Source organism: Tachypleus tridentatus, chromosome 13 (genome assembly GCF_004210375.1).
Source record: "Tachypleus tridentatus isolate NWPU-2018 chromosome 13, ASM421037v1, whole genome shotgun sequence".
Lineage (NCBI taxonomy): Eukaryota > Metazoa > Arthropoda > Merostomata > Xiphosura > Limulidae > Tachypleus > Tachypleus tridentatus.
In genome coordinates this window covers 157,430,257-157,574,435 of record NC_134837.1, presented here as the reverse complement: position 1 = coordinate 157,574,435, position 144,179 = coordinate 157,430,257, and the positions used below count along the sequence as shown (strand labels likewise).

Here is a 144,179-nt window from a genome sequence, read left to right as displayed (position 1 = left end):
CATTAGAGATCTTTCCAAAGATAAGTATTTATGGGAGTAGATGAAGCATAGCTACATGACATAAAACTTAAATACAGATTTGGTATTTTTCACAGAATTGCTAAAACTTGCATATCAAGGTAATGTTTATATATAGTTTGGTCTGTGTATAGCTTCTTAGAGTATGTGGTATAAAATTGACTTCTCATTTTTCACAAAAGCTTCACATTGTAGTAACTTCCTAGAATGTTCTTTTGCTAAAACTTCTGTCTCTAACCAGTTAGGCTTTATGTGTAAAAGATAAATTTTAACTTGTTTTTCAGCATTTTGTATTCTTCTGGAAAGTTTATAAATAAACATTTTCTGAGATACTTTCACTTGTTAAACTAATTCTTATTCATCTCCCTTGTTCTGATATTTATCTTTTCATGGATACATCATCTGTTGCTTAAGTAGTGGTTTTCAATATTGTTTGGACTCTGGAAATTCTTATTAAGTTTAAAGTTCCATTCAGTACAAGACATGAAATTTACTTAGTGAGCCACCACTTTTCAGTTTCTTTATGTTATCCATTACTATTACATATTTTTCAAACTAGACTATTTATAAGAACCAGTTGATAAAACATGAATCTGCACAGGAACAGTGTAGCAAACGGTAGATTTCTTGGCATTTGGAAGATGTTTGTACGTTATTTAACAAAAGGATATATAGATCAAATAAGCACAATAAAAATTTGTTAGAAATTAAACATTTAAAATAAGTAATATATAAAATTATTCTTTTGACAAATTGTTTTTTACTCCTTTGGTCAATGCTAGTGTTTTTCCAAAAGTATAAAATCATATATGGTGTTACTTTGTGAAATGCATGAAATACAAATATAACTAAGTCACTCAACAGAGCACTTCATCTGCTATGCAGCATTAATCACATTTGGCTTTCAGAAAATACAAAAATGTGTTTATATCTATCATTATGAATAGACCCAGATCAATTTTAGTGGGACAATGAAGAATATTATACATGTACTCGCCAAGATCCATTAAAATCCAATCATTTTTGGCTGAGTTATACAACATAAATAGTGTGAACAAGAGCAGTTGAAGAGGTTAAATCCCACACTGCTCCCTTTCAAGATAGTTTAATGTAAAATGTTACCCTCAAAAACTCAATTTTTCTGAGATTCAGAATGATCAATCTGGATCATTTTATTTGTATTGTGATGACAGTCTCAACCATAATATGCTCATGAAATTTGGTATGAACTTGGTCATAGTTATTAATCTCAAATGGTAAATTTTCTATCTCCCCATTATAAAAAAAATTAATCGCAATCTTGATTTGGATCTAGAACCCATTTGGGGAGGACCATCCCATAGTGGCTTCCCATATTGTGTAAAATTTTCATGTACATCAATCTATTAGTTTTCAAGATATGCTTGCAGAAACACACAAACACATATATGGACCCAGTTGTAATATTGTTACTCTTCTGGGGATGAGGATAGAAATTGGTCCTCGTGCTAACAGGTAGAAATTTCTTGGAGCTTTGTAACCTTGACTCTCCAAAACTAATCTTTAAGTTGAGTCATAGTCCAAATGAATACAAACTTTCACCCGAATCCGTTATATTGTTTTTGAGAAACCCTGATGACAAACACATGTAGGGTTACAAAATAATCTATTCACCTTCTGTAGAAGAGGTAATTAATGTTACTGATATACACTTAAAACATGAAAGACTAGATGTCTATAAAGTGCAAAGCAAAAAAATATAACTTGTTATTAATAATGCAAGTTTTCAATAAAAAATACTTCATACAAGTTTATTAGGTTATTTACCATTAGCATGCATATATGTAAAAATTATGAATAATGTTTTACTTTAAAACATGACTTGGTATACTGTGTAGTAGGTTTACTTTGAAGTTCACTCTAAATAGTTAAGGCAATTTATGTTTTAATTCTCATGTTTTCTAATTTCATTTCATTATATTTTAGAATTACAGTTTCAGCTCACAATGGGTACAGATAAAGAGTCAAAAAGTGCACAAAAATCATGTTGCAATGGTAAGCATGACTCGTTAATTTCGTTATTCCATTTATGTCTTATAACTTGCTTCATCAAAATTGTTTATTTTTTCACTTGTGCCATTTAATTCAAATGTATCTTAGTTACCTGACTTCACTGATTGTAACAACTAAGAGAACTTTATTTTAATAGGAATTGCATAACCTTGTATTATTAGATGGTTGAATTATTAGAGTGAAGTATTGTTGGTAAAATAGTGGTTTAATTTCTTTATAAAATGTTATTTTTGAAACTAAATTTTCAGTCTATAATTTGAGGAAAGGAAATGACAAAGTAGAATAGTAAAGTATAACAATTTGTTTAAACTAAACTCTTGGTTTATTTAAAATCAAGTTTCATTTATGTAAAAATTATATATTCACAATTCCATATACCAGTTTTTAATATAACACATTGTAAAAACATTTTGAAAAATAGCAAGACTGAAAGTTAAGAATTTAAGTGAAATAGCATGAAATTCAGTTTTAAAAAATAGTTTTAATGTTTTTTTGAGACCTTTAAAATATTATTTCTTAAAGGCTCATTAAGATAAATAAAAGTTAAATTAATACAAGAAACTTCAGTGTGTTCTTCCACATGTTAAAAAAAATCTTTTTCAAATTTATTTCATGCAAAAATGTTTTATATAACTTTATAAATAAAATTAAAGATAAATTGCAAAAGTACCAACATGCTCAGTGGCAGGAATAAAAGTTTAATGGTGAACAACAGAAAAATGACAACAATAAACATGTGATGTGTGTGTGTACAGTAACAAACATTTAATTCTTGAATGTCTTAGAATGTACATCTCCATATTCTGAACAAGTTAAAATATTAGGTGCATAAATTTTAAATGCAAAGTAAAAGTTAAAAAATAAATTTATAGGATAGTGCAACTGTGATAATGTCCTACAATTTATTATGAACAGATGTAGTTATTTAAAGTTGGGGTCTCATTTATACTAGATACTTTTCTTAATTAAAAGTTTGGTATAGAAAAATGTTTGGATGTATTTTAGCCCATTCCTAACCAAGATATTATTGTATGTGAATTTTTTTAAAAATTTCTTCTAACAATAGCTTCCAAAAAGGTAGAAATGTCCTAATACAGATCCATAAAACATTCAATGGCAGTATATAACTCAACCCATGCTGTTTTGCAGAAACATAAGACTGCCAGTTTTTAATTCTGGAGCAAATTTTTGTAAAATCTGATAAATGAAGGGAAAATGGGCTTGCCTGTTTAACAAAACTTTATCTTGGACAATTGGCAAGAGACTTAAATTGATATATTTAGAGAATGTGCATAGCAATGAATATAAAGTACAAGGTTGGCTCCAACAAAACTAATAATTCCCTTTGAAGTCCATTTAAGGTAGTGGACACATTGAAAAGACTACATAGACTTGTGAGAACTTCTTCAGAGCATCAACATATTTGGAAGTTATAGCTTGTACAGTTGTTTTAAGATGAAACTCAGACTTTTTGCACTTTAATATCTTGTTCAAGTCTGACACTGAGAGTTTCCATTTGCTGGGTGATCAGTTGCTTCATCAGCAGTGATGCTATAAGCATCTAAATTAGATTTTTATAAAGAATCAACTATATGATGTTCTTTTAATATGATGCAAAGATATAGATAATTTTTTTTGTACATTCCTTGAAGTACATTTCCTTTGTATTGTGCATTTTTCAAATTGCATGTATGTAGTCTTACTTATTTAAGAAGACCAATAAAATTGGCTTTTTTTTAAGGAATTTTTAATGAGTACACTGTTGCAATTACTTTGTAAACACTGTCCATGATGTTTACAAAATACTATCAGTTTGGTGATGGAGTGTAATAGCTTTTAAATTTCATCTATCCATAGTGCAGAAGAGTTGTATTTAAAGTCACTATGCTTTGAATAATTCATGTTACTGGCAAGAAATAAGCTTGTTTTCAAGTGCATCTTTGGAGTAATGAAACCTTTCATAAATGTTACTTTTTAAAAGAGTTTGAATTAACTTACCTAAGTGTTGGAAATTTTTGTCACTGTAATTTCTAAATAATAGGCAAATCTGATAGAAAATTCTACAATAATTTCAAATGTATATTAGCTATGGAAATTCTATGAACCAAGTTTGGTAAAATGTAATTTCCTTTAACAGTTTGGCTAAATGGGGGCAAATTTTTCTGATGGTATTTATGGTACATTCCACTATTCTAATTTGTCAGTATCCAATTTTGATTCATATTTCATGATATGAGCAACATCTAATTTTTATTCAGTTTATTGCTTGTTGAGTTAGATTTTTCATCTGAATAGTGTATGAAACAATAACAGAATTTGCTGTAGATTCTGGTATTGCAGGTACTGATGCCAAAGATTCTGACATAAATTGTACTATTGTAGAGTGCTTTGACATAGAGAATTTGACCTTGAAGGCAACAATGTATAAAGAGCTGAGTTAAAAACAGGAAATACTTTGTAGCTGCAGTACTTGAACTTCTTTTGTACAGGATTATAATAAATTAATTTTGGAGACCTTGAGCATGGTAAAATATAGTGGAAAGGGTTTGACTTCCTGAGTCCAAATATGTAGTTAGATCTCAAATTGTCAAGAGAAGGAGCTATGAGCTAAAAGTTGTTTTATGTGAGAAGCTCTTATCTATAAATAAATTAATGTTTTTCATCTGTGATGCATTGCCTTTTATGATTTTAAGACTACTTGATCTAAGTTGCTTCTTGAGAGAACAGAAGAAAATCACTGAAAGGAAAAGCAAGTTGCATATAAAGTGGATTTAACTTATTTTGTATGAAATTGGTGATTAATAGTTTGTTTGTTTGTTTTTTTGGTTTTTTAAACTACTTGATTATAACTTTGGTTTTGCAAAAAAGTTAATTTTATTTTACACCAGTAATCATAGACACAGTGAAACTGCATGTGTTTTCCAAATCAAGACAAACAAAATTTTTACAGTTGTATGAAGTAACTTCATAAGAAAGTTTGAAAGAAGATAAAAATAATAAATTTAAATGAATAACACAGGTTAGCTTTTGTGATTGTTTCTTAAATATTAAAAATATGTTTAAATGTTTGCCAATTTTGAAAACATTTAATTTTCTAAAATATGTATAAAGTGCCTTGTTGAATCTTTTGTAATGTATTGAAAGTCCATCTGTAGTTTCAAACTTTCATCCAATAGTTGTTTCCTAATGCAATTAAACATACTATACAATGGTTGCTTCACATAAATGTACATGAACATCTGAGAGTTAAATCACTATTCATTTAAGATCATTGTTTTAGGATTAGATTGACAGAGCAATAAATGAAATTATGTAGAGAAAAACATAATTAGCAACTTAATGTTATAATAAACTTCCTTTAACTTTTAATGATAATTTGTGGTTTGTTTCTCAACATGTTGAGATATTTGTTGTTAATCATTAGATTAGATGTGTAAAGACACTTGGTTTTTAAAATCTAAAATATGCTACTTATAATAATATCTCCAATTCATAATTGGAAATCAAATTGGTAAAGATTTGTTCCAAAATTGAATTATTTTCATGAGCGATTGGTCTAAAGCATACAGTTTAACAAACTTTTCAGGTTTTTTATATTTAATGATGTACTTTATGATCTTGAAAGTACTTTATTCTTTAAAATACTGATGTATAAAAAAATTTTGTGATCTTTTAATGATTAGATGTTTGTTGTATTGAATGTAATATTTCTTTGTTGTTGCAGAAAGTAGAGCAAAAAATGAAAAATTAGAAAAGGAATTAAAGAAACTGCGCTCTTCTTTAAAAGATGCTCTAAAGTCTAACGCTGCTTTGGTAGCCCAAGTGGAACTGTTTAAACGGTAAAGCTTAATTGTATAGTTTTATTTATTTGGTTGTATGTACTTACATTAAATCTACACAAAATCCAAGTAAATATGTAAGCTATTACGTAAATTAATGTTCTTAAAATTTTCACCAGTATCGTCTCATTGTGTTTCATCACATCTTTGAGTAGTTGCAATCCATTTGCTATGATGATCATTTAGTGATGGTCCTTTTCAGTAGTATTTTTATTTCAGATAGTATAAATCTGTACTGAAATAAAATGAAAAAACTTTACATTTAATTTGCACATTGTATTTCTTTCCCAGAAGTGATCATGCTTTGGCACATGATTTTGTCTAAATTACTCATTAACATTTATTTGACATTAAAATAAACTTTAACAAGTTCAGTTAAGTTGCTTAAAATGAAAGGGTTATTCAAGGTATCATAAAATACCCTAAACCACAATTACTATAAGACCTAAGTTGTCCTTTAGTTCTATGTTTGGGTAAATTTATAAGAATAATTCTTGGTCAAACATGATTAAGAATTTCAAGTAATGAAATGTTAGTTCAGACATGCAACTCATCTCTCCATGAAACATATAGCTGATATCTCGCACCATTATCAAAAATATTTTGTTTATGTATCAAGCCTCCAAACTAAATGAACACCCATGTGTACAATAATGTCCTGTAGCAGTGTACCCTGCAATGAACATGGGTATACCTCTTGATCAATAGGAGGTAACATATCATATCTGCTATGCACAGTATTCCTCCTGAACACTTTGTTTATACCAAAAGATCATTTGTCTCCTCAACACTACCATGTTTATTTTGTTTTTTTCATTAAGATTTACAGAACTTTTGTTTATTTTTAAATTTTAGTTACATTCAGAATGATGTTTCTTACTTTTATTTTCTTGACTTCAAGAAAATTTTTTAAATTGCTTTTACTTATAGCTTCTAATGCAAAGTATTATGTTTTCTACATTAATTTTATTACTTCTTCTATCTTCCAAATCATGACATTCTTGGACATGTATTCCAGAATATGTGATAGGGACTATTCCCATAAAAAAAAAAAAATGCCAAAAAAACATTATCATTACTCCAGTATTTGTTTTAATAATTCATCAGTATGAAAACGACCAAAATCATTGTACCAAGGAAATAGTAAACCTACTATAAAGATTAATTAATATCGCTAACTATGTGTTCAGTTTCATGGATCTTGGAAACTACAGTTTTCATATTCACATTCCTGAAACATACAGAGGTTCTGAATTTCTTCCATAAGAATTATTTTTTTTTTAACACACACAGTAGGCTTTGTTGAATTGTCTTAGTTCAGAACCCCAAAATGAGCTTTATAGCATCCTCACCAAAGCTTCTAATATATTTTGTGTATCTTCACAAAGTATTGCAAGCTTTTAATAAGCATTAAGTGTTTTTGTAGACTGTCAGAATTTTTAAAGAAGTCTTGTCTCTAAACATTTCCTGATGAATTTGAGGTCAAAGGTTGACTGCTTCAAGTTAAGTGATTTTCATGTTCAAATTGAAAACAAGTTTCTTCATCTCTGAAATCTCAAATTTCATTTGTCATTTCTAACACCTCTTAAATAAATTTCAAACTTTTTTCAAATTTTTTCAGTATAACTTTGTGTTTCATTTATTATTTTCTCTACTCTTAACTCTATATGAGGTCAGTCAATTTGACAGATCTTGTAACCACCATAAAAAAAAAAAAAAAAAATTACCATTTTTTTCTCTCTAGAATGACTTCATATTGAAAACTCAACATCATGCATCTGTTTCTACTAAAATTATATTGTTTTTTGCTCTTGGGACTGGATCTAACAATTTCTCACATAAATTGCAAATCATTTGGCAGTTGTATAACTTGTACTGTTGAATTACACAACATGCAGGCTATTTCAGGGTTTGCTTTTTTCTGTCTTGTCAACTGCTGTTGAAACTTAACCATACATTTTTATAATAATGGTACTAATGAACTAAGTAATAACTTGTTTAATTAGATCATGCACCTATGAACACATTATAATAATGTAAAAACCAGGCAATGTACCTAATAATCATAACTTTTCTAGCTATCTAAACATGTGATAAGAGCAATTAAAAATTCGACTAAGCTTTTTGATGTAGTTTTTGTGAGAAAAAAGTTTAAACTGGAAGCAGAATAAATAATTCTCTGTACAGAAAACAATGTAGCATCAAGATGTAATTAAAACTTTGGCTTTTTATTTGTTACAAGTAATATGATACTAAATGATTGGCAATTTGTTAGAGGATGTAACAGAGGTCTAATTTTCTGGTTTATTTCTTTGTAGCTAACTAAGATTGAAGGTGAAAAATTGTCAGAGAGCAAATGTCAGTTCTCATATTTGGGGACTGTGTTTTCAATGATGCCTTTATAAATTAAGAACCTAAAATGTATTAATATTTGGATTATTAGCTACATTTTGATACCATGTTAATTAAGTATATAACCCAGTAACACCTTGTTACATGTAAAAAGCATGCCTGTGTAGATAGAGTTAAGTAGCAACTGGAGATACTCTAACAGTGAGAATGCTACATCATTGTACATCTCATTGTTGATTCTATCATACATTTTTCATCTTGGACCCAGGACTCATGATATCCTGGTTGCATAACTTCTGAGACTGTTTTGACTTTAGACATCTTTGACCAGGTCTTCCTTCAATCTACCTTTACTTCTGATTTTTCTATCCTTGATGAGGATCAGTTAGCATTTATCTTTGTCTCTTTGCTGCCCTGATAGCTTAGGTGTATAATAGTTGTTCTTTTACTTCAGTTTCTTCTTATTGTTATATTAGTTTCTTGCATGCAGCTCAACTGGTAAGATTATTTTTCACTTTTTTCTTCCCTCACCTGATTATTGCACTTTGTTCTGTCTCTTGATGTTGATACTTAGTTATAACATCCTCCATGAAGTTAAGACTCCTTTATACCCTGCAGTTGGGATTCTTACTCATTTCTTGAACCATTCCTTAGCGTAAAATCTATTCCTCCAAATGTGCAGATTTTTTCTCCTTTTATTGTTGTTACTACTGTTATTATTTTTACTTTCTCATCTTTTTAGTTTGCTGTCCTTATTACTCTTTTTCTTCAGAAGCTCTGCATCTCTACCTTAGGAGCATCATTTTTGGGAGGTCTGCAGATACAACCACCCCTTCCAAGTTTGAGTAATGGCCCTCAAATATCAGTTTCTTTGAGACCTTTCTGATTAGGCTAGATTAATGTGTGGAGGCAAATTGCATACATGTGTAGGACTTCCAGGTGAATTGGGGGCAGGTACACCTGTGGCCAACTTTCTTCCCCATTGCCTTTTGAGATGTGATGTTCTTCCATTACCCTATCAGCTTTACTGGGAAAGGTCACCCTAACATTTCCTTTGTCATAACCCAGTTCACTTTATTTCTGAGTTGTGCTTTATCAAGATGCCTACTTTCTGGAGTTAGGATTCATCAGTATCTCTGGGAAGATACACCCTTTTGACAGACATTTTTGGCCTAACATCATTAGGCTTAGTGCTCCATTCTTTATGGGATAACCCATAACATGTTTTAAGAAAACCCTTGGTTACAGGTTTTTATCTCTTTGGAGCATCTCAAAGTTGTCTATTTACAGTTAACTTCTAAAAACTTTCACATAGAGAATACACTCATTGGGTCTTAATTTTCATGACTGTATGGACATTTGGCATCCACTAGCTTTGTCTTGGAAGGTGTCATTATGTATGACCTTCCTTCTCCTTTAGAAATCTACTTGTATGGAGTAAATGTTCAGGCATCTAAGACACTTTTGTTTCTTGTTCAATATTTAATTCACTATAGAGTCTAATATTTTATTTTCTGGGTAAGCTTAATCATCTCTTGCATTTTTGAGATATTGAACTTCGAACTTCGTGGGGTTTCCTTTTCTTTTATGCTTGAGGTTCTCTTTTTCTCTTGTGGTGCTTCTTCAGCAAGACACATTCTTTTATTTCCATTTTAGAAGATTCTGTCAGATCAGTGGAATGTACTATATGATCCACTGTCTTATCTTATTTTTCTACCTCCTTATCTTTACTTTGCATGGTAGTGGTGGTTCAGATATTTCTAAATGACTCTGCCTCTATCTTCATCCACCTGCCTGTACATATGCATGTTCATCTAGAATGGTAGGGTATGGTTCTAAATAATGCCCTCACCATTTTCAGTGTTTGGTTTCCTGTGGAGTGATCTTTCCACATCGGTGACCTTTAAGTTAGGCAGTTCAATAGACCCATTAAGATTTTTTTTTATATATATATATATTTGTCATCACATCTTGTTTACATCTATTTAAACACCTCTACTGTCACTTCTTGTGTCATTTGACAGGGGAGGAACTCACTGTAGAGTTCTTGGTTTCCTCTTTTGGCTCGCAACAACACCCAGTTATTGGTTTTCCTTGTTCTGAAAGCTTTGACTTGATTTATAAATCAGCTATGCTACATATATGTACTCTGCCAGCTGCTGAAATATACATGTTGGTTGAGTAGTCTTTACATTCCATCTGCCTCTGTGACATTTTAGCACAAAGCAGGAGGTTCTTTGATTGTATCTTTCTGCAGTCCTAATTATATTGTGTGATGCATTTTCCACACTTGAGATGGAAGTGATTTTCCACCAAGTAATATACAGTTTTCCCCCATCCTTAAGGGTTTGACATTCTCCATAAGTGTTTTCAAATATCATTATCCAGACTTATCTCTTTAACATTGCAGTTTCAATTCCACATCAAGGAATTATTCATGCTGTGGATAAGTGGGTATTATTTCTGAAAGTTTTCCTTACCTAAAATAAATTCGAGATAAATGATAAATACTTCTCTTAACAGCGCCACCCACCTTTCCTCCCCACTCTGTGTGTCTCATTTACTTTGTCAAAAATGAACTTAAGGGGAGTACTATTTATGAAGAACGTGTTGTTCTCCTGTTAGGCAAGGGGTATGGTCTAATTCTGATTGTGTTGCATAATAGCACAGTATGCATTATTATTCATAGGGGTAGGAATTTTGTTTAAAGACACAGTGCCTGTGCAAACATTTTCTGCCAAATGGGTTAAGATATTGGCTATTGCAGTGTGGAGAGGTGAGAATCTATCAAAAATACATTTTCAAGTAAGGAGATTAACTTCCATGAAGTTAACAATCATCACACTTTAATATATGGTTTCAATAAATATATAAATTTCTTTAAAACTCAATCAAGAAAAGTACTTCTTGACCAAAACAATAAGAATATCTTCATCAAATGAATCATTTTAATTTTATCTCATTTTCAACAGCTTTAGTAATTAAAGTTTACCAAACCTAACCTTATAAAATAACAAGGAAAAAATAAAATACTTCTAAGGCTCTCTTCAGCTTTATTGTGTATAATGTATGAAATCCCATTCAGCTCTGTAAATTGAAACAGTCTGCATCTGTATTTGCACCCCTCGGTGTGGATTCCTGTACGTGGTGAGGGGACCTCCCAGGGAAGGTTCTGTTCTATCTGGTTACCTTCTCTGGGATCTAAACATCCACCCATGTGTTTGCCGTGTGTGGCGACCCGTGAAGGGGAGGAGAGGATCCTGGTGGTTGAGGGGTCCAACCCTAACACACCACTTTGGCCTCGAATTCCTGTAGACGGGCGGCCTTTGGGTGGCCCCCCTTGGGTCAATCGGCTGGTCCACTTGGGCAAGAGTCAACCAAGTACCAGTGTTGGAAGTTCTCAACGGGTGTTGTGGACATTGTGCCTGATGCTGGTGTTTGGGTATAGTGCTCACAAAACCCTGGTGTTGCTGCATTGTCCTTGCATGATTTTTGTAGTGTGTCCCCTTGTAGGGCTCCATGGTGGGTGGTGTCAGTGGGTACTGAAATTTTTTTCCTTTTCCTATGGATCCTCGAAAAGATTTAAATAAAATTGTAAAAAACAGTCAATGGGTAAGCGACTACGTCTTGAATACTCAGAACAGCAATCTTCAACATTAGTAACGCACATACCTCATTTTCTTATATTACGTTCTCTTTTGGGAAAAACCTTTAGGGCAAATGTCCACTTTTTTTATTCAAAAGGGACTAGAGGGACTTGCTGGCTCTCCAAAATCAGTAAAGAAACTTCGATCTGGGGATATATTGGTTGAAACATCCACATCCCAACACAGTGAACTCCTGTTGAAATCAAAGGCAATTGGGGATATACCTATTGAGGTTACACCCCATGCTACCTTGAATTCTTCACGAGGAGTTATTGTTGAAAGGGATTTGAAGAACGTTCCCGAGTCAGAGATTCTCGCTGGTCTATCCACTCAAGGAGTTTCTGCAGTGAGGCGCATCTCCACTCGCAAAGATGGAATTACACTGCCAACAAATACCCTCGTTTTAACATTTACTTCACCACGTGCACCTGCCACCATCAAGGCAGGTTATCTAATTTGCAGGGTACGGCCATACATTCCAAACCCTCTCCGATGTTTCCAATGTCAGAGATTCGGCCACTCAAAGACATCCTGTCGTGGTTCCCTGACATGTGCTTGTTGTGGAGGCAAGGACCACGATGCCTATGACTGTGACATGAACCCACATTGCGTAAACTGCAATGGTTCTCACCCCTCTTACTTTTATTCTTGCCCAAAATGGTTGGAGGAAAAAGAGGTGCAGCGTTTGAAAACGACACATAACATTAGTTATCCTGAGGCTCGGAAATAGCTGTCCACAACTCCATCTCGGACATATGCTGCTGCACTTCATTCCACAACTACAGTGGGAGTGCAGACAGATCTCTCTGTGCCTCCAAGAGAATCGTTTTCAAAACAAATGAAAAGCCTTTTGACCTCCGTGGTTAAAAAGGTTGATGAATCGACTTCCACACCCATCTGTGTTCCTCCCATACCTTCCAACAAACCTCAAGATCCACGTCCTTCAGTTTCAAATACAGGCATTTCTTCTGATACATCTTTTTCTCCCACCACAAGAAACAAAACAATTATTCGTTCGCGTCCTCAGTCACTGGATTCCCCTTCCAATAACAAAAACCTGCCCACCCGACCCAGAGCAGGATCCATGGAGGTTGATAGACCTCCTCCGACTAAAGACAGTAAAGAAAAAAGACGTGGTCGTAAACCGAAGGGTTCTCCAGCCACTTCACCTACCCGTTCTTAAAAATGGCCACCTTGATACAATGGAACTGTCGAGGTTTACGTTCTAATCTGGATGAAATCAAAACGCTGATTGCTTCCTACCATCCTGTTTGTCTTTCTTTACAAGAACCATTTCTCAAAACTGCTGATACTGTCTCCATTCGGCAGTTTTCTCTGTACAGAAATGACAGGTTGTGTGATGGTCGAGTACATGGAGGGGTGGCACTGTTGGTTGATCAACACGTGCCCACCCTGTCTTTGTCACTCAACACACCCTTGGAGGCTGTAGCTGTCCGTGTTTCCTTGGGTCATACCATCACTGTTTGTTCTCTGTACCTGTCCCCTGGAAAGACATATGATTAATCAGATCTTGATGCTCTCGTTGAACAATTGCCATCTCCATTTCTAATCCTAGGGGATTTTAATGGACATCATCCCCTCTGGGAAGTGCTATTATTGATGGGAGGGGCCGATCTGTAGAGCGGATGCTCTCTGATCACAATCTTTCTCTTTTCAATACTGGTTCTTCCACTTACTTTCATGCACCTAGTCAGTCCTTTACCGCTATTGATCTCTCAGTTTGCTCCCCTTCATTATTCTCCCATTTTTCATGGAGGGTTGACAGTAATCCACTAGGCAGTGATCATTTTCCGATCCTTTTGAGAGAGACTGGCGTGGTCGATGCCACCCTACCCAGCGTGCCCGGTGGAAGCTGAATCAGGCAGACTGGTCCACTTTCACTGCTCTCGCAGAACTCGATCCTGCCATCGTAAATCAGCCATCAATAGATGACTGTGTAGCAGCGGTAACTGACTGTATTACACATGCAGCTGCTCAGTGTATTCCTAAAACCTTGACACGTTTTCCACGATATCCTCGTCCTTGGTGGAATCTTGCATGCCACTTAGCACGGAAGGCTCAAAAGCGGGCCTGGGATACTTTTCTTAGATATCCCACACTTTCAAACCGGGTTACTTTCCAACGGGCCCGTGCACATGCTGGGTGGGTAAGACGTCAAAGCCAGAAGGAATCTTGGATTAAGTTCACAACCAGCATATCTTCTACCACCAGTTCCAAGATCATGTGGGACAGGATTCGAAAGGTTAATGGACACTACAATTCTATCCCCCTCTCGATCTTACTCTCTGATGGTCAGGAGGTGACTGATGTTCAGAACATCGCTAACACTCTAGGTGAAAGCTTTTGCCGGGTATCGAGCACTTCTGCTTGTTCCTCCACCTTCCTGGCCATCGAGACTCTGGCAGAGCGATCACCTCTTTCCTTTCGAACTGACTGTTTCTTTGACTATAATTGTCCCTTTACCCTGGTGGAACTAAAAATGGCCCTTTATCGGTCTGCCAGTACGTCTGTTGGACCTGATGATATTCATTATGACATGCTGCACCATCTATCTCCTTCTTCTCTTGATGTCCTTCTGATTGTTTTCAACTGGATTTGGCAGGAGAATGTTTTTCCTGATGCCTGGCACCAGACTATTATTTTACCTTTCTCTAAGCCAGAGAAAGATTTCAAGATTCCTTCAAACTACCATCCAATTGCTTTGACGAGCTGCTTCTGTAAGACATTAGAAAGGATGGTTAATGCTCGTCTTGTTTGGTTCCTTGAATCAAACAACCTCCTCTCGCCCACCCAGTGTGGGTTCCGTCGACAGCACTCCACCACAGACCACCTAATTTGTCTTGAAACATCTGTCAGAGAAGCCTTTCTCAACCGCCAACATCTTGTATCAATATTCTTTGACATAGAGAAGGCTTACGACACAACATGGAGGTATGGCGTTTTGCGAGACCTCCATACATGTGGGTTACGTGGCCATCTACCCATGTTTATGAAAAATTTTGTAATGGACAGGAGATTCCAAGTTCGTGTGGGTTCGACACTTTCCCGTTCTTTTGTACAGGAACTTGGAGTGTCTCAAGGCTGTGTATTGAGTGTTACACTCTTCAGTATAAAGATAAATGCCATCACTGAACAACTCCCTCTCACTGTTGCAAATGGGCTGTATGTCGACGACTTTCACATCTCATGTCAGTTGTCAAACATGAGATATATTGAGCGGCAACTACAAACCGCCCTCAATTGTGTACGGAAGTGGTCTCTGGCGAACGGCTTTAATTTCTCTCTCTCCAAAACTGTATGCATGCACTTTTGCCGTCGACGGGGTATTCACCCTGATCCTGAACTTCATATCGGTGAAGTTTTGCTGCCAGTGGTCCCGGAGACCAAGTTCTTGGGGCTTATCTTTGATAGTAAACTAACCTTTATACCACACTTAAAGCAGCTTCGGGTCAAATGCACAAGCGCACTGAACATCCTCCGTGTTCTCTCTTCTACCAGTTGGGGGGCAGATCGCTGTTCAATGTTAAAGGTATATCGTGCTCTTATTAGATTGAAACTCTATTATGGATCAATGGTCTATGGCTCTGCCAGACCCTTGGCCTTAAAGATACTGGACCCCATTTAACACCAAGGACTTCGACTCTGCACTGGGGGATTTCCGTACCTCTCCAGTTCAAAGTATATACATTGAATCTCATGAACCTTCTCTACACCTTTGCCGTTTGCAACTATCTTTACAATATACTTCAAAACTTCATTCCTTACCAAAGCATCCCACCTGGAAATGTGTTTTCCTTCCTCGGTGGGCAGTACTTTTTCAGAACAGACGATCTGTCACTGCTCCGTTTGGCCTTTGCATCTGGGCGCAATTGGATGAATTGGGTCTGTCCTTGGATAACATTGCAGATTCCACAGGTTGGCCCATCCCACCATGGCTTATTACAGCCCCCAAATGTGACCTTTCTTTCAGTCATCTAAAAAAGGCAGATTCTCCAGATTGGAAGTACCGTCTTTTATTCAATGAATATCTTTCAAACAATCATTCAGTTCCCATTTATACAGATGGTTCCAAATCAGGTAATTCAGTGGGCTCTGCTATGGTTTGCTATGGGTCAGTAGTTGCACGCAGAGTCCCTTCTACAGCTTCTGTGTTCACTGCTGAACTGTATGCCATATCTCTTGCCCTGGATCATATTGCAGCTGAGCAGTACTCCAACTGCACTATTTATACTGATTCACTTAGTTCTATACTTGCCTTGGAATCGCTACACGTTAGCTCACATCCTATTCTCGCTGATATTTGAAACCAACTGGCCCATTTCTCATTAGCAGCTACTTCAATCCAGTTTTTCTGGATACCAGGCCATGTTGGTATTTGTGGGAACGAGCTTGCAGACATGGCAGCTAAATATGTCTGCTTCAGCACCATCACTCCTATGCCTATTTCGTACATGACTATGGTGTTGTCTTCAAGGCTCGGCTCTGTGCCAGCTGGCAGTCCACTTGGAGTGAGCAACGAGACAACAAACTTTTTCAAATCAAACCCAAAATTGGACTTTGGCCATCTAGCTTCCATAAAGTTCAGAAGGAAGAAGTTTTTCTCACTAGGCTAAGCATTGGTCACAGTTTTTTAACTCATCGTTTTCTTTTATCTGGAACTGATGCACCAATGTGTAGGTTGTGTAACACTCAAATCACTATCAGCCACGTTTTACTTTCTTGTCATCGTTACAATTCTCAACGACGGCAATATTTTAAACATATTTTTCCCAGGGTCAGTCTGTAACATTGGACAGAGTTATTGGTGATGGTGACTCTGTCCACCTTGATAATGTTTTTAATTTTTTAATGGCCATTAACCTTTTTAATCCCATTTAAGTGTTGCATATTTATTCATTACACCTTTTTAATTGTGGTTCCTTTTTTACAGTTTTAATCTCTCTCCTTCAATTTGACATTGGACAATGGCCAGAACATTAAATAACTCGACACCAGAACTGGAAAGGCCAACTTCAGGTGACTAACGCTACTGTTTGAACTATCCGTTTGAACTACTCGTTAGTCGTCCTGGCGAGTTGTTATTATACTTTTGCTGCATATCATTTCACACTTTTACTACTTAACTTTTTAGTACTGGCCATATTGACTCATAACCCGAACCAGGACTGGAAAGACCAACTTCAGGTGACTGACGGTGGTTTTTATACTTACCTGTTAGTCTTCCTGGCGGGTTACGATCATTACCATTCTGCTACAGGTAGTTCTTTACAACTTTGTTGACTGGATGTCAACATTGGTTTTTACGCCATTTTCTGTTTTAATTGCCGTTTTGCTTTTATCTTCAATTACTTTTACAAATTTTACTCCATTTACTTGACTTTTATCTTTTTACTGGACATTTGGCTACTCATTATTACGATTTTGCGGAGTGTCTTTTAAAACTTTTTATTCTTTTACATTTTGATAATAGCTGCTATGACACATAACCTGGAACCAGGACTGGAAAGGCCAACTTCAGGTGATTGACGGTGGTTCTTGAACTTACCTGTTAGTCTTCCTGGCGGGTTATGATCATTACCTTTTTGCTATAGTAAATACCTTACAACTTCTTATACTCTGCCTTCTATCTTAACATTGTAGACTAGGTGTCAACATTGGTTTTATACTTTTTTGTTTTACCTTCATTTCCATTTATGTCTATTACTACATTTATTTATTTATTTATTTATTTATTTTTTTACATTTTTACCGAATGTCTGGCACAGATAGCCTCGCTGCTTTGTGCCATAAAACACTAAATCAATCAATCAACTGTATTTGCAAGTATTTGAAAGATCCATACGTAGTAATGGATGGAATTTAATAAAAATGTAATTTAAAAACAAATATGGATAAATTATAACATTATCTATAAAATGACATTTAAATATATGTATGTTGCAATACAAACTATAAATATAACTACAACAGTAATTAAAATCTTGATTAGATATTTCAATCAACTAATTTTGGTAACATGTTTATTATCAGTAGGACTAGTGACTGCAGTAATTGTGTTACCAGAAGTAGTTGATTGAAGTATCAAATAAAAATTTTGTCATTGTGCAAAGATGTTTTTTTTTCCATCTTGATGTATCTGAAAAGAAATGATTAGTAAATGAACTGTTAACAACAATACAAGAACACCAAAGAATCCACTTTGAATAACATGACACACACTGTCAATGGAAATCATTAACGTACTGCATTTGTTATTTGCACTAGGTCAAACCAATTGTTGCTCAAGTATTGGCCAAAGTGAAATATTCTACAACTGTCATTGTTTATTTAAAGAATGTGAATATTGAAGTTTTTGACATGTCGCAAGTTATTTTAACAAGGCGTAACAATTGTAACTTTTAAAAGGAAAGTTTATTTTATAAGTTAAGGTTTTATAATTTAAAATATAATGTATTCCTCCTCCCTCCTTCTGTTTTATAACATTAGAAATTGGGTTTCAGTACTCATGGTGGGTTGAGCACAGGTATTCTATTGTGTAGCTTTATGCTTAACTTACAAGCAAGAAATCTTCTTTTTTGTTTTAGAGAACAGTATTTGAATGCTAGTTCTGTGGCCACTGTCTCTTACCAACCAATTTCAGAAGAAATGACCAAAGCACCCTCACCTTCTGGTCCATCTCCCAAAATGGATGAATACAGGGATACAATTCACCAAATTGATCAAGTATCTGCTAGACCTAGAGTTAGCAGGGTGAGTTGATAAACTAATGGCTTTTGTTAGAGTTAAAGACTTGACCTTAACTTTTGAAGGGACTAGCATATTTGGAATTGATACTAGCAGTAATATTTTTTTCTCTAAAACCAGTTGTTGTTGTGCTTTAATTATATAATGTATAAAATGTTAATAAACTAGTTTATATCCAATTTATATCTATAAATCTTCCATTGTGTGTTTTTTTCCAAACATTTTTGGATAATAACTCCTCTAGCAGTATTTCCAACTATTTCACAGAAGTTAAATAATGCTCAGTTTGGATGCAAACTAAAGAAATTGGATAACAAATGCGTGGATTAGTAGTGTACAGGACTCTGATGCTAAGACTATAGTAAAAAGTATAGTTTGTTTGCTATTGGGTAATCAAGCCCAAAGGAAAACTACCTGTTAAAAACATTTTCACAAAAATTAGTTTTTTAAGATAATTTATTTATCAAATTCAGTCTATTTCAATCTTGTTGTACATCAGCATAACTGAAATGCTGACTAATTGCTTTATTTCCTTGAATTACAGACCTAAAAAAAAACGAAAATTAGAATAATTAAAGGAAGTGCTAATTAGCATGTTTTATTGAAGATGCAATTTCATTCTTTGTGTAAAAAAGAGAGCTAAAGCCTTTAAGGTTTATGTAATGCAATATTCAATTAATGTTTGTGTAAATTTCAACTTGCTAGTTTATCAGTATAACCTGTAAAAATAATAATAAAAAAAGAGAGGGGCTGCAAATAGTTGATTAAATTCCAGAAATTTTGTAGTTTTTGTATTTTCTGTTTTATCATTACCTCCAATAAGCAATCATACAGAAATGTTTCTAATTATACAATTTGAAAATTGCAAGGAACGTGCTATGTATTGTGAGTCCTTCTGGCTGGCCCACATGCTAATTGCCATGACCATTCAAACAAATTGAAAGCTGTGGTCTCATTATCCTCTGGTCCTGATACTTAGCTTTAGAATATTGTGCAACTTAAATAAAGGTAGCAAAACCTGCATGGTGCCAATGAACAAAACACAATTATAATGACTTTTCGTGCTCAGAATTTTGCAATACAAGCAAAACCATTTGGTTTATTGATACTTAGAAGTATGAATCTGTAAATTTTCAATTGCTGTATACTAGGAATGTTTTTCTGATGTTTTCTTTTTTTATTGCAAATCTTACCAGATGTGTCATAAGCACTGACTTCATAATCTGTAGGTATTCGTTTTTTTTTTTTCTTCCTAAACCTTTATGTAATATTAGAGACTTGTCATAAAGTAGTTTTCTTTGGACTGTCACAGTGATGGTTAAATTGTTGATCATTTTATGGCTGAATGCATTGTTTTAGACGCACTTCAAGAACAGCATTGATATTAACAGCTTAATATTAAATTTTTGTAATTTTATGGAAAAATGATTTTTTTTGCTCAAAACATAAATTTTAAAATTCTCATTTATATAATAACATTTAAACCTTTTTTTACATTTCATTGGTTTACCCATGATTTTTTTCTTTCCTATTCTTGCCACAAAATCCTTATTGGGTAATATACAATATTCAAGATAAATAGTACCATATCCAAGTTAGTTAAATAAAATAAGAAAAATCTTTACAACACCCCAGAAACGGTAAATGTTGCAGTGAATAACAATAAAGGTGTAACATAAATATAATTTTAGTTTGCATGCATGGATAAAATAAATTTCTCTATTCCTGCTGTTAAGTTGTGCATTTATATGTTAGTATGGCAGTGAAAAAGTTTTCTTAGTCATAGCTATCAGTAAATTAGTTGATCTTTGGTTAAATATTTTTCTGGTGGTTCTCTGTGGTAAGACATTTGCAATTTAAAATCATTTTAGTACATTCAGGATAAAAGATAGACTTGTGTGTAAAGGAACAAGAAGAATATACCATATTAGCAACAAATAGCTGTAAAAGACACTTTGGACCTAGCAATTAGGAAATAAAACTTGGAATGTTTCAGTTTTACTTTTTTTATAGATTATTTAAACTATATTTGAGTGATCAGTCACATTAGGACAGAATGAGTGTTAAATGATTGAGTTTTAGAATAATAAATTGTCTAACACAGAAGTGAAAACGAAAATTTATATAAATAACAGCAGTTATTGGTGATACTTGTATATTAATTTAAAAGAAAGTTTTAAACATCCTTAAGGTGCTTACAGAGTCGTTTTTTTTTCATAAATATTTTGTTGTAATGTAAAATGGAGCTTGGGTGATTTTTGAAAACTCTCTGAAATATACATTCTGGCATATGAAAGTTAATGTGTAGTTAATCCATTATCCAGATTTTGAACATGCTTTGATAATAGTAGCTTGTTTAATCGCTTGATTTCAATGAATTATTTAATATTGGCTTGGCCCGTCATGGCCAGGTGGGTTAAAGTGTTCGACTCGTAATCTGAGGGTTGCGGGTTTGAATCCTGGTTGCACCAAACATGCTCACCCTTTCAACTGTGGGGGCATTATAATGTGATGGTCAATCCCACTATTCATTGGTAAAAGAGTAACCCAAGAGTTGGCAGTGGGTTGTGATGACTAGCTGCCTTCCCTCTAGTTGCTTTGTGCAAAATTAAAAAACAAACATATGGGCTCCCTTTTTGTTATTGGGTTGAGGAATAATTCGTGAGCATTTTTTCAAGTTAACAAAATATATTCATAAATGAAACGCTTTCGCAAAATATTTCATGTCATTTGGTAGATAATTTTTTGCTCTAATAGATGGTGTGTTTGATTTTCATATGTCTTTAATTTTTGCTTTCATTTTCAGCTCATTAAATGGAATGTCAAGTGGACAAAATCGAGCATTTTCGACACCATCTGCTTTTCGCATTTAATTTCTTGCAATTTCGTTTAAAACAATGCATACTATATACCTAGGTATTACATGAAATAAAGTATCATAATAAATGTTTTGGGTGTAATGTGTTCATGCATTGAAGTATTGTATAGTCTTGCATGTAATGCCTGAATGAAATTATTTAAAAATGCTCACGAATTATTCCTCAACCTAATATTAATTATAAAAAAAATATTTTGACATTTATATAATATGAGAGTTATCATTAATTGCATAATCTCTGATACCAGAAATAATTCCACATTCCTTGTTATTTTAATCAATCTTCCAAAATTCCACTAGTCATCCTGTTTGTCCTCATGCAAGAGTTAGGATGTGTTTACTGTCCATGCACTAATCTAACTTGAAATTTATTTATGTGGTTAAAGTGAACTGGCTTGTAGAGTAATTGCTGAGTTAAAAAATAAATACATTTTTTTCTGTCTATTTATCAGTGAATTGCTGACTTCTTGCTATGTTACTTTGTCTTAGCATCACAACCACTGATGCTATTACCATTTATAATGAATGATGTAATAATTAGAGCCATGATTCTGTTTTAAGGTTTATGATGCTAAAAAAATTGGAATTTTATGTAGACAACAACTGCTTTTTCTTTCTTTTTTTTAAACTGCTGCTCACTTTCCCATAATAAAGTAGCTTTACAAAAGATATATTTTGTTTTTTATCATATTCTAGCTTTGGAACTGGTGTGGCCTGGTCTTTTGAGGTGGTTGACTCATAACCTGAGGGTCGTAGGTTCAGATTTTGGTCAAACATGCTTTCCCTTTCAACCATAGAGGTGTTTATAATGTGATGATCTCTACTATTCATTAGTAAAAGAGCAGCCAGAGAGCTGGCACTGAGTGGTGTTCACTAGCTGCCTTCCATATTATATATCACTGTTGCATTTGGAACAGCTCGCAGAGATATATCGCCCTCATGTAGCTTTGTGTAATATTCAAACCAGCTTTGCTTGACAACTGAGGACGTGTACTTATTTTTAAATAACTGTACACCTTTAAACATGTTGACCTTTTGGATTTTTCCTGGCTTATTCCAATCTCTTATGGGTTTTATGGATTCTTTGTTTATGTAACCTTATTTGGAATGAGATGTCAGTTGATTATTGGTTTTACATCTACATAATGCATAGTGATGACAATCATTGATTGGTGCATATATGAAGTGGTCAGTGTTATAAATAGGCTATTCATTTATTGAGCAATTACTGTCAAGAATAAGGTTAATGTCTAGTTCTGTCACATTCATTATTACCTTGGAAAATATTTTCTTGAATCAACATACAAAAAAGTGCAGGAGTAATAAAAATTGTCATATGCCCTGTAAGACTAGTGGCTGTTCAAACTATTATCAAACCCCACTGGTTATCTAAATCATTAAGTTTTTACTATCACCCTGAGGTATGTTCTATTTTAAATGCTTGTGTCAAGATCTTTATTTTTGCATTACGATTTTACAGCAGTAAGTGCTATTCTTTTTTTAGAGCTATAACAATGGCTACCATGGAGACAGATTTAACAAAGACAAATCTGGTTACATTGACAACAGAGGAAGACAAAATCAGCATCAGCGACTTCCAAGATTGCCACTTAGAAATCATTCAAACATGCCTCACCAACAGTAAGATTCATGCTTTGTGAAACATTTCACTGCTTGGAATGATGAAATAACTATAATGTATTGTTTAAGACAGTAACTTTTGGTTATTTTCAAAGCTAAAAAAAAAATTAATTTTCAAACCCATATGTTAACATGACTGCTAAATGCCACTGATTATTCATTTTTACTATCAAGCTTCTATATTTTCACTGGTGAGTTAATTTGAGTGTGAAATGTGGGGTCAAAAGAGTGTGACTGACTATTCTAAACATAGATAAATATCTGAGCAGAACCACTTAATGGTTCAATCAAAGACAGAGAGTCTTATCAATGTTCACATCAATTTTGATGTAAAGATAAGTGAAATTTACTGATGGGTGGAAGCAACAAAAGATAATTAATCTAGAATACTGATATGTTCAGGACAAATAAACAAGAAAAAAAATAATAATTAAATGAGAAAAAGCATTATTCCAGCTTTACATGAAGCACAGTTTCCTTCCCATGGATGTGAAAAGTAAAAACAAACAGGTGAAAATGACAAAAGTAGTTACATAGCTAACTGGTAACATGAAAATGTTAACACTATTATTATTCAACAAGCCCATAATTGTTATTCAGTCATTATTTTAAATTTGAATGGTATACTAGAGGCTTTTTTACAACAATGTACTGTTGAACTGTAGTTAACACTATCGTACCTGAATAACTATATTTTCTTCCTAAGATAAGTAATGATGAACATCTTAGCTGTACTTTACATTTGAATTTAAACTGTCCAGTAGAAAAGGTATCTGCTTTGAATTTAAAATTAATACTTTAATTTGTTCACATGTCTTTTTTTGTAAGAGACAATGAATTATTCTGTGACATTCTTGAGTTTAAGTTACCTTCTTTTGGAGCAGTTTATTAGTTTCTACTGACTTGGTAGTCTTATATAGATAAACCATATCTCATAGCAGAATGTCATTTCAGAAGTATATGTTAAAGTGCATCTGGATACACTTTGGTTTTACATCTACATAATGTTTAACCTATAACTGTTTTATTTTTGACACTTTATTTTTTCTTTAGAAATAAGTTGAGACTACAACTTAAGCAATATTATGGTTCTTAATTGTGCAAATTTGTCGGGATTATTGAAGAAGCTTCATGAAATGCCTAACACACTTAAATATTTTTGGCTTAGGTTTATGAATGATATTTTTATCATCTGGGCTCATGAATTGAAGAAATGTATAGAGTTTATAAAACAAATTATTTTCCCCCTTTGCATTTCACTTGCTTTAGTGACGCTTCAGCTGTTAACTTTTAGACCTCATCGTTGCATTTGAGAATGGCTATCTTGCTTTTTGGTTTGTTGAAAACCAATGTATAAATACCTTTATGTTTATACATATGAGGATTCCACAGACTTAGACCTCCCCCTTCCCAAAAATAATCATGTTTATGATTGATGCAAATCTGAGGAGAAATTTTTGTTGGTGTGAAAGGTACATGTATATTTGTCTGTCAGGGTCAAATCCTGGTGAGGATCCTGGTGGTTGAGGGGTCCAACTCAAACACACCACTTTTGCCTTGAATTTCTGTAGACAGGTGGCCTTTGGGTGGCCCCCCCCTAGGGTTGATCGGCTGGTTCACTTGGGCTAGGGTCAACTAAGTACCAGTGCTGGATGTTCTCAACAGGTGTTGTGAACATTATATCTGATGTTGGTATTTGGGTATAGTGCTCATGAAACCCTGGCATTGTTGCACTGTCCTTGTTTGGAATTGCATTTCATCCCCTTGTAGGACTCCATGGTGGGTGGGGTCAGTGGCACTGAAATATTCCTTTTTTTGTTATGGATCCTCCAAATAAAAACTTAAAATACTGAAAAAAACATTCCATAAGTAAACTGCCACGTCTTGAAGATTTTGAGCAGCAATCTTCAATATCTGTAATACATGTTGTACCTCATTTTCTTATACTACATTCTTTAAGGCAAATATTTTGGACAAATATCTCCCTTTTCCCAAAGTCAGTAAAGAAGCTTTCATCTGTAACATAATTGTGGAAACATCCACATCTCAACACTGAACTCCTCTTGCATTCAAAGACAATTGGGGATGTACCTATGAGGTTACCTCTCATGCTACTTTGAATTCATCACAAGGAGTTATTATTGAGAGGGATTTCAAGAACATCCTCAAATCAGAGTTTGTCACTGGTTTCTCCACCCAAGGAGTTTATACAGTGAGGCATATTTCCACTCACAAAGATTGGAATTACAATGCTAACCAATGTCTCACATTTACATCACCACATCCACCTGCCACCATCAAGGCAGGATATGGCCTACATTCCAAACCATCTCCGATGTTTCCAGTGTCAGCGGTTTGGTCACTCGAAGTCATCATGTCATGGTTCCTTGACGTGTGCTTGTTGCGGTGGCAAGGACCACGATGCCTATGAGTGTGAAAGGACCCTCATTGCATCAATTGCAATGGCTCTCACCCATCCTTCTTTCATTATTTCCCTAAATGGTTGGAAGAAAAAGAGGTGCAGCATTTGAAAATAATTCATAACATTACTTATCCTGAGGCTTGAAGGTTGCTGTCCACCACTTCATCTCGGATGTATGCTGCTGCATCGTTCCACCACTACAGTGGGAGTATAGACGGATCTCTCTGTGCCTCCAAAAGAATCGTTCTCAAACAAAATGAAAAGTCTTGACCTCAGCGGTTAAAGTTGATGAATCAACTTCAACATCCATCTCTGTCCCTAATATACATACATTCCAGCAAATCTTAAGATCCACTTCCTTTGGTTCTGTGTAGGGGCATTTCATCTGGTACATCTTCCTCTCCCACCTCAAGATGCAAAACGATCATTCGCCACATCCTCAGTCGCTGGAATCCTCTTCCAACAACAAAGTCTTGCCCAATCAACTTAGGGCAGGATCCATGGAGGTCGACAGACCTCCCTCAAATAAAGGCAGTAAACAAAAAAGATGTGGTCGTAAACAGAAGGGTTCCCCACCCAATTCACCTACACTTAAATAAAAATGGCCACCTTGATACAATGGAACTGTCAAGTTTTACATTCTAATCTGAAGGATATCAAAACACTGATTGCTTCCTACCATCCTGTATGTATTTCCTTACAGGAAATATTCCTGAAACTTGCTGATACAGTCACCTTTCAGTGGTTTTCTTTGTACAGAAATGACAGGCTGTGTGATGGATGGGTGACACTGTTGGTTGATCAGTATGTGCCCACCCTATCTTTGCTGCTTGACACACCCTTGGAGGCTGTAGCCATCTGTGTTTCCTTAGGTTGTACCATCACTGTTTGTTCTCTCTACTTCTCACCTGGAGAGACCTATGATCAATCAGACCTTGATACTCTCATTGAACAGTTGCCATTTCCATTTTTAATCCTGGAGAAATTTAATGGACATCATCCTCTCTGGGCAAGTGCTGATATTGATAGGAGGGTTCACTCCATAGAGCACATGCTCTCTGATCACAACCTTTCTCTTTTTAATAGCAGTTCTTTTACTTATTTTCATGCACCTAGTCAGTCTTTTACTGCTGTTGCTCTCTCAGTTTGCTTCTCTTCACTCTTCTCCCATTTTTCATGGAGGGTTTAGAATAACTCGCTAGGCAGTGATCATTTTCCTATAATTTTGAGAGAGACTGACCATGATCGATGCCACCCAAACCGTGTGCCTCAGTGGAAACTTGATCAAAGAAACTGACTTTTTTTTTTTTTTTTTTTTTCTATCCAGTGAAAGCTTTTGCTGGATATCTAGCACTTCTGCTTCTTCCTCCACCTTCTTAACCATCAAGACTCGGGCAGAGAAAACACCTCTGTCCTTTCGAGCTGATTGTCTCTTTGACTATACTTGCCCCTTTAACTGGTGGAACTCAATCTGGCCCTTCATTGGTCTGGCATTATATCAGTTGGTCCTGATAATAGATAATGCAACAGGTCATAGTGTAGATCTCCTGCTTCTATTGCTATTCTTCTGCTTGTTTTTTTTACTGAATCTGGCAAGAAAATGTTTTTCCTGATGCCTAGTGCCAGGCTATTGTCCTACCTTTTTTTAAGCCTGGAAAGGATCCCAAAATTCCTTCAAACTACTGTTCAATTACTTTGAGCTGCCTCTATAAGACCCTAGGAAGGATGGTTAATGCTAATCTCATTTGGTTCCTCAAACCAAACAACCTCCTAACATCCACCCAGTGTGGATTCTGACGACATTGCTGCTCCACCATGGACCACCTGATTCGACTTGAAACATCCATCAGAGAAGCCTTTCTCAAACAACAACATCTTGTATCAGTATTTTTTGACATTGAGAAGACTTATGATACAACTTGGAGATATGGCATTTTGTGAGACCTCCATGTATATGGGTTATGTGGCCATTTGCCCATTTTTATTAAAAATGTGTTAATGGACAGGAGATTCCAAGTTCCTGTGGGTTCAACACTTTCCCGTTCTTTTCTGCAGGAACTTGGAGACCCTCAGAGCTGTGTTTTAAGTGTCACACTTTTCAGTATAAAGATTACTGCCATCAGTGAACAACCCTCTCTCACTGTTGCAAATGGGCTCCATGTTGATGATTTTCACATCTCATGTCAGTCGTTGAACATGAAGTATATTGAGTGGCAGCTACAGACTGATCCTGAACTCCATATTGGCAAAGTTGTGCTGCCTGTGGTCACTGAGACAAAGTTCTTAGGGCTTATCTTTGACCGTAAGCTGACCTTCATACCACACATCAAGCAGCTATGGGTCATATGTGCAAGAGCACTGAACCTCCTCCATGTCCTCTCTTCCACCACCTAGGGAGCAGATCGTTGTTCTATGCTAAAGATATATTGTGCTCTTATTCATTCGAAACTTGACTATGGATCACTGGTCTATGGCTCTACCAGGACTTCGGCCTTAAAGATGCTGGATCCTATTCATCATTAAGGACTTTGGCTCTTCACTGGAGATTTTTGCACTTTGCCATTTCAGAGCTTATACATCAAGTGTCATGAACTTTTTTTGTATCTCCGCTGTTTGCAACTATCTTTACTATATGCTTCGGAAACTTCGTTCCTTACCAAAGCTTTCTACCTGGAATTGTGTTTTCCTTCCTCGGTGGGCCGTACTTTTTCAGAATAGACAATCTGCCCTTGCTCCTTTTGGCCTTCGTATCCAGGTGCAGTTGGATGAATTAGGTGTGTCCTTGGATAACATTGCTGTATTCACTAGTCAACCCATCCCATCATGTCTTCTTACGGTCCCCAAATATGACCTATCTTTAAGTCATCTGTGAAAAGCGGAATCTTCCGATTGGAAACACTTTATTATTTGCTGAACATCTTTTGAACCATCCTTCCATTCCTATTCATACAGATGGTTTGAAATCAGGTGACTGTGTGGGTTCTGCCTTGGTTTGTTGTGGTTCGGTAGTTGCATGCAGCTTCTGTGTTCACTGCTGAATAGTACACCATTTTTCTTGCCCTGGATCACATAGAAGCTAAGCAATACTCAAACTGTACTATTTTTACTGAGTCGCCTAGTTCTCTATTGGCCCTGGAATCACTTCATGTTAGTTCATACCCTGTACTTGCCAATATTCAAAACTGACTGACCCATTTCTCTTTAACATCTACTTCTATCCAGTTTTTCTGGATACCAGGCTACATTGGTATTTGCAGGAAAGAGTTTGCCAACACAGCAGCTAAATCTATCTGCTCTGGCATTATCACTGCTGTGCCATGTTCCATACATGAACTATAGTCCTGTATTCAAGGCTCGGCTCCGTACCAGTTGGCAGTTGACTTGGAGTGAGCAACGCGAAAACAAGCTTTTCCGAATAAAACCCTATGTTGGTCTTTGTCCATCTTGCTTCCTTAAGGATCAGAAAGAGGAAATTGTTCTATCTAGACTACGTATTGGTCACAGTTTTTTAACTTATTTTCTTTTATCTGAGACTGATGCACCAGTGTGTTGTCTGTGTAACACTCAGGTCACAATAAACCAACTTCAAGTGACTAACACTGCTATTTGAACTACCCGTTAGTCATCCTGGCAAGTTATCATTAATTTTGCTACAAGTCTTTTGAAACTTTTATTAATTTACTTTCTGAAAATGGCCATAACATGAAATAACTCAGAACCAGGACTTTGAAGGCCAACTTCAGGTGACTGACAGTGGTTTTTGAACTTCTGTTAGCCTTCCTGGCAAGTTATGATAATTACAATTATGCTACAGAAGGTTCTTTACAATTAGTATTACTGTAGTTTTTCTTTTACTGCTGTAGACTAGATGTAAACACTGATAATAATGCTATTTGTTTTTAAACTTTGTTTTGTTTTACCTTAATTTCCTTTTATGAATTTTAATAAATTTACTTTAATTTTTAACTTTTTACCAGATATTTGGTGCAGATAGCTTAGCTTATTTGTGCCTTAAAACACCAAACCAATCAACTTTAATATTCTGGATATAAAACACTTGAAGTATTAAAAATACGTTTCTCTACCCTCTCAACACACAAATATTTACAGATTTGCATTGTTCTTTGAAAGTTGTTACTTCAGCTATTCTAAGTATCTATTTTCAGTACCTCTTCTGTTTTATAGAGATTTGTGCAAGTGCCACTTGAAATATCGTCACATCTGTAAACATGTTTACCAGTGTGACATTCGTGAATAACAAGTTTATTTATATATTTGACAGTTTCTCAATCATATAATCTTATTTACTTGATCAATTACCTCTTGAGTATGTAAAATTGACATACTATTAAAGAACATGTGATGTTTATCACAAGTTAACTGAATTGAGTAGTGAGCATTTTAATGTTCATAAGTATTTCCATAAAACTTCCTAATCACGTTCCTTCATGTAGACTTTACAAATGATATGTGAAGTGATATAGCCTTTTAACAACTCTTAATTGTAGACTCCATTATCAAATTCTTTGTATAATGTGCAGTTGTTTTTTTAAGTAAAAAGCTCTAACAATTTTACTAATTCTATAGAAAATTGTACTGACCTTTGTTGAAAATTCCTTAGTTTTTCTAACATACATTTCTAGTTATTTTTTACCATTGTTTCATTTTTAAACAGGTATGAATTACCATACCAACAAAGAAGTTCTGCTAATTTACCTGCCTTAAAACAACAGGTAATTCCTATTATGGACAGAATCGAGAAATCTCGAAAAAATAGAGGTAATCCCAGACCCAGGGTGTCAAATGTTCCTCAGCACTAAACATTTAGATGGTAAGTTTTTAATGAAGTAATAACTTTAAGTTTCAACTTGAAAGACAAAAGTTACCACATTTTTCTTGATAAGAGAAATGTACATACATGTATGTAACACATCCAGTTTAATTATATCAGAACTTAAATTTATAATCAGTGATGACGAGAAAACCCACTTGTAGAGAAAAAATATATGTAAAAAAACAGCTTGTTTGAGATGAAATTTTTTTATGTAGAGGAGCGAACAACATTTTGACCTTCTTCACTCATCGTCAAGTTTCTTTTTCAACACAACCAACCGTTTTTTATGTATATATAACTTAAAATTGTCATCTCTACTCCAAATAATGAAATATTTCTAATTTCAGTTAATATAACAGGCTAGTTATTAACTCTGTTCCTTAATCATTTGAAATTGTTTTTCATTCTTCGGTTCTTTGTTATGGTACCAGTTGTGTTGAAAAAGAAACTTGTAATTTTAATGTTCTTTATTGAAATGATCTAAATAAGGAAACTTAATCCTGTGAAACTTTTTTTTTTTTTGCCTTGTTCTCCAGTGCAAAGAATCAAACATCCATAGGTTGAGTTAGAGAAAAAAATAGTATATATTTTTAAAAGTTGTTAATAGGAGATTATTAGGATGTGGTAACACATTCCCTGTACCTGTTCATAATGTGTTTTCAAAGTTGTTAAATAAATAATTTGCCAATATAAAATTCAGTTTTAATGATAGTAAGTGTAATATTACTTCACAACAAAACTGATTTAAAAAAGAAATGTGTATATTAATTGCATTGTTCTCTACTAGCCCAATAAGAGGTGCGTATAAGAGCAAAGCCACTACACCATCTGTTGAACACAGCTACCCATGAAACATTTTGCTTAGTAGTAAAGCTCACCAGACTGACTGTATTACAATATATAATATAATGACATATTAGATATTTAAGAAAACTCGAATCTTATAATGAATAACCTCTAAATTTGTAAAATGTGATTCACTGATTAGTAGAAGATATTATACTACAATACATTAAGGCTGGTGATAAATTTTGATCACTCTTTGTATGACTGCAATTCAAGTACCTTTATTTTGGTTTAAAAACAACTGCACAATGGGCTATTTGTGCTGTGCTTACTGCAGTGATTCAATCACAAAACTTGGCATTAAAGTAAGCTCTTAAATATACCACTAAGCCACAGGAGGCATTGTGCAATTGAAGATAGGTGGCAGCAAAGTTATTGTCAATTTTAGTGTGATGTTTTCAAACTTGTTGCCAGTTAATGAATCATGTTTCATGAATTTAGGCATAATAGATCATAAGACTTGAACTTTTTTTTAAGTTAGTTTATCAGTCTTTTAAGTGTTTTACCCTTGAATGCAGTATTGTTTCAGTGTATACTTTATATCCTTAAAATGCTTAATGTAAGTTTCTTCTTTATCTTGTGGTTATGCAGATTGTTATTCTTCTCTGTATTAAACTATTGTTCTTTGAACTAAACATATCTTATTTTCTAAAGTTGTATTAATAACTGTTTTAACTGGGAAATATTATGAATTTTTTCTCGCAATTAAAAGTTAAAATGTTTTACTGAAAGGTCTGTTACCCATGCAGCTTTTCTCACACAACTATACCGGTTTTAATTTTGCTTGTAGATTTGAGGCATCCTGGATCTATGATAACTGTACCCTCATGAAAAATAAATCATGTAGGAAAGAAGATATGGTTTGGTATAGTTAGTTACTTGTAGATGTTAATATATACATGTATCTAGTTTCTATAATGTTATTTTTTTGCACATTTAGAAGTGTGTGATTAACGTTGCTTAAGCTGAACACATTTTATATTTGTAATGAAATCTAGTTTGTTAAACTATACTTTTAGGGGGATACACTATTGTTACTAATAGGTACAAATTTTTCTTGTGTATTTGTTTGTAAGATTGAATTATAAAAAAGTTTTACTCTTTGAATATTTTATTTGCTGTGATATTTTACTTTTGTTAACATATTTTTCATTTTAGTGTCATAGACACATGCTACCTGCCATTATATGTTTAATTTGTTTTGTTTCAAAATATTTATTTTGATTTGAACTTCACATAACATATAAGAGTATAATGATGATGGTTTTGATCAAATCTTTGCTCACTAGTTGTGTAACTCAGTAAGGAGTTAAAACTTGAATATTAACAGCAATGAGTAACTGAATTTGAATGTGTTTCAGGTTTTGTCTGATCTAAACTTTTTAGAAGACCAGAAAATACTTAAAAATAATTGAAACAGGTAATTGTAGTGACTAGCATGTAACATTATTTGCAAAGTATAGATTTCAAATTGTTCTTTCATGCATCATGTGAGACAAACATTTCTTTCTTGTATTTAACTTGTGGGATTATTTTTAAACAATTGTATAGAAGTTTTAGTTAATGTGAGGTACAATTAGATTTTAAGGTCTAAATTTTATAAATTTCTTTTAGGTTTTTATGGTATTGAGCATGAGTGTGTCTATCCTAATATTATTGCATATTTTCTTAAATCAGAACTTAAATATGTCAGGACAGAAATAACCTGTTCTTACTAATTTTCAAACAATTTAGTAAACTGGGCATTCAAACTTGGATATCAAAGAAATTTTTTAGCTGAATACGTAAAACACTTGTGAAATGTTGAGTTTTGCCTTGTACATAAATATTAAACTATATAGTGTATATTTTTTCCTAATCATTTAACAAATTCTATTTTGAAATTCAAGTACTAACTAGAATATTAAGCACACATCTCATTCACACACAACCTAAGATTTCTTGTAAAACTTGTATTTTATTTTGTTACAAATGGTTATCCCCTTTCAAAGTATTTTGTGCATAGTGAAAGAAGAGAAGGTAATTTTTTTAGACTACTAGAGATTAATTGCAAACCTATATCCTGTTTCATTAACTAATGAGGTTCCACTAAAAATATACTCGTGTACCTTGTGTAACATATCCATTTAAAAGATATCCACATGATGCATACATTCAGTCAAAGTTTAATCATATAACTTCTGATGCATGAACTGTAAGAGATTTAGAATGCTGAGAAGTATATTTCTTTATTGTACAACAGTATTCTTGTTTTACATGAATTCCAATTTTGCATCAAGTAAACAAACCTTTCATGCAGTCAACTAAGAATGAGGTTCTGATTTATATCACAGTTGTCTCAAGAATACTTAAACTTTGTTGTTTCTGTGTCCAGTTTATTAGTCTACAGCATTAAAATAATTAAAGTATGATTTTATGAAACTAGTTATCCTGTTTCAATTTTCTTTCTTTTTGGAATTTTGAACAACATATGATCAATCTCCTACATTAATGAATTGTTATCTGACTAATATTGTGGGAATTTCTTTCATATGAGCAGATATTTTTCAGGATTAAAATAATGTACAAGTATAACATCGATGAAAGTGTGATGTTTTCAAAACAAGACCCAAAACTTGAGCACATTCGAATACTTGACTATTCTTCTTCAGGAGAATCAAGGGTATGTTTAATGAGTGTGATGAAATGTATAGGCTCAGATGTCAATGTCACGTAAATCACATGTTCTCTGTAAGTGGACTTTGAGAACTAGCCAATTATAACTAGCATTTGTGTCAAGTTTAGTTTTGTGTCAAAGGGATGTGTAAAGTTCATAATAGTCATAAGAATTGTTAACTAATTCATACAGTAAAACTTGTCTAAGGCGGAGTTGCACGGGACTGAGTAAAATTTACAGCTTAGACATAGTGAACATGCATTTCCTTAATTATATATAATTTTTGAGCAGAACGTTATACTTGCTTGACTCAAGGAAAGTACAACATTTGTGAATAGTTATTATAATGTTTATGCTATATTTATTGGAATAAGAACAAAAATAGACATTCAAAAGATACATAAGTACACAATCTTAATCAAATTTATTTTAAGAAAGTGTCCAATTTCAACTGTTTCATTTTTTTAATGGGTTTTCTCATGCGGTTAAAAGAGAATGCCAATACTATGGCCTTTTCATGAAGTTCATTTTCCCCCTTCATTTTTGCATACAATTAGATTGCATTAATATAACTTAACACTTGCTATGAAGTAGGAATTTCTATTTCCTCACTATTTTTTCTATTTTGTTCAACTTCTGAATCTCTCACTGTTACCATCTTGCAATTCTATTATAGATTTGAAATCAGTATCTACTAAAACATTCTTGTCAATGTTCACAAAATTTTCCACATTCACAGAACCATCTACATCAATCTTCTCAGAGTTTGGACTTCACTAATCCTAAATTCATTAAAATATTACATACATATCTGATAGCTCTTTTTTTTTAAATGAGGGTAATTAGTAGCTTTTTTAATGAGGATAATTAGTAGCTTTTTTGAAAATGAGGGTATTAAATTTTCCCTAAATTTTAAAATTGGGGAAAACAGGAATTTATTTTTTTTTGCAAGAATTATTTTGAGAGTACAATTTTACACTTAAAAGAAATATATTTATACAAATCATGAATCTAACTTTTAACTGCAAAAATAATGATGGCAGAAAAAAGAACAGAATATGTTTAACCAATACTTACTGTAATAATTTGTTTAAATATGAATAAATTATCAGACATTTTGTTAATTAAACAAGAATTTATTAATATTTAATTAATAATTTCTTTAAATATTAATAAAGAACTTTTTTTTTCTGCCTTACTCAGGTTCTAATCCTACTTGTTGGTATATGAGGTAAGTGAAAGATAGTTATGCTAGTTCCACCATATAGAGGGCTTTTTATTAGAGAAATCTTGACATAATGCTGCAAAATTTTATTTATGGCTTGTACAGTTTCCCCCTCATGCAGTTTCCAAGTTAGACAGGTTTTACTGTATAAAGATAAAATTGGATAATGGCAAAAGGCAGTGAGGAAGTATAGAAAATGAGCTCATATATGTATATATAGGCAAACGCACACAGAGAGAGAGAGAGAGGGGGGGGAGAATTGTAAGGAAGATTAACACTGATAATCTTTAATAAACTTTAATCATGAATTTAATTTTTAAATATTTTCAGAGACTTGCAAAGGTCAACAACTCTGGAATTGAGATTGATGCCATTTGGGGTTACAGTATTTAACAGTGCTATCCAATAAGCTTCTTTAATTTCCCTGTTTTTGTTAGATGTAAAATTTGTCTGTATACAAATAGGTCTTCAAGATAGTGTCCAGGAATGTTAATTTATTGCAACCTGAAGTTGTTTGTTTTCATTATTGATTTATGGTTATTAAAATGTTCCTGTATAGTTTCTCTGGTTTGATCTACATATTGAAAATTGCATTTTTTTGACATTGGATTAAGTGAATAACATTTTTTCATAGAACAGTTTATGGAATTAGTGACTTTTAACTGCTTTTAGTTCTCTTTTATTAGTAGATTTGTCCATTTCTTGTATGAACTTACAAGTTTGACATCACTTGCTATTACAAGGTTGACTTCCACCTGGTGTCAGCATAAAGCTTATTTTAGCATGAACTAAGTGTGAATGCAAAGTTTCTTTTTTTCTGAAAGAAACTACAGGAACTTCCATAAAAATAGATTGTAATTGATTATTAAGTTGAAGGAAGTAGAAGTTTCTTTAGTATCTGGGATAGGTTTTTCAGTTTGGGGTGATAGATAATAACTAGTGGAACACAAGAAGAATTAGTTTTAGGTGGTTGTTTCAGGGCAGATGCACATGGTATATTGTTAATTTCCTCAACTTGTTGGGTGATAGTGTTTTTGTTTATAACCTCTTTCAGTCATAATCTGTTTCAAAGAATCGATGTGATAGTCATAGTTCTTACTATGAGAGCATATTTTCTTTAAGTGCTTGATTGAATGCGATATTGTGTTTGGTGTGTGTAGGGTGACAGCTTTGATTATGTAAGTATTGTGATTTATCTGTTGGTTTTGAGTACAAATCAGTATGTAGAACACCATCTTTTTATGTTAAAGTTACATCCAAGAAATGTATTTGGATAGTGGAGTAGTTTAGAGTAAATTTAATAGAACTGTGAAAGGTGTTAGCATGTTTATAAAAAGATGGTAATAAATGTTCGTCTCCTACCCAAATGAAAGATAAAGGTTATTGATGTATTGTCTCCAAAATGTTGGTTTGTCTGTACAGTTTTCCAAAAGATTCATCTCTAAGTCTCCCATGAAAATGTTGGCATAGTTTGGCCTCATCTTGGTGCCCATACCTATGCCTTTTGTTTGAATATAGAATTCACTATCAAAACTGTGAGGTGCCATTAATTTTAAGAAATGTTAATAACTTAGGACTAAAGTGAAATAATCAAGCCCTTTTCAATTAATTCTTGTATGTATGCTGTGTTTATTAAAAAATAAATATTTCAAATACATGTTCCAACATTTTCTAACTTCAGTAATTAATTTACTTACAAAATAAATGTTCAGTATTGTAAAATATTATTGTACTTGCACAGTAAGGAGAAATAATTTTTAATAGATACAATTGTGTACCTCCACCTCAAAATATCAGTAATTTGTTTTTTTACTTTTAAATAAAATATTTCTTTCACCAGCTGGTTTACTTTTCACATTAACCACCAATAATAATGTCCCATGCATGTACATACCATATTTTGAAAAAAATTATCTGCACATGTGTCCCAGAGAAATGTATACAAGCAAATATAATATCTTCAAAATAAGCAGAAAGTTATTTAAAGAAACTTTTCAATATATATGCTACTATTAATGGTGAGGCTGAATGTATGAGCAGAAAATGTTTTAGATATTAGAAAATTGATTGTTGAATGAATATCACACTAACAAGTTGTTACTGATTTTGTATTTGCTATAAATCAATAATTGAAATTAATAACTCAATGTACAATGACCATTCAAAATAATAAAATTGGTCTGAGGTTATAACACTTGAAGCCAGTTTGCTTTATCCTGCATATCACCAAGGTTATAGGTACTCGGGTGGCTTTCTGTTGCTGTATAATAATATATGGTATTCCCCTATACATTCAAGAGAACTTTCTTCATTTTTTGTGAGTATATTGGTACTTATCAAAACATTGATTGTTAATGCATGTTTCTAGATTATGATGAAATTGTCTTCCACCAACGCATATGTTTTGGGTATAATTTTACCCTTAAAATTTATGTGGTGGTTGTGGAAAGTTACCATTAAACTGAATGGTATGTTGTGATAAACAGTTAAATGGAAACTTGCATGTGTTCATTAAGGTGTTTAACAGCCATTAAGTTACCTGTCATAAAGTATCAATAGTAATTTCACTTTGATAGAAATCCAAAGCAATGAATTTCAACATTATCTGAACATTTTGTTTTAAGAGTATTTAATAACTTTCTTCATTTTAAATCAAATGTTTACCAGTTTAATTTGAACTCTTGCAAGATAAATACAACTTTAATTATACAGCATAATATAAATGCTGTTCTTAAAACCTTATTTGCAGACTATCATAGCTTCCAAACAAATGGGTATTAGAGCTGTGAAGTAAAGCACATAATTTTGCGGTGGTCTGGTAAGGTACGTAACTCGTAATCCAAGGGCTGCTGATTCGAATCCCTGTCGCACCAAACATGCTCACCCTTTCAGCAGTGAGGGCATTATAATGTAATGGTCAATCCTACTATTCACTGATAAGAGTTTGCAGTGGGTGTTGATGACAAGCTACATTCACTCTAGTTTTACAATGCTAAATTAGGGATGGCTAGTGCAAATAGCCCTTGTTTAACTTTGCACAGAATTCAAAAACAAATTTGTGGCTGCTGTTGTAGTAGGTATATACTGGTTTAGTTGGCACTTTTTTCATTTAAGAAGCTTTACCTCTTTTACCTCGGTGATGTTTGTAGTATTCATTGTGTTTCATCATTGTAAAACTCTATACATGCTTTACATGAGTTTTCAACTTTGGAAATCAAAATGTAGTTTGTGTTTTGGTAAGAGTGATAGATATTTTGTCCTTTGTTTTTTAATTCCAATACTGCAATAGAAGTTGAAGGTTTACAGATTATTGTACATTTTATTAAGAACTTAAAATACATCTCATTCACTCTGAATAGATGTTTTAGTTTTCAGAGAATGTGGTGTTCATTTGTTTATTCATGTATAAATTAGATAATTTTATGTTTTTAAGTTTTCTGTAATCATGAGTATGACAGCTCAACCATTTTAAGCTTCTTTTGTTAAAATTTGATATCAAAAAGAATTTTGTATTTAAAAAAAAAAAAAAGAATCAAACTTTCTTTGAAATAATATGGTGATCAAAATACTCGTCAAACTTCATTTTATTTGCAATTATTGCCTTTTTATCATTTTGTTTCTGCTTCAGAAATCAGTGCAGTTTTTCTGATGTTCATGTTAGAAGTTTTTTATATGAAAGTTATTTTATGAATATCCTTTATCCAGCATTTTGATGCTTTAATTTTTTCCTTTTAATATCACAAAGAGATTGTAGCACTGAAGCAGTTGTTCATTGTACCTTTCAATAATACCTGATAGAGTGCATACCTAGTTCTTCCCATTTCTTCCTCTGCTGTGTTAAGAGTAACACTTGTTTTGCATTTGTTGCAGCAAGTAAAATCCCTTGTGGTACTAAATCAAGGTGCATTTCTGGGAAAGCATATCTATTTCTTTGTTATTTTTCATCCATGTAATATTTTGAGAGAACTTATACTGAGTATTCAGGAATTTTTACCTTGGTATTTTTTTATTATTATTTGAAGAACTGATTATTTTAAAGTTGTATAATAACATTCTCATAGGAATAATGCAGAAATGTTCTGTAAAGTAAAATGTCAGGTTACTTCAGGCTAGTATAGAAAAATTATACATAAAGTAATTTGTATGGTATTTTTCATTGATGAACCTTCTGTAGAGGTAGAATTATCCTTAAAAATGAGGAGTTAACTTCAACTGATATGAAACCTTTTTGTGTGGATATAAAATGAAGGTAAACTGATGGGCCACTTGTGTAAAAGAAAATGTAAAGACTGCAAGTTTCTCTGTGTAGTTGAGACTGGCATATGAGTATTCTGTGTACAGGTGATTCAGGGAGTTGAATGGTATTTACACTTAAGGACAATATACAAAGTAGAATGAGAAAAAATTTGGAGTTACTTGAATCTGAGGTGAAATTAGTTTGTATAGATTGATATATATGAAAAACTTATTGGAATTTTGACTGGTATAAAAAAAACAGGCAATAAGTAGATCTTGAACTTCATTTTATGAGACTAAAATTGGTTATTTAATTTTCTCTGGACCAATTAAGTCTTAAAATGGTTAAAAAGAGGTGATGGGGAAGAATCTGTTTGAGAACATTTAGAATGTGTTGAAACAGGTTATCTTGGTTGGTTTTGTTGGGCATCATAAAGTATTCTACCCTCCAAAGTTTATTTTATTGTTCTGAAAGAAATGTTTGGTTTCTCTAAGTTTGGCCAATTTTTGTGTGATTACATGGCAGTGACTGTAGGAATTGGCAATAGGAGAAACATACCAGTCAACATTAATTTAAAATGTTTTTTTACTTTGATTAAAGTAGTACATTAAACAAAACAAATCTGTTTCATTGACATGTATTAAAATACACTTGTAAAAATGTTTTGGGAAGGAAACTAGTATTTAACTTGCCACCTACGTTACGTGTGTGTCGTAATTATCATATTTCATAAATAGATGTTGATGTTAAGGTGTTATATTTATTATTTGTAAAAGTAAGTTGCTAATACAACAGTTTGTCATGTAGAGGTATAATATATTGTGTGAAACATTCCAAGTTAGTGTTAGAAACTAGTAGTTTATAGAATTCCTTTTTTGTATAAAACAGTAAAGTTGTATATTGTATAAAAGCATCTTCATTTATCTTTTTTTGTTTACTGTTTTTATTTGTTTGAAATTTTATAGCTTCCATTTTATTATGTGCTTATTATGTTATATTGAACTTTAGAATAAATCATTAAATACTTAATTAGAAGTTTATTTTCACTGTGAAAAGCCAGCATATAGTATACAGACCTTGTTGTAATAGACTTGAATAATCAGTTGATTGCAAATGTTGTGAAAGATAAATAAAGGCCTTCCCTCACAAACTTTTTGCAATCATTTACCATTGAAGTGGATGTCAAATACCACCAGTTTCTTATTTCTGTGTACTAAATATATACAGTAATTTAACAATGAAACTGAAATGCAAAATGAAGAAGATAAGAACACTATTTGATTGAACAAGAAATTTGACTAACAGCCAGTTGAAAGTTAGTGGAATAGATAATGTAGATCAGACTTATATTGATACTTCTTCAGTCTTTACATGAAATCTTGTTCATCTTAATAATTTGATACACTATTTCATTACAGCCCTGTCTCTCATTACATTTTCCATTAACATCTCTTTATAAACTTTTTTTGTTAATGTTTGTCTGTACCAAGATACAATTATAAAAGTAATGTTTTTATGATGTAGAAGTTAATATATCTGTACTGTTCTTCTTAAATGCATATAAAATGTATTGGTTAATGCTTCACCAATGCTTCTGTTAATAGAGATGGAGTAAGATGGGTTATGAGTGGAGAATATGTGAAATGTAATTTCAATTTTTCCCATTAGACTTATTGATATTATAAAAAATTCTAAAGGATAATTTATTGATTTTGTGCTTATATACCTCTCTAGTTGCTTAGTGGTAAATCTGCTTTCTTACAACACCAGTAACTAGGTTCAGGTACTTGTAAGCACAGCACGTATAACCCATTGTGTTATTTTTGTGATCAACGATAATTACCACCATCATAGAAACAACTACAAAAAAGTTGTGCTTAAATCTTTTGTATATTCAGTATATATAAAATGGGTTGCTTCATGATAAACACAATAACCTAAAATTGACAGTCAATGTGCTGAGTAGATTTATATTAGTGAATGACAGCAGATTTTGTTTAAACAGCTGAATGATTGCCTTTTTAAATTACCAACAGCCATACTGTACACTCAAGAAATATTTAGAAATTTTAATTTTGTAGTGTTGTTTTGTATTGTAATTTATAATTGATCATTTCTGAGTTATATTAAAACTGTACAAACAGTTTCCAACGCATTACGATTTTGGTGTATCCATTACGACTATACGCTCATACAGACAAATATTACGACTTGTTGCCACAACCAAATTATATATTATATAGGCCTATACAATAAAGTGATAAATTGTTACCCCAGGACTTGAAAGGGGTGAAAAGAAAATTTCTAGTGAGACACAAATAAATTTTGATAATAAATAAGACATAGTCCAAATGGCTACTTGCGATAATCATGTTTGTGCTTAAAATAAAAAAATATTTGTATCTGCGACGTCAACCTATAGTTTGAGTGCGTTGTATGTATGCAAAAACGGCTCGTTTGGATTGAGAAAATATTTTACGTAGAAGAGCGAACATGGTTTCGACCTTCTTCGGTCATCGTCAGGTTCGCAAAGAAAGAGGTAACTGACCGGAAGCTGACCACATATTTGGAAGGGGTTGTGTAACTGAGTGTCGGAATGTAGAGGGCGGTGTTAGATGTTTGAATATATAATTTGATTTGATTTTATTTAATATAGGTATAAGGGCGTTCCTTTATATTGGTTTATTTTGGGTTTAAGTTGTATAAGTAAGGCTTCTTTAATTATGCGTTTGTTTATGTTTGTTTCTTTATTTAGTATTTGAGTGTTTTCTATGGTTATGTTGTGTTTATTTGACTTGCAATGTTCGAAAACGTGTGAAGGTGACTTTTTATGTTTTTTGAATCTGGTTTCCATTTTTCCACTTGTTTCTCCAATATAGAAGTCGTGGCAGTTATCACATTGTATTTTATAAATAATGTTGGTGTGGTGTTTGTCAGTGTAGTTTTTACATAGTATAGACCTCAGTTTTGTGTCTGGTTTTTGAATAAATTCGGTATTAACTGAAATGTCATATTTTGTTACTAGTTTTTGCCAAATGTTGGTTGTCTGCTGATGTCGGGAATATGTGGTATGCAGCAGTATATGGTTTCGTGATTTTTTTTATTCGTGAGATACATTTACTTTTGTTGGTTGATTTTGCTTTGTCTACGTGTGTGCGTATAATGTTTTCTACAGTTTGTGGAGGAAACTTATTGATGTTGATGAAGTATTGTTTTATTTTGTCTAATTCATCGTTAATTTTATCTGGTGAGCATAGTTTTATGGCTGTGTTTATTTGGTTTCTTTTGTTTTGTTTCATGTGGGCCTGGCATGGCCAAGCGCGTAAGGCGTGCGACTCGTAATCCGAGGGTCGCGGGTTCACTATTCGTTGGTGAAAGAGTAGCCCAAGAGTTGGCGGTGGGTGGTGATGAATAGCTGCCTTCCCTCTAGTCTTACACTGCTACATTAAGGACGGCTAGCACAGATAGCCCTCGGGTAGCTTTGTGCGAAATTCCAAAACAAACAAACAAACAAACTTGTTTCATGTGCTGAGTCCCAAGGAATGTATAATCCAGTATGGGTGATTTTTCGGTGGATTTCAGTTTTGAATTGTGTGTCGGTTCTTGTAATTTTGAGGTTAAGAAATGATATTTGATTGCTTTCTTCTTGTTCACATGTGAAGTTAATGTTGGGATGTATAGAGTTAATGTGATTGAAAAAAATTAAGTGTGTTCTGTAGATCTGAATCCCACAACCGTGACATCTACATATCTGTACAACTATAGTGGTGGTTGTAATGCTGTGTTAATTGCTTGTATTTCAACTTGTGTCATAAAAATATTGGCTGGAACTGGTGATACTGGGTTGCCCATGCTAAGGCCATTTGTTTGTATGTAGTTGTGGTTGTTGAATATGAAGTTTGTCTTTATCGTAGTGAATTATATGGCCAATCACACTATTCGTTGGTAAAAGAGTAGCCCAAGAGTTGGCGGTGGGTGGTGATGACCAGTTGCCTTCCCTCTAGTCTTACACTGCTAAATTAGGGACGGCTAGCACAGATAGCGAAATTCAAAACAAACAGATTTAGTCAAGACATTTATAAACAATTTTCATTAAAAATTTCACTTTCGTGAATTTGTTATTCACCATAAAATGCATTGCCTTTACCATCACAAGTAATATCTCGCAGGGTTATTTATACCTTGGATGTTTTAAAAATTTTATTCAAGAACCAGTTTTCTGCACGGTTTAGTCTATACCGCTCTATCAAGATGGACGTTTTAACATAACATAACAATGCACGTAAGTCGAAATTATAATCAAGACGACTTATACGAGGAAACAAAATGTACTCAAAAATATTGTTTTATTGAATTTTAGAAAATGGATGGACATTCTTCGTACTTATATCATTATTACAATATAATTCATCTTAGAAAACCTTTTCATAAATCATTTATTTACGTTTAATTTTCAGAAAAAAATTCAACCAGATGGATCCATAGACATGGATGACTCGAACTGTATCCAGTGATTGTACGATATCTGTACGGGTTCTGTCTACAATAATTTCGCTCAGTCATTTGAAATAGTTGGCATCTCTGCAAACATCTATACATAATAGTTGGTTGTAATATACATCGGGCTAAATGCATTTCATTATTAACTTTAGACGTATTGTTAGTTCTAATAAATTTACTTTTTTAAGTTCTACATAATTTAAAGAAACTTTACGCTAAAGCAGGGGTAGGCAATTCAATGGTCACATGTGGCCAGTGGATAGCACAGTTGTGACCAGCTCGAGTTTAGGAATCAACTTTTACATTACTTATTTTTTATGTCAAATTTGGAAATAAACAACTGCACTGCGTCATGTTATCGCTAATGTGGCACACTTCATCACTGCCACGGACTCCGCCCATTTTGTAACGTCAGTCTGGTTTAGATGTTTGTTATCGAGTGTGTTGTTTTGCATGCGCTTGCAAAGATATTTTTTATTGTGCAACTTTCAAGTGTTTAAATGTATTTTGTTTTTAATCCCATAATATGGATAAGTGGATAATTCGTAAACTGAATAATCCAGATGATGGTGACCACTCAAAAAATAGAAAGAATTTAATTGGTTCTGGCATTACTGCCGAAAATAGAATAGCGCGTGACTGGAAAAACGTGAAACGAGAATTTAATGAAAGTTGAGAGTTGAAATTTGCAGTAATTGAAGCAAATAATAAGCCAGTGTGTCTTTTGTGTAATTAAGTTTTTAGGAATAATAAAGTATAAAACCTTAAGCAACACTTTAACAATTTTCACAACGAATTTGATGTAAAATTTCCAGTTGATAGCACAAATCGTGTGAATGAAATTAGCCGTCTGAAAACACAACTTTATGAACAAAAGGGAGGCCTAAAAAGATTTTTATCGTCGATAGAACTGGTTATGTTAGCTAGCTATAAAGTAGCTTGGATTCTAGCTCAAAAAAAGAAATCATTTTCTGATGCTAAACTAGTAAAAGAAATATTTATTGTGGCCATTGAAACTGTTGGATAATTATGATTCAAAAATAAAATATTATATTCTTCAAAAGGAAAATATTTTGCAATAAAGTCGAAGGATAATTTACCGCAGAATTCTAGAGTTAGTGAAAGACATAGAAAATCAGTTGCATGAACAACGAAAAGACTATTTTCTTTAGCACTCCATGAGTCAACAGATGTTAGTGACACTGCACAGTTAATATTTTGGGTTAAATATGTAACTTCAGATCTTCAAGTGAGGGAAGAAATGTTTGGCCTTTGTGGATTTTTTTGTGTTTGAATTTCGCGCAAAGCTACTCGAGGGATATCTGCGCTAGCCGTCCCTAATTTAGCAGTGTAAGACTAGAGGGAAGGCAGCTAGTCATCACCACCCACCGCCAACTCTTTAGCTACTCTTTACCGATTATAACGCCCCCACGGTTGAGAGGGCGATAATGTTTGATGCTACGGGGATTCGAACCCATGACCCTCAGATCACGAGTCAAACTACTTAATCCACCTGGCTATACTGGACCCTATGTGGATTACAAGATCAAATGTGTGGAAAAAACGTTAAAAATTTCGTGAAATGTCAAAAATATTCAATCTGAATTTCAAAAAATTGGTGTCTGTTACTCCCGCCATGACTGAGGCGAAATTAGGATTTGTTTCTCTTTCGAAATAGCATATAATTAAAAATAATGTGAAGTCTGCGCTGCCATCTTTCCATTGCATTTTGCATCGGGAAAATTTATGTGCTCAGATGTCCAAAAGTGATTAATTGAAAAATTTGATGGACATTGTTTTAAAAATTGTGAATTATATTAAAAGTCGAAGCTCTCACATCCATAGACAGTTTTTGGAGTTTTTAAAAGAAAGCAGTGACTGTACTTTTGATGATCTTACTGATTTTGCAAGTGTAAAATGGTTAAGTAGAGGAAAAGTCTTGGAAGGATTTACTTCCTTATTTCTTCAAATAGAAGTATCTTACTGAAAAAGAAAAGATTGAAAATTTCCCTGAAATTGTAACTTTGTCATGGCAGTGTGATTTGCGACATGATGGTTCACTTGAATAATTTGAATACAAAGCTTCAGGGAAGAGGTAAAATAATAAGCAAGCAATCACAGTGTATTCACGAATTTCAGTTAAAGCTTAACCCCTTGCAGAACAATTACAAAAGAATGATTTGACACATTTTGGAAAGTTGAATAGTTAATTTAGAAGTTAATAAGGACTATTATTTTTCTTATGCTAAAGATGATCTCTACGTAAGTTGGATCAAAAATTTATCTCAGAAATTTGGATCATGTTTCTCTGAATTTAAAAAGTTTAAATTGATATTTGAATTTTTGCATGATGCATTTCAATTTGTCTTAGAGAAATCCAGTAAGGAAATAACATCTTTTTTGTATTTGGATAAATGTGGATTTAAAGATGAGATGCTTACCCTGCAACGTGTAGAACACATAAAAGGTAAACAAAAATGTTTTATCAGAGAGATGTGGCTCACTATTCTGAGAAATGAGAGTCCTCAAAATTTAAAAATAGCAATTTCAAAATTATTTTCCATGTTTGAATCCACAAAGGTGTGTAAGTCAACATTTTCGATGCTAGATTTTCTCAAGTCTAGATACAGATCTTGGCTTACTGACTTAACTTTAGAAGCAGAGCTAAGATGCTAAGTGAGTGTAGATATTGAGCCAAATTTTACAAAACTTGATGAAAACCCCCATCAATTTTCACATTCAAAGTTAGTTGAAATGCAATTATTTTGATTAAACTAACATTTTTTTTTCAATAATGTGGCCAACGTTATTTTCATTTACCAAAGTTGTGGCCACTATGAAAAATAAGTTACCCACCCCTGCACTAAAATAATAGTGATTTAAAAAATTGGTTCTTAACCATTGTTCTTAATAATAACAGTGAAAATACACCACTGGTATTTGATACTGAGTATTTATTTTCAGTCTGTAAGTATAAGTACAATGGTTAAGACTAGTGTAATAGTTAAGCATCCACAGTTTGTAAGATGTAATGGGTGCAATGAGTGAGTTTTATTTAGGAACTAGAGATTAGCATGTACTTTCAATAACTATTAATGAAGATGTGCAATTCTTATGTAGAGTCCGTAGACTGGATAAAAAGTTGGAGGCTATCCTAATTAAAGTATAAGCCATAGATAAAGAGAAGAGTAAACTGTGGTAAAAGTCAATGATTTCAGGAAGAACTTAAGCAGGAATATGTGCAGGGGAAACATTAGCTGACAATAATTTTCAGGAAGTTAGAAAGAGTACTATTAAAGTAAAAAGTAATGGATTTAGTTAGAATGAATATATTATGTTAAGCAACAAATTTCAGTCCTTAGTTTCTGCAGATGAGGAACTATTGGAGGGAAAATAAAAGGGTTGGAGAAGGATATGGATAACAAGGAGGTTGTAGTTATAGATGTTTCCTTGACAATTCATGAGAAGAGAATAGTCTGTGGGTAAATGGGGAGAAAAAATATCAGATTGTGCTATCCAGGGGCACTGGGGAAGGATATAACTGACAGAGTAAGAGATGTAATAAAGGGGTCCAGCAGAGATGCAGTTTTTTTGGTGCATATATGGGTTAATGATGTGTGGAAAAGTAGAGCAGAGGAGATAAACATAAATAAGTACAAGGGATTGAAAAAAGCATTTAAAGTAAAACACAATAACTTAATTTTGTTAGGGATACTGTCCAAAATTAGCTGTAGGGATGAAGTTACAAGTAGGTAACAAGGCCTGAATATAAGACTTGGATTAGTATATAAGAATGAGTAAACTGGTTGGTTGGATTTGTTGGATCAGTTCAGTGGGAAAAGAAAGCTTTTTGGAATGGATGGTTTACATTTAAGTTGGGTTTGGGTTGGGTTGTTTGTTAAGGCTACTAACTCCACTCTAAGAAAAATTTTAAACAAAGAATAGACAGTGATGAGGGTCAGGACAAACTAAATGCAATAAGAATATGCAACAAATAAAAGTTTAGTGTAACAAGTACAGAAGTAGTTAAGTGTTATTATTGTAATCCAGAAGTATAAGAAATAGAATAGATAGCATTAGAGCAGTGGTAAGAATGGAGTATTTTGATATAACTGAAATAACTCAAACATGGTTAACAGTAGGTGATTTTGATGACAGAAGTTCCTAAGAAATGCAGGGCTACATGCTATTTAATAGGAACAGAGTATTAAATGGAGGAAGGAATGACTTTATATATTTAAAATGTGAGATATCCTGTTGGTATTTAATCCATTTTAATTTCTCTTAGTGTCACAGATCATCAAATGTTGCCAATAAAATTGGTGAGAAACTTTACAGTGAGATTAAGATTTCATACGTTAAAGAAGCCATAGTTAAAGGTGATTTGAATTTCAGGCATGTAGATTAGGAAATGCATGTGATCATTGCTCTGTTAGGTTTGATGTTTTGCTGCATAAGGAGATGAGGAACATTTTGGTTACAAATTTCAAAAAAAGCTAATTTTGAAGGACAGAAACAAGAATTATCTGTTGTGAATTGGGCAGTTGAGTTATTTGAAGACACTGGTCAAACGTGGAAAACTGTTAGAGGTAAATGTTTAAATGTTCATAATAAACATATTCCCTATAGATAAATAAGGGTAACAACAATTAATAAACCAGGTTGGTTCACAAAGAGTTTGAGAAAAAATTATTGAAAATTATCATAAATGTAAGAAATCTAAATTGACTGGTATGACAGGAAATGTAGAAGATCAAGAAATTTGGTGAAACAGGAAACTAGGACATAAAAATATTGTGTGAGAAAAAGTTATCTGGAAATCTAAAATTTAATATTAAGAATTTCTTTAAATACATTAAGTGTGAACAAAGCATTGAAATCGGGTAGGACGTTTGAGGGATGATAAAGGAAGATTAGTATCTATTGATTATGAGATGACTGGGTATTAAGTTTTGCTTTTCTTTTTGTTTTTCCAAAAGATTTAAGTATTATTCTATATCTTAAACAGTTGAAAATGGAAATGAGATCGAACAAGATAACTGCATTAATTCTTAGCTTGATGAGAAAAAATTGGGAAGTTAAAAAAAGATAATTGTTTTATAAATCTTTTTATATCTTTTGAAAATATTACTGCGTATGTATATGAGGGTAAGTAAGGATGTGGATTTTATGTATCAGAATTTTAAGAAAGCATCTGACAAGATGCCATGTGAAAGACTTGTCAAAAATTGGAAAGAAAAGTGGCTGGATGGAAGAAAGCAGAGGGTTGTAATAAATGGAGTTCTGTCAAACTGGATTAATGTCACAAGTAGGGTACCTCAGTCTCAGGAACTATGCTCTTTTTGATTTACATCAATGATATAGATGAAGAAATAGTCATTAAATTACTTAAATCTATATATGGTCTTAAAGGCCTTGGATGTTATTAGTTGTAAAGATGTGCTGCTTTACAAAAGTATTTAGATCATTCAGTGAATTTAGCAAAAAAAAAAAAAAAAGGCACATATTTTAGTAATGATGAATGCAAGAATATACATGTGGGTTATCGTAATTTGAATGGGAATAACCATAACATTGTTATGACGGAAAGGGATCTTGATGTAACACTCAGTCTTTAAAGCCATCTAAGCAGTGTGTTATTACTAGCAGTATGGCAAATTGGATTTTAGATTGTATCCACAGAAATATTGAATACAAGAAAAAAAGGTTACAATTTCATAATATAGGTTACTACTTAGGCCACATTTATGATATTGTGTCCAGTCTTGGGCCTCTTACTTTAGGAAAGACATTTATTGTTGGAACCGTACTGAGAATGATGCCATCCCTATATTTACTCTTTATTGCAGAAATAGCATTTAAATTTAAGATTTGCAAGAAAATCGTATTTTAATAAATACATTGTTCCGTCTGTGTCAACTTCAGCATTACATTTTTAGGCTTTATTGTGCCGCTAGTTTCACACAATATTAAAACTAGTAATTTCTTATATATAATACAATCCTTCGTGTAGATGATAAGGATAGTGTCGTGCCTGTTTGTTTCTCTCGCTGTAAATACAGTAATCAATTGACGATCTCCGATTCCTCTGGTATTTCAAATCCACTGAGATATCTTTGAATAACCTTGGATCCACGGTTTAGCTTTAAATATATATATACGAGGATTGTTCAAAAAATACGCGGACTGACGTCATAAAACAAAATGTACTTTATTTAGAAGTTACAGGTCTGGGACCCCTTCAAAGTACCCTCCTCCCCAACGCACACACTTATCCCAACGGTGTTTCCATTTGTTGAAACAGTCCTAGTACGCTTTTTTTGTAATATCCTCCAGCTCCTTCGTCGCATTTGCCTTAATCTCGGGAATCGTCTCAAATCTTCTTCCTTTCAAGGGTCTTTTAAGTTTGGGGAATAAGAAAAAATCGCAAGGAGCAAGGTCAGGTGAGTAGGGGGGTGGAGAAGAACAGTGATCGAGTGTTTGGTCAAAAACTCACGAGTTCTGAGGGCTGAATTTCGCAGCAACGCGGTGCATCTTCAATTTTTCGGTCAAAATCTCGTAACAAGATCCAACTGATATCCCACACTCTTCAGCAAGCTCCCTGACAGTCAGACGTCGATTTGCCCGTATCAGGGTGTTGATTGTGTCGACGTGTGGGTCGTCAGTTGACGTGAAAGGACGTCCAGGACGCTCATCATCTTCAATGGACTGTCGACCATCCTTAAAACGTTCATGCCACTTGAAACATGCCGTACGATTCATAGCAACATCACCGTAAGCCGTGTTAAGCATAGCAAAAGTTTCAGTCGCAGATTTTCCAAGTTTAACACAAACTTTCACAGCAAGTCGTTGCTCCTTCAGGTCATTCATTCTGAAATACGCCAAACGAAAAAAATCGCACTTCACTTAAAACCGCCAAGCTGATACACAAATGAAGATATCTGCAATCGGGAAATGGCGTCGTAATCAGCTGATCTGTGCGAATCTAGCGACACCAAGCGGATTCCCCTGGAGCCGCGCAATTCAAACAGTCCGAGTATTTTTTGATTGTTTGTTTGTTTTGGAATTTCGCACAAAGCTACTCGAGGGCTATCTGTGCTAGCCGTCCCTAATTTAGCAGTGTAAGACTAGAGGGAAGGCAGCTAGTCATCACCACCCACCGCCAACTCTTGGGCTACTCTTTTACCAACGAATAGTGGGATTGACCGTAACATTATACACCCCCACGGCTGGGAGGGCGAGCATGTTTAGCGCGACGGGGGCGCGAACCCGCGACCCTCGGATTACGAGTCGTATTTTTTGAACAGCCCTCGCATAACCATTACACTTGAACTTGTACACTTGGAATATTTTAAGCATGTTTCACTACAACGTCGTTTTACTTTACATTTATAAGTTATTCATATTTACTCTCAAATATAGTGTCAACGCCTTTTTTTTGTTTAATCAAAATACAGATCTTTCCAGAATAGCCAGTCAGGCTGGCAGGTGTTAAAAAGCTTATCATAAATTTTAAGAATATTTAATAATAGAAGTTTACTTGCTGATAATATTAGGTACGTTAAAATTTAGCCCTAACTAAAATAAAGCAAAAAGCATACCTAAGTCACGAACTCAATCTTTTATTGAAAATAGTGTGTATGTTACACTTTTAATTACCGTTAGGCCCGACAGAAGTGGATCTGCAGATTTCGGCCCCTGTGATTAGAATTATTTGGTATTATTCTCGAAATCCTATACTTACAAAAATTACTGTTGCAATGAATATACTTATTTGACTGCAAATATTTCGCTTGTTTCTGCTACTTTAGAGAATGTGCAACTTTTTGTGAAATAAGTGAAAAAATGCAATTTTAAATAAATAATGGAATATTTGGTTTATACTCAATGATGCTATTTTACGATTGAAGAACTATTACAAAAAAGATAAATTTAAAAATGAGCCTATACATTTTTTCGAAGTATAGCTGGCATTTCTATACATGTTATCTAGAGAGAAAAACTAAAGTGGTATGTGTCTATGCTGCTTTTGCTAGGCCAAATATACAAATATTGAAGATCATATTAAAATTTTAACTTTAGGAAGTTCAGGCAGACTCAAATTAAAAGGAAGGGAGGGCTACGGTTTATTTTACCTAGAGGAGAGTGCGCCATATGCACACTTATTACTGCTTGGGTCCAGGATTCTGGCATTTCTTTGGTTCGATTAAATTTTGTACATTGTGCTTCTTTACCCTAGAGTAATTTTAACCTACTTGTAGTGGGTTTGTTTGTTTGTTTTTTCAATTTCGCACTAGTCGTCCCTAATTTAGCAGTGTAAGACTAGAAGGAAGGCCACCCACCGCCAACTCTTGGACCACTTTTTTACCAACGAATATCGGGATTGACCGTCACTTTACAACGACCCCTTGGATTACGAATCGAGTGTCTTATCACCTGGCCATGTCGAGCCATTTGTAGTGGGAGAGATTGAAAGTGCCCATTTCTCCCTCTTACTACACCACTTTTAAGTAAAGCCTAAATTAAACGTAATTGTATTGTTATCCTTAACATCTCCTCAGTATAAGAATACATCTGAGCATAATGTTTAAAACTGTTCTTATTCCCCTACTCACAGACTAATGGGGCCAAAGGTGATACGTGCTCAGGTATCACAAGTAGATGTTTCAGCGGGATTTGATTTCGGGTACAAGCCTCTGTAAATCATAAAGGAACCATTTAACTCCTCAGCAGAGAATAACTATTTTAAGCTAATCAACGAAAGATATACTATTTCTCGTTTGCAAACAGTAACCAGAATATAACTTGTATCTAACTTGCTGTTAGCAATAGTCAATACAAATTTAAAATCACAATCAAAATGCAAAGTAACGGAATCACACATCATAATAAATGCAGTGACAAATATTGTAACTTATACTGACATTATATGATTATTTTTAAAAACGCACTCTTACCAACAATTGTTCTTTGAACAGTCTGGCAAAATACAGATAATTTAATGCTTTTTAGTAATTTCAGACTTTCTCTGTTACTTAAATACACATACATGTATTTATTTATTTCACCAAATTATCTTCACAATGGATTGAGAAAGTAGGGTTAAATATTTGTTATTAATTAATTATATATATATGTGTAGATATATAACTGTAGATATATACACATATGCGTACATTGTGGGCTGTGGAACCAAATGTCTAGGGCCCGGCATGGCCAGGTGATTAGAGCGTTTAAATCGTAATATGAGGGGGCGTTATAATGTTCGCTCAATCCCATTGGTAAGAGAGTAGTCCAAGAGTTTGCAGTGGGTGGAGATATCTAGCTACCGTCCCTTTAGCTTTACATTGCTAAATTAGGAACGGTTAGCTCGAATAGCCCTCGTGTAGCTTTTCGCAAAATTCAAATCACACCAGACCATATCGAAAATTGTATTCCAGTGTGTAGTTGGAATACTAATATTACACGCACACATCTGATTTCTGAAAACGCCTGTGGGACTATACAATAATGATAATAAAATATAATAGACCTAATACTGATGTCTTATGAGAAGTATAATTAATTTCAGTTATGCTTCTCCATATTGGAAAAGGCGTTCACAGAGGAATATGTATTGTTATTGTAACAAATAGCATTTATAAACACCGTTCAGAACACAGCTGTGTTTATTGCGTCTTATATAGTCTGATGAGTTCCGGGTTGAGTCACACAGTGATGTTGAAATACTATTGTTATAAACTCTTCTAAATCTTGCTGGTCTTTAATGGGCCTAGATAAAGAAATCAGTGATAAAAAATATAATAGGCCTTATACTTTTAAGAAGTATAATAAACTGTTTTTAAATAGTCTTATAAACTCATACATTGTTGTTTTCAAATGAGTTGTTTGAATTTGTATTCGGTACTGATATGCCTTTCATGGCACATAGGTAATTCTGCTGAATTCTAATGCTAAAAACCGGATTCTTATACCCGTGGTGGTCACAGATAGACCAGTGTAAATTTCCGCTTAACTACAGACACACAGAAAAAGACAGTATTAATTCAAAATTCAAATCATTTAACTGTATTCAGTATCGTTATACGATACTTACAGTATTTGGAATTTATGATGCAGTAAATATTTAATACATTCTGCTTAGCATTGCCTACCTAACCTATTTTATAACCTCAAAATATTTCCAGTTGTAAGTTTTGGAAACAAATACAGAAATTTAGGGGAAAAATGAATAACGATACAACCGCCCCCTATTAAGGACAACAGTACTTCATCCGGGACATAAACCAGGTTCACCTTGTGAAAGTTATACAATATTATTATATTATTATTAGAAATCAAACGAACCTAGAAGAAATGTCGCAACTGTTTAGAATAATTGCTCGAAGAAGTGCTAATGGACTTCGTGCCTATTCTACAGATTTTGGTAGTGCACCATCAGCTGGTGAACACTCAGGTGAGGAACATTTTATAAACTCTGTGCATAACACAGTTTTTAAAATACTATTACTTGTATGTTTTACTTAGTACTAATAGTATTAATATTAGTGCTAGTAGTATTCTCTGCTGGTATTACTAATGCTGTTAATAGCTAAAGAGTAAAAGCCCTCCATTCTTCGTAAAGTCCCCTTAAAGGGCAAAATTTATTGAAATTGCACCTTAGAAGTGGTTAGTAAATCACTCTGTGGAGTCATACACAAATACTGAAATTGTGAGGAAAAAAAAACATTACAAATGAACTTACTTAAAGAATAAGTAACGTATTTTCCTGTGTGTAAGTCGTAGTTTTTTCCCACATAATTTTATGTGCAACTTGTGACTTTTTCTATCGTGCAGTGATTGTCCATATGTCTGTTATTTTCTTCAGTCATCCTTCTCACAACAGAAATAAAATATATAAACTAACTCGGCATTTATTATAATAACACTCATATTGGAGCAGGTAACAGATGAGAAACATATTCACTATTACACTTTCCATGTTATCAACACTAGAAATGTTGCTGCACTACTTAAAAAAAAATATAAACCCACATCAAAAGGTCATATCAGGAAGATTTTTAAATATTACATGGATCGATAAATGGCATTGTAAATGTAAATAAACCCTTCAAAGTTTTCACTTTCTGAACCTGAATAGAACAATTCTGCAATGGCTGGTGGTAGAAGCAACATCAACCTTATGACAGGGATAGAAAAATTTATTTATGGAATTTCTGGTGCTTAGATTCTTTGATTGCACTGCACAACAAAGTCTTTTCTTCTTGGACACTGTTGGGTGTTCCTCATAGATTTTTGGCTGCTGATCACGAAAATCACATCCAAATTTGCTCATCACGTACTGTTTCATCGAATTCTTAAGTTTCACCAGAACACTACTACAATGGAAAAATTATATCAGGGCAATTGGAATCTGTCAATGCTTGCTGACTACTGTTAGACACTGCAACGTGAAACACCGGACATTGAATACAAACGAAAATCAGGAGCAAAACACTTTTAATTATGTTGAACTTAATAGCATATTAGAAACATAAATGTAATTAAATACGTTATTGCCGGTACACAGTTAACTGTCAATTTCTCAGAGTTCCTACATGATGAAGCAAAACCAAAACTATATTTGTGCATACCCACCAGATACCTGTCAGAATCAGCAAAAACTTTTCAGGAAGTAAAACTTTAAAAAAAAAATTGTTGTGCAGTGTTATTGTATAATTGGATACATATTAAAATAAAATTGATATTTTAAATAAACAAGCATCAGCTTATCACAGTGCAACCTTAGCATTTGCAAACAAGTTTTTTATTTACTAAATCTTTTAAGACAAAAAAAAGTTGCTATCACTTAAAATGTATACAGCTCATTTCTGAAAAGTTCATGGCACTTGATGGACTATTGCAGGCATGCAGCATAGGGGAACCAAGGTTTATTCATAGAGCATATAACCCCTGTAGGTAGATTCCTGTACGTAGTGAGGGACCTCCTACAATAGGTTCTGTACTTTCAGTTTATCTCTTCTGGGACCTAAACATACACCCACATGCTTGCTGTGCAAGGCAACCTGCAAAGGGGATGAAAGGATCCTGGTTGTTGAATGGTCCAATTCTAACACACCACTTTGGCTTCAAATTCCTGTAGATGGGTGTCCTTGAGGTGGCTCCCCCAGGGTCAGTTGGCTAGTCCACTTGAGCTAGGGTCAACCAAGTACCAGTGTTAGATGTTCTCAGTGGGTGTTGTGAACATTGTGTCTGATGCTGGTGTTTGAGTATAGTGCTCATGAAACTCTAATCAGTGATGTCGAGAAACCCACTTGTTGAGAAATTTATATGCAAAAACGGCTCGTTTGGGTTGAGAAAATATTTTACATAGAAGAGCGAACAACGTTTCGAACTTCTTCGGTCATCGTCAGGTTCACAAAAAAAAAAAAAAAAAGGTCGAAACGTTGTTCGCTCTTCTATGTAAAATATTTTCTCAACCCAAACGAGCCGTTTTTGCATATAAATTTCTCATGAAACTCTGGTATTACTGCTGTGTCTTTGTTTGGAATTGTAGTGCATCCCCTTATAGGGTTCTATGGTGGGTGGGGTCAGTGGAACTGAAATGTAGTATCTTTATTATGAACAAAAATTATTTTTTATGAAAAAAAACCCTATTTATGAAAAAATAAATAAATATGAAAAAAATTGAAAAAATAAACAGATTATCAGAAGACAATCACACATGGACTACTCTGCTGTACAGTCAACATCACAGTCAGATTCTGTACCTTGATTTCTAATAATCTATTCCTTATCTGAAAAATCCTTAGGGCAGAAGTTCCCCTTTTTTATTCAAAAGGGATTACAGGATCTTGCTGGCTCCCCTAAATCAGTAAAGAAGTTGCATTCTGGAGACGTTTTAATGGAAACATCTTCACCACGACAAACCAAACTCCTCTTGAAATTAAAAGCCATTGGGGATATACCCATCAAAGTTACTCCTCATACAACTTTCAATTCTTCCAGAGGAGTTATAGTTGAGAGGGATTTAAAGAACATTCCTGAGTCAGAGATCCTTGTTGGTTTCTCCATCCAAGGCATTTCTGTGGTACACTGAATCTCCACTCACAAAGACAGAGTTATGGTGCCTACTAATGTTCTGATATTGACGTTTACATCACCATGTCCTCCTGCCATATTCAGAGCAGGTTATCTGAACTGTTAGGTATGGTCATGTATTCCTAATCCTATCAGATGTTTCCAGTGTCACTGGTTCGGTCACTCTAAAACATCAAGTTAAATGCATATGAGCTCCAACTATAACCATGCTCTGTTAACTGTTGTGGTCCACACTCCTTTTACTCTATTTCTTTCCCTAAGTGGATGGAGGAGAAAGAGGTGCAATGTTTGAAGATTATAAATAATATCTCCTACCCAGATGCTCAGAAATTATTGTCTCCAATTCTATCTCAGACATATACAGCTGCACTCCATTCCACTGCCACAGTGGGAGTGCAGGCATAAAATATTTTTATTTCAATACTGTTAAAATAATATGTTGATTTTAACTGTTATTTTATATTAATGTATATTGAAATAAAACCATTAACTTGCATTGGTAATCTAATATATGAATTTTAATTTCAGTTTACAGATCAGCCTCTGTGTAATATAACCTTCAGACAAGTGTTAGTATTTATGTTTAATATTAGTCCAGAGTGAACATTGGTGTGATGTAGGAATACATCCTAAACTTTTTTGTTGTTTTTTTAGCATTAATGTTTGGTTATTAATTACTTCTTTCTGAATACATGTGTGTTTCACACAACATCTGATAAAAATAGAGTTGGACAATTACTTCATTAATAAATTGTCACAGTGTTCCTCAAACCATGAAAAAGAAAATTTAAAAAACAACATTGGTAGTGTGTGCTACCAGGCAATTGCTGTTCTTCTAATCAGTAGTTCAAAATCAGTAATAATAGTAAATAGTAGTTGTATCTTAATAAATATAGTGTAATCAAGTTTAGTGGCAATGGGAACCAAAACCAATACTCATGAGGTCTGCTATCCTGAATCATCAAATAGAACAGATAACCCAAACAGATGTAATTGCACTATTTCAGTTATTTGGATAGTCAGAGCAATAAGAAAATATTAGTAACAAGAAACCCTTATTCTCATTTGTTGGTATTGTTTTGACAGTCAGTCTATTTTTCATGTTGATTAGTTGATTATTTTAATGACAATTGATTCAATTAGTCATGTAATTTACATTACATTATCTGATTTAAATATTGCTTATAAGTAATTGATTAAATTACTCAAATCTGGCAAAAAACATGTTAAGTTGATCTTGTTTCAGGTTACCTTTGTTCCTTTGGCATTCTAGTAATTAAATATATTCTATTACCACCTATGGTGTGAACATTGCTATATGCAATTTTAAGGAGGCCAATATCCTTTACTGGTTGTACAAGTAACCTCTGGTGGTTTTGGCCTAACCTTTGTAGAATAAGAGTGACCAGTCACATGGTAGTGTAGTTACTCTAACCAAATGTAAGGTTTTATTTTAAAATGAAGCCTCTCATTTAGTGTATTTCCTAGAGTTGGCCTGGCTTGACCTTATATCGGCTCCATAAAGAACCAATAGTCCATATAAGCAAGTACACAATATACTCTCTTTTAACACTTTTGTCATGGGTTAAAGACAGTATCATTGTTTGTTGACTTGTGTTCACAAGTTTATTGAACTACTATTTTATGAATTTATGTCAATAATTTTGGAATCAAATTGTAGATTATAATTCAAACTTTCATATTATGAGTTAATTTTTTAATTTAAAAGTAAATATTAAAATAACACATCTAAATACGGATTTTAGTGAGTTGTGGTATGTTGAATGCAGCAATGTTAAAATTCGATATTTGTGATGTCAAAATACTTAATCTGATTTCATACAATTTAGGGACTCAAAGTACTAATATTGGCAAGCTAGAATATAAAATAAAAAACCTTGTACTGTTTTATATATTTTTCTGAGATATGTATTGAATCAAACACAGTAACCCCATTCAACTCTTTCCATTTATATAACAGTCCCTTATATACTCTTACTACAGTATGTGATATGTGAATAACCAATCAACAGCTTAGAATGTCTCCAGACCAATTTTCTCAGTCATTTTGTAATCCCCCTCGGTGTGGATTCCTGTACGTGGTGAGGGGACCTCCCAGGGAAGGTTCTGTTCTATCTGGTTACCTTCTCTGGGATCTAAACATCCACCCACGTGTTTGCCGTGCGTGGCGACCCGTGAAGGGGAGGAGAGGATCCTGGTGGTTGAGGGGTCCAACCCTAACACACCACTTTGGCCTCGATTTCCTGTAGACGGGCGGCCTTTGGGTGGCCCCCCTTGGGTCAATCGGCTGGTCCACTTGGGCTAGAGTCAACCAAGTACCAGTGTTGGAAGTTCTCAACGGGTGTTGTGGACATTGTGCCTGATGCTGGTGTTTGGGTATAGTGCTCACGAAACCCTGGTGTTGCTGCATTGTCCTTGCGTGACTTTGTAGTGCATCCTCTTGTAGGGCTCCATGGTGGGTGGGGTCAGTGGGTACCGAAATTTTTTCTTTTTCCTATGGATCCTCTAAAAAATTTAAATAAAATTGTAAAAAAACAGTCAATGGGTAAGCGACCACGTCTTGAATACTCAGAACAGCTATCTTCAACATCAGTAACACATGTACCTCATTTTCTTATATTACATTCTCTTTCGGAAAAACCTTTAGGGCAAATGTCCCCTTTTTTTATTCAAAACGGACTAGAGGGACTTGCTGGCTCTCCAAAATCAGTAAAGAAACTTCGATCTGGTGACATATTGGTTGAAACATCTACATCCCAACACAGTGAACTCCTCTTGAATTCAAAGGCAATTGGGGATATACCTATTGAGGTTACACCCCATGCTACCTCGAATTCTTCACGAGGAGTTATTGTTGAAAGGGATTTGAAGAACGTTCCCGAGTCAGAGATTCTCGCTGGTCTCTCCACTCAAGGAGTTTCTGCAGTGAGGCGCGCATCTCCACTCGCAAAGATGGAGTTACACTGCCAACAAACACCCTCGTTTTAACATTTACTTCACCACGTGCACCTGCCACCATCAAGGCAGGTTATCTCATTTGCAGGGTTCGGCCATACATACCAAACCCTCTTCAATGTTTCCAATGTCAGAGATTCGGCCACTCAAAGACATCCTGTCGTGGTTCCCTGACATGTGCTCGTTGTGGAGGCAAGGACCACGATGCCTATGACTGTGACATGAACCCACATTGCGTAAACTACAATGGTTCTCACCCCTCTTACTTTCATTCTTGCCCAAAATGGTTGGAGGAAAAAGAGGTGCAGCGTTTGAAAACGACGCATAACATTAGTTATCCTGAGGCTCGGAAATTGCTGTCCACGACTCCATCTCGGACATATGCTGCTGCACTTCATTCCACAACTACAGTGGGAGTGCAGACAGATCTCTCTGTGCCTCCAAGAGAATCGTTTTCAAAACAAATGAAAAGCCTTTTGACCTCCGTGGTTAAAAAGGTTGATGAATCGACTTCCACACCTATCTCTGTTCCTCCCATACCTTCCAACAAACCTCAAGATCCACGTCCTTCAGTTTCAAATACAGGCATTTCTTCTGATACATCTTTTTCTCCCACCACAAGAGACAAAACAATTATTCGTTCGCATCCTCAGTCACTGGATTCCCCTTCCAATAACAAAAACCTGCCCACCTGACACAGAGCAGGATCCATGGAGGTTGATAGACCTCCTCTGACTAAAGACAGTAAAGAAAAAAGACGTGGTCGTAAACCAAAGGGTTTTCCAGCCACTTCACCTACCCGTTCTTAAAAATGGCCACCGTGATACAATGGAACTGTCGAGGTTTACGTTCTAATCTGGATGATATCAAAACGCTAATTGCTTCCTACCATCCTGTTTGTCTTTCTTTACAAGAACCATTTCTCAAAACTGCTGATACTGTCTCCATTCGGCAGTTTTCTCTGTACAGAAATGACAGGTTGTGTGATGGTCGAGTACATGGAGGGGTGGCACTGTTGGTTGATCAACACGTGCCCACCCTGTCTTTGTCACTCAACACACCCTTGGAGGCTGTAGCTGTCCGTGTTTCCTTGGGTCATACCATCACTGTTTGTTCTCTGTACCTGTCCCCTGGAAAGACATATGATATATCAGATCTTGATGCTCTCGTTGAACAAGTGCCATCTCATCTCCATTTCTAAACCTAGGGGGATTTTAATGGACATCATCCCCTCTGGGGAAGTGCTATTATTGATGGGAGGGGCCGATCTGTAGAGCGGATGCTCTCTGATCACAATCTTTCTCTTTTCAATACTGGTTCTTCCACTTACTTTCATGCACCTAGTCAGTCCTTTACCGCTATTGATCTCTCAGTTTGCTCCTCTTCATTATTCTCCCATTTTTCATGGAGGGTTGACAGTAATCCACTAGGCAGTGATCATTTTCCAATCCTTTTGAGAGAGACTGGCCGTGGTCGATGCCACCCTACCCGCGTGCCCCGGTGGAAGCTGGATCAGGCAGACTGGTCCAATTTCACTGCTCTCGCAGAACTTGATCCTGCCATCGTAAATCAGCCATCAAAAGATGACTGTGTAGCAGCGGTAACTGACTGTATTACACATGCAGCTGCTCAGTGTATTCCTAAAACCTCGACACGTTTTCCACGATATCCTCGTCCTTGGTGGAATCCTGCTTGCCACTTAGCACGGAAGGCTCAAAAAGCGGGCCTGGGATACTTTTCGTAGATATCCCACACTTTCAAACTGGGTTGCTTTCCAACGGGCTTGTGCACATGCTAGGTGGGTAAGACGTCAAAGCCAGAAGGAATCTTGGATTAAGTTCACAACCATCAAACAAGAGATATATTGAGCAGCAACTACAAACTGCCCTCAATTGTGTACGGAAGTGGACTCTGGCGAACGACTTTAATTTCTCTCTCTCCAAAACTGTATGCCTGCACTTTTGCCGTCGACGGGTTATTCACCCTGATCCTGAACTTCATATCGGTGAAGTTTTGCTGCCAGTGGTCCCGGAGACCAAGTTCTTGGGGCTTATCTTTGATCGTAAACTGACCTTTATACCACACTTAAAGCAGCTTCGGGTCAAATGCACAAGAGCACTGAACATCCTCCGTGTTCTCTCTTCTACCAGTTGGGGGGCAGATCGCTGTTCAATGTTAAAGGTATATCGTGCTCTTATTAGATCGAAACTCGATTATGGATCAATGGTCTATGGCTCTGCCAGACCCTCGGCCTTAAAGATGCTGGACCCTGTTCATCACTAAGGACTTCGACTCTGCACTGGGGCTTTCCGTACCCCTCCAGTTCAAAGTATATACATTGAATCTCATGAACCTTCTCTACACCTTCGCCGTTTGCAACTATCTTTACAATATACTTCGAAACTTCATTCCTTACCAAAGCATCCCACCTGGAAATGTGTTTTCCTTCTTCGGTGGGCAGTACTTTTTCAGAACAGACGATCTGTCATTGCTCCGTTTGGCCTTCGCATCCGGGAGCAATTGGATGAATTGGGTCTGTCCTTGGATAACATTGCAGGTTCCACAGGTCAGCCCATCCCACCATGGCTTATTACAGCCCACAAATGTGACCTTTCTTTCAGTCACCTAAAAAAGGCAGATACTCCAGATTGGAAGTACCGTCTTTTATTCAATGAATATCTTTCAAACAATCATTCAGTTCCCATTTATACAGATGGTTCCAAATCAGGTAATTCAGTGGGCTCTGCTATGGTTTGCTATGGGTCAGTAGTTGCGCGCAGAATCCCTTCTACAGCTTCTGTGTTCACTGCTGAACTGTATGCCATATCTCTTGCCCTGGATCATATTGCAGCTGAGCAGTACTCCAACTGCACTATTTATACTGATTCGCTTAGTTCTATACTTGCCTTGGAATCGCTACACGTTAGCTCACATCCTATTCGCGCATATATTCGAAACCGACTGGCCCATTTCTCATTAGCGGCTACTTCAATTCAGTTTTTCTGGATACCAGGCCATGTTGGTATTCGCGGGAACGAGCTTGCAGACATGGCAGCTAAATATGTCTGCTTCAGCACCATCACTCCTATGCCTATTCCGTACATGGACTATGGTGTTGTCTTCAAGGCACGGCTCCGTGCCAGCTGGCAGTCCACTTGGAATGAGCAACGTGACAACAAACTTTTTCAAATCAAACCAAAAATTGGACTTTGGCCATCTAGCTTCCGTAAAGTTCGGAAAGAGGAAGTTGTTCTCACTAGGCTACGCATTGGTCACAGTTTTTTAACTCATCGTTTTCTTTTATCTGGAACTGATGCACCAATGTGTAGTTTGTGTAACACTCAAATCACTATCAGCCACGTTTTACTTTCTTGCCATCGTTACAATTCTCAATGACAGCAATATTTTAAACATATTTTTTCCCAGGGTCAGTCTGTTACATTGGACAGAGTTATTGGTGATGGTGACTCTGTCCACCTTGATAATGTTTTTAATTTTTTAATGGCCATTAACCTTTTTAATCCCATTTAAGTGTTGCATATTTATTCATTACACCTTTTTAATTGTGGTTCGTTTTTTACAGTTTTAATCTCTCTCCTTCAATTTGACATTGGACAATGGCCAGAACATTAAATAACTCGACACCAGGACTGGAAAAGCCAACTTCAGGTGACTAACGCTCCTGTTTGAACTATCCATTTGAACTACTCGTTAGTCATCCTGGCGAGTTGTTATTATACTTTTGCTGCATATCATTTCACACTTTTACTACTTAACTTTTTAGTACTGGCCATATTGACTCATAACCCGGAACCAGGACTGGAAAGACCAACTTCAGGTGACTGACGGTGGTTTTTATACTTACCTGTTAGTCTTCCTGGCAGGTTACGATCATTACCATTCTGCTACAGGTAGTTCTTTACAACTTTGTTGACTGGATGTCAACATTGGTTTTTACGCCATTTTCTGTTTTAATTGCCGTTTTGCTTTTATCTTCAATTACTTTTAGAAATTTTACTCCATTTACTTGATTTTTATCTTTTTACTGGACATTTGGCTACTCATTATTACGATTTTGCGGAGTGTCTTTTAAAACTTTTATTCTTTTACATTTTGATAATAGCTGCTATGACACATAACCCGGAACCAGGACTGGAAAGGCCAACTTCAGGTGATTGACGGTGGTTCTTGAACTTACCTGTTAGTCTTCCTGGTGGGTTATGATCATTACCATTTTGCTAGAGTAAATATTTTACAACTTTGAAGACTGGATGTCACCATTGGTTTTTACACCATTTTCTGTTTTAATTGCTGTTTTGTTTTTACCTTCATTTACTTTTACAAATTTTACTCCATTTACTTGACTTTATCTTTTTACTGGACATTTGGCTACTCATTATTACGATTTTGCGGAGTGTCTTTTAAAACTTTTATTCTTTTACATTTTGATAATAGCTGCTATGACACATAACCCGGAACCAGGACTGGAAAGGCCAACTTCAGGTGATTGACGGTGGTTCTTGAACTTACCTGTTAGTCTTCCTGGCGGGTTATGATCATTACCTTTTTGCTAGAGTAAATACCTTACAACTTCTTATACTCTGCCTTCTATCTTAACATTGTAGACTAGGTGTCAACATTGGTTTTATACTTTTTTGTTTTACCTTCATTTCCATTTATGTCTGTTTCTACATTTATTTTTATTTTGCATTTTTACCGAATGTCTGGCGCAGATAGCCTTGCTGCTTTGTGCCATAAAACACTAAATCAATCAATCATTTTGTAATCTTTGAAAGAGCTACAATATTTTAATCCAGGATTACAATGAGCTAGGGTGTGTCTTTGGTCTGTTTGAAGTTTCATTTTTTTAAAAATCTAAATACATCTTAGTTACTAAGCTTAATAAATTATAGTTTAATTCTATAGTAGCAGTGTAGTTATTTATTTTTTTTTTTGTTATTCAACTGTATATATAAAAGTTAAAAAAAATTTGTTCGATATCCTCCAGGTGTGAAATTTTAAAAAGCTTACCAACCTACATCTAGCAGCACCAGAGTACAAAGGTCATAGTGAGAAGAGATAATTGTTTGCTTTACTTCTTGATTTATTGTTCTATATTTTACGAAAAGTTTAATTTATTTCTCAATGGTAATAATCTATATACATGTGTATAAAGTATATAATAATTGGAATGTGACTGTATATTACAAAATACTAGTTCTCTATAACACAGCCAAAACAGGGAAGACTATAAAGGTCAGCTTTATGTTGCTGGGTACATAACATGAGTGCATGTGCACCTCTGTCAGTGCAAGTTATGTAACATTAGCTAGGTATGAATGGAAGGTCAATATAATAAAAAATATATATGTAAATATGTGATGTTATGGGACTTAAGCTACTTAGATTAAACATTTGTATTTTTGTGTTATAATATGTAGTAATCCTAAAAGCATCCTAATTTTTCTATGATGATTGTGAGGTTGGTCATGTGACAGACTCTCCATAATTAGAGTATAGAAAATGAAATATAAAGTCACTGAAAACAAACACTTGAAATGTATTTAAGAGGTTTTAGAGATTATGCAAATAATACTTAAGATTTGTGGGACAAAGAATATATTTCTTAATCATAATATGAAATCACTTTGCACTCAGACTAGTAAAAACAAGTCTTTTATTAAAGTATTTTATTAAACGGTCTTATTTTTTGTGCACAAAAACTTGCAATCTTTACTAAAAGCCTACCAGATGTTATGAAGATACACATGTATCAAAAGTTATAGTGTAAATACTTAACTTGTGCAGATGAACTTGTGTATATTACACTGAGCCTGTAGCAAAAGGGTTAATAAAGACTGTGTTTGTAGTATATTGCAACTTGAGACCAGTCTGTTTATTCACTAGTCTAATCTCAGCCAGTAAAAGTTTAGCATGATTTTCAGTACTGTATCTTGTATGAGTCTCCCTTGGAGAGGACCTGTAATATAAATCTCAAAACTATATTCAGTTCATTTATGTACACACAGTAAAATAGCATAATCTGTCTTTCATATTTTACTGGTTAAAGTGTTTAGCTGACTTTTGTTGGAGTATTTTAATGTTAAGATGATAAGGAACTGCAAGCAAAAACTGGTAATGGAACTTAACATATTATTACTTGTTTATAATGGGGCATTTTGGTAGTGTATAATAAATGTATGTAAAACTACAAGTAACTGATTCATGAATTCTAGCTTAATTATGATAATAGTTAAAAATTTGGAAAAATTAATGTGTGAATTATCCATTTCCCTTCTGAAACCTGAAAGCAACAGTACAAATTTTCAAACGGTGAGTTAAAGTTCCTTGAAGGATTTTAGTTTTGAATCAAAGTAAAAGTAAATAAAAACAGATTTAGAATCTGAATTCTGGACAAATCCCATTACTATAACCATCTTATAGTATGGTAACTTCAGTAGTAGCAGTGATGGTCATATAAACTTTGTTGTACATTGTTACTTGTGTTAACTGTTTTGGTTATCTGTCACCATATGGTGACATTATTAAAAATGTGGCATCACCAGATATACCAGTTGGGCCAACTTACACTATGTAACAAAATTTTTACTTTTTCTTGTTCCTGGGCAGAAAGTATTGTTTCCCAATTGCTTATGCCTAAAATAAATGGAAAAGACCTATTTTTCTCTTCAAACTTTGCTTTTGTGACCTGGGAGCGTATAACAAAAACATGATGGGAAACTGTATTTGGGGGCTGATATGTGAAAGTAATTTACATTAGTCACAAATCTCAAAAAACTACTCACTTCTAAATATTTTTGTATAACTTCAGTATAAATGCATGTAAATCTTGATTTTTATGTTTTATTCAGACATTATGTAAATGAAAATATGCAAATTTGCCTGTTTTTACATAGAAAATAGGTTAATTTCTAAATTTCATTATCCAGGTCACAAAAGCAAAGTTTGAAGGGAATAATGGCCATTTTCTGTACTTTCACAACACAAGTAATGAAGAAATAACATACTTTCCAGGAACAAAATTTGTGTTACATAGTGTTATTTGAATCTTTAGGTTGAACTGGATAATTGTTTCTGTATATATCTAAGGCTATTTTAAATAGTTCTAGAAGTACATTTGGTCTAAGTAGACATGTATATAAACTTGAATATACTATAAAAAGTATGTGCCTAAAGGATTAAGGAAAGGACTTTTACTGGACTAGCATGAACCCACTTGTAATCCATTCAATAATAATAATAAAAAGAAATAGTTTAGTAAAAATAGTGAGTACCAAGACTGAAATAAATATTGAAATAAAAACTGTTGTAAAATTTTAAGGAACCTCTAAACAATTATAATTAATTTATATATAGTTTTAAGGAACCAGTATTGAAACGTTGGTGAAATTATGTTTTGAAATGGAGAAAAAAAAAGTATTTTGCAAAACCTTTTGTTTTGAAGCATGCTGCATTTGACCATTATCATAAATAAACTGCTTTTCATTAAAAAAAAATTACATTTTCATGAAAACCTACAAATGAGGGTATTAGTAAGAAGATTGTTTACATGTTTATTTTTGGGGTGTACAGTTGGTGTGCTATTTACACATACAGCATTTATTTGTTTTTTCCAGGTGGAGCCAGATTATGGAAAATTTTAAGCTTTACAGTTGCTCTCCCAGGTGTTGTCGTATGCATGGTTAATGCTTACATTCGAGAAAAAGAGCACGAACATGATGAGAGACCAGAGTTTATCCCATATGAACACCTTCGGATTCGCACTAAGGTATTATTAATTATAGTAGCTACATGAACATCACTTAGTTATTTCTCTGAAACATTGGTGATTAATATGACTCTTTCTACTTCTTTATACCAAAAGTTAGAATTATTAATTGTTTTGAATTTGCTATGTGTTAGATTTTTTGATGCTCTAGTTAAGCTATGCAATTACAAAAGGCTATATTTTTATTGACTGATGTATAATTGGGACTTTGATGGCTTGAATAAATTACTTTTATTATTTATGCCTAATTGGGTAAGGAAATTTAATATTTGTTCCTGGTATATTGCAAAACATGAAGAAAGTTTTAATTGTTTATATAACATCCAATAGGTATAAAATGTAACATTGTAATTGTTTGTTACTTAGGCTGAATTCTACCATTTTATTGGCCTTGTTAAGATTATACAGGAGGTTGACAAAAAATATGTGGTTCCATTTTTTAGGGTAACTGGAATAAGATCTAAGAACTTACATCAGGTGCACAACACACTTTTTATGATAAAATGTAACTAACATCATGAAAAGTTGAGGTATTTATGAAAACCAGTGTTACAATTAGGATTTGAAATAATATTTGACCAGATCTTGATGAGTGTGTTCTAAAAATATATAGTTTAACATTCTTCTTTGGCATCTAATAAAAGATATAACAAATTACCAACATTTTCAATTGGGTCCACTTTGGTTTGTCCACCCCCTTTATGTAATTTTTGATAATTAACATAGTTTGTGGAAACAAAGCTCCTTTAATGCTATACATGTGCACATATATGGTAAAAACGTAAGCTCGCTCTTTGCAAAAAATTATCAGTTCTTCTCTTATATTGTTGTTATGTACAGTCTTCCACAGTTGCCAGTGGTAAATCATTTCATAAGCCAATCATACTATTAAAAAATAAAACTGTCTTTATTGGAATCCTGATATAGCCTCTCTTTTTCCAGATCTTAAATATGTGTGTGTCCTCTCATCCTGTTATCTTCAGAATACAAGCCCAAAGAAATTTTAGGCCTTTAATCCTGTTCAACACAAAGTTTTATAAACTTCAATAAAATCACATTTTACCCTTTTAAGATAAGTTAATAGTTCCTAACCTGTCCCTTTAAAATAACTCTCTTTGTCCCAGGAATTGTTCTACTGACTCTTCTCTGAATCATTTCTAGTAGGCCAGTATCTTTTATGTATGTTTTAAAACTAAAAATCAGTTATGTTCATTTAGGTGGATTACTTGTAGTATTTTAAAAATATTCATTTATGAATAAACCTCAATAAAAACAAGCTATCTGAGGTAAAAAAATGCTGAAACACTTCTATTCTGACTAATTTTGAAAATTAGTGATAAATATCCTGTTTTCTTCAGAATTTTAGCACATTCTGGAGAGATTTAGACATTTTGACAGTAAAGTTAAAACAATTATCCTTAAAACATTAGGTAATAATTCAAAAAACATCTTTTACTTAACCAGCATTACACCATTGTGGCTTCATCAGGGCTTATACAAAAATGTTTTTGTATTAGCTCTGATGAAGTAAGTTTATTTTTATTATCTGCAGAGTAATAGTCTTTTTTACTTTTCTGAGTTTATTGTCAAAATTAGTAATAAGTAGTGCTATTTCAGTTTAAACTTATTGCATTTTGTAGGGAACAGCATTTTCCTATTCTGTTAAAATTCTATGCTAAATAGACTAGTTATTTGTATCTTTTTTGGTCTTTAGTAGTGATAATGACATGTGAAAATAAACTGTTAACTCAAATTTTAAAATTTGTGTAATAACACATTCATTGTGTTTAAGTTTTTAATGTTATAATCATTAAATCATCTTGAAACAATATAATAAATTTTTAAATTATTTATTTGTTAGATTGTCCCATTTTTGGCATATATTGTTAAATACAGTTTGTAGGGTGTACAGTTACAACAGAAAGTGTTCATACCCCCTGCGTCCCGAGTGGTTTTTCCTCATAACTTAAAAAGTATCATGAGTAGGCTAATAGAACTATAATATATTATAAATATTATACTACCACACATCTACATAAATTTTTATGTAAATTAAACGACAAATAAACTGTTTATAAACAAATAACCAAAAATAGGAGGAGCATAAAGTGTTCATACATTTCAGAACGTGTGAAAAAACTGATATTCCTGTAAAAATTTTGTTTAGTTTGGTGAATAAACTACATTATACCATACCAGAACTAGACACTGGGTTCATAATTATTGGAATTTAGCCAGCAAAAAATTTACTTCCGGCAATTTAGCGCTGTCTCCGTCATTATCTGCTTGGTCATCATGGCGAACAAGAAACAAGTCTTGTATGTCTCTTTCCGATATTATTACACAACTTCATGTGCTGAAATCTGCTGTTCAAAGCATAATTGCCAAGTTTTAGCTTACAGGATCAACTGCTAACCTTCCTCGTTTCGGACGCCCCACCAAAATTTCAGAGAGAACCAAGAGGAAGGTTCTCAGAGAAGTTAGTAGGAACCCTTGTTTAATACGTAATGACATACAGAGACTGGGGTTGAAGTAAGTACCTTTATGGTTACGATCATGTTACACTCTTCTGGGTTCAAAGCATGCCGTCCTCGTAGAACTCCATATTTAAAGCCTGTTTATTTAGAAGGATGATTGAGGTATGCAAGAAAGCATCTAGATAAACCCTTTACTTATTGGAAGAGTATTCTTTGGTCAGACAAGACTAAAATCAAGCTTTTCGGCCACAATGATATTCACTATATTTTCCATAAGAAGGGGGATCGAAATCTTCCAAAGAACATCGTCCCTACAGTTAAATATGGAGGTGGCTCGATCATGCTATGGGGTTCCTTCAGCTCTTCTGGTGTAGGCAGCCTTCACTGCATTAATGGAATCATGAAAAAAAGAAGAGTATGTTGATATATTAGGCACTTATATCAAGAACGATGCTCGGAACTTGCGGCTTGGGCATCATTGGATCATCCAGCACGACTATGACCGTAAGCACACATTGAAATATGTGCAATCTTGGTTGCAGAGAAACCATATAAGCGTTCTGGAGTGGCCATCGCAATCACCCAATCTCGATCCAATTGAAAACGTTTGGCATGAGTTAAAGACCAGGGTTCATTAGCGTCATTCGAAAAACTTGCAAGAGTTGGAGGCCGTCTGTGAGAAAGAATGGAAGAAAATATCAGTCGAGTACTGTCAAATGATTATGGAGGGCTATGAGGAGAGATTTCGCCAAGTAATTAACTTGAAAGGCTACACAACTGACCATTAAAGTAGACGTACAAACACTTTCTTCCCCTCCTATGTTTGGTTATTTGTTTATAAACAGTTTATTTGTCATTCAATTTACATACAAATTTATGTAGATGTGTGTTAGTATAATATTTATAATATACTATACTTCTATTACCTTACCCGTGATACTTTTTAAGTTATGAGCAAAAAATCACTTGGGACGCAAGGGTACGAAGACTTTCTGTTGTAACTGTATATGTCACCCTAGTCAGAAGAATAAGACATTAATGAGAGAGAAAAAAAATGCATTACACCAAAGCAGCATAATTAGCAATGTTCTAGGTCAGCAATTCTCAAAACTGGGACCTGCGGGACCTCCAGAGCTCTGCAAGGGTGCTTTGGAGAATCTGCAAATCATATCCAGTATTTCATAAAAATATGACATTTAGCTTCAAAATACAACTTTGTGTATACACAGTTTTTTATCTTTTTTTCAAAACAAAATAGCATCCATAAGTTTGGAGATTTGCAAACAAATTTTACATTAAGAGGGATTCTCAGGTTACTAAAGTCTCAGAATCACTCTTCAAGGTTATATTATGTTCTTTTTATTCACAAATTAAAAATAATAAATTGGATAGTTTAAAAGTGAAATAAATAGAACATCTTTAAAAACTATGATATTGAGTACAATGTTAAAATGTGTATACACATGTACACACATGCATACATAAGTTATAAATACAAAAAAAAGTTTAATAGTTACTCATGAAAATACATGAGAGAAATAGTGTACTAATACAAAGTATAATGAAGATGTATATTATTAATATGCACACGCAGAAACACATAATAAAACATTATTTTCAGTGTGCCTGTTTTGGCTGCTATTGTATATTTTTGCTTTCACATTTACTGGTCTGTAACTTGTAAATCTTAAAAAAGACAAAATATTATCAGCTATTACTATATGTATAGTAAAATGATGTCCACATTGTATGTTTGATCTAGTTTTTAGCCAGACTATGTACAATACTGTTTATAGATTCTATGATGAAACTACGAAGTGAAACATTTGAAAGTAACATACTAAAAAGCTCCAGAGTAATACATTTATAAATAAATTAAGGCTCGTTTCCTTTTTGTGTCTGTTAAAAAAAAATGAACTCGTAACTCCAGTCAGTATTATGAAATTTGGAACATATGAGGTTTGACTTTTGTTCAAACATTATATTTATTTGAATAATATACTCAGTTGCAATTGTTATAACACATGTATCTGAAAAATGTTTGATCTGTAATTAGAAATGACCTTTGACATTTTACTTAGGTTTTTATTAATTTTGTATGCCTTGTATAATCCACAATTTTGAGTAACTTTTGTAAAAATTAATTTTCTTTTATTTCATACAGCGTTTTCCTTGGGGTGACGGAAACAAAACTCTGTTCCATAATCCTCATGTTAATCCTCTTCCTGATGGCTATGAGGATGTTCACCATTGATGAATAAGTAATCCCCAACAGAATATTAGACAAGAATGTTAATTTAGTTCCATGTTAAAATTCTTACTTGAACTGGTTTAGCAGAATACTGGTATTTGATAAGAAATTATTGCTGGTAATAAATAATAAAATCAGTAGTTATATTTATATAGAAACAAATTTCAATTAATAAAGATTACTTCAAACAGATTTTTTTTACATGTTTTATTTAAAGTTACTTATGTAACATATTAAATCGGATGTAGATGTGAAACATCTGGCCACAGTAGTACTATTATAATGTGAATATATAAAAAGTACTTTTATGTCAATTCTAAATTGTTTTATTATAGTTCCAATAGCTATGACCATAAATAATTACTAAATGTTCTTTACAAATTTTTCACCAGGTTCTATAGGTTGAGAACTTGAACATAGTTGCCTTTTAAAAGTTTTAAAGGTATGGATCTAATGTAATGTCATCACCAGTTTGCATCCACAGAGCTAAATAAATAGACAGTAGTTTGGTATGAGGAATGGTATATATATATATAAAAGATTGTTCTTCATGTAACTGTATCAGGTCACTTTTAGCATTGTAACCACCAGATTTTGTACACATAGAGATATAAGTTGATAATGAGTTTTGTTAAGACTGGGGAAGAGGAAGAAGTTTGCTATATCGTATAGCATTCTTCTTCCATTAAAATTGTGCTACTGAACTAGTGTACGTGAGAAACAGGTAACATAAATGGTGTACGGTTCTAGCCTTTAGTTCTGAAATCTTATTTTTAAAATATTTGTTTTGTTTCATGACATTTATAATTATAACTTCACCAAAATGTACTTACAGTATCTTAAATTCCAGTCCCTGAATGCAGAGGTTGTAGCTGAATCAGGTTACTGTTATTTAAGTGCAGTGTAAGAAATGTTGAGACAATACACCCTGAGAACAATGACATGTTTGACTGCTGAAATGCATCATCTTCAGAGTTTATTGCAGCCTGAACTTTTATTAACAATTTCTGCTGTCTGTTAGTACACATCTGACAGAGTAGCTTGTTACTCCACTTGGAAAGAAGCCCAAAATAAAATGAGATTTTAGACTTGTTCCTTGTACAGTGTTCAGAAACATTCAGGTTACTTTATTTGAATTGAAGTGAGGGCAGTGGATTGATTAAGGCACATTCTGGATATTGTATGTCTCGTGTAACTTCTGGCTTGGTGTACAAGGTATGGTATTCCCATGGTTTAAAAACAAAAAAAGGTCTTTCCCCCACATAATTGTATTAGGACAGTTTCATTCAGAATGTCAAAATAGGGTATTTGTTGTAGCTTTTTTAATTACTACTAATGAATCAAATCCAAATCAACTAAAGCATATAGACAAAAGCATTTTTCGAAAAGTTATCACGTCCAGTTATGAAACAAAATTAGTAGTGTGATCATCATTTGTGTGGCTTTTATTTGTTTATTATATCAGTTTCAATTCTGACTTAACATTTTGGGACAACATGGGATATCTTGTTCCATATTGTGTTCCATTCTGTAAACTAAAACTATTAATAACCAAATTAAAGGGAAAAAGAAATATTGAAACCAACACTTATGATGCATATATTTATTAAGCTTTCTCTTAAACTCTCATAACTTTACTGCCTCCACAACATCCAAAGGCAACCAATTCACAGGCCAGTCAACCTGTAAGAAAAATAAAATTGTCTTAGCTGAAGATGACTCCTACCATGGCAAAATTTATACTTGTGTGCCCTAGTTCTATTTCTTTCACTGTTAAATATGAAACAATATTCATCAAAATTATCAATTCCCTTTACAATTTTAAACATCTGAGTCAGATACCCCTTAACTCTTCTTTTTTCAAGACAGAACAACTTGAGAGATTTCAACCTCTCCCCATATGGTAACTGCTCCATCCCAGGTATCATTCTATTAACCTTTCTCTGAACTCTTTCCAACAATTTGATGTCTTTCCTTAGGTAAGGAGCCCAAGACTGGACATAGTTTTCCAAATGTGGCCTACCAGTGACCTGTACAATGGAAGTTATAACCTTTCTAGACTAGTATTCAATAAAATGTTATTTACCCAACACAGTGGTTGTATGATTTCAGACTGATTGATTGTTATATCAAAATCACTTTCCTTTATAACATTGTTAAGGTTATTCCCATCCAAGTTATATTTTATAATTCAAATTATGATAACTCGCATTTATTGTCCTGCATTTATCATAATTAAAATCCATCTGCCATTCATTTGCCCAACTCACTAAATGATCTAAATACTTTTGGACATCAGCAGCATCCTCTTCACACCTAGAAACACCTGAGACCTTAATACCATTTGCAGATCTGTAAAGTTAAGTGATTTATTGACAGTTATTTAATCTGTTGTCATTGATGTAAGTAAAAAAGCACAGGTCCTAAGACTGAGCCCTGAGGTACCACACTTGTGATATTAAATTCAGTCTGAACACAGTTTGTAACTACCCTCTGCTTCTCTTCCATCCATATACTTTTCTATCCAATTTTTATGACAAGCCTTTTATGTGGCATCTTGTCAAATGCTTTCCAAAAATCCAGATATACCAAATCTACACTTTTATCTTCATTTGCATAAGCACTAACCTCTTCAAAAAATATCAAAAGGTTTGTAAGACAAGACTTTCCCTTAGTGAATCCATGTTGACTATTCAATAAAATTCTAAACTCTGTTAAATTACTTTAAGGCATCTTTCATCATACTTTCTGAAACTTTTCTTACAACTGATGTAAGACTAACAGGTATATAATTACCAGGACAGTTTATCTGGCCTCCCTTGAAAAGAGGAATCCCATTAGCTAACTTCCAATCCTCTTGTATCTTCCTAGTATTCAAGAGCTGAGAGAAAGTTGTAAGAAGTGGCTCACTTATCCAGTCTTTAACTTCAAAACCCTTGGGGAAGTATCTATCCAAAGAACTTTATATTTTTAAACTTCCCAATTTTTTCTCAGCTAGCACAGAATTAATGCAGTCATCTTGATCTTGTTTTTATTCATCAACTGCTCAAGATGTGGAATACTATTTAAATATTATTTGGTAAAATGAAAGGAAAAGCAAAATTTAAGATCTCGGCCATTTCATAAACACCACGAGCTTTCCTTTGTCATCCTACTCCTTCCTGATATTTTGTTACCTCTATATTTAAAGACACAATGAGGATGGACATTTTTAATCTATGGTGTGATTAGTACAGCATATGGGCTGCAATTTGTCTGTTATCTTGTAACATATAAACCTAGTCACACAGTGAATGTTCTAGTCCTCCAGGTTTGACTCTTGTTTTTAATAACCTATTTGTTTTGTTTCATGATGTGTTTCACACTCCACATCACAAAAACAAGAAATATTTAATTGTGGAGACTGATGCAGATATTAAACATTTAGTCCATCACTAGCTTCAACACAGTACTATCGGTGGATGTGGATATGAATATCTCGGCCTCTTGTACCATCAGTGATTTAACCAATAACGATTTCTTACTGAAGTTTTTTGAGTTTCTTTTCTCCTGGTTTTTCAACACTGACTGGATGGCTATGGCAGTAGATTAACCTTTAGCAGCAGACTATTGAAGTATAGTAATTGTGGTGCCCTTTACCTACGAGTGTTAGTACAGTGTTCCTATATCTTAACTAATATAATCACCACTTAAATAAATCGAGAGAATTGTGGAAAGATCGAGGAAGAGAAAATTGTGCTGCTGAACCAGTGTACATGAGAAGCAGGCAGCATAAATGTAGATAACATGTTAAGAAACTATAATGTAGGAATCTGAATGAAAACGTAAGAGAGTTAATGCAACACTGTTCCCCAGAAGGCCCGGCATGGCCAAGCGCGTTAAGGCGTGCGACTCGTAATCCGCGTCGCGCCAAACATGCTCGCTCTCCCAGCCGTGGGGGCGTTATAATATGACGGTCAATCCCACTATTTGTTGGTAAAAGAATAGCCCAAGAGTTGGTGGTGGGCGGTGAGAACTAGCTGTCTTTTCTCTAGTCTTACACTGCTAAATTAGGGACAGATAGCCCTCGAGTAGCTTTGTGCGAAATTCAAAAAAAAAACAAACAAACAAAACAACCACTCAGAGATTGTTTGAAAACCTGACACCTCTTTCTAGCCTTTCATTAAACTGTGGACACTGTCCGGTTTATAGGAAGCAAGCGATTGTTCTAATATTCTGCAAAGAAGAAAGGTCAGCTAAAAAATCAAACAGTTACCGCTCGATCAGCCTACCAAGCTATGTACGTAAAATTCTAGAAAAAATAATCACTAAATAACTCTCCATATTGATCACTACAAAATGACCTGAAATTGAAAATGGAGTTAAAAAATTTAGACAACAGATCACATTGTTCTTCTAATAAAAATAAAGCTAGCTTTAATAAAAAATAATGCACTGTCACATACTTTTATCAATAACGAGAAGACATTCGACGCTGTGTTGAACAATGGTTTAAGGTTCGGTATATCAGAAATGGATTTGTAAAATAAATGTTGGGCAAACCCACATTGAATTAGTTTAAGACCCTGACGCACTTATTTTTGAGGGGCCTTAAATTTGAACTTAATTACAATTAACAATTATTCAGTTAATTACAAAATATAAGTTAATTATTCAAAGTAAGGACCCCTGCTATAGTGGTAAGTCTACGGACTTACAACGCTAAAATCAGGGGGTTCGATTCCTCTGGATGGAGTCAGCAGATAGCCCGATGTAGCTTTGCTATAAAAACACACACACACACATATTCGAAGTAAATTAGAATATGACCCATTTAACTTTTGAAGGCCATATATTAAAATTAAACGATTATAATAAAGATTAGTTAGTTATACAACATTACAAGCAAAAATGAATTAGACATATAGAAGCAATGTAATTGTTGTATAATATTACGGAAGAATGCCAAAAATCATTTTTTTTACTTGCTTTGGTGGAAGCAAAATCTCTAATGGCATCTTCATAATCTTTTTGTCTAAACAATGTCCTTTCTATAGTGAACAGAGTCGATCAAGCGTTAATTTAACATCGAAGCATGCAATTCAAGCTAGCGATTTTAGAGAAAGCTTTTGTGACCTTGAATTTGTAGAAGGTAGGCACAAGTATATGCTTAATGCCACGTCAGTATTAGAAAAACAAGGAGATTTTAGTTTGGTTTTTCTAATTGCTTTGTTGGATAAATTGTGTTTCACTATCAACATGTTTTGCAATTCCAGATATATAAAGCATGTGATTTTGATTTATTTTGTATGTTATGGTGGTTACGAGGTCAGTCAAATGGATGTAGTCTGTGTTGAGTAAGAACAGAACAAATAACAGATAAAATATCAAGATTTATCGGAAAAGAGAGAGTTAAACTGATGGTCCGGATCGTTAATAAGGTATTCTCATCGCCTGAGGTCCTGGCGCAGCTGCGCCACGGTTAATTCGGCCCTGATGTAGTTGAAACCTTTTCAGAGTCATTTACTTCACAGTCAGGCGCCCCTCAAAGACGAGTAATGAGCCCTACCTTATTCATCAGCCCTTTAAGGTTCTAAATCTAGGTTGTTTTTTACAATTCGCTGACAATGGTGCAGTTTCGAAAAATGTTTCTACTCTTTCAAAATAGTAGCAACAAATTTACAACCAAAATCAAATAATATCGTAGAATATTTCCAAGAATAACCTAGTAAAATAAATGTCTCCATGACAATCATATTTGTTTGTTTTTGAATTTCGCGCAAAGCTACACGAGGGTTACCTATGCTAGCCGTCCCTAATTTAGTAGTGTAAGGATAAAGGGAAGACAGTCGCTACCACCTCCTGCTAACCCTTGGGCTACTTTTTTACCAACCAATAGTGGGATTCAACGTAACATTATAATGCCCCCATGGATGAGAGGGCGAACATGTTTGGTGTGACAGGGATTCGAACCCGCGCCCCTCAGATTACGAGTCGTGCGTCCTAACCACCTGTCTATGTCAGGCCTACAATCGTATTAATACCAGAAAATGTCGCTGTGACAGTTTTATAACAAAGCTACACAATGATTTGCCTGTGCTTTGCCCACTATGGCTATCGAAACTCGGTTTTTCGTGGTATATATCCACAGACATACCGCTGTGCCACTGGGGGGCGTATGAGTGAGTAATGTTAGCTCCATATAATTTCAAAAATTGCTATGTTTGAAACGTTGGACGTAAAGATCTTATTTTGTATTAACAATATCTGAACTCAGCAGATAGACCAGTGTGGCTTTGCTATAAGAAAACACACATTAACAATATATTTGAGATATATTTCTTTCTCAATATTAATAGATAAAATAACATAATTAGTTTCGCATAAACTATTTAAGTCATTCGACTGAAGAAAAGTATTTAAGGTTTCGTCTTTCGAGATTAATCTTCTTAAAATTAAAATAATGTAATTTATTAACAGAGATATTACTGATTCAGTGCTTATTCTTGTTTGCTTTGAAGCCATATGTACATTATAAATATGACGATCAAGCCACAAAATACATGATTAGAATGATCCAAGAGCTGACAGTCGTTGGTATTGAATTGCTTCCTAATTTTCAACAAAAATAATGCACTAATGACCCATTATTTTGTCAATTTTTCCAAGTGGTCAATCTAGGAATAAAATATTTATTAATTCATTTGCCTTTATTTATTGAGATATAAGGTACAAAGCTTATTTAAGTTATATCGCGGTCATTCATTGGCGTATTTAGGTAGGGGTGTCATTGAAGTCAACATATCCTCCTGTCATCTGCCCATAATACAAGCTGCGGATAAAAAGATCTATTTTGGTTCAATTTTTTTTAAAAAAGGGGAGAAAAGACTTGCTACGTGTGAGATCAGGAGTAAATATTGGTGACAATCGTTGGCTTCTGTATGTCAGCTACATGAAATGTCACATCTATACATATTTTCGGTCACACTTTGTATTCAGTAAAAGTCTTAGCTAATGTTACAAAAAGCTAGCTTGACTGACCTTAATTTACCACAGTTATAAAATAATGATCTGAGAATGATTTTACGTAAAACCTTCTGTGTAACGTACGAATGACTATTATTGTTGCATAGGATGTACTAAATTAAAGTTCCTACTGCAACAACATTTTTTATATATTAATTTACATGACACTCAATTCATAATAAAGAGACGAGTAGTCTGAATCCGTTTTAAATATTTTCCGTATTTATACTAGAGACCTTGTTTATTTCTATCGACAAAATTTTTAAGTTAGTCTTTGCATGGTTTTTCAATGTAGTGATATAATTCGTGTACTGTGGAGACCAAAGGTGATCAGAGTTCTTCAAATGAGACCACAACAGTTTCTTGAAAGTTTATAAAACATTATCGTTAATAAAATAAAGAACTATATAAATAGAATCAAAAAGTAATTTACATTTTATGCTACACTAAAAACACACAATTTCCATGTTATTCACATCCTATTAAAGTAAATATGTATATATATATATATACAAATATATATAGTAAATAACATAATCATAAAAACAGTGTTGCGATACGTATGTAAGAGTTATAAACAACGAGTAAAAAGAAATAATAATGAATTTATTAACGATACAAAAACTACATCCTTTGATTTACACAGAACATTATCCCTTGTTTAATACTCTGTTGTGGAATATTGTTCCAAATGTTTTACATTACTCCTCACAATTAAACCACGTTTGTACGTAAACCCAAACATCTTCAAGAATGTTATTAGGTCTCACTGTAGATAACGCTGCAAGTGGTACACCGTAAGGCTGAGTCTTAGGACTCTTTTCGATTTACATTAATGACAGGTGAAGGAATTGTTATCTTGAGTGTTGCTTGATATGAAAAAGATACTTCTGATCTACAAATAGATTTAGATCATTTAGCAAGTTGAACAAGTAAATGACAGATGGGTTTTAATTATAATAAATGCGAAAAACACGTGGATTATTACAATTTGAATTATAAATATAATTTGGATGGAAATAACCTTAACAATGTTATGAAAGAAACAGATTCTGGTATATTGGTTGAACAGTCTTTCAAACCATCCAAGTAATGTGTTGTCGCTAGTGGTAGGGCAAGTAGGATTTTAGATTGTTTCTTCAGAAGCATTGAATACAAGTCTAAAGAAGTTATAATTTCATTGTTAAGTCCCTGTTTAAGTTACATTTTGAGTGTTGTGTTTAGAAATCTTGGGCTCCTTACCTTACGAAGGACATTGAATTGTTGAAAGGTTAATAGAGTGATTCTTGGGATGGAGAGGTAGAAATCTCTCAGTTTGGTTGTTTGTTTGTTTGTTTTGGAATTTCGCACAAAGCTACTCGAGGGCTATCTGTGCTAGCCGTCCCTAATTTAGCAGTGTAAGACTAGAGGGAAGGCAGCTAGTCATCACCACCCACCGCCAACTCTTGGGCTACTCTTTTACCAACGAAAAGTGGGATTGACCGTCACATTATAACGCTCCCACGGCTGGGAGGGCGAGCATGTTTGGCGCGACTCGGGCGCGAACCCACGACCCTCAGATTACGAAGTGCACGCCTTAACGCTCTAGGCCATGCAGGGCCCATTTTTTAAGAAAAATAATTTGTAAAGCCAATAAACACACTTTGTTAAATTACTTTTTACTTTTTTACCTGGGATCGTTAGAGCCAGGTGGTTTAGGCGCTCGACTTGTAATCTGAGGGTTGTAGGTTCGAATCCCCCTCACCCTCAAAGATGCTCGTCCTTTCAGCTGTGGGGGCGTTGTAATGTTATTATTAATCCCACTATTCGTTGGTAAAAGAGTAGCCCAAGAGTTGGCAGTGGGTGGTGATGACTAATTGCCTTCCCACTAGTCTTATACTGCCAAATTAGGGACATCTAGCGCATATAGCCCGCGTGCAGATTTGCGCGAAATTCAAAAAGAAAGAAAGAAAATTTGCCTCATGACATACAACATTGTTGATAATCGTAGACATTAAACCAACGAAAATTCACTATATTTAAATTGCATTCACGAGAGGGGGGGATAAGGTTGGACTAACATTGTTTACAAACTGTATTTTTACGCAAAATAAATAAGTAAAAAACAATAAAATGATGAGCAAATTACATTCCGGGGTCTCTTAAATGTATAGAGTTAAGTAGTACATTTAACCACAAGGCTTTGTCTCCAGTCGAAATATCGCTATTGGATACAACGAAAACTATTTTAGGACTACTTCTGATCACGTGGCTCGAACGTTAAACTCAAAGTTAACATTATGTGATTGAGAATAACGTGATACTAACGTAGCAGTTGAAATTGAATGACGGAAGTTAAAACTATTACAACTTAAAAGCAATATTTTTTAATTAAAAAAAATCAGACAAAAGTTGTTATAATAGCCATAATATGACATTACTATTACATAAAATGTCTCGCTTATTACGCTTAATTTACGATTGTCTGGTATACATCATTCACACACCAATAGGGATTTCACGTTACAGATGGTAAATACTTCCGTAAATAATTTCAAATTACCGGTTACTTCCAGTAACAGAAATATATATTTTAGTATATTAAAAACAATACAGCATACTAACTGTATTGAAAAGAGGGTGAAAAATATGGATTTTACAAAGTTTACCGGATCTATTTTTCTGCATGATAATACGTTTTTCGCCGAATGTGAATCACGCAAATCCTTAAAAATTTATATGTGTTCCGGGAGATGTGTCATTAGATGCGACGATAGAGCTCAGGAGATGGTACGATTACGTATTGATATGTCTTTATTTTGATTCATGTGGTAACATGACGAGGCTGGTAATAAATATGAAAGTATTATTAACATTTTTTATCAATTATGCAGAAATTTTAAAAGGTATTTTTTAATTAAAAATAGGTAAATAATTATGTGAACTCACGCGGTTTATTCGAAAGATTTGCGTTTTCATTTATCATAGTAAATGAACACTGCATAACAAATATTTTAAACTATTGTAATGGAATTACATATACATTAGCAGTTCTTCAATCGGTTTTTAGTACTTGATAAAGTCAATAGGTGGCAGCTGTATACAGTAGCTTCTAGTTTGTTTTGTTTTGATTCTACCTGTTTTTACATTATTAATATTATACCCATATTTTATATTTAAAGAACCATCTTTGTGAAACAAGAGCTGAAAGTTGAATTCACATTTTATTAGAAAATTAATTTCTAGCATACAAAATTTAATGCAAGGTAAATTTCTCATTCACAGTGCAGCTTTGTTAAGGTGCAACAACTGTGAAACTTTGACCTCTTAAAAGTGTATAATGACACACTATTATACACAAAAACTACAAATTCTGACATGCGAACTTTAGAGTGTCAATTATTATTATTATGAGTGATTATTTTTGAGTTGCTCTGAGATATGTTTACATTTTCGTAACATTTTGGTCAACAAACAAATCTACACTTTCATAACAGAACTTGTTTCTCGAAAATAAATTTTTACTTTGGCATGACAACTATACATAGAAAATAACAACAGATCAAATTTTAAATGTTATATTACGTGGTTGTGTATATCGGTAAAACACGTGGCAGTAATAGTCAATATAAACCCTCTATGGAATGTAAAGTATCAGACCTATATTTTAACACTATTTAACATTTTATGAATAATGTGTGTGGTTCTACTAAAAAACTCTGTTTTTAAGAAGGTTGTATAACACCACTTTCCGATACAAAATACTGATACACTTGGATCGTAAAGACGTGTTTAAACAAGAAAACTAGAATATCCTTTGTAATTAACGATTGGGTTCGAATCACCCTTACACCAAACATGCTCGCCCTATCAGCTGTGGGGGTGTTATACTGTGACGATCAATCCCACTGAGTAAAAGAGTAGCCCAAGAGTTAACGGTGGATGATGATGACTAGCTGCATTTCCTCTAGTCTTACACTGCTAAATTAGAGACGCCTAGCGCAGATAGCCCTCCTGTAGCTTTGCGCGAAATTCAAACCAAACTTAACGATTTGCTTGGGGAACCAGGAATATCTAGAAAGAGACCTCCAAGAAATCGCACTTTAATCGAGGTAAGCAAATTGGAGCATCTTCTTACAGGTGAGAATTACAAACGTCAATGGCAGAAAGCCACCTACTTGCTTCAGTCAATAACATACAACGTAGTAAAGAAGGACATCTCTGGCTGGAAAACCCCCACAAAATACACAATACAAATTACGTGTACGCAATTTGCTTTCATGACACATCCGTTAGACTGTTCCATACCTCAAGTAATTGGTAAGCGTAACGTAATTCATGCTATGCCATGCAGGGACATGGCAGTCAAGTCGTCAGGCGCTGCACCTTTGGATTTCTTTATGATATAAATATTGAAACATGTGCTAAGAAACCACCATTTTCATACAGTGGATGGCTTACGCAAGAGGTCGGGAAGGAATGATGTGCTTTGAAACGAAATTTTTACGTTGAAACATTTTTAACTAAAACTACCCTGGAGGGCTATTATCAAGATGCGTAACAAATATGTAAATCCAAAAATTTATGGTTAACGTCCCATTACTGCAAAAACAGAATCTGCATTGTGTCAATTGGTGGTTATCCGTGGATGCTGACTAACTAACAGCCTTCCCTTTAATCTGCCTGTTCGAATTCAGGAATGACTATACGCAGATATTCTTTGGGTAACTTTGCGCAAAATTCTGAAGTAACAAACACTGTTTCACTGAAATAACCTTGTAACTCCTAGATGTATCTTACGTTCTGCATTCGACAATAATGAAAATTTCGACGAGAAAGAAGGACCGTAAGATGTTTGCTTTTGTTTGTTTCTTTTTTTGAATTTCGCGCAAAGCTACACGAGGGCTATCTGTACTAGCCGTTCCTAATTTAGCAGTGTAAGACTAGAGGGAAGACATCTAGTCATCACCACCCCACCCACCGCCAACTCTTGGGATACTCTTTCACCAACGCATAGTGGGATTGACCGTAACATTATAACGCCCCAACGGCTGAAAAGGTGAGCATGTTTGTTGCGACCGGGATTCGAATCCGCGACCCTCAGATTAGGAGTCGAACGCCTTAGTCCATCTGGCCATGTCGGGCCTGAGGACCATGAGAAATCACAGCAAATGTTTACTTATAAATAAATGCAAACATTTTGTAAGAAAACAAACTTTATCATCCTTGTGGACAGGAATTACCTGTTCAGTACAATGAAGGGAATACACCTGTTCTAAACACAGATTTTCATTGTAATTCATTCATTCGTGAAGTCTAGTGGTGTTAACTGCAATCCGATAAACCGCGATGAAAATTTATACAGATTGTGGTGCAGTACCTGAAATTGTTCTCTTTGCAGCTGGATAAAGACACACCTGTTTCTTAGTACTGAACAATGACACGCAATCCAGAAACTGTTTACATGAACTGACAATTAAAATGTAATTCAATTTTTCTTTCTCCCCTTTTCTGTTCATGAATGCGAGTTCTTTTAACATCTTCTAAAGTGCCGTATTTAATGTATGGTTCTCATTTTATGCTTGGAAGAAGATAATTACTAGGTGAAAGGAAGGTGAGCCTACAGACGAAAGACTTGTTTAAAAACTATTACACGATCGTACACGTTATTTACGTGTGGATGCAAATAACATATTGTTAACCGAAACGTAATTCGCTTCAATGTTTTACCTGTGCAGTCTTATCTCTGTTATTGTATTCACGGTTCAACGTGGTAATTAAAAGTGTCATACAGTGGTAGAGATCAGCTTAGTGTAAAGTCTTCTGAATTAGGTTCCCGCGAGGTGCGAGACTTCTCTTTCTCCTTTTTTTTTTAATAGTTTACCATACAGAGTACGTGCCAATCACGTGACACTTTTATTTATAGGCGATTGGCGTATTGAAATTAACCCACCCTCGTTTGTTATTTCAATTCGTAAGCATTCAACACGAGAAGTTTGTGGGTGATTTTGAGTTCAGGTTAGTAATAAAAAAAAAATTGTTTTCTTTCGAACATTTGATTTTGGTTGTATTTTTTAGTTATTACTAGGAAATTGTTTTTTCATTTACAGTACACAAGTAGTTCAGATTTAAAATGTATTAATATTTCTGTACAATGTAAAGTGAAATATATAAATGTCAGATAATAATTAAACAGTAAGGTAATGAGTGCAAGATACATGTGCATGTATATACATGTGCAGATATGTTTACAACCTACACACTTTAAGGTCTCGCCCTCTGTTACGCAGCACTTAAACCACTGTCTATATTAAACAAATTCGAGAAAAATCTCCAAAATATTATTTTTCGTCACGCCCAAGAAGTTGAACTTGATATCTGAACAACTAGGTTTGTAGACCATTATATACCTTTGGCGCTGAAAATGTATTTTTAAAAAAAATGAGAATATTTTATACCAAATCAATAACAATTTTTTAAAAAATCAAAGACTATTTTGTTCCATTGGTATTCATTTTCTTTCACTCTAAGAACTGGGAAACCTTTTATAAATACTGATGAGCTACTAGAAATGCACATAGGCCTATAGTATTATATTATAACTTAGTTTCTTTAAAAGACATTGAAATGAAAGTTGTTAGGATTAATTATTAAACAACGAACTTAGAAGAAGTTCCTTAGAGGAATTACACAAAACGTTTGGGCAAAAACCACCTTAAGCAGTAAATATTCAGTTTGTTTGTTTGTTTTCTGAATTTCGCACAAAGCTACTCGAGGGCCTATAGGGCCGTCTCTAACTTAGCAGTGTAAGACTAGAGGGAAGGCAGCTAGTCATCACCACCCACCGCCAACTCTTGGGCTACTCTTTTACCAACGAATAGTGGGATTGACTGTAACTTATAACGCCCCCACGGCTGAAAGGGCGAGCATGTTTGGCGCGATGGGGATGCAAACCCGCAACCCTGAGATTACGAGTCGCACGCCTTAACACGCTTGGCCATGCCGGGCCGTAAATATTCAGTTCAAGTAACACTTTATAACTTTTGCTGCTTACTGCTAAGGCTGTACACAGATAAAAACGCACAAGAAAAGCACAAAGATTAGACTTACAAGGAGAGGAAAATCCGCTCGAAAAGGCCTGCTTTTCTTTCCTGCCTACAACAGAAACGGTTTTGTATATTACACTCAAATCTTTTGTATAATATTAAATAAGATACTGTAAAAGTCAGAGAGGTATTAAAAAGTTTATTTGTTTCTTTTATATTTTACATAAGCTAAAACGTCATAATTCTAATGTAAGCGATACTATCATTACCTGTAAACGTTAGTTTTCTTACAAACATACTGTATTTCTTTAAGAAGCGTATGCACAGGGTGAAACAGGAATTACCAGCCAATAATAGATGACTGTCAGACGAAGATAAAATGTAGATACTCAATGTTTTGTACATTATACAGTCAGTGTCTTTAGGGAGCCAATCCCTATGTTAAGTAAGAATTGAAGGAGTAAAAAAATACACATAACATTAAAATTGTTATACATATTCGTACAATAATTACTTTAAAAGATACGAAGCTTTATTTAAAGCGAAGTTTTAGACGTATGTGTTTGATTTGAAAAGGCTGCTTTTATATCTGCTGAAGTTGTGTATGAACTTATTCAAAATTGTATATTAGTGTAGGCATATACTTGCTATGCATTACATGCAGAAAATTTATTTACACAGAAACTATAAATTCCCATTATATTCTCAAACATATCTTCATTAATATTTTACATTTTGAACTAATGCGATCAAATAGTCAATAGCTACAGTAAATCATCATGAGCCGTATTCGCTAGATAATAGACATGTTTATCATTATTACAATGTATAAATTTAGCTACTATATCAAGTAATCCTTTGCAAATAGCTGAGCATAAAAAAGTCAGCAAACAAAATAAAAAAGTGGGAATTTAAAATTCTGCAAATAGTGATCGTAAAAAAATGTATGGAAACAAGGCTGGAGAATCTGTAGACATCATTACAATAGGTCCAGCCTTGCTGGTTTACTTTTTAAAGGTCTCTATTTACAGATTTTGAAACTCTCAATTTTTTTAGTTATCTTGTAAATTTTAAGAATTTCAAATCTTTCACAGTACATTCCTTTCTTAAAATAAATATGTATGCAGACTACTAATATAGTAAAATATAATACATGCGTTTATTAACAAACATTTTTTTAATTGTTTGTTTCAGTGCAAAACTAAACAACAAACTATTTGCGCTCTATATATGTAAAAACGAGCCGTTTTTACATATATATTTTTCTCTACAAGTGGATTTTCTCGACATCACTGATTACTAATTGCGCTCTGTTCACTACGGAAAATCGACACTTGGATTTTAGCATTGTAAGTCAGTAAACTTACCACAGTTCTATAGAGGAACATTTCAAAATACCTTTTTATATTACACTTAAAATTACTTGATTGATCGGTACATTTCCTTTGAATATATACATCATTAGATTGCAGCCAGGCAAAATTACTCATTCAGATAAAAATCGAAAATGGTCAAAATCCAGTACTTGAAGAGAAATTTTAAAATATCATCATAGATGTCGTAAAAATATTGCTTTATAAGTTCTTTAAGCGATTTCTTTTTGACTAACACACACTGTGAAAACGATAAAAAACAGTCATGAATTACGTCCATACCGCATTTCTACATGAAAGCTACTTAACGCCCTTTTTTGTGTCTTTTATAACCAGAGGGATAATACAAAATTACATAATATTGGACGAGAGCCAATATTCTCTGTCTCTACCTTACACGGATTTAACAAACTTTTTTCAAAAATCAAAGTAAAACATCGGGCACAGGAATAGTTGGATACGTCGGGGACTTAGTGATCTGAAACAGACTGTACACTTTCATTAAACTTTAAATGTTTCCTTTAATTCTATTTTGATTTTCTGAATTATAACGCACATAACTTAACTGGCTAAGAGTGTGAATTATAACCACAGAAAAGCAACAACAAACTTATTGATGACGTACAGGCTGTTTGTGCTCCACCCTTAATTTATTAGTTAGGTATATTCTATAACTTTTAACGGTTCCCGGATGTTTGTACACTTGTTCTAAAGACTGATTAGAGATTAAGAGAGGTGTTTCAGTTTTCTTTGACAATCAGGATTTCTCGATAACTATTTATAGCGAAGATGCCTTCAAAATTTGCTAAGTCAAGTATGACATTCAAATAGTTATTTTTATTAATTTCCATATAAAATGAAATAATCTAAACTAGATATATTTTAAAAATTAAACCAGAACAAGTTAACCTATCAAAGCATATCTTCCAACCACTTGAAGACTTTCTTCCATTTAACCGAGTTAAAGAAAACTGACAACAAGTGGCCGCTGGTCACGATTTTGTTGTTAGATGTGAGAAGGTGTGTTTCTCTTATACTTTAGATGTGATACAGAAGGTATGCTTCTTCGCTCCCTAGCTCGGCATGGCCAGGTAGTTAAGCCGCTCAACTCCTTATCCGAGTGTCGCGGGTTCGAATCCACGTCGCACCAAATATGCTCGCCCTTTCAGCCGTGGGAGTGTTATAATGTGACGTTTGTAAAATAGTAGCCCAAGAGTTGGCGGTAGGTGGTGATGACTAGCTGCCTTTCTTCTACTCTTACACTACTAAATTTGGGACGGCTAGCGCAGATAGCTCTCGTGTAGCTTTGCACGAAATTGAAAACAAACAAATACTTTCTCCCTATATGTAATTTATAAAATTGAATGATTTTAATGTCACTTTTCGATTTGTTATATTTTCGACGCAGGGACAGATAAATCATGTTACTTGTTATATGAATAACAGACTTTAGAAGAGAGTCCGAAGGAAAATTATTAAGGCATATCAATATCAGAGAAGCGGTTTACCTTGCCTTCGGCAGCAAACATTGATAACGCTCTGTGAACCTGCGTGTCCAGTTCTTTCTTCACTGTACTGTCAGTTGCTTTTTAAGATCAGAGTGATGGTACTTTAGGGCTGTTGTCAAGGTAATCTGGCATCGAGTAATGGAATTTGTTATTGCTTAGTTAGGCAGTTTGAGTATCTACTATATATATAACTATAGCAAAATGGAAAACAAAACATTATACAGAGTCCAGCGGCTTTTTCCTTTTTTACATCTAGGTTATTTCCATACTTTATCAGTTATCTCTTCAACACTCTAATATCCAAGAAATATTCTACAGCACGTGAAAACGTAGTTGTTCAAGCTGTTTTGAGTAATTAAGTAAGGTATATTTAATAAGCCAACACCCACTCAATAGATTAATTAATTATGTATTTTTTTTTTTTATATAGCCGTATTTTGTGTTTAGTCAGGAGACAGAATATTTCATTTAAATAAACCTGGGGCAAAGATTAACCGGGTTCCCTTGCTTCTAAAAACGTTGTTCTACATATCGGACGTAGCTTAAGGTACAAACAAAATTAAGAACAGGCATGGATTCAGAACACTGGCCTGAATTTATACGAAGTTATTTTCTTGGATTATATTGTTTCATTCCCGTTCAGTATTTTGTTGTTTTTTGGTCAGTAAGAAGAGACGTTAGATATAGTTGTGTAATAAATTAACAATGAATAATAATGTTTACTTTTTTAGAGTCTAATGCAGTAATAAGTTATACTATTTATTAAAATATAGACTTTGTAATAGACGCTTAAAGGAAAATTTGTGTTAATGTAGCCATTTTGTATATGGAGCTATGATCACAAACAACCTTTTCTTGTACAGAACTTAATACATTACCTTATGGGAAACTCTACTGCTAGAACGTTTAACTGCAAAAACATATTTTTGTAGCATATAGTTAACATACCAGAAATATATTATTAGAATTTCTGAAGAAAAGCTTCATTTTGGTGTTAAAAGGATGTTTTTACATAAACAGTGTAATACTACCGAAAATTTATCGCTTTTAGAAAGAGTGTGTCACAACCTCCTCCGACGCAAAATACATGTATTCATAAACTCAGATAATAAAGATGTGTTCAAACAAGAAAAATAAAGGAATATGAATCAATCTGGGAGACCAGAACCGTTCAGAAAGAATCCTACAATGAGTAAGGGTAAGGAAAAGGTGATGTTTTATAACAGTTGAGAATTTAAAAATACAAAGTTCTGTGGCAAAAGCCATCTACTTGGTCAATGCAACAGTGTGTATTATAATAAAAAAGGACACCTGTCTAAGAAAGCAACACAAGTTATCTGTATATAAGCTGCCACCGCGACATATTCGTCCAACTGTCGTATACCACAGATTGCAGGAAAATGAAATGGGTATTCCATACAAAGATGTAATTGTAAAGTATTCTGTATAATCAGACTTGAAATCGTCGTTTTTTAATACAAGAAGAGTTTTGGAAACCAGCAGGAAGAAGTGATGTGCTTTTGAAATGACGGTCTTACGTTGGAGTGTTTTGAAATGGAAACACTATTCACTATAGTCAGTTTGTTTGTTTGTTTTGGAATTTCGCACAAAGCTACTCAAGGGTTATCTGTGCTAGCCGTCCCTAATTTAGCAGTGTAAGACTAGAGGGAAGGCAGCTAGTCATCACCACCCACAGCCAACTCTTGGGCTACTCTTTTACCAACGAATAGTGGGGTTGACCGTAACATTATAACGCCCCCACGGCTGAAAGGGCGAGCATGTTTGGCGCGACCGGGATGCGAATCCGCGACCCTGAGATTACGAGTCGCACGCTTTAACACGCTTGGCCATGCCGGGCCAACTATAGTCAGATAGAGCATAATCGACATGAACTGTAATGACGTGATGAGGCTTTAAACTCGTTTTAATATAAGGTATTCAAAAGTATACAATAATTGTTTCTGTCTCAGTGTATTTTGTTATATAAATATATCCAGTTTTGAGCTTTCAAGCTGGATGGGTGAAGAGGTCATTCAAAACATCAGTTTCGTGAATGTCACAGGTGACACCTTTACCTCATTTCTGGCCGTTCGCTTGAAAATGTCTTTACGTATTTTACAATCATTTCGTCAGGAAGTAGGCCATTAGTCCCACCTTCATGGAACGTGTAAATATGATAATACTAAAAACAACAACAAAAAAGCTAAATTAAAATTTCTAGTAAAATAAGTAATATTCAGTTATCCAAAGAAATTATTGATTTATTTTAACCACACATACATGAATAAATAAATAAAAAAAAAAACGGAAAGAGTCAATCTAACTTGATGTTGAGGCCCAGCTCGACTCGTAATCTGAGGGTCCCAGGTTCGAATCCCCGTCACACCAAACATGGCTGCTTTTTCAGCCGTGGGGACGTTATAAAGTGACGGTCAATACCACTATTCGTTTGTAAAAGAGTAGCCCAAGAGTTGGCGGTGGGTGGTGATGACTTGCTGCCTTCCCTCTAGTTTTACGCTGCTAAATTAGGAACGGCTAGCGCAGATAGCCCTCGTGTAGGTTTGCGAGAAATTCGAAAAAAAAGTAACAAACTTGATCTTGAGACTTTGTTGTGTAACAGATAGAGCTAATTACTTTAAGGGACAAGTGTTGTGGATTCATTTAAGTGACATTTTCATCTGGAAGCTTTTCATGCTTCTCATTTATTTTATTGATCATTTGAAGCATGTTAGAACTGCTTTGTTTTATAGAGAAAATGAAATACGTAGCTTGAGATAACGTTTGGTAAAAATCTTCAAATTACTCCATGTTTAAGAGCAGAAATATTGTTCAGTTTTATTATGTATATTTGTTATTTATTTTTAAAAGTACGAAATATGACGTAATGTTTGGAGAAGTGAAACATAGTTTAATATATTTACTAATGCAAGTATACCAAAAAGGGACGCTATGTTCCAGTAAGTGAGCCACGATTTCATAATTATATGTTAAGAATGTATCAGTCGATATTAAAGAAAAACCGACAATACCGTAACGAATTGGGGTTTTATAAAGGTGAATGAAAACGTCAGATGGTTTGGTAATATAACTTAGCTTGGAACTAATTAATATATAGTTTAGGTCATTAGTTCACCCTATTAAAATATAAACTAACCTATTTAGTGCTTTTAAATATCTTGCTTCTTTATTTTCATGCATCACAATATTGTAGACATTGTGTAGCTTTGCTCTCAAAGTTTTGCATTACTGATGGGCTTATAAGCCCACACTAGAAGGTGGGTTTCGAAACCTGTAGTGAGAAGAGAACATATTGCCCATTGAGCAGCTTTGTGCTTAACAACTAAGGAAACAATAACAATAGCAAAAATGCATAGAAAATGTCAAATAAACGTTGTTTATTATTTCAAGAATAACACAGTTAAGCACCGGGTTGGTTCAACATTCAAACAATCTCTCTCTCTCTCTCTCTAGGTGTTTGGGTATATATATATATTTGTATACCCAGGAGGGTTTGTTTGTTTGTTTTTGAATTTCGCGCAAAGCTACACGAGAGCTATCTGCTCTAGCCGTCCCTAATTTAGCAGTGTAAGACTAGAGGGAAGGCGGCTAGTCATCACCACCCACCGCCAACTCTTGGGCTACTCTTTTACCAACGAATAGTGGGATTGACCGTCACATTATAACGCCCTTACGGCTGGAATGGCGAGCATGTTTGGTGCGACCGGGATTCGAACCCGCGACCCTCGGATTATGAGTCGAACGCCTTAACACGCTTGGCCATGCCGTGCCCACCCAGGACGGTCTGGTACACTAGACCTCTTCCTCCTTCCATTACTTAATTGGAATGGGCTTATAAATACATTTATAGTAAATACAATATGGCTGAAGTAATAGCAGAACTTTAAATCTCACAACTCGGTTGCTAGCGTTTTAAGTCCGCAGAGATGCCGTTGTGCCATCAAGGGGGAACAATTTAGCGAGAAGAAGCGACTAATTATTGATAAATAAATTTATACATTTCATCACTATTATAGTACGGCTTACTGACCCACAACAAAACATGAGACGTAGAATGAAGTGCAGGACGACGTTTTTATAACAGATTGTTCGTTGCAGTTTTGAAAATTTATCATTTCAACAAATAGTGCAAAAAAACATCCTTGAGTAATTTGTCTATTAGAATAATTTAGATTTTTATTCTGCATGATAAGGTTAATCACCATAATAACCAGTTATGAAGCGACAACAAACTGAAAGCTTACTTAGAATACAAATTTATGAAAGTTTTCTACAGACTTGTTATTATATAAATTCTTTTACGACGAGAATATTTTAGTTTCGTTCGAAGACGCAGGACCAAAAGGGCACTCAAGTAAAAATATGATGGTGTAACATACTTATCCAGGAAAATTATTTTGCTTAAAATGATGTGAAACTATAACTGTGTTTGTTTAAACGCAAAACAGCTCAAGGGGATATTCGAACAATGCCAACCGCAGAAATATAACCTCTAATTTTAGCGTTATGAGTTCTCAAGCCTACTGCTTATCTACGAAGGGGGGGGAGAAACACTTTCATTGCTAAATAGTGTATATATATATTATAGAGAACAAACAGTTTATTACAATAACTCTGTAAAAAAAACCTAAGTATTCTGCTATGTAATATCAGGATGGAAATAAGTTCTAAAACGTGAGTCGAGTGTGGCCTATTGGTAAGCGTGTCGCATCGTAGATTTACAGTGTTTGTCTCCAGTTACCGAAAAAAAAAATCACACTCTGGGGTCAAGGATGTGTTGTAAGCATGACAGTGAAATCCCACTATTCAGCCAGACAAAAGTATTCCAAGAGATTTTGTGTTTAATCTTTATTAGTTTCTTTCCCTCTACGCTATCAGCTCAAAATTAGAAATACTGGAACAGACAGCGATTGTGTAGCATATAGAAATATCCAAAAATAAATTCAAAAGCGAAAACTTCATGATATAGAATGTCCCAATGAAAACAAGATTGATTTATCTTTACACACCATGTTTCGGTCTAGTTTTTGTAAGTTAACTATGTATTTAAAAAAGTATTTTAAAAATGTTAGTGCTACTTTCACTTACCCAAATGATGTTTTAGTCAAAGATCAGACATTTTTCCTCAATAAACTGCGTCGTGAGGTGACCCGTAAGTTCAGTGTACCCCCCCCCAAAAAAAAAAACAGCTGCTGAAAGTGTCTATATTAGGCAAATTTTATGTTGAATTTTCATTTCCTTCCCCTTTTGCTTTTTTTTTTACCATATATCTTTAATAATAAAATTCTTGTAATTACACGATTATACCTTACCGAGTTGATTATATATGTTTAGTATCAGCTTTGCAAAACATTAAAAAAGATGCTAGGGTAGATTTCTGATTTAGAACTTACCCTTTCCCTACATTTTTTCTCGATATAATGATCTTCATTTGGATGACAAATCATAGCTAGCACACAATCTTTTATGAAGAACGCCAACATACAGTTAATGTGAGACCAACATGAGAACAATTCTCAGCTCACTTAACTCCTGATTTTTCAGATTAGTTTAGTTAGACGTTTAACAGAGAAGGTTGTAGAAGACAACAGTAGGATATTTCAACTTTAGGTGTTCCACTGCATACTTGGATTTGATTAGAGTCTATTCATATGAAGAAGTAATGTGCTTAGAAAACATAATGGACGTAAATACCTTCTAAATTTGAATATTTTCTATCTCATTAACGATATAAACATGTGTGACGTATACAAACGTGTTTTTAGTTAACAATATAAACATGTGTGACGTGTACAAACGTGTTTTTAGTTAACAATATAAACATGTGTGACGTGTAAAACGTGTTTTTAATTGCTACACAAACCAATTAATACATCTTCTTTACGACGATGTTAAAATAGGCACTAAACTAACAAGTGGTTTGTTTGTGCTCATGCGTTAAATAAATCTATATATCGACCGAAACACTTGTGAAACTTGTCCTATATTTCTTTTATATAGTTGTATTATTGAATTTATCAATAGTGTACTTGTCTCTGTTTAGCTTATATTTATACCCATCCATCCGTCTATAAATAAATATATACATCTGTACAGTTAATGTTACTTCGACCTTCCCAGTCGTGTATAAGTTTCAACACACGTATTACACGTTTGTAGGTTGAGTTGCTCAAGCCACGTTATTCGACAAAAGAACAGTGATAAGAGGTGGAGCGAGCTTTCTACGTCCAGTATGAAAAACGCTGTTACGTAGAGTGAGAGCTAGTAGATGAGGTGGATAGATTGGATAGGGAAGACGCTTTTGAAGTAGTAGGAAACGTGTTTTCCAGTAAGTTATATCATTTTATTGCAGAGAAGGCATAATAATTCAAATATAATTTGACGGTATCATAGTTCAAATATGTGGGACGATATGCGGGCCTGAGGAGTCAAACTGATAGCCCTTTATTCGCACTGTAAACGTAGTAATTATTAATAAATGTAATAAAAAGTAGGGCAGCCTCCAGGCAGTATCTGAAGGGAGGATGTAAATTGTATGTTAGTTTATCGACCTGTTTTCTCTCGCTACCTTCACTTAGTGTGGTTTGCATTTCCCAATGAGGAAGCAAGCTTTTCTGACAGGGGATTTCTCTTCGAGACTCGCAACGCCGTGTTTTGTTTGTGCGAGAAAGGGCTTTTGAGCTGTCTATAATGTAGATAAGTTATTTGTGTTATATGTTGGTTATAAACTAATTTCAAATTATTGAAAATAAATTATTTCACCACTGCTTTAGGGACTCAAAATGAAGGTGAAGTGACCACAAGCGTCACCATTGATTATGATCATTCACGACAGTCCTGGGCCAGCTGGTCCCGAAGAATTGGATGATGGATTTCACGTGCGGTACTTGGGAAGTGTCGTCTTTGCTACGAGAAAAAAGAAAGTGAACATGCAAACCTTACAGCGACCTCTACTGGACCTGTACACTAAGTCTAGGAGAAGAGGTGAAGACCATCGTGCGGTTCATCCTTTAGCTTTGACTCAGTACCTCTTGCTATCAGATTATGGATTGGTTGTGGCTGAAAACGAAGAAGATCTAGGAACTGGAACCCGTGAAGCAGTGGTCAGAAAGGTAATTACTCCAGTATCAGGAATGATTCTATGGGCTGCAGTACGTTTTCATACTAGAATAATGAAGAGACGAATGTTCGGTGCTGCCTTTGTTCCTTTAGCCTGCTCAGATGCAGTTGTAGACAAAAGCAATTATGTCCCGCTCACAACAAAACACCGTTTTCTGGTAAGTTTAACTCACCCATCTCTTTTTGCTTGTTTCCTTCATTGTGTGGGGTCCTCAAAGTCTGTGGAGTGTCATGCTTTTGTATGTGCCAGTGCTGAGGATGCCATGATCATATGCTCTTCGCTAGACAGCATTAAACAAACATATGAAAGAATTGGTTCAATGGAGCTTCTTTTTGTAGAAGAAAGAAGCAGTCGCACGTCAGATGTGTCTGAAAGATTCTTCAACAATAATAATGTACTCATGCCCGAAATGGAGACGTATTCCATCATTAGTGCAAGTGAAAAGAGCAATAGAGAGATAACTCGCCAATCTCATCAAAGCAGTGCCACAAGATGGACGAATGTCAGAACTAGTGGACCAGAGTTTGAAACCTGTTATGAAAATGAAATAAAAGAGATTCCTTCATTCCCTGATTCAAACAAAAAGTATACCAGAAATAGTCATGGAATTGAAAAAGGGAGACTACGAAAACCTACTCTTATGTCTCCTCATTATCAAGGGAAAAATGAGGAAGTCTACAATAGGAGTAGATCTTGTGAAAGGCTAGTAGAGAAAATAAATGGATTAGATATTAATCAACAGAGAAGTAAATCCTGTAGTAGATTAGCTGATGTTCATTCTTCACCAGAGCATAAAAACTCGAGTTATCCTGCTAATCTGTACAGGAACTCTTCATTTTCTTCTTTAGCAAACCAAAGAAGAAGCATTGAGGAAAGATACATGAAAATATCTCCCGAAGAGCGTACAAATCAATCTCATATTATCAGGAAACAAATACTGCAAAACCACAGTAAATCTATGGAGAAAATTAACCATAATGATGGTCATTCTTCCTCTGAAAACGATAGAAATGCAGCTAAAGCTAATCGTTGTCGCTCTACTGAAAGAATACAAAAGGAATTGTCATTATCCCCACTCTTGTCTCGAGACAAAAACCAAAATCAGTCGATGGAGAGGGCTTTTAATTTGAATTATTCTTCACTAGGTCGTGAAAAGGTATCTACCCTTGTTCGCAACTCTAAACAGGTACCACTTGAGCATCAAAATATTTGTATCAGTAGTTCTAATCGAACAAACACTGTAAAAACTGAAAACTTAAAAGAATCTTTAATACCGGAACATGAACGACAACATATTTTGGAAGTTATTCAGAAACACAGTAATCTTCCTTACACAACATCTCAATTGTATCAGTCAAAGTCTGTTGACCCTTGTTTTACTTCAGAAAGTAATGTACGAATTATTCCAATCAGAGTCGCAGAGCAAGATCGACAAGACTGTATATTAAATGACAGTAATCAGAAAGATTCAGTTACAATCACACAAGCAATAAATATGGAATGTGAATGTGATTCACAGTACTCCTCTGACAGTACGCGAAGGAAAAACATTGAATACAATACTACACACCATGAAGTTGAAAGCGATATCGATTCCAGACTGGAGAGATTTACCAGTAGTGAAAGTGGTGTCTATTACACTAATTCCTTAAATAAGAAAAAACAGTCCCAAAAGTCCCACAAAACCAGTGAATCTACTTTACAGCTGCCCAAGCAGTACTCCACAGTTCAGAGTGTCTCCGAAAATTTAACTGAAAATTTTCCAAGATGTTATGTTAAACAAACGTCTTTTGCTGAAAAGCCAACAAAAACCAATATAAAAGAAGAAATGGAACTTTTCGAGACCATGGATTTCAGTAGCGAGAGTGAGTATTCTGGTCTGAGCAATAAATGCGACGACAGGCAATATGTGAATGAAATCTGTCTAGAAGATACTTTAAACCAGGACATAGACGAATGTAAAACAGATCAAAATTGTAACCACAGAAAGGATCGAAAGATAAGTAAAGAGCTTCAGACTCATGCTGACGTTCATTATTTAGAAAGTCCTCTAACCGTAAGTCATGATGTGTCTAGAAGGAATAAACATAAACTTAGTGTACATACCAATGTTTCAGAACTAGAAAACAAGAATCAGTTTGATATGAAAAATAATGGGACTACAAAAATTATTATTAAAGTCCCTTATGAAAAAATTGCTTCGACAGAGCCATCTGGCTTGCTTTCAAATGGAAACACACAATTTTTGCCACACGGCGTTCGAACTTATAATAGAGTCAATAACGTGAAAAATTGGTCTACACTCAGTCAAACTTCCGACTCTACCTGTCAGGGCTCAGCTGTTTGTAAAAAAGTGGCAACATTACCAATGACTAAAATGTCCAGCCATCATCACAAAGCCATTCGATTTTCATCAGATGACCGTCCTGAGAGAAGACCCAGTTTTCTCACTAGTTTGAAGAGATTTAGTCTAAAATCCTTTAATCGTGCCAAAAAGAAATTAACAGATATTAGATGCAAATTGAGAGGTAAAAAGGATTCGGACTTTTCAGAGGATTCTGCTTATGACACATCAGAAGTATGTCTCAGTCCTCACGGAAATCAGGTTGTCAAAATGAAGAAAAAGAAGAAGAGAAGACTGTCCTGGAGTTTTCATGACCTTAGATCAAATTCGTCGTCGAAGAATTCTTCAAAACAACATGAAAGTAGGAGTGGAGGATCAGTTCTCAGTGGTTCCTCCATTGCTGAAGTAACTCAAAGAGACAAGAGAAGGAAGATAAAACGCCGAAGACAAAGACGGAGTAATAAAGAAAGAGGCTCATCTGACTCTGGTGTGGAGGAATATTATTCAGATTATTCTGGACTCAACAACAATAGAAGTAAAAATTCGAATATGGAATTGGATCAGATGAGTACGCCAGCAACTCTCGTCACTGTGAAACACGGAATGAGCGAGAGAAAATTTCGGCACTGGTCTCAAACCAATCTTCAAGATGAATTAGGGTACATGCCATAAATAGATTGTAATCAAGTGAGTGCACGTGTTCTTGAAAAGTTAGAAGTATTAAATTTCTAGAAATGTGCCAAATTGTCTTAAGAATCCAGGAAAGCGAATTCATGAGCATTAATAAGTATTTTGAGCTTTGTACCCATAAACATTAACAAAGAAATAATAATTTTCTTAGAGTTCATGCAAAATGAGAATCTAATTTGTGAATAAGAGGATATTGTGTTTGTATGTGTATCTGCGCAAATCACACAGACTCATATTTGTATTAAAAGGTTTTGTTCAGGGTTTTATTTTCTAATTACATTAAACATCACTAAAGTTACTTATTTTGTAAAAAATCGCTTTCGAAGTATGCGTTAATTCTTACAACTTCATAACTGAACTGAACAAACGTGCTATTATAAACAGTATTTTTATAGGTTTCAAACAAGGTATTTTTGTATTTACACCACATGTGGGTTTAAAAAGTATTACTTTAATTTTCTCATTTTTCACGATACCGACATGGTGGTTTGTAAACATAATGATATAGATTAAATGTTTATAGCAACTGGAAATATGTTATTGTTATATTTTATCAAAACAAGTAAAATCTTTTTGTGTTGATGTACAAGTAGAGTGCTCTTGAACCGAATTAATTAATACTCTATCATACTCTTAATATATTTCATGTTTTAATGAACACTGTTATTAATAAAATACTTGCAAAGGTACATTTCGGATCATGTGCGTTATTTTATTTTGTTACTTATAATTTCAAAAATTTAATAACTCCATTGGAAATCAAAAACAAATCAACGAGTAGATAAATTACACTAAATCCATAAAGTAAAAGGTAGTGCTAGCTTAATTTAATGGAAGGGCTGAGCAGGCTTTGGGGAGACTCACTGATCTTGAATAATGTTGCCAAATACATATAACATTATATTGATGGTCCCCTTCAGTGGCAGATTTAAGATTGTGTGGACTCAGGGGCTAATATTTTTGTGTTGGCTCTACATCCCATCTAATTTTACGTGCAATAAAATTATCGATTATTAAGACCATGGACTCTGACGTTGATCCCCTTTAGTTGATCAATAAAGAAATAGTAAAAATCAGATTAAATTAACATTTTATGTAATAAAAATAATCCAAGGAAGTAGAATATAAGTTTTTAAAAATTGCATAACTTGTTTGTTGTTAAACATAATGCTACAGCAAGGACTATCTGTGGCTTCCTCATCAGTATCGAAACTGGTGTAAGTTTCCAGACATACAACTGTGTTACTGAGGTGGCTTCATCACAGTAGTGGTCCTAAACAAAACCTTCGCTCATTTAAGACTTTTGCTGAAAAGAGCTGATGTGGCTATCTCTTGAATGGAGATTTGAAATAAATGTATATAGTGTGACAAAGTATATCCAAAAATTAGGCCAGTAGGTTATTGCAATATATATTGTTTGTTAATAGTAACGTTTGCAGACCCTAGTGTTTCTTACATGATAAACTGTAAATCTATTCTTGACAACTGAAATCAAATGTGAGCAACAACTTTTGTCAAACGACTTAATTCTTACTCTTTAAATATTTAATCTAACATAAACTGTATATAAATATTAAACCTAACATAAACTGTATATAAATATTAAACCTAACATAAACTGTATATAAATATTCAACCTAACATAAATTGTATATAAATATTAAATCTAACTTAAACTGTAAATACATTGAAGGTTATTCGCTCAAGAACGGCAACGTCAAGGGACAGAAAGTTTGTTTGTTTCTTTTTTTGAATTTCGCGCAAAGCTACACAAGGACTATCTACGCTAGCCGTCCCTAATTTAGCAGTGTAAGACTAGAGGACAAGCAGCTAGTCATCACCACCCACCGCTGACTTTTGGGCTACTCTTTTACCAACGAATAGTGGGACCGTCACTTTTAACGCCCACACGGCTGAAAGGGCGAGCATGCTTGGTGCGACGGAGTTTCGAGCCCGCGACCCTTGAATTACGAGTCGAACGCCTTAATCCACCTGGCCATGCCGGGCGATAAGGACAGAAACAGAGCACGTTTTTGTTTCGTTGAAATAATTTTCACTCTTACTAGCTTAAATGTTAGCTAACTACTTTACAACAAAGAGCGTGAAAACGACCTACAATGGGCTATTTGTGCTCTGCTCACCATAGGTATCGAAACCCGATTTCTATCGTTGCAAGTCCGCAGAAATATCACTAGGGGCGTATGAAAGGTAGAAGATGATAAAGTGGATGTTCATTGCAGTTTACATACAATTACAATATGTTCAGAATTACTCTGTGTGAAGAGTAACATTTGGCGTATGACCCGAAGCAGTGGTTTATATATAGATGATATTTTAATTAAAAATTAAATATGTGTGTGTGTTTTTTTATGGCAAAGCCACATCAAGCTATCTGCTGAGTCCACTGAGGGGAATCGAATCCCTGATTTTAGCGTTGTAAATCCGTAGATTTACCGCTGTACCAGCGGGGTACAAAAAATGAATTAATAGACATATTAGTATATTTGTATAGGCGGAACTAGTTTTTTAAAAGTGTGGATAAACACTTCTGATTTAAGTACCAGTATAGTATTGAGAAAAAAACCTTTTAAATTTGGTTAAATTTTGTAATTGATTTAAAAATACATTTTGAAATTCTAATTTTGCATTAAAATAAATCTTTTAAATTAAGAATAAAAATGTATACAATCATATTTATAGTTGTTTAATTTAATATTATGTTGGTTTTTATGAAAAGTATAGTGTACTGGTTCAAAAGGTCTTACACTCTTGTCCCTAAGACATGTGCCCAGCATGGCCAGATGGTTAAGGCACTCGACTCGTAATCCGAGGGTCGCGGGTTCGAATCCTCGTCACGCAAAACATGCTGATCCTTTCAGCCGTGGGGGCGTTATTATGTGACGTTGGTAAAAGAGTAGTCCAAGAGATGACAGTGGTGGTGATGACTAGCTGCCTTCCCTATAGTCTTACACTGCTAACTTAGGGACGGCTAGCGCAGATAGCCCTCGTCTAGCGCGCAAAATTCAAAAAAACCAAACCATGTGCCAGACAAGAGTCAGTTGCAAACTCTCTCTTTGTTAACCTGAAGATGACCAAAGAAGGTCGAAACGTTGTTCTTTGCTTTAGAAATAGCAAACGGGAAAACTGGAGAATAAAAGTTTTTGTCTTTTTCATTATGCTGATTTACTATATTAAAATAGTGGGCGTTCTTATCCGGTCCATCGTGTGTTTTAAATGCTTTCCTTAATCTTTTTTGAAAGCTTCAGCCTTTTGCGAGTTTATTTTGTATGAACGTTAAGATTTGGGAAGTTTAAATAACGCAGGTGTTATAGTTAGTTATTTTTAGAAGAGGGAATTTATGGAAAGTTTGTTTATGTTTTGTAGCGTGTACGTTCAACTATTATGAATTAGCGATTGTTATACTTGTTGTATCATATTACTAAAACTTTCTGAACTTTTCTCGTTGTTTTAATTAATTACTATTACATCTGAATATCTAGTATTATGGGGAATGTTATAGGCCTCTGTTAGAGTGTAAACATGTAAAAATTAATATTTGGATCTGGGACGCGCCACTGTGAGTTTAGGAGTAAAGAGCGTATAGTGGCTAGTTGTTAAAGTGAAATGATTATAGACTGAATTGTAATAACAGAACGGAGAAGCATACTTCGTCTTATCAATTTTGTTCTAAAGTAATTGAACCAGCCAGTATAGACTTTGATGAAAACGAGGCAATTATTTATAGCTTTGGATACAACTGTGATAACGAACAGTGTTACGAATTTCTGCATATACGTTTGACTTGTTTTAATATATTGTTGTAAAACAAATGGATGGTGTGCTGTTTGTCTTTTGTTGAAATTTATCGCCAACAAGTCACAGACAGTTACTGTAAAGTATTCAGCCTACGAAACCTGACAGTAGCAATACGGCTTCGATCGGGCTTTCTATTACAAAGTGTCAACATAAACCATTATGTGCGACTATTTCAAGCCAAAAAAAAAAAAAGATAGTGCTTCATCGGAAAAATGTAAACAATGTAGAAAACGTTAAACACCATTAGAACCTACACTATAACTATATAAGCATAATTTTTTAACATCAGAAAATAGGGGAATTGGCGAACTCCTTTGAATCCCCTACATGCATACGTGCATAAAATTTCTAAAAATGTATGGATTAAAAACAAAGCTTATAACAGTATGAAACACGTTTTGTAAAAGGTAGGATCATTGAGGTTATTATAAATTAAATATATTTTAATCAAAAATATAGTTTTATTGTATAATATGTTTCCGCGAAATCTCGTACTCGGTTTTATTTTTTTACTAGTGAAAAAAGACTGATTTTTAAAACCATTTTCTTATTTAAAAAAAAGCGACTAGTCACAATCCATAAGGTATTTCGCTAAAACACTTTTGCACAGATTCCCTGAAAGCGTACCCCAAATTTGGCGTTGATTTACATTAGCCGACGTAAATAAGTAGGCCTACCAATTACCGTTCGTAACTTGACTAAAGAAACTAAATTTGCATTATAGCGGTCCTGTAAATGTGGGTTATAAGCCTACGGGATCGCGAGTGCAACTTATAAACCTTAAAATATTTGTTTTGAAAAGTTTTGACAGCATTTCTTGTACGCAACTTACAATAGACATGCATCAGTGTAGCATCAATAATTGTTAAGTGAATATGTATATATTCAGTTAAACAAATTTTCGAATTATATCTAAGAAGTAAAAGGAATTAAAAACATCTTGTGAACTTGTAGAGTTGTGTAATTTGATGATTGAGATTCGTGTAGCCATTGCTCTAATAATAGTTCAAATAGCGTAAGCTTAACCCTATCGCTATTTAAATGATAACGTTAAAAGAACACACCTGTGTGTGTCACTTGATATGATGAATGGAACAGTAATTAAAATTATATGTTTGTGATGTCCAAATACAAAGTATACATTTTCATATGAATTAGGAACTTAAATTATCGATATTGACAAGCTAGAATATAAAGTAAAAACTTCATATCTTTTCATTTTGCTGATATATGTTTTATGTACCGAATTAAACATAGTGGCCTCGCTCACTTCTTTCCAATTTTGGAAACGGTCTCTTATATACACTTACTTCAATAAACAAAAGAAAACTCAGAATGTTCCTCTAGTAACTTTCTTACCCATTTTAATAACAACAAGCCATGAGTATAAGATAAAATGGACATATCCAAGTGTGGTGTGTTAACTTGGGGGTAGGATGGACATTTCAAAGTATGGAGTGTTAATTTGTGGAAAGGATGAACATTTCAAAGTACGGTGTATTAACATGGAAGTGAGATGATAATTTTTAGGTATAATATGTTAGCTTGGGAATAAGCTGAATATTTCCAGGATTGGATTGATAATTTCAAGAGTGTTTTGTTTTACAGGTGCTAGTTAATATTTCTATCAAAGATGTAGTAGAGTCTGTTAATTAAGAAACATCCATGAAATGGGACCTATATTCGAATAATGTCAATCTACCTATATTTCTATTATAAGCTTATATTTTACTTTAGTTAACTTCTGTGTGGCATATACGTACGAGTCAATAATATATAACACGTTCTTCCTGTTACCAATATATATCCACAATTAAAATACGTTAAAACAAATAACATCTTATAGCTTGTTCGATAACTGTGTGTGTTTTGTGTGTTTTTCTTATAGCAAAGCCACATCGGGCTATCTGCTGAGCCCACCGAGGGAAATCGAACCCCTGATTTTAGCGTTGTAAATCCGGAGACATACCGTGGACTAGCGGGGGGCTGTTTGATAACAAATACGTCTATTGCTTCACGTACTTCTTTCTTCCTATAAATTAATAGTTGCTCTGCTGGGATTTCCCCATGGGGTATGTAAATTGCCTGACTTTTAGAAATAAATTACTCCTTAAGATCCATTTTAAAATGGAAAGATGCGTGATGCCAAACATAAAACTGACTTCTTATCGAACCGGTTAACAGATGGAACATGTGGTGGGACCTTGAGTTTTAGTTAAAAGATTTAGAGCAACGACTCTATTTGCTTAATATTACCTGACATTATCTGGAGCAACTCAAAAAATCCAATCGTATATCAGAGAGACTGATAATGTATTTTGAAACCTGCATTACACGTACGAGGATACCTCTAACTTGTGCAGGAATATTAATATTAATTATTGTCTGAAAAGTGGATCTTAAAACAAGTAAAAATGATGTATATATTACATTTTAAACTCCAGAAAAACATGTATAGTGGAATATAAACGTTATGTCGAGTACAGCATTTGTTTCTACCATATTTTTGACATGAAAATTATTTAAGCGGTAAAAAATATATGACTGTTGGAATTTTTTATACATTGTTTATTTATTACTTGACCCGACATGGCCAGGTGGGTTAAGGCGTGCGACTCGTAATCTGAGGGTTTCGGGTTCGCATCCCCGTCGCACCAAATATTCTCGCCTTTTCAGCCGTGGGGGCGTTATAATGTTGCGGTCAATCCCACTTTTCGTTGGTAAAAGAGTAGCCCAAGAGTTAGCGGTGGGTGGTGATAACTAGTTGCATTCCCTCTAGTCTTACACTGCTAACTTAGGGACGGCTAACGCAGATAACCCTCGAGTAGCTTTGCGCGAAATTCAAAAACAAACAAAGAAACAAACCCTCTGGTCTTACACTGCTAAATTAGAAAGGGGTAGCGCAGATAACCAACGTGTAGTTTTTCGCAAAATAAACAGACTTTTCTTTGCTCATTAAATTCGTTTACTGAAACAGTGTTCATATAAAGTTTGTCAAGGCAATTAGAAAAATTCGATAGACAAAATATATCTAACCTATTTTGAACGAAAATAGAAAATATCGTGGAAGATTGGTGAATGAGATAAGATTACAAAATATACTGACATGCACACGACTTTGCCCCTGAAGCTATTACGAATGAAACAAGCTTAACATGGGGAATTTAGGAAATTAACTAGAAGTAGAATGTGTAGAATATATACAAATCGTCTTTCAAACAAGTTTAAGCGTCCTTGTATGACTACACTTGCCTAAACACGAATGAAAAACAGAAACCAAAAATCCGTAATACTATTAAGGCTAAGGTATACTTTTTTTTTGAAAGGTTGGGCTGAATCGATTTTCATGTTCTTGCCGAGACTATTTAGCATACCAAAACATTTTTGAAAACGTTCCAAGTTAAACACTTTAAAAATTTCATTCAAGCCTTTCTTAGAGGATAAAAAATATATTTTTCCCTTGCGATCAAAGAAATTAATACTAAATATAAAACGTTAACTAAAGCTATGGAACTGCTTCATAAATACCTCATTTTGATTTACCTGCCTAGGCCTTCTTTGTTCCTTCTTTTCCTGAGTTACAGTTCTATAACGTTATTTTCTTCAAAGCTTCGTGTTCTTGTAAATAAATCTGTTTAGACGACACATTGTTTACTCATATTCTCTGAAAAAAAGACATTTCTTGTCTCAGAAATCCCAGTATCTAAATCCATTGCAAGAGATGTTTTGTGAAAAATTATTTACAGCCGGCTGTAACTTTGTTAGTGAAGATATATTGAAGAGTGAATAATGAATAAATTAAATTATTTTATGTTTTTAAATATGGACAAGACGGCAAGAAAATAAATAGGTAACGTTATACAATTTTAAATTCAGGACTAACCTAAACGAGATGACTATACCGGTATGATAGAACATGGAAAGACTAAGTCTTAAGCTAATATTATAGTTTAATTGGTACTTGAACTCATAGGTACTTATTAAAATTCTATAATTACAGAATTGAGGAGAAGCAAATGTACATTTCACAAATACACATTTATTAACGACGGTGGTTTCGCCACTACCTGATGATGCCTTTGCTGTTGAAACGATGGTCGTAATAACTGGTGTATTTGTGAAACGTACAATTGTCTTGTTTTCCTCAATTCCTTATCCTTCTAATCACGTTCAAGTACAGACAAGTTAAACATTTCAATTATCTTTTGCGAAAATGATACAAGGTACATATACTGACACATGAGTGATGTTGAAAAGCATTCAGTGTTATTTTTCAATAGTTTCAGGGAAGTGTTCTTATTTAGATTTACATTTTTATCCGTAAACTAACTTAATAAGAGTGCTTAAGTTTAAGTGTGATAGTAAATGATTTCGCAACTTTATTTTGATATTAACATCAACGATAACAGGTTTAATTAATCAGAAGCATTAAATCTAAACCTATCCCTGAATCAATGATACCTTGAAAAACTTAAGAAAACAGAGCAGTAAATAATTTCTGAAATAGAATGTAATTTGTTATTTATTCTAAAATAAATTTGGCAAATTATTTTTGTAGAACTAATCATAAAACAGTCTAGATATAATACAGTGAGAAGGATATAGGTATTTCAATGTAAGAACATAATTCTGGAAGTTATATGAAATAAAATATTTATCTTATAACATAAATATATTTGACGTTTTAAAGATTATAGTTACTCTTGTCTATTTTTCACCTTAAATGCTTGTGGAATTATTTTATATTTGGTTCTGTGAATCACATTTATAACTATATCTCCCACTACTAATGGAAATGACGTCCACAGTATTTTTCATTAGAAATTAACAGTCCAAGTTATACTTCTCTTCAAAAATTTTGATTTTCAATTTTTTTAATGTTACCAGTTTCGTAGATTGAAACGATCTCACAGCAGCAAAACCAAATGACATGTTGCGTTTGAACAGCCACTTAATATAATCGTTTCTTTTCGTATAAAGCTACACAGTGGACTACCCCGGATTTTAGCATTGTAAATCCGTAAACTTACAGTTGACTCAAAGAGGGACACAACTACTTGAAATGAGACCCATAGAAATAAATTGTTTCATAAAAGTTACAAAAAGTAAAAACATATTTACTTTATTACCTTTCAAATGTATTTATATATTACACGACTAGTTTCAAACTGAGACTTACATCAAGTAATAATTAAGTGAAAAACTTTATCATTTTGTCCATGAAGTTTTGTAAGCCAAAACTTGTTGAGTAATACCAATGTATGTGAAGATATTTAAAGGTGAAAAAGTAAATATTTTTAGTTTCTATAACTTCATAAAATGTTTGCCAGTATCCTTAGAAAGGCAATATGTCGTCTGAATATTAGACTGTTTTTATTTTATTAATAATTTCAAAGTCGTAAAAGCAAAAAAAGCTCGAATAATAGAAAACTGAAGCTGCAAAAGTTCATATTTGTGACTTATAGTACAACAGAATCACTAGAACATTACAGAGAGAATTGACAATAGAACGTATACTCGAAAAATTCTTTCATGACGCTTTCCACTTAAAAATTAAACAAAACGATAATTAAAAAACAAATGGAATTTCGGCTCTCTTTATCTTTCTGGCTGTTTTCTTGAAGTGAAAAACTTTTCAATTCTATGGTAAAATTTTTCGGTACTTAGTATAATATCCGAAAATTAACGCCAGAAGAACCACAACTGTGGATAGGGCCAAAGATGATTGGCTTTGATGTGTTTTGTTTTGTTCCATTCAGTAGGGACATTGTACAAAAAAAAATTATCATTTCAATAAAATCTACAATACTGTATCGTATTTATTCATTGCGAAGACATTTATTTATTTACTAATGTAGTACTATTCTTCTCTCCACTGCCTCAAATTTTGGATAATTTAAATTGAAGCGATATTACACTGTGGGGGTAAATTATATTTCCTTACTTATAGACGTTTCTCTCCTCTTTAGAAAGAAAATACGCCTGATTTAGAAACAAAAAGAGTAAGATAGATAAGAATGAAATCTACAGTTAATTTTCTTATCCGTATATCCCCCAGTCGTACAGCGGTATGTCTGCGGACTTACAACGCTAAAAACTGGATTTCGATACCCGTGGTTGGCTAAGCACAGATAGCCCATTGTGCAGCTTTGTGCTTAATTCAGAAAAACAACAACAGCTTATCCATATAATAATTTGAAACCTATTATTACAGGCTGCCATCTGGTAGTCAGGTTTAAAACTAATGTCCGATACTTTTATCAGTCATACTGTAAAATAGTTTTCCCGTAACTAAGATTGAATATAAAGTATAAAAGAGGAATAGAAAAACATAAGTAATTGTTTATGATTGTCAATTTAGATAAGTGTAAATAATCTATTCACCAGTAAATTACAATGTAAACAGCCATTCCAATTAAGGAAATAGTGAATATACAAATTATGAAAATTTTTCTTTAAGTTATTGTATGAATAATATTTTTATGGCACTAAAACACCTATATAATTATTTAAATCTCTTATGTTTCTTAAGAAAAAGAATATTTTTATAATGGCAATTTCTTGAAAGTATTTATGATTCTTGTAGGTTTAAAGTCATCTAAATAATTCACAATATTATCAAATTTCTAATGATAATTTGTATAGATATCCTAAATTATACTCCGAACACGTAGTATGTTTTCAGTTTAATAATATATTTTAAGATAATTTTACTCATAATAATATCAAAGACACGTTGCACTCTGTAATTGTTTATTTTTCTTAATTAATGTGCTCTTTTGTTGTTGTTTTTAAAATGATAAAGGCTCAATGTGATGCACTTAAACTATTAAGAAATGGCCTGTTATGGTGGAACAATGGAAAACTTTCAAAGTAAATTAGTCGATTATTATGTTTTGTTGCACGTTGGCTAGGGCTATTTGTAAGGGAAAGCAAAGGAAAACTTATGATGTGTAAACCACTCTACAACCATCATATACAATATTGACGAAGCTTCTTGTTTAATACCAGGGCTGGGATACGAAAGACGAGGTATTGGTCTAGGTGCTACATTCGTGTAAGTATGAGAGCTGGTTGTTGTTTTTTTAGAAAGTTATTTCTCAATACCATTGTTCACTTTTTTCATTAATATCAATGTCAGGATATACTGATTTCAGAGTTGCAATGGTCGTTTCAAGATAAATCAATGGATGGCAGTGAAATTCCCGTTTTTCCTTTAAAATAGTGTTATATCATATCTGTCACGTACGTGTTTTTTCCGTAAATGAAATCGTAAAATTTTCTGTTGTAAAACAACGTAAATCAAGTACATGTGTCGCGTAACGTATATGAACGATATGAAGGACCGACCTTATGAGATCTGTTTAGTGATTTATCTTCTTTAGGACCGTTGTATTGAACTTCCCACCACCTTCAACCACACAGATATGTTAACCTTAGCTGACAAAACCTTAACAAGCAGCTTTAAATATGTTACTTTTATAATTCTTAGTTGAAAATCGCTATTAAAAAGCTGGTGTGTTTATTTGTTTTAGATCAACTCTACGTTTAGATATATATTGGATTTTAGTGTTGTAAATCAGTAAACTTAATGCTGTCCGACCAAGCTGGGCATGTTTCAATTTTTAAATGATTGTACAAGCTTTGTCTTGAAGTTCATAAAGAGGACAAGTTAATTATTATCTGTTTTATTACAAATGATAATTGATAAAGCTAGGAAAAGTCCTCATTTTATGAAGACACACGGTAGGAGACGAAACAAACTAAACCGCACGACACCTAGCGTGTTGTTAAAAGAACTGTTCAACAATCCCTATAACCACCTCTTTAATCAAAACTTTCCCAGTTTCTCGTGGTAGGTCTCTCAGGTCTCCTTACTTTACTTACTAAATTGCAAAGAAATTGCAAATTTTCTTCTCCTTCTTCGCATATTCAGCTAAGTTTATCTTCGTTACAACTTTACATTTACTTCACAATTATTCTTCTGCTGGTACAGCGGTAAGTCTATGGATTTACAACGCTGAATTCAGGAGTTCGATTCCTCTCAAACTACTCAGCAGATAGCCTGATCTAACTTTGCTATAAGAAGACACACATACTCTTCGCATAAGTGAAAAACAAACTTGTCTTTAATCGATTTCTTTCACTTTTGGTTAGTAGCTTGCATATATATTTCCCTAACTCTACATCACATTTGGTTATAGTACTTCAAATGTTCTCGGAGATATGGGTAAAAATAAACAAAATTTCTGCTAAAGTATCCTACATTTTTGCACTCGTCTGAAGAAACTTTGTCTGAATAGATCGTGCTGAAATTTTAGCAAACATTAAGATATTCTTATAGCAAAGCCACATCTGGCTATCTGTTGATTCTTAAAAGTGGACATTTTTTACTTTAATAAAAATTGGACAAGAAATTCGGAAGTTATGGGCTCAAAACTACCATAGTATAAAAAAGTTCACACGATTTTTGCGTAGAACTTTGCACCAGACTTTAAACGAAGAAAAACATTTTTCGGTATGTCAGTTATTGAAATATTAAAGAAACCCACATTCAGTTATAATGTCTCTGAATTTAATAGGTGATTGATACTAATTATTCCAAACTACATCTGAGTATTACATTTATTTTCTTTAATGTCATTTTTCCTAACGTACAAAAAAATAAAAAATAAAAGTGATATTTCGTCAAAAACAGAATACCTCTAAAAATCAATGTGGCCAAAATAAAGAAAAAACGAATTGTGGAAGTCAAAGTCTGTGGTCAAAATGAAAAAATATTGACGGTTAAAACTGTATTAAAACTTATCGTGTCCTAGCATTCAAATTTTTTTAAAATTTCTAAAGTATGCACATCCACTATAAGAAATCGTATGGGATGCTGTTTTATGTTTAGGTACTCACCGACAAAAGAACAGCGACCCAGCTAATCAAATAATAGGATTTGACTGTCACTTTTATAACGTAGCCATGACATTAAAGTTCGGGGCACGATTTTGCAATAATGGAACGCAAACCATGGACTCTAAGAATCACAGTTCGGTACAATTGCAGCAACTCATCTGGAATACTAAGTTTATCACTGAAAATATACTTGAGTTTGAAAACAGCTTCAAAACTTTTTAATCCTAAGGATATTTTAAAACATTTGCTTAAAGTCCAAATTGTTATTCAATAGTAATATATCCTTATTTCGATGTGCATGTGAGCTATTCCACTAGAACATAAAATCTTTCTCTTCAGATCTTATATTTAAATAACTGATTAGTTTGTACGTCGCCAGTTTTATTAAATAATAATTTTCTTTGTCTAAGCCTCAATGTTTTACTTAAATATTTGTGTACGTCGACTGGTTTCATTGCGTCAATTCGTAAACGTCAAAGTTGTTCCACATTTATTTTATAAACTCTACTAATGAGTTCAAAAAATTTTACTTTTTCACAGCAGTTCTCAGTTATTTCTCTACCTCTGGTAGAGGTGCTTGTTATAATGAATCAGTTCAAGAGTGTTTCCCACATGCACATTGTAATTACAATTTACATTTAAGTTAGACTTCATGCTTTCCCCTTTGATTCTTTTAGCTCTGAATTATCAGCAGCAGTTTAAGGATGTGGCTGCTTAATGCCAGTATAGTTCTTGTAAAACTACCAGCAAAATATGTTCCGAAGACCATTTGGTTAAGCAAGTGATTTCAATGCATATGGTCATAACTTACCAATAATGTGTTGAAGCTGAAAAGAAGATATAGTGTTTTTGAGTGTGTGTGGAAGAAGATTGAACGTTAATTTAAGGTTCTGCAGGACAGTTTTTCTGGAAAATTAAGAATAAGGTATATATTCTGACAATACGTTAATATATTTGATCTGTACTGATACAAGACATCTATTTTCTGTCCATACTGATGGAACCGTCATGGCTTTCGTGGTGGCAAGAAGTTCTGTAGGACCCAGTTTTTGTTTGTTGTTAAGCACAACGCTACTTGATTGGTTATTTGTGCTGTAGCCACTATACGTATCGAAATAAGATTTATAGCATTATAAGTCTTCAGATTTACCACTAAGCCACTACTCAAAAACTTCCAATTATTCGAATCTGTTATTTTAACTAAGGAATGCATGAAATTTAATAGTTGCGACATGTCACTGCAGGGCACAATGCCAGCGTTTTTGCTTTTTATCAAATTTAACTGTAAGCCAAGCATCGACATGGACACTGCTCATAGGAATGTCACTTCATTATTTAGAAACTATATAATGAAGTTGTAAATGTTCTACAGAAATCTATGAACATACCTTTTCAGTTCATATCATTTTCGCTTCAACTCTTCGAAGTTTATGATTTCTAGTCAATACTTAAATTAATTAAAGGAGTATTCATTCACAAAGAAAAAGTTATTTGATTATGAAACGAATTTAAGACCAACTCATGTTGTTTTATATCACTGATCACAAACATCCCATAGTTTCGAAACTTATTTATCAAAGTCATATAATTTTGTTGAGGAAAACACGTTCTAAAAATTTTGAAGAACTGACAATTTATAACAGCATTTTTTTTGAAAAATAAATCAAACTTTTGGCATCTAGTAAGGGAAACTTAATATAAGATTAAAGAAGGGAAGTGTTTACCCACGTTTATTTAATGAAGAACGTGAAATGTCGCTTTCTAGAGCAAATCACACGGCTTATCTTTAGAAAATCAGAATTAAGAATCTTACGACTTGTCATTCTACAGAAACTAAACCACATCCTCTGACTGACTGAAATATGTATATAGACGAGAATTCTACTTTTAAAGAGTCTATACTATTGTGATGTTGGTAATATTAAATTAGAATGAAACTTCTTACAACCGACTTTTCACCACTTTCATATTTGTAATTCAAAGTTATTTTTACTGCAGATTTCGTTCGACCCACTTCAGGCATTGTTATCAGACTTAATGAACAAAATAAACGCACAGTTGTAATATAAAAGTGTAAATGTTTGTTTGTTTGTAATAACCACAAAGCTACACAGTAATGTATCTGTGCTCCGCCCACCACAAGTATCGAAACCCGATTTCTAGCGTTGTAAGCTCGCGATCATACCTCTGTGCCAATGCATGGTATATCTAAATAAACATTGTCGCGTGTGCTTCGAGCCATTTGTCTATATTATTGTAAACACAATTCCTATATCGATGATACTTTAATTCATTCTTATACTGTATCTATCCGTATATACATATGCTGAGATTATTTTATTTGCCTCTGTTAACGCACCAGCTTCAATATATTTATCTTTATCTACTACTTCGACAATTCGTCTCCCCGTCAATTAGCCTCATGGATAAGACTATAACCCCTCAGCATTCTATATTTATTCTTTGTAAAATAGATCCTAAATTCGATATAGTTTCTCTATTTTATTTAGAAATCATAAAAAAGTTGCTTTTGGGCTGACGTTTAACAGCTCACTCCAACCCATAATGGCATCATTGTCAAGTCTTTTCATTCTCAACTCTATTACATTTTTTGTGCAATTTGGAATAATCCACTATTATTCAGAAACTTGGTTTCCCAATCCTGAAAAACAACCTCTACTTCATAACTCTTATTTATTTTCTTATGTTAATCGAGGAGTTGACCCAAAGAATATTGAACAAAATAAATCATATCTGAATTACTAGCTGATTGAATTTTCACTCGACTTTGCCATCTGATACAAACAACAAGACATTTTGCTGACAGCAGCGAAGTCACTCATCATTTTCTGTACCACGATGTTAACATTTTCAGATAATGCCATCAAGTAGAATTTCTCACCTCTGCTTTTACGGTGTCCCAACAGTCCTGTCTGCAAATACTGTCAAAGTCCACATCTTGCACTACAGTGCACCTGAGTTTACATCCCACCTGTAACGGTTGCCAGCCTGATTACCCAACGTATGCTTACAAGTGTTGCGTTAAATCTATTTCTAACTCTGATGATTATGGCGGCTCCAGTTTATGCCTCTAATATTATTACACTTATGTCTAACCCCATCTCTCTACTTCCTACAATTGAAGACCTACTCACTTCCTAACAATTACCCTTCAGAATATACACATGTATCAGGAAGTTTCGTCCTTGGTAATACTAATTATGCTGCTGAGACAGTACTAAAATTCCAAATGCAAGCTATTTATTCCGGTCTTACTTCATATTTTCATTCAGATGTCTATGGAAACTGAAAAGACTTAGATGTATAGAAACCAATGGAAACCAAAAGGACTGGGATATGTAGAAACCAAGGTGTTTTTTCTTTACTGACAGATTTGTTTGTTTGTTTGTTTTGTATTTTGTGCAAAGCTACTCAAGAACTATCTGCCCTATGCATCCCTAATTTAACAGTGCAAGACTAGAGGGAAGGCAGCAGCTAGTCATCATCCCTCACCGCCAACTCTTTGGCTACTCTTTTACCAACGAATAGTGGGATTGACCGTCACTACTGAAAAAGGAATCATGTTTGGAGTGACGGAGATTCGAACCCACGGGCCTCGGATTACGAGTCCAGCACCTTAACGAGTCCAGCCATGTCGGGAGTCGTAATAATTCACTGAAGATTTGATCGAATGCTGTATTGTAAGAAGTTTCCATGCAAAGATTTTCTTAACTACATATTTTGTTGTGTTTTAAGACAAAGTATTGTGCATCTTATTACATATCTTACAAACTGAATTTACAACTAACCTGTGATTCGATGCTTGTCTAGCAATTTTGTTTGTAGCACAAAGCTACACGATGGGCTAGCTGTGCTTTGCTCACCACGCGTATCGAAACTCAGTTTTTAGCAATGTAAATCCGATGAAACTCTGCTGTGTCACTAGGGGATGCTTGTCTAGGAATGTTTCACTTGATTTTATATATGTTTCTTGTGTTTACTACCCCCATGGTGTTTGTAATAGGCTGGTAATACTCTGTTTCTTTTTACTGCAGTGTTTTTCATAACAGTCTTTTGGTCTTAAACGATCAGGATTAGGGTTGGCATCATAAGCATATCATTTGAGAATCATTAAGATCTGGTCACAATCGTATGCTCGCTTAAAGCTAGCACGTCTGTAGCATATTGCTTTACAGGTGACGGATTACAATACTAGTTTTCTAACGCACAAGTCTTTACAGGACATGGACTGCTATAATACCTATCCAATGTATGAATCTTTACCGGAAATGGATTACTATGATATCTTGCTGGTGCCCGATCTAGTATTGCGTTGAAATTACTTTTATAATACTTAAGTCTCTTTTTTTTTTTCAGGTTGAGGCTAATAGTACTGAAGTGATATAAGCCTTTTTCTCTCGGGAATTGTTCTATATTTTTACCTACTACAATTGCTATCCACTTGGAAGATGTTTGAACAGAACGACTTAAAGTATGTTCATGTGTTAATGTTTCTTTCTTTGGATACATCATTTTGACAAGGATGCGCATCTAAGCTGCACTTTTCTGTGGCAACTGGACGTCCAGCACCCACATTATCCACTACAATAAGAACTGGATGTCCAGTTGAAGTATTGCAGCCTGGAGATTCACACATTGTGTCAACTGAACTTTCAGAATTAAAACAAATATTTTTCTATCTCCCTGTCAGATGGGCATTCAGAAAACGTGTTAAACCTAATATCTCTTATAACATTGGAAGGTGCCTTTATGTAACTACATATTTGCCTACTACCTTTTCTCTAAACAGCAAAATATGAGAATACTGATGTTTTTTAACACGTATATTGCTTTCACAATTAGAAAAAAACTGTATAAAGACAGTCAAGGTTACTGTCAATGTCCTCACAACAAAAGAGGAACGCAATAAAATAGAAGGCACTATCAGTAAAGCACTTGTTGCTGTAATATTCTATGTGGGTGACATCATATGATGATCAGCAGACATAACATCATGCTTGCAATTACCAAATTTTGAGAAAACTCTAAAGCTTCCAATGGCAATCCGCCATTGCTTATTAGACAATATTCTCACACGATATAATAGATGCAAATATATGTTTTTAATACGCGTATTTAACAACAAAAAATCCTTGCTAATATTAAGCACTAAGCACATACAACAAGTTAATACCATATATCAATAGTGAGTAACAGTCAAAACAGCCAAAACCCCTTACAAAGCTTTTATATTAATAAATGTATGTAAATAAACTGTGGACAGTAACTCCCACTTCCTTCTCACATAGTGAATAATACTGGAAAAGAAATTAGTCTTATGGTTATATAGCTAGTACAAGCTACAGTGCGCACGAATATATTGGTTTATGTGTAAGAAAAACAAACTTATGAATTAAACCTACAAATAAACCTATTAGCTTCCACAAAGAAGTAACGACAGCCAACAAACAATTAAAACTCACGTGTTCACGTGGAAGCCAGTCTAAGTTCCACCCATTAACGAGTGTATCAAAATTTTACAAAGGAGAATTCCAGGCTGCACACAAGGATTAATTATCTATCCAGAAAGTTTACATGAGAAATAAAAATCCAAGCACTTTACAAGAAAAGCACTAATCAGAATTTCACGAAATTAGGCACAAAGGACAAGAGGAATACTTATCCCTGTAAAATTTAAAGGAAATTTAAAATCTAGATTTTATAAAAATCAATATCAGACCTGCAAGCTATAAAATGTATTGTTTTGAGCTACACAGGCTGTTGTTAGTAGAATGGGTGTGAAGGAAGTGGTGATAGTTTCAAAACTATCGGAACAAGACTGAGATAATGGCTGAGGTTTTAAAGTTAAACGCGCGTCCCAAAAACAAATTGGGTGTGCGAAAACGAAGAAAAAAAAAGAAAACGAACAATATGGTCAGATTCGGTTAGGCTACATACCGGCAATGGTTCCATGGTTCTATTTCGTTTCTGATGTGTTAACTACTAATGTCTTGATGGTTTTCAATCTCAAATGTATAAAGTGTAGCTGTTAGAATGGGTGAGTTTCAGAGAAGTGATTTTGTACCAAAATCATGTACCATGTAAAATCACTTTTGGTTATGGTCGCATTTTGGAAGCGTATGTGTTTATTTTTACCTTGACAAGGCGACTCACAACCGTGAGTCTTTGTTCTGCTCAACCTACATGTCCACAGTTTCCCTGTTATCACAATGCATTTACATGCAATCACAGCATGGTACCTCCTTTGACCAAGCAGTTTTAAACTCAGACCATAATTTCATAATTGCAACCCCCCCAACTCAAAACATCCAGAACAAAACTGTGAAACAGTCATCGGAATCGGAATAATATATTTACCACTAATTAAGAGTAACAATTTAAAAGTAATAAATTGCAACACCCCCAACATATACCACAATGTATTCTCAATGTATTAACACTTTAATTAAAATAAAGTACAGAACAACGTTTCGACCTTCTTAGGTCATCTTCATGTTAGCGTCTTCTTTGTGACGATAAATCCCACTATTCTTTAATAAAAGAGTAGCCCAAGAGTTGGAAGTGGGTGGTTATGACTAGCTGCTTTCCCTCCAATATTGGCCCGGCATGGCCAAGCGTGTTAAGGCGTGCGACTCGTAATCTGAGGGTTGCGGGTTCGCATCCCGGTCACGCCAAACATGCTCGCCCTTTCAGCCGTGGGGGCGTTATAATGTGACGGTCAATCCCACTATTCGTTGGTAAAATTGTAACCCAAGAGTTGGCGGTGGGTGGTGATGACTAGCTGCCTTCCCTCTAGTCTTACACTGCTAAATTAGGGACGGCTAGCACAGATAGCCCTCGAGTAGCTTTGTGCGAAATTCCAAAACCAACCCTCCAGTATTACACTGCTAGATTAGGGACGGCTAGCGCAAATAGTCCTCGTGTAGTTTTGTGCGAAATTCAAAAACAAACAAACGCCCCCATTCCCTCCGCGCACACACATAATAGAGAAAAAAATCTTTGGATGTGGAAAAAAGACCGTGTGATTAATCTCGTTCTCAGAAACACTTCCGTTATTCCAATAACAAGATACTTTCGTCACCTCTTTGACCTCTACAAGCTGGATATTACCTGGCTCAATGAAAGTTCACATTAATAACTGTTATCCCAAGGAAAGACTTCACTTCTGCCTCACTTTTGCTTATAATCCCATGATTTTCGTTATCTCCTGCTTGAGCAATTTTTACCAATCCTTATAATAAATTTCAACGATGGCTAGTCTGCCTATAATATTAATAAAATTTGCAATCGGACAGTGTAAATTCGACACTTACCCCAACCATCGCCACGATTGCTGATCGGACGCTCAAAACTGAGCTTCATACTATATTTTAAACTAAGACTTGAAGATATCTTTTGTAAAAAATAACTGATATGGTTCATGATGATTTAATGTAATTATTGACTACTTGGTTACATTGGTTCGACGTGTAAAAATGTAAGCTGCAGCTAGAGACTGTCATGGAGATTTGTTTGAAAATATAGACAGCGTCTATAGTTGCTGTGTAACTAAAATCTCTCTATATATAATGCATATTAATGGGCAAATATACGCCTAGACTAAACCAAACTGTCACTAAGCGCCCATGCCGTTTTATTAGAAGAAAAGCAGCCTTTTCTAAATGCAACATATCTGTTTAAAACACCACTTTAAATAAACATTCGTGTCTTTTAAGGCAATTGTTTTATTAATATGTGTGTAATAAAATGTAATTTGGTGCATATTGTTTTTTAACTCCTTCACTTCATACATAATATACGGGTTGACTCCCTAAAGACACTGATTGTATAGTTTTCAAAGCATTGAGTTTCTATATATTACAGTCATCCAATGTTAATTCATGTAATTATGGTTTCACCGTCTTAAGCTTCTTAAAGAAACACTGAATATATAAACATATAAACAAACTTCAAGGAATAGTGATATTATCGTTTACACTAGAATTATTATTGTTTCTATTTTATTAAAATATATATAAATAACCTAAAAAGTATACTACAGAATGTGCAATCATTCGCTTACATATTGTTTGCATTTAAGCACAAAGATACACAATGGGCTATCTGTGCTTTGCCCATCACGGATACCAAAACCCGGTTTATAGCGTTGGGGGGCCCATTTAGTAATACTGCCCCTGTTTGATTGTAATACGCGCGCCCCGGTTTTGCTGTTGTTGGTGGAATAACAACAATGATAAAAAAGAAAAAATGAGTGATTCCTATTATGAGCCACAACCGTGGTTTATGATAATTAGTCCATAATTGTTACTTAACACAGTTTCGACTTTGTAGAGTGTGTTGATCTTCATTCTAAGAGGGAATTTGACCAGCTGCAGCAAAAGCATGAAGGGCCTTACTCTGACGAGCGGAGAAGAAAAAGAAGAAACGGAAATATAACAACTTATTATAAGGAATATTATTTGTATACATACTTTGATACATTATGACACATTGTCTCATACTTGCATTGAATATATATGGATGCACTCATACAGGTTGAAAAATTAATATGGTATGTATATATACGGCCTTACGACTTAAAAAACAACTATAAAGCCATGCATGTTTCTATATATATAGATACTAACCAAACTGCATCTCACGCGCACGCATGTATAAAAGCAAACGGTTACAAAATCCTCTCCATGCAAAATTCAAATATAGTTCAGCAGTCCCTCCAATCCAATGTTTGCAGACTCCCCATATAACTACAGGGTATAAATATGGTAACTACGTATATTTTACAAACACATGCATAACATGCTGTATGTAGATCAGCAAACGTTATTGTGATCATACATGCGGTACCACTAGCAGCGGTAACATTGTAGCAAGTTTATTAGGAGCAATAGCCATCCAGTTTCCATGAAGCCAATCCAAAGGTTGCCAATGTTTCCCGAGGAACCATCATATACCAATTACGTATAGTTCACGAAACTAAACTATTTCAAAAAGGAATGTCTACAATAGACATTAAAAACTAAAGCAACGAGATTGTTTAAAACTGTTAATTTGAAAGAGAGGGAATGGGGATCATCAGAACCAGACTGTTTAAAACTGTTAATTTGAAAGAGGGGAATTAAAATCATCAGAACGAGACTGTTTAAAACTGTTAATTTGAAAGAGGGGAATGGGGATCATCAGAACGAGACTATTTAAAACTGTTAATTTGAAAGAGAGGGAATGGGGATCATCAGAACCAGACTGTTTAAAACTGTTAATTTGAAAGAGGGGGAATGAAGATCATCAGAACCAGACTGTTTAAAACTGTTAATTTGAAAGAGGGGAATGGGGATCATCAGAACGAGACTGTTTAAAACTGTTAATTTGAAAGAGGGGGAATGGGGATCATCAGAACGAGGCTGTTTAAAACTGTTAATTTGAAAGAGGGGAATGGGGATCATCAGAACGAGACTATTTAAAACTGTTAATTTGAAAGAGGGGAATGGGGATCATCAGAACAAGACTATTTAAAACTGTTAATTTGAAAGAGGGGGAATGAGGATCATCAGAACGAGACTGTTTAAAATTGTTAATTTGAAAGAGGGGAATGGGGATCATCAGAACGAAACTGTTTAAAACTGTTAATTTGAAAGAGGGGAATTAAAATCATCAGAACGAGACTGTTTAAAATTGTTAATTTGAAAGACGGGAATGGGGATCATCAGAACGAAACTGTTTAAAACTGTTAATTTGAAAGAGGGAAATGGGGATCATCAGAACGAAACTGTTTAAAACTGTTAATTTGAAAGAGGGGAAATGAGGATCATCAGAAAATACAGAAATAAGATATGTAACTTAATGTGAAAATACAGAAATAAGATAAGTAACTTAATGTGAAAATTCCCCAAAAAGTAAACAAACAACTTAGGGTTTGAGGCATAGTGTTGGTATTATTTTTAAACCCTATTCTTACTCTCCTAAATAGTGAAGCTTTTAGACATGGAGTAAAAATAGTGATTTGTAGAGTATCTGCACGAGCCATCCATAATTTTCAACTGATACGCAAAAGTGAAAGCAGCAAGTCAAAATACTAATAAAATCGGTTTCATATCACAGTTTTGGCTCAAATCATGAATTACTGGGTTCATGGTACTGGTAAGCCTTGCCCTGAATAAACATATAGTTAAAACTATAAAGAAATATAAAAACTTGACGATTGTTAAACTTATTATTAAATTTTATTAAAAGAAAAATGACACACAAATAGAAACGTAGAATATACAACGTATTTCATTACACCTTCCAACATTTACACATAATTATGGCTTTAATTCTGGTAGTTTCAACCTGGTGGCACAGCGGTATGTCTGCGGACTTACAACACTTGAATTCGGGTTTCGATTCCGGTGGTGAGAAGAGAACAGATAGCCTATTTGTGCTTAACTTCAAACAAACAAACAGTTTCAACCTCAACCCCATCTTAAGCGACACATGGATTAAATGGCGAGGTTACATAGGCTCCTAAGTTCCAGACATGACCATCCTTAATCTTAAACTAATGAAAAAAAATGAAGTGTACCAGTTAGCAATACCCGCAGCCTATTCAGCTACTTGTAAACAAATAGCGATATTGACTGTCACCATTATAACACCCACCGAGTTGAAATTGTGGAACGCGTTTAACTGCATATCTCGGCTAAACCATAGACTTTTAGGTACACAGTCCGGCTTGTTAACCTGATTCTATGGTCCACCCTACTTACTACTGTAAAAAACACACCCACTACTTTACACTTACATAGTGCGTATAAACAGATAGAGTGTTCACATACATAAGCAGGTGCAGTGTCCATGTATTATTCTGCTTTAGTGGTAGAGGTCAGCTATTTACACAATACAAAATACATGAAACAGTGGTGTTTTTGTGTTTTCTTTTTAAATTAACGAGGTATTTTGCGCGAAGAGATTCATTTTGTTTTAAACAAATAACAACAAAAGGGCTAAAAGTTACATGTTTATATAACTTATATAATGGATATATATTTTCAATTTCCATTGAAACTTTAGTATGGTCTGGATTTGTAACGCAATAACATGAACTCATAATGAATACAGATTGGCTTGTAACGTTCTAAGGTTTCCCAATAAGGCAACAACGTGATTATTAGGTGGCCTTGAAGATGAAACCTATAAAATACTTCAGAAAAGTAGTTGCACAAAAATGCTTTGAAACATACCAGAAACGTTGCCTTAAGCCTAATTTAGAATAAGGGCCATGTTTTCTTAAGGGTCCTTTTTTTTCAACTGGAAAATATTGAAAAACAGTATTCTTCTCCAAGTATGATTTATAAACTTCTTGAAAACATGACTACCGAAAACCTTGTGTGAAACACTTGTGTGCACTCTGTCGTATTTTACACCTTAATGAACTCCACTACTGTTTTTAACGTGTTTTCTTACCAGATTATATTATACCTAGAATAGAAAAGCAAAAATCAAACAAACGTTAAGAAGGTTTTCTCTTCTGCTGCCTTTTTTATGTGATACTATTTCAGCTGCCAATTTTGTTCACCACCCATTCTAAAAATACAAATATGAAACCTGTCATCGAAATACATACCACTTCTGTGTACAGGCAAATACAGATGTAAAAATTAATGTGTTTTCCTTTACATTCCTACAGTAAATCCAGCTATAGCAGGCTAATAAGAATACTTATTTAGTATTAAACTACTTCCACGGATCATAAACGTAAGCTTTTATTACAATGTGGCATTACACTAAGAAGTGCAAAGCGTGTACAAGGAGCTGAATTAAAATGGTGATCTCCTTTATCCAATTAACTGTTTTTATAAATAGACCCATAATTATTGTCCACAGATTTAGCTTAGTAATTTTTCAGTCACTGAAACATAAAACCACCTCCCCACCATTCACACATTTGAAAGTTAGTTATACAGTTAATGAGATATTCATCTATTATGCATTCTCACTTTAGAGGACTTTTTCTTGCAGGAAATGAGTTGATTTGTAACTAATACATTTCAAATTCACCATACCCTAATCATCTGCATAAGTTAGAAACTCAATAGTGCGAGGAAAGCATTATACACTCAATATATTTCCCTCTGAAGCAAAACTGAGGTAAAGGAGAACAGGTAAAGAAGTTCAAGCAATTTCATGTTTAGTGATTTTTATAGAAGAATGTAATTTACTCTTACCCTTTCAGTTACTGATAATAATCTACGTTCTGGTTGTTGAATATAACCATATAACAAAATTATATAAACTAAGTAGCGACACTAGATACATGCTAAGAGGAATATACGTGATTATAAAAAATGATTTTATTACAAAATCCAAATGGATATTCCTAAAATATCTCTTGACACCCTACGTTTGGGATATGATCAAATCTAATTATATACTTCCTGGATAGATTTTAGACTCTGATATTTTTATTCACTTAAACATTTGTAATAACTGTCTTGAAAATAAACAGCTTTGGTTATTTGTTTTGAATTTCGTGCAAAACTACGCGAGGGCTATAGGCGGTAGCCGTCCTTAATTAAGCAGTGTAAAACTAAAGGGAAAGCAGCTAATCATCATCACTACCACCAATTATTTGGTTTTTCAACAACTAATGGGATTGATATTCACATTATAACGCTTCCATGCTTGAAAGGAGCGATTATGTTTAGTGTGACGGAAATGCAAAGGCGATACCCTCTTATTACGAGTCTAGCGCTCTAACTACCTTGCCATGCCGTCCATGCAAATAAACACCCGAAAAGGAGAGCACGTGATTACGGCGACATGTTATTTTGGATGTTTCATATGTTAAAATAACGAAAAAATCAGTTAATAATGAATTTTTAAAACATTTATGTTTACTAATTAATCACAATAAAAGCTTGAGTCATACTTACAATTTTTGTGTTTATGTTATTGCTTTGAAATTACATTTTTCTGCTACGACATGCTACTTGTAACACTCCACCGTTCTTTATTTCCTTGATTTTCTGGAAAACCTTAACACAAATTCAACATATTATTTAGTGTTTGAGAAAGCGCTCTGTTCATCATTTGTAACTTAGAAATTATTATATGTTTCTATAAAGTACGTATTTAGAGAAATTTTTCCCAGAGCACTAGTGATATCAAATTGGACACTTAGGAAAGCCTAGCTATGAAAGACAAAAGTAATTTTTTTAAAATAAATATAAATTATCTTAACTAAATAACTATTCAGAAAAACTATGGCCACTTGTATTTTTTACGCAAAATTCATAGCCTTTGCGAATATATATACATAAACGTTAACGTGTGTGATTTTTCTGTTCCTTATAAGTTTCGACATTTCTTGACCAATCAGCACTTCACAGGGATAATTTCACAATTAATTTCGGAAACCCACTATTTTTTAAAACTAAACTTTGGAATAAGTTGGGAGTTATAAAACATTTCTAACGTGTTTACTGACAATAGGTTTGCTTTTGCAATTCATCTAACAGAATCAAATGGATAAAAAAAAACTCTTCTTAGAATAAGACATCTCTTTGAAAGTATGTTTTGCCAACCAGTTAAAATGACAGTTCATCAAACCATTTTGCTTTATACCATTAAACAACGTTTTAAATGTGCATTTGTTAAGTCAGATAATTGCTTGTGAAGCACCTATCTTACCATAGGATTTCAGAAAGTGAATCTAATCATATCAACTGGAATTCTCCGATCCAAAAAAAGAGAAGGATCTACTAAAAACGTCAAAAAACTGGTATGGCTAGAGAAAATATACTCTTTCTACAACTGTGTCAGAACCATTAACCAAATACAGCTTTCCAAGTTCGTTTATATTATTTCTTACGACAGATTCCAAATCTTATTAATAATAATCAAACCATAATGGCCCCACGATAGTACAGCGGTAAGTCTACGAATTTATACTGCTAAAATCAGGGGTTCGATTGCGCTGGGTGGGCTCAGCAGATAGCCCAATGTGGCTTTGTTACAAGAAAAACACACATACACTCAAACCATAATTGGACTTAAGTCTTTTTGAAACTTTCGTAGACTTTTTAAAAGAAGATGATAATCACAATGGCGATCTTCCAGTCATCAAGACTTTCTAATCCCGTTAAACTTTTGGAAAGTAATAGTTAAGATCTTCTCTACATTTGCTGAGCTTATTCGAAATTTTAGGACAACAATCTCACTTGCTGTAAGAGCGTGTTTATACATATGAAAGAAATTATGTTTCCTTAAAACCTTTCTAAAGCAACTTTTTTTTTGTCACTGAAACATAAGTTAAGAAAATGTTGTTCACTCTCAAAGAGATTGATTGTTTTGTACATCTTTTTTACTACTTTCTCAGTGAAAACATTAGTAAGAAAATACTTGTGTGATTTCATTCAAAATCACTTACGGAAGCAATATTGTCCTTGACCCGTTGTTTCAATCAACATTATATCATTCCCTCTTAGTCTTAGCCTCTCTTCCCAGTGTTACAATGGTATGTCTGCAAACTTCTAACGCTAGAAAGCGCGTTTCGATGCTCCTGATGGGATGAGCACCGATAGCCCATGAAGTAGCTTTGTGTTTGTAGTACAAACAAACAAAATATTAAAAATAGCTTTTGACTTTTTTGTACCTATAAGCGGTAATACCTTTAAATTTGCAAGTGAATATTATGTTATTAATAGCTAAACATTTTCTTTTTAATATAAGATTAATTTCTCTATTCATCTATTTAGGAAAAGTCTTTTAGTTAGAGCATAAACTTTAATGAGGAATATTTTTTATTCAGTTTGAAAGAAATATCAAAAACATTTTTTGCCTCATTAACATTTTTCACTTTGAGAACACTTCCTCAGATTTTTCACTATTTCCTACAATTAATTGAAACAAATGCCCTTTTTGTATAGTATTGGGAAAACCATGCAGTTATACTAAAAATAAATAACATTTTCGTCAAACAATAGTTTTTGTCAAAAACATTAATTTTCAATTATTTTATACGAAGCAATAAAATTATGAAGAACATAAGAAGCGAAAATAAAAAACTTTATTAATATTATCTAGTTAAAGAAACAAACGATCTTCAGAAAATATAAAAAAATATTCAATGTTATTAATCAAGGTAACTTAAACCAAAAGAGAAATACAAAAATAAAATAAAAACCATGGAAAATATTTAGAATTTTTCATTTATTTCCATGCGTTTTACTCCTCTTTAACAATTTAGGTTATATAAATTATACCAGTAATTATAGATCTAATAGTCATACATCAGTAATGGGAAGAGTTTCTGAAAGCTTAATAAAAGATGAATTGCAAAGTAATTTAAAAGGTTTAAAATTTTGTTGGATTATTAGCATTATTTCATTTTCACTAGGGGTGAGACATGGCCTAACTAACCTTTTGACTCTCTTTGAAGAGGTTACTGCTTATGTAGATGTGAGTAGGATGTAGACCTGGTGTATCTGGATTTTCAAAAAGCACTTCACAAGGTGCCATATCAAAAATTTGTCCCCTTCCCCACTGACATAGCAGTATGCCTGCGGGCTCACACTGCTAGAAACCGGGTTTAGATACCCGTTGTGGGCATAGCACAGATAGCCCATTGTGTAGCTTTGTTCTTAATTCCGAATAAACAAAATCAAAGGCTTGTTAATAAAGTTACTTCTGTAGGTATGTGTGGTACCTACATTGGATAGAAAAATGGCTAAATTAAAAAGCAGGGGGTTATTATAAATGGAGTTCAGTCAAGCTGGATTATCACCAGCAGAATGCCTTAGTGCTCAGTGTTAGGGCTTTTGCTCTTTCTTGATTTACATAAAAAATATAGATCATTTGAACTTGCAAATGAATTACATTAAAGTTTAGGGTGTTGCTTCCTGTGAGGACGCTACTGCTGCCTTACAAAAATATAGATTTAGTGAAATGGTTAAAAAATGGCAGATTGATTTTAATTATAACAAAAACAAGGTAATGCATGTGGGATATCAACATTTCAATTATTAGTATAATGTGTTCGGAATAACCTTGAAAGTGTTATGGAAGAAAATAGGCTTAGTGTTCTGATTTATCATTCTCTTAAGCTATCCAAGCAATACGAGGGCTGTTCAAAAAATACGCGGACTGTTTGAATTGCGCGGCTCCAGTTAGTTTCAGGGGAATCCGCTTGGTGTCGCTAGGTTTGTACAGATCAGCTGATTACGACGCCATTTCCCGATTGCAGATATCTTCATTTGTGTATTAGATACGCGGTTTTAAGTGAAGTGCGATTTTTTCGTTTGGCGGATTTCAGAATGAATGACCTGAAGAAGCAACGACTTGCTGTGAAATTTTGTGTTAAACTTGGAAAATCTGCGACTGAAACTTTTTGCTATGCTTAACACGGCTTACGGTGATGTTGCTATGAATCGTACGGCATGTTTCAAGTAACATGAACGTTTTAAGGATGGTCGACAGTTCATTGAAGATGATGAGCGTTCTGGACGTCCTTTCACGTCAACTGACGACCCACACGTCGACACAATCAACACACTGGTGCGGGCAAATCGACGTCTGACTGTCAGGGAGCTTGCTGAAGAGTGTGGGATATCAGTTGGATCTTGTTACGAGATTTTGACCGAAAAATTGAAGATGCACTGCGTTGCTGCGAAATTCAGCCCTCAGAACTCGTGAGTTTTTGGCCAAACACTCGATCACTGTTCTTCCCCACCCCCACCCCCCTACTCACCTGACCTTGCTCCTTACGATTTTTTCTTGTTCCCCAAACTCAAAAGACCCTTGAAAGGAAGAAGATTTGAGACGATTCCCGAGATTAAGGCAAATGCGACGAAGGAGCTGGAGGACATTACAAAAGAAGCGTGCCAGGACTGTTTCAACAAGTGGAAACACCGTTGGGATAAGTGTGTGCGTTGGGGAGGAGAGTACTTTGAAGGAGTCCCAGACCTGTAACTTCTAAATAAAGTACATTTTGTTTTATGACGTCAGTCCGCGTATTTTTTGAACAGCCCTCGTATGTTGTTGCTAGTGGCAAAGCAAACAGGATATGAGGTTCTATCTATAAGAATAAGGAGAAGAGAGAGGATTTTCATTTTTCTTTAATTTCAAAAAGTTTCTAAAAAACATTTTGGATAAGAGTAGATTCTACATTATTATACAACAAACAACAACAGTATTTATTATTACATTAAGTTTCCAAAGCCAAATATATCTGCGAATTTTATTTTTAAAAATACAAAAGAACTTCTTTGAAGACTTTTTAAAGTATAACAATAGTAAGAGTCCTGGCATATACTATTCTTTGTTATTGTTGTTGTTTTTGTTTGTAAAACTTCTCATATACGGTTCTAATATTATCTCTAACAAACCTGTCTTCATGAATCATTTCACAAGTTCTGCTATACACATTTAAATAATGAGTTTATAAACGGCAGATAATAAAACAACTAATATCCATTTCTGTAAATATTTCCTTTCTTAGTTTGTTCTGAAATAGAAGCTATTCTTGTTTAGACTTGTTTACTAATTTATGTTCTTCCTCAAGACAAATTTATTTTACTAAGCCTACTTTCTGCAGAAAATTATTATTTTTATCTTTTAATAGTTGTGCTTCTTTGTTTTATAGTTAAGCATAAAGCTAAACAACGGATTATCTAAGTTCTGCTCACTACGGGTATCAAAACTCGATTTTTAATACTGTAACTCCGTAGATATATCGCCGTGCCACTGGGGGCCTCTTAGGAGTACATTTAAGTAAATATCCTATAAATTGTCATTTCTCATTTTCAATCACATAGTAAAATATTTTAGAATTTCATTTTTTAGTTATTACTTCAGTTTAGTTTAACGTGATTTTTGAAAACGTTCCGATTATATATATATATATATGTGTTAAATTTAAGAAATAAGCAGAAGACGTTTCACCATTTTTTATCTACTTTTGTTTAAATCCAACTTATAGCTTTGAATTGAATTTATTAACTTCTTTACTTATTAAGCAAACAATCTCTTATGAAACTGTAAAAAGTAGGACTATTTTGGTAGATAGTGGGATATGTCATCAGATACGGAAATCTGGAAGCTTAAGAATAAGATACGTGGTTGTATAAGGGATCATCCAGGAAATATTTTGCTATGATATTTTAATGAACCGAGTGTTTGTTAAGACGTTTCCATCCTACCACAGCCGACCATCCCAACGCAATGGTAATTCTCTCTATCTTACTATAAGACTCCTCTCTTCTATTATCCCTTTACTACACACAGAAAAAAGTATTCGTATTTTTTGTCCCTTACACGATATTAATTCCTTCTTATTCACACCGTCAGGTGTCGTCATTTGAATCTCGAATTCATTTGATGGCAGGTTTTCGGATGTATTTGTACGTTTACAATTGTCCCTACTCCCTGCCCCAGTGGCACAGAGGGATATCTGCGGACTCACACCACTAAAAACAGATTATCTGTGGACAGAACACAGATAACCCATTGTGTAGCTTTGTGCTAAATTCCAAACAGAGCTTACAGCTCCTGTGTGTATGCGTACCAGATAGCAACACCTCCACAAAAACTTTTCTTACGGCTAAACTGTTGAACAATTGGTGCGTCATCAAAATCACATCCACACCTGCTAACCTTGTAACACCTCGTACATTTTGATACTTTACATTTGCTGATTAGCTTTCAACCCGACCTCGTTTCCATCTCGACGAGGACAAACACTCACATATTCTGGCTCGTTGTCTCGGTAGTATTTCAAAGGTTTCACAAAAAGTCCGGGAATGCCAGTATTCTAAACTACAACTGGTGTCTAAATTGAAGTTTAAAAAATCATCCAACTATATTGACAAAAATCAATCATAACTTCTTCGGATGTTACTCAAGTACAGATCAGCATGCATTTCTGAATTTCTTATAACTTTTCAGAAAAAAATACTAAATCCCAGATACGATTCCTACAAAGTGATTAACCATTCTGATTCCACTGAACCAGAGAGTGCTTGTTAAAATAGGTACCCATCATAAACCAACATATTCAAGGTTGTATAGTAATATTGACAGTCTTATACATATCAAATATAAGAATAATTTAATCAGTAATTTAATTTCTAGACCTTATTGTATTTAAGTGTTTATTATTCGTTTCACAAATCCACCGATAACATAAAAATATAATTATTAGGAATGTTTTTCCAGTTATATGTTACTAACACAACTATTAGCAATCATTGACTAAGTTGTCCACCCTCAAAGTTAGAATGTATAATGCGCCGAGAATAATGTTCTCTGTTGGATTACAAAACGTAGGTAAACAGAACTGCTCGTTAAGAAAAACACAGGAAGACGTATATGTGAATTGTTCCCAAATGTTTTTAAACTTCTGTTGAGAACTAATTTTTGGTTTATCGGTTTGTTTGTTCTCATTGTCAATAACATTACATTGAATCACTGGTTCTCGAATAAAAGAGCAGTTCCACAACTGTTTGTATGTCTAATTCTACAAGCATCTACGAGTGCCCTAATCACCTGACCATGCCGGGCCGTTTACTAAAATTTGCAGTTTAAGAAGTTCGAGGACTAATGAATCATAACTCAGTAAGGCATTTGCAATTGTCTGAAAACTGTAAACTGCCTATTATGGTGAGAATAGGAAAGGAAGGATTCCAAGGTGTTTGCTGTTGTTGTTTTTTGAAGTTAAGCACGGGTAACGAAACCCGGGTTCTAACCTTGTAAATTCGTTTTGCAACTTGGGGAGGGGGGAGAGGCAGTGATCCTAAAGTGATTGTACCAGAGAAAACTCTTGTTAAGTTATACACGAAAATTTGTTGTTGTTTTTCAACACTTTCTGTGAAAAAAAACCACCAGAAATAACACTCGTATTTTAATGGTAACAAGTAAGGATGTTGTTAATTATGGCATCTGTGAGGAGTTTTTTTTAATACAGAACGTCTTTTTTTTAAAGTTACTTTTCATTTGTTGCAGAACTTACTATACGAACTTCGTTTTCATTTGTTTCTGCCCGTTAATTAGGAGGGTCGAAGGCTCGGATCCCCATCACACCAAACACGCTCGTCTTTTCAGCCATGGGGGCGTCATTATGTGACGGTCAATCTCACTATTCGTTAGTAAAAAAATAGCCCAAGAGTTGGTGGGTTGGTGGTGATGACTAGCTGCCTTCCTGCTAGTCTTACACTGCTTAATTAGGGACGGCTAGCGCAGAAAGCCCTCTTGTAGCTTTGCGCGAAATTCAAAAACAAACAAACAATGTTAATAAACTAGAACATTCCCGCTTTTTATTCTCAAAAGCAGTTTTTACAATAAGAGTATATATTGTTTTTTTTTTACTTCCAAAACTTCTTCACCTCTGATCCTCTTGAAAAATGAAGGATCATTCATTTTATGACACCCAGTGGAACAGCCATATATCTGCGGACTTACACCGCTAGAAACCAGGTCTCGATACGAGTGGTGAACGGAGCTTAAATAGCATATTGTATAGTTTTGTGCGTAACTCCAACCAACCACTAATTTTAGAGTAACGTAAATAATCAAGCCCGACATGGCCAGGTGGGTTGAGGCGTTCGACTCGTAATCTGAGGGTCGCGGGTTCGAATTCCTGTCTCACCAAACAGGCTCGTCCTTTCAGCTGTGGAGGCGTTGTAATGTGAACGTCAATCACACTAATCATTGGTAAAAGAGTAGCTCAAGAGTTGGCGATGGGTGATGTTGACTAACTGCCATCCCTCTGGTCTTACACTCCTAAATTAGAGACGGCTAACGCCGATAGACTTTGTGTAGCTTTGCGCGAAATTCAGAATACAAACAAACAGGCTCCGAGTCACGTCACAACTCATTTTATCTTATGTTGACATATCTTTATGGAGCTCCAATCGACACCAGTGTTCTTCACCAATGGACTTTTCTCAAGTTATCTGCTGGTTGCCTCTATTTTACCATCTTTGAAAACCATGAAATATGCACACTGTGATCCTTATCGCCATACTATTTGTTTTGTATGTTTTAATAAGTAGTTCTACTATTGGCACCATAGATTTCCTATTACTCTGAACCTGTTGGAGAGATGTTGGAAATATTTTGTTTTTAACGTTTTGTACTTAGTTTGTTTACCCTATTGTTAATTTGACTACAAGAAGGAAACTCCGCCTTACTGTCGTGGGTGAAATCTGATTTATATGCGTTGAGTCATTTTTGGGCGGAGGGAGTTTGAAATGCCAGGTGTAAAATGTTCAGACTATTTGTTACCATGGTAACAGAAGTGGCATGACCTAGTGGTTTGGACGCTCGGCCCATACTCTTCAGGTAGCGCGTTTGACTTCCATCCTTGAAGACACTCCCCATTTCAACAGTGGGAACGGTATAATGTGAAAACCAATCTTATGATTCCATTAGAGTAGTCCAAGAAGTAACAGTAAGTGGTGCTAACGTATAGTCTATCATTTCTGGCCCAGAGACTGCCTTCGCAGATATCCCTTGAGTAGCTTTGCGTAAGTTCAACAAATAAACAAACAAATGGAGCATTTTGCAACATTACATTTGCATCTCAGTTTCGAGACTAACACTCCTAATATCTATATGGGATTCAGAATAACTGATTTAAGCGTTTTCGAAAAATAGTGTGTTCTCAGTTCAAATTGGTTGGACTAGTTTTCGAAGTAAAATCCTATGAAAGTCACTGAATCTTCGTAAGTCATCCTTCTTTATTTTAGGATTATGATACACAGTTTGATTCCTAATAAAATAAGCAAACTTGCAAGAACTAGAAAGAAATTCACGATTTAACTAACTAAGAGCAGTTTAGTTAGTTTGTTTTTGAATTTCATGCAAAGCTACACGAGAGCTATCTGCGCTAGTCGTCCCTAATTTAGTAGTGTAAGAGTAGAGGGAAAGCAGCTAGTCATCACAACTCACTGCCAACTCTTGGGCTACTCTTTTACCAACGAATAGTGGAATTGACCGTCACATTATAACGTCTCCACGGCTGAAAGGGCGAACATATTTGGTGCGATGGGATTTAAACCCGCGACCCTCAGATTACGAGTCGAACGCCTTAACCCACCTGGCCATGTCGGGCTTGATTATTTACGTTACTCTAAAATTAGTGGTTGGTTGGAGTTACGCACAAAACTATACAATATGCTATTTAAGCTCCGTTCACCACTCGTATCGAGACCTGGTTTCTAGCGGTGTAAGTCCGCAGATATATGGCTGTTCCACTGGGTGTCATAAAATGGATGAGCCTTCATTTTTCAAGAGGATCAGAGGTGAAGAAGTTTTGGAAGTTAAAAAAAACAATATATACTCTTATTGTAAAAACATAAGATAAAATGAGTTGTGACGTGACTCGGAGCCTGTTTGTTTGTATTCTGAATTTCGCGCAAAGCTACACAAAGTCTATCGGCGTTAGCCGTCTCTAATTTAGGAGTGTAAGACCAGAGGGATGGCAGTTAGTCAACATCACCCATCGCCAACTCTTGAGCTACTCTTTTACCAATGATTAGTGTGATTGACGTTCACATTACAACGCCTCCACAGCTGAAAGGACGAGCCTGTTTGGTGAGACAGGAATTCGAACCCGCGACCCTCAGATTACGAGTCGAGTGCCTTAACGTTTGTTTGTTAACGTTAACAACAGTAAGATAATATACTAAGTAAAGTTGCATTAATTTATTTTGTTAAAAAGAAATTTTCATGATTACACTTCACTCTTTTTAATGTAACCTGTTAATTCAAAATGGTAATTTATGATCGTTATTTTATACTAATCATAAACAGATGAAACACTTTTGAACATTTCCATAATCTTGGAGATTTTGTCAGCTATATATATATATATCTCTGTGATTATGCTGAAAGGATATACAATTTATTAACCTTAAGACAAGTTGGTACCTTCAGACATTTCTTTAGTAGCTGTTCATTACAGCTTCAGCTAGATTATTTAATCAGCATTCTACACTAAAACGCTCCTTAACTAAATTATATATAACTTGGCCAAAAGTAGTTATGTGCCAGTTAAACTATCTGGCTACTTATTCTAGCAGCGTTGAGGGCATATGTTTTTTTGCAATGCCTTTAACTAAAGGTCTTCGATTTTTGTCTATCTTTATCTGTACGAAATATTTTCGCCAATACTTCTTCTATTTTTATTCAATAATTTTACACTGCTTTTCATTCATTTAAATAACTGAATTCACAAACTGAACAATGCAATATTCAGTAGATAACGACTACGTACGTTTTAAATTTAAGTTGTAGGACAGTACAAATAATTTCTGGAAGCTATCAGTCTATTATTCTACGATTGGTTTCAAAAGTGATGTAACGAAAATGTTTTCATCTAGTCGCTGCTGATTGGCTAGATCTGGGTTCCATCTAGTGACTCCAGTGAAAAGTATTTATAAAAGTAGTTAACATTTCTCTGGCTACATTGCAGTATACTATACACGAAATATGTTTAATGGTTGCAGCTGAAAAGTGTTTTCACACCATAGATATCAATGGTTCACATAACAGAGCTCTAAGTAATGATTCTGCCTGTTCACTGTTGGTCAGATTTGTGGAATATCATAGAATGAATAAATCTATTTAGAACACACATGCGAATTCAGATCTCTTAAACAGATGTCATTTACTTATTGCACGATTTACTGGTAATATTATCAATAATATAGTGGGATAATATCAGTAGGAAATTACTAGTAATACTTCTGTGGAAAGATTATCGTTTTTTTTCAGGTGTGTTTTTCCCCTCTTTTCCCAATATCCAAATACATTTTTACATAATACCTTCCTATTTACTTCTACAATTAAAACTGATAAGCTCTAAAATTTTGTAAAACTTTGGACTTTCACCTATTTATCTGTATGATTTTGTTTCTATACGTTTTGATATTTATAAAAAACAAAACTTATCAACTGTGAATCTATCAATTACAAAATTAACAAGAGTGTAAAGTGATAAAATTACTGAGGGAATTATTTATTCTAAGTTCTTCCACGTGAGACAAAAGTGGATGTCCCTCAATGTAATAAGTTCACAAATTGAAACTTTAAAATCTGGGGTTTGATTTTCGAGGTGTACAAAGAGAAGTTAATCCAGTTTGTAGCTTTGCGCTAAGAAAGCACACAAAAAATAAGTAATAATTTTAATTAATCTAGCTGGCACTTTAAATACTTATTACATTTATTTGTAAAATTTTGTGCGAAGTTACTCGAGAGCTATCTGCGCTATTGCCCTTAATTTAGAAGTACTAGATTAGAGGGAAATGCACTTAACCCATACAACCCACTGCCAACTGGTTGACTATTCTAAACAAAAAGTGGGATTCGTTATCAATTTATAATATCCACTCAACTTGTTTTATGTGTGGATATATTCTCCTATCCTTGAACTTTTGGTGGCATGCATCTAGAACATAAAGCAAATGTCAGATGCTGTAAGAAGTTTATAACTATAGGTTTTAAACCACAATACTAAACGTTACTGTATGTACTCTTTTCTTTCAATATACTAATAAGTATAAATAATTGATTCACATAAATAATAACAGAAGTTATGAATTGTTACATGTTGTTGTTGTTAAATTAAGCACAAAGCTACACAATAAGCTATCTGTGCTCTGCCCACCACGGGTATCGAAGCCCGGTTTTTAGCGTTGTAAGTTCACAAACATGCCTCCGTGCCATTGGGAGACAGTTACATACTCTTAAGAATAAAATACTAGTAATACATAAGATATAATAGACCTGAATTTTAATAGCAATTCGCAAAATACAATAATACATCGACATACGAAGTAGATGTGTTCCTGGAGCTTCGTTTATGGCCCAACACGGCCAGGTGGGTTAAGGCGTTCGACTTTAATCTGCGGGTTACGGGCGAATCCCCATCGCACCATCGTGGGGGCGTTATATGTGATGGTCAATCCCACTATTCGTTGGTAAAAGTGTAGCCCAAGAGTTGTTAGTGGATGGTGATGACTTATTGCCTGTCCTCTAGTCTTAGACTGCTAAGTTAGGGATGGCTAGCGCAGATAGCCCTCGTGTACCTTCGCGCGAAATTAAAAAACAAACAAACTCTTATTTCTTAAAAACGTGAACACATTCATTAGATTTTCTTTTTTAACAAGAGGTCCAGTTGTAAAGAAACTTTATTAGGATCTTCTTATGATATTGAAAAATCGTGCGAAGTTTCATCCAAATCGGACTTTAAAAGTGGTAAGAGTTTTGCGAACAGACGGGCATTAGCTTCTTATACATATACACATGAACAATTTATCCTAGTCCTGGAGCTTTTGTTCCAGAAAACGTTTAAATATTCAATCAGGTCAGTCAAAAATACCATCTGTTCGCTAATCTTGTAAAGTATTATAATAAAAATAAACCAATGAATACTCATATTACAAAAAATACCTTTAACACCTAAAATAAGAAGCTTATATTAACGATATATTACTGCATATCTGTTTATTGATGACACTGAGTTTAATGATGTTAATAAGATTCATCATCATTGCATGCCTTCCCTTAAAATGAAAGAACTTACCTATGTAGAGCAAAACATAAAACAATAAAGTGCAAAGGAACTGTGTTATATCAATATGCAACATTAACTCTAAACATTATAACAAAAATACTTAAAGTAAACTTTGTAATTCTTATAAATATACATAATGACATTTTATTATACAGTTATTCTCACTATTTACTTGTTTTTTAATTTAAGTCTGCATTTAATTTAACAACGCGTTTAAACTGTTGATTGGTTTCTTTCTGTTTATTGTTTCATTGTAATGTTCTTTGTATAAAATACTATCTATCATCTTTTCACATGTGTAAAACTTGCATAAATAACAATTTAAACTATTTTTTTACATTTTAAAAACACGGACAGAATGACTGACGTAACGAAAACTGATTATTCTAACTGGTTCAGATAGATATATGTAAATCAGATATGGGAAAATGACAGTCCCTGGTCCAAATTCTGTCCTAAACTTAATTGTATTTTAACCCTAAAGCTCAAAACAATTTGGTATATAATTATAAAAAAAACAAAAAAAAACAAATAGCACTTAAAGTCGATTTCGAAGAATGGAATCTTCTATATGTCTTAAACACGTATTCTTAAAATAAATATAAAGCTGAAATCAAGTGTTTTTAGAATATAATTCTTTAGTCCCCTTGTGGTACCAGGTTAGATCTTGTAGCTCACAAGTATTAGCACTTATAGCGAAGTTATACGGCTGTGCTCTAGATCAACGTCGTTTATGGAAAATAAGTTGTTTGAATTTTTATTGTGTACATGCATTTCATAAATTATTTACTACTTTTATAAAACATAAAATATGTGAGAATCAACCTAAAAATAGGTTTTAACTTTCCGATAAGAACATTACTTGCAAATAACAGAGAAATTCATCATGAAATTTTTAACTCTGACTCAATTGAAAACAGAGACAAACAGTTATGTAAAAACAAAGCGAAAAGTGATCTTTATTTGACAAGTTAAAAAAATCAAAGTTGAAAACTCTCAAAGTCAAATGAGATCTGGTATAGTTGAAAATAATCTGAACAAGACAAATAGTTGAAAGCTGTTTAAAGGAAACAAAAAAACGTAATTTCTCAGATAGTACCTACATCACGATCATTTTAAAATTAAAATGGCAAGAAGACAGCCTCGATGTGCTCTCAAAACTCTAAACATTTGATCTCAGCTTAACATTACTGATGTTAGATCAGATAGTCGTCCACTGATTAATCTGACAATAAAAAATAGTAACTGAAAGTGCAGGAGTAACAGGAGAAACGTTTATCTGGAACTGAACTAAGTCAAGAACAGGTCAAGAAAATACAATACAAGACGGTATTTATTTGATACAAAACAAAAACAGATTGAGAACTGTTCACAAAGATACATTACAGCATTGTTTTCTAAATGAAGACGGTTCTCATCAGAAGTTCTGAAGAATATCTTAGTAATAACTAATTATACAAGTGGGTAATAAAAGCACCTATATATAAAAACTAGTGCTACAGAAAGCACGCAGTATTGTAATATACTTAGTACTGCTGCAACCTCTTTCATGGAAAACTTAAAGTAACACCAGAGAAGAACGACCTATAATACTCAGTGTAGCACTGCGTGTCCATGGGTCTAGCCTTCTAGTAATATGCTCAGGATGTTTAAGGAGGTGGTTCGCGTCTTTCTTAGTTGTGTTATTGAATATTGGAGTGAGAGAGATTTACGTTATCTCACCAACAGGAACATATGTGCAAACAAATATCTGATCCCTACTTTTGGTTGGAAGAATGAAGAAATACAGAGAATAACTCATTTTCAGGCTATACATTGACGCAAAGTGGAGCTGGCGAAATGCCTCATGTCACAATGAGATTTACTTCCGCCTAACGTGTCTCCCTCTTCAATGCTCCATCTAAGTTGTTCCCCGTGACGGTGAGATAGCCCTATACCATTAACCTGCAAGTCTCTACACATATCCTCAGTCATCTGTACTTTCTAGGAACCTGGCTTCGATACCCGTGGTGGGCAGAGTACAGATAGCCCTTTGTGTAGCTTTATCCTTAATAACAAACAACAACTGCGCTTTCTAACTACCAACCAAGGTATATCTTGCTGTTAGCATGATTATGTTGGCTCTACTAAAAGGGTTGCAAATACACCTAGTGTGCTGGAACACAATCAAACAAGTGTTTAACTGGTTTAAGATCCGAACAAAGGTCAATGATGAACATATCCTCCGTATAAAAGGGTTTGATTTGGTTTGTTTTCAGTTTCGCTCAAAACTTCACGAGGGCTATCTACGCTAGCTGTCCCTAATTTAGTATTAAAATACAAGAGAGAAGGCAATTAGTCATGGATACCCACCGCCAACACTTGGGCTACTCTTTTGCTAATAGATAGTGTGATTGATAGAAACTTATAACGCCCCCACGGCTAAAAGAGCGGTGAAATGGAAATTCGAACCTGCGACCCACAGATTTCGAGCCAAGCGCCCTAACCACCTGGCCGTCTAAATGGGAGTTTGTTCATTCACAAACTTATGTCAGAGATTAACAATGTAAATTCTGCTTTTAAGTCACGCTGGGTTTTAAACTAATGTCGGATTTTTTATAAATGGATGGGCTAGATATTACATATTTAACACTTAAAATGATGCTTAATAATATATATTATAGTTACCAGTTCATCTAGTTTGTATCACTGGGAATCAGGTCAGTTACGAAGGGTTTATAATGTTAAATGGTAAGTTACGAAGAGTTTACAATATGAAATGGTAAGTTACGAAGGGTTAATAATGTGAAATGGTAAGTTACGAAGGGTTAATAATGTGAAATGGTAAGTTACGAAGCTGGGAAAGCATCCTCATAAAAATAATGTTATAAATTCTTCAATATATAAACAAAGCTCCAGGAACACATCTACTTCGTATGTCGATGTATTATTGTATTTTGCGAATTGTTATTAAAATTCAGGTCTATTATACCTCATGTATTACTAGTATTTTATTCTTAAGAATACGTAACTGCTCCGTAGTGGCATAGCGGTATGTATATGGATTCACACCCTTAAAAACCGGGGTTCGTCACTGAGAATTGTTAGAGTACACATAGCCTCTTGTAAAGCTTTGAGCTTAATTATAAACAAACTAATCTCATAAACAGTTATTTTGCTGATATTATTTTAAAAAAACGTTACTGTAAACTTATTCTAGTTCAGTTTAGAAATGCTTAAGAAATATAAGTCAAATATTCTATATAGTAGTCTCTTGAACGAATGCAAACATTAAAACATGCTACCTCTTGGTTTGAATCCTAAAGTTTCTATGCCCCATTTCTGTTCCTCCATAGTTTAGGGAATATTATAAAGGTAAAAATAATTGATAAATTTTGAAACTAGACAAAATAATATTTTATTCGCATTTTTAATACTAAAGCTCATAGAAGGTTTTAGTTCATTAAAAACCAAATAAATAGTTTAGACTTCTTACATTTTAAAAGTTTAATTAAAAGACAGAATAACGATATTCTCATAGAATGTCAGAAAAATAAAACAACTCTTTAAATTATACAAGTTAAAAGGACAGTAAAGGTATACAATTCATGACAGAACAACCAGATGACTCGGTTTCAAAATTTGTTCTGAACGACACTGAAAAGAAAGTTTTAGTCCATAACTTAAAATTTAATATATTCAAAACAAGTTGAAGTTTAAAGATTATTTTATACAAGATGAGCAGTTTTTGCAATAGTTGCCTTATGAATTTCTCTAGTTAATTCGGGTTAGTCGTTTAGTGTATATTCATGCTTACCAACAAAACAAAATACGAGAGAGACTGGGTTTTAGCCGATTTTTTGAAGGCATGTAATATATTTTGAAAGACAGTTTAGCACGACAATTGACGTTTTATAGCATTGCTTATTGTGCTAGCTTTAACGTTGAATCATTGTGCACGAATATATCTTAAGAATAATTTATGCATTTATGTGCTGATTTGATTTTTATAACAACTTTGAGAATGATCTGAGAATTTCTAAACCTGCATTTTTGAAATTGATAAAATTTTCAGCTTAAATACATTGCTTTCTCTTTGATGGTGACCTTTATGATGGAACTAATGGCATGGCTATGAGTTGTAGTTCGACTGATTTTTGACCAATTTTTTTCTTTATTGTTATGAAAAGCATTGGAATGAAGAACGTACACAGTTTTCTAAATTGCTAGACTACACTTTCATAACCTTTACAAAGTCTGATTATGTTTATCGACTTGAACGACGATTTTTGGATTAGATTAACAACAAATATAACAGTATAAAATTCGTTACTGAACATTAACAAAATCATAAACTATCATTTATGGATACGCGGATATTTAAGTGATGGTAACTTCAAACGTGAAATATAGCATTAAATTTGTTTTACCGGCGACTATTTTAACTTAATGGGTTTTATATATCATCTTTATTTAAAGAAAAATTTAATAAGATCTTATTTATTGGTACCAATGAAATTTAACATACTTATGAATTATTGCATAAATAATTAAATACATCAAAGAATTATTATGCAAAAAGTTTTCCAAAGCATATCATTGATTGAATATTTCTTTACTATCTGAACAAACAAAGGTTTAGTACACTTCTACGTAAAAATTCCTCTATACGTTTTAGTTGTAACTATGCCATATATTGTAAATATTCTCCAAATTTAAAAATCATTTATGAACAATACTTCGTAAGATGTATTCTCAAGCACAGATGAGATGTATTCTTAAATTAGTTGTCGCTTACAGATATATATATATATATATATATTAATTTAAGCACCATATTCCTTCACTGAAATAATCAAATATTGTCTGTAAATTTACTTTGACCTTGCTGTCACCAATTATATTGGTTCTACTAAAAGAAAACTGTGAAATAACGTGTAAGCTTAAGATCTTCGAACAAATAAAATGGATTGGAACTTACCGTAATGAGTGTGACATTAAGATCTTAGCAGAAGCTAATGATAAATAGGACTTCTGTACAAAAGAAAGCTTGCTCATATATCAACGGAGGTCAAAGATCAACTAAGTATTGTTTTTTTTTCTTTTTAAGTTAATGCTGATTTTATAAACACAATAGTTATTCTGCATAATTCAGAGCTAAGAATAGGTCAGAAGCTTTGAAGTCATTCCTTCTTGAGTTCGTGGCTGTAACGAGATCACAGTCATGACCCTTCACAACATGGCCAATTACCCTATGGCTAGGAAAAGGACTCCACCTAGAATTTATTACTCTCTTAGAAACCTTTCAATCTTTAGTGGACTTTTCCCTTTCCTTAAATGTTCATTCTATTTGTGAACAATGATATTTTCTCTCGTACAAAGGTATTTTAGACTTACGCTACACAAGAAGAATGTAGAAAAGTACACATGTCAAGAAAAATGGAAAAATGCACAATAATAAATACTGTGGTAATGGAATCAACATTTAACTTTACTAACTTTGTAGCATTCTCTGGTGCACTGATTGATGTTACAGGCAATAATTGCAGGGGATAGGTGCGGAAAGACATAAGTCAATGCTTTTCTTTGATTGGGAAGAGTTCTCACCTGAGTTTTTGAAGGAAATTTCCTTGCAAGTCTGAATAAGGATGGGAAAGGATAGTACCTATGTGCAGAAAAATAGCATAACCTCTACCAGAGCGCATGCGCTGTTCTTGTTATTAGTCATTATATACACAAAAAATAAAGAGGATATAACCAGAAAATAAATAGAAGACTAATATATACAGATTTGAAGAACCCCTATCGTGGTAAAGCTTTACATGACACCAATAAGGAATGACCTATTCAATAAGTAAACAAGACAACCAAAAGTTATCTATTGAAGGCCTAATTTTAATTGTTAAACCTTTTCGAAAGGTCGTACGTGCATGTACGTAAAACGTTTTGAAAATTTTAAGTGTACGTGAAAGTTCATCTGCTTAAACTGAAATAAAATTAATAGCTGACTTATATATGTTAAAAGAATCGCGTTATCAATTAGTTGGATGACCAACCCTATCTATACAAATACTCGTACACATAATCATTGAACAACTGGTTTGCTGTATGCTAGTATGATAACGAATAATTAATTCGATAAAGTGTCGTAATATTATTCATATACCTAAATCAATTTAGGTTACTAAATGGTGAGGTAAAATGAACTTAAAACGTCAGACCCCCCTCCTGGTATAGCAGTATGTCTACGGACTTACAAAGCAAGAAACCCGGTATTGTAGCTTTGTGTTTTATTGAAACAAACAAAACATCAGGTAT

The 144,179-nt window shown here is 34.1% G+C and overlaps 3 protein-coding genes and 1 long non-coding RNA gene across 7 annotated transcripts in view; 3 read left to right on the top strand and 1 right to left on the bottom strand.

The window, feature by feature from the left end:
- The window catches only part of LOC143238836 (uncharacterized), a 41,746-nt gene extending 8,028 nt beyond the window's left edge, over nucleotides 1-33,718 (top strand). Inside the window, exons 3-8 of the mRNA XM_076479407.1 lie at nucleotides 1,984-2,052; nucleotides 5,795-5,909; nucleotides 18,514-18,679; nucleotides 23,056-23,192; nucleotides 30,290-30,445; nucleotides 32,085-33,718. Of these exons, the coding sequence (XP_076335522.1) occupies nucleotides 1,984-2,052; nucleotides 5,795-5,909; nucleotides 18,514-18,679; nucleotides 23,056-23,192; nucleotides 30,290-30,434 (632 nt within the window). The 3' untranslated portion in view covers nucleotides 30,435-30,445; nucleotides 32,085-33,718. The remainder of the gene's footprint in view (nucleotides 1-1,983; nucleotides 2,053-5,794; nucleotides 5,910-18,513; nucleotides 18,680-23,055; nucleotides 23,193-30,289; nucleotides 30,446-32,084) is intronic.
- A 20,427-nt stretch (nucleotides 33,719-54,145) lies between these two features.
- On the top strand, nucleotides 54,146-74,598 carry levy (cytochrome c oxidase subunit 6A levy). 2 transcript variants are annotated; one of them, XM_076479405.1, is made up of 4 exons: nucleotides 54,146-54,368; nucleotides 67,627-67,778; nucleotides 72,420-72,516; nucleotides 74,486-74,598. In XM_076479405.1, exons 1-3 carry the CDS (start codon nucleotides 54,269-54,271, stop codon nucleotides 72,507-72,509), a joined length of 342 nt encoding a protein of 113 aa, XP_076335520.1. In that variant the 5' UTR covers nucleotides 54,146-54,268; the 3' UTR covers nucleotides 72,510-72,516; nucleotides 74,486-74,598. The 2 variants fall into 2 exon arrangements, with proteins under 2 accessions (XP_076335520.1, XP_076335519.1); XM_076479404.1 differs by lacking the exon at nucleotides 74,486-74,598 and having other exon boundaries at nucleotides 72,420-72,698.
- On the bottom strand, nucleotides 73,029-143,476 carry LOC143238835 (uncharacterized). 2 transcript variants are annotated; one of them, XR_013020798.1, is made up of 5 exons: nucleotides 142,843-143,476; nucleotides 106,949-107,069; nucleotides 89,418-89,542; nucleotides 86,601-86,645; nucleotides 73,029-74,189 (listed from the first exon to the last, which is right to left on the bottom strand). It is a non-coding gene; the product is annotated as an uncharacterized LOC143238835 (long non-coding RNA). The 2 variants fall into 2 exon arrangements; XR_013020797.1 differs by lacking the exons at nucleotides 106,949-107,069; nucleotides 142,843-143,476 and having other exon boundaries at nucleotides 89,418-89,748.
- LOC143238833 (uncharacterized) lies at nucleotides 85,373-100,278 on the top strand. 2 transcript variants are annotated; one of them, XM_076479402.1, is made up of 3 exons: nucleotides 85,489-85,508; nucleotides 95,595-95,763; nucleotides 96,209-100,278. In XM_076479402.1, the coding sequence occupies exon 3, from the start codon at nucleotides 96,254-96,256 to the stop codon at nucleotides 99,569-99,571; it is 3,318 nt and encodes a 1,105-aa protein (XP_076335517.1). In that variant the 5' UTR covers nucleotides 85,489-85,508; nucleotides 95,595-95,763; nucleotides 96,209-96,253; the 3' UTR covers nucleotides 99,572-100,278. The 2 variants fall into 2 exon arrangements, with proteins under 2 accessions (XP_076335518.1, XP_076335517.1); XM_076479403.1 differs by lacking the exon at nucleotides 95,595-95,763 and having other exon boundaries at nucleotides 85,373-85,508.
- Nucleotides 143,477-144,179: the final 703 nt, after the last annotated feature.

Excerpts from the sequence above, each read along its gene's own strand:
- LOC143238833 (XM_076479403.1), top strand. The coding sequence starts at position 96,254 with ATGATCATTCACGACAGTCCTGGGCCAGCTGGTCCCGAAGAATTGGAT.
- levy (XM_076479405.1), top strand. The coding sequence starts at position 54,269 with ATGTCGCAACTGTTTAGAATAATTGCTCGAAGAAGTGCTAATGGACTT. Across the intron at positions 54,369-67,626 it reads ATCAGCTGGTGAACACTCAG|GTGGAGCCAGATTATGGAAA; the intron begins GTGAGGAACATT and ends TGTTTTTTCCAG. Across the intron at positions 67,779-72,419 it reads ACCTTCGGATTCGCACTAAG|CGTTTTCCTTGGGGTGACGG; the intron begins GTATTATTAATT and ends TATTTCATACAG.